Source organism: Pan troglodytes, chromosome 16 (assembly GCF_028858775.2).
Source record: "Pan troglodytes isolate AG18354 chromosome 16, NHGRI_mPanTro3-v2.0_pri, whole genome shotgun sequence".
Classification (NCBI taxonomy): Eukaryota; Metazoa; Chordata; class Mammalia; order Primates; family Hominidae; genus Pan; species Pan troglodytes.
Genome location: NC_072414.2, coordinates 26,790,312 through 26,915,412, shown reverse-complemented (window position 1 = coordinate 26,915,412; position 125,101 = coordinate 26,790,312). Strand labels below are relative to the sequence as shown.

At 37.6% G+C, this 125,101-nt stretch overlaps 2 protein-coding genes across 3 annotated transcripts; one reads left to right on the top strand and one right to left on the bottom strand.

Moving 5' to 3' along the window:
- Positions 1–6,941: 6,941 nt before the first annotated feature.
- On the top strand, positions 6,942–122,032 carry AQR (aquarius intron-binding spliceosomal factor). Of its 2 annotated transcripts, XM_510286.8 has the most exons (35): positions 6,942–7,293; positions 12,521–12,577; positions 15,991–16,031; positions 23,828–23,863; positions 28,355–28,475; positions 31,097–31,237; positions 33,431–33,499; positions 34,512–34,612; positions 36,702–36,778; positions 40,892–40,956; positions 43,427–43,543; positions 45,487–45,600; positions 48,718–48,821; positions 55,417–55,519; positions 57,471–57,591; positions 60,686–60,827; positions 65,546–65,724; positions 69,149–69,316; positions 71,358–71,527; positions 74,998–75,239; positions 78,143–78,289; positions 78,878–78,947; positions 82,062–82,172; positions 85,510–85,619; positions 89,204–89,339; positions 91,132–91,341; positions 93,220–93,357; positions 99,843–99,914; positions 100,985–101,172; positions 101,849–102,020; positions 104,927–105,097; positions 108,214–108,299; positions 112,781–112,955; positions 115,682–115,795; positions 118,719–122,032. In XM_510286.8, the coding sequence occupies exons 1-35, from the start codon at positions 7,219–7,221 to the stop codon at positions 119,031–119,033; spliced, it is 4,458 nt and encodes a 1,485-aa protein (XP_510286.3). In that variant the 5' UTR covers positions 6,942–7,218; the 3' UTR covers positions 119,034–122,032. The 2 variants fall into 2 exon arrangements, with proteins under 2 accessions (XP_510286.3, XP_054523310.1); XM_054667335.2 differs by lacking the exons at positions 108,214–108,299; positions 112,781–112,955; positions 115,682–115,795; positions 118,719–122,032 and adding an exon at positions 107,500–107,731 and having other exon boundaries at positions 7,006–7,293.
- Positions 32,073–32,454, bottom strand: LOC104002255 (large ribosomal subunit protein eL42-like). The gene has a single exon (XM_009428751.5). The coding sequence runs from the start codon at positions 32,429–32,431 to the stop codon at positions 32,114–32,116; it is 318 nt and encodes a 105-aa protein (XP_009427026.1). The 5' UTR covers positions 32,432–32,454; the 3' UTR covers positions 32,073–32,113.
- Positions 122,033–125,101: the final 3,069 nt, after the last annotated feature.

The window sequence follows — 125,101 nt, the reverse complement described above, 5'->3', positions numbered from 1 at the left end:
CAAACATTAGGTTCTCAAATATATGTTGAATGTATGAAGGAAGAAATTAATGAATGGAGCAATTATTACCAATCTTTTATGTTTTCCTTAAATCCACAATTTCACTTAGATCCTTTCAGAGGATGAATTTGCCTTCTACTGTGTTGTGATCAAAGCTTGTCCAACATGCCCTCTCTAAACTTGTCTTCACTCAGAACTTTATCTTTTCTCTGTTTCTCTTCATCTGTCTCAGAATAATGTTCCTTCATGTTTCTGAAGCTAGCTTTTTTTCTTGCCCACTTCTGGGAACTTAATAGTCCCTTTTTCTGGTATCTAGTTTTTCTCTCTCCAATTGTTCTTTCCCCTCCACCTAAAAACAATTTCATGTGTTCCCTATTCAGTAATGGTGCTTTTGGCTGCAAGTGACAGAATACCTGACTCAAACTGCTTTAGCAATAAGGATCTTAATGGGCTTACGTGACTTGAAAGTCTAGTGAATAAATAAGCTTCAGAGTTGTTGAATCACATTGTTGAACTGATTGTGCGTGCTTCTGTCTGCTCTACCTTTCACAATGGCATGGCTATTTTCCTGTGGTTTTAGGATGCTTTGTAATCAATACCTCATGCTCCCTTCACAGGGGGTAGGGCATGGCAGATAGTGAGTGACAGAGCTAGAAACTCACACAAGACCAAGGGACAACTTTCCCAAAAGCCTATAGCAAAACTCTCTTCTCATCTGCCAGAATTGCTTCACAAAACACATTTTTCTTTGTTTGTTGTTTTGTTTTTTTGTTTTTATGATGGAGTCTGTGTTTCGCAGGCTGGAGTGCAGTGGTGCGATCTCGGCTCACTGCAACCTCTGCCTCCCGGGTTCAAGCTATTCTCCTGCCTCAGCCTCCCTGAGTAGCTGGGATTACAGGTGCATGCCAGCACACCCAGCTAATTTTTGTATTTTTAGTAGAGATGGGGTTTCATCACATTGGCCAGGCTGGTCTTGAACTCCTGACCTCAAGTGATCCACCGGCCTCAGCCTTCTAAAGTGCTGGGATTACAGGTGTGAGCCACCGTACAGGTGTGAGCCACCGTGCCCGGCCCACATTTCTGAACCAATCACTGACAAGGATAACCTGGAACTGGGGCTGGAATTCAACTTCCTTTTAAGCACATGGTTTCCAGGGAGTGATATGTATTACTGGTCAAATTTGAAGTTGTGTTTAGAAAGAGAAATGAATGGATAAGCAATCTGTGTTGTTCTCTGTACCTAGCTTAAAAAGGTGTGTTTGTGGGGACAAACAACTTTAGTTTTGTTATTCTGGATACTGTCACAATTGACTTTTTTTCTTTTATGGTAAGAACTATTGCAAATTTATCTTCCATCTACTTCCTTCATGGCCTTTTCACTCACTAACTTCTTAGCCCTTTATTATTGAATACATGTTTTCTTCACCATCCTTTGGGAGTTGCTCTCTCAGTGACTATTGTAGTGGTCATTGTTGGTTGTAACCACATCTCCTTCTCCCTTCACTGTATATCAGCCAAGTAGTCAGGGTTAGACTGACCTAGTTGCAGCTCAGCCATGGGTCGTGATCAGTCTAAGGCTGTCAGAATACTCACATCTCCCTTGCCATGATGACTGTTCAGAAATAGGTAACCCAGGTCTAAGCCAGGGTAATTGGCTTGGGGGTGAGCACTGACCTAAGTTAATTCTATCAGAGCAAAACTATGTACTTGCTGTAGTGATTCAGGAAGGATTAGTGGGTGTACAGAAGAAGCTCCCTCCATTTTGGTACCATGAGGGACACTCATCTGGTGAAGTCAAAACACAGAGGGAATGGGGTAGGGGGGCAAAGAAAAGAATCACAGAGTAATGGAGCTGGAAACCTGATTCAACTGCCTGAAGCCTAACTTATCACCCCTATAGATTTTATTACCCCTATAGATTTTACTTACTGTTAACCAATTTAGAAGTAGATTTTCTTACAACATATCCCAATTAATAATGGTCACCAATGGTCTCCTAATTGCCAAGCTCATGGTCTTTTTGAAATTCTTGTCCTTTCAGATTTCTTTGAAGCATTTGACACTAGTGACAATCTTGTCATTTGAAACCCTATCTTGACTCCCTGGTTCCTTTGCTTTCTGTCTACAAAACACATTGTAGAAAGCTTGTAAAGAGGAAACCATAAAATATACATAATTTTAGAATGTCCAAAACCATCAGTCAGAAACTTAGTTAAGAGAAGTTGGTAAGAAAAGTAGATAGAGATGAGAGCAAGAGGGAGGGGAGATATTATGATACTACGTTTTGTCATAAATCTGCTAGGTATTATGAATTAGAACCATTTACATGTTAGATCAGTAGAAAGCTACATGTGATCTGTAGCTTATTGGTTTAATTTTTTTTTTTTTTTTGGAGATGGAGTCTCGTTCTGTCACCCAGGCTAGGGTGCAGTGGTGCGATCTTGGCTCACTGCAATCTCTGCCTCCCAGGTTCAAGTGATTCCCGTGCCTCAGCCTCCCTAATAGCTGGGATTACAGGTGTGTGCTACCACGCCCAGCTAATTTTTGTATTTTTAGTAGAGACGGGGTTTCACCATGTTGGTCAGGCTGGTCTCGAACTTCTGACCTCAGGTGCGCCATCCACCTTGATCTCCCAAAGTGCTGGGATTACAGGCGTGAGCCACCACACCCGGCCCCTAATATTCTCTTGGCCACAAAATCATGAGATACATTATGAATTTAATAAACATGTAAATTGGAAAATAAACTTTATCATCACCTGGCTGTCTCCCTGCTACCTCAGACTCTCTATATAAAGGAATCATTTTTCCTTTTAAAACCTACTCTACCCTCTATCTTCTCTATTGTGCTTTATGGTTCCACTATTCTTGCAACTACTAAAGATTATTTCTCTTTTTCTGTCTTTCCAGTGTCTTCCACATTTATTCCTTCCTTTTCATTTTGACTGTCAGAACCCACATTTAGTCCTTTTTATTTTAGCTTTAGATTTGCGGTAGTCTCCTAGCTGATATTCCCATCCCCATAGTACCTGCACCAACCCATTTGACATACTACTCAGAAGTCATCTTCCAAAAATAGATTTACAATCAGTGGTTTCCCATTGTCTTCCACAATCGTTATTGTGGAAGAGAGCTTCCTCTCCCTAGCTTTCAAGGCTTTCAACACATCAAGCCTTATTGTTGACTCCTGACATAGCCCTGCATGACCTGCTTCGGTGGCTTTATCTGTGCTGTAACTATAGCATAGTATAGAAATACAGTCCCTGTGGTTTTTGCTAGTCAAAATGTTATATGTCAAGATTCATCATAAAAGCCATCAGAATCTTATTTTTCCTGTTTTATAGTGTGTTTGTAAATAAAATGTCAATAGATATTATACATGCAAAATCTGTTACATTTAAAATTGTGATGATGCAAATTTTAATCACTAGCACTCTAAACAAACTTTACACAATAACATAGGGGGAAAAAGGACTTCATATTTAATCTCCATTCCTACAGGCTTTTGCTTTCACGTTCACACTGTCTATTTTTGTTTTTATTTTTGTCGTTGTTGTTGTTGTTTTGAGATGGAGTTTCACTCTTGTTGCCCAGGCTGGAGTGCAATGGTGCAATCTCTGCTCACTGCAACCTCCACCTTCTGGGTTCAAGTGATCCTCCTGCCTCAGCCTCCCGAGTAGCTGGGATTACAGGTGCACACCACCATGCCCAGCAAGTTTTTGTATTTTTAGTAGAGATGGGGTTTCACCACGTTGGCCAGGCTGGTCTTGAACTCCTGACCTCAAGATGATCCACCTGCCTCGGCCTCCCAAAGTGCTGGGATTACAGGCGTGAGCCACTGCGCCTGGCCCACACTGTTTATTTTTTTACTGTTTTTTTAACTTTTTATTTTTTTGAGATGGAGTCTTGCTCTGTTGCCCAGGCTGGAGTGCAGTGGCCCGATCTCAGCTCACTGCAACCTCCGCCTCCCCAGTTCGAGTGATTCTCCTGCCTCAGACTTCCGAGCAGCTGGGACTACAGGCGCCCGCCACCACACCGGCTAATTTTTTGTATTTTTAGTAGAGACAGGATTGTTAGCCAGGATGGTCTCAGTCTCCTGACCTTGTGATCTGCCCGCCTCGGCCTCCCAAAGTGCTGGGATTACAGGCGTGAGCCACTGCACCCGGCCTACACTGTTTATTTTTGAACATGTCATATATATTACAAAATTCTAAAGTTACAAAAAGGTATAAAATATGAAATAACTTTTCTCCCTTTCCTGTTGTCCCCTCCCCACAGTTCCTTCTTCTTGGAAACAATAGTGTTATCAGTTTCTTGCATGTGTTCATCCAGGGAGAGTTTAACTAGAGACACATGTTTAATTTATGTATGGATTTGGGAATGGTAGGGGTGTGCATTGAAACTCAGTAATAAGAAACCAAGTTATTCAATTTAAAAAAGGGCAAAAAATATGAATAGAGGCTTCCCCAAAGAAGATATATGAGTAGCAAATAAGCACATGAAGAGATGCTCAATTAGTCATTAGGGAAATGTAAATGAAAGTCACAATGAAATATATCACACACCTATTAAAATGACTAAAATTAGGGGCTGGGCGGCCCCGGTGGCTCACGCCTGTAATCCCAGCACTTTGGGAGGCCGAGGCGGGCGGATCACTTGAGGTCAGGAGTTCGAGACCAGCCTGGCCAACATGGTGAAACCCCGTCTCTACTAAAAATACAAAAATTAGCTGGGTGTGGTGGCGTGTGCCTGTAATCCCAGCTACTCGGGTGGCTGAGACAGGAGAATTGCTTGAACTCGGGAGGTGGAGGTTGCAGTGTGCTGGGATCGGGCCACTGCACTCCAACCTGGGCGACAGAGTGAGACTCCATCTCAAAATGAATATATAAATAAATAAATAAAGACTAAAATTAAAAGATTGTCCATATTCACATAGAGGGGAACAATGCACACTGGGGCCTTCCAGAGGGTTGGGTGGGTGGAGGGAGAGGATCAGAAAAAATAACTAATGTATACTGGGCTTAATACCTGAGTGATGAAATAATTTGTACAATGAACCCCTATGACACACCTTTACCTATGTAACAAACCTGCCCATCCTGCACATGTACCCTTGAACTTAAAAATTTTAAAAAAATTGTCCATATTAAGTGTTGACGAGGTGGAGAACAAACTAGAATTATATGCTCCTGATGTGAATGTAAAATAGTACTACTTTAGAAAAATGGCAGTTTCTAAAAACTTAAACATATACTTGCCGGGTGCAGTGGCTTATGCCTGTAATCCCAGCACTTTGGGAGGTCAAAGTGGGCAGATCACGAGCTTAGGAGTTCAAGACCAGCCTGACCAACATGGTGAAACCCCGTCTCTACTAAAAATACAAAAACTAGCCAGGTGTGGTGGCGCGTTGCCTGTAATCCCAGCTACTCAGGAGCCTGAGGCAGGAGAATCTCTTGATCCCAGGAGGCAGAGGTTGCAGTGATCCGAGATCACGCCATTGCACTCCAGCCTGGGCGACAGAGCAAGACTCCGTCTCAAACAAACAACAAACAAACAAACACACCTATCGTATAACCCAAATATTTCACTCTTAAGTATTTAAGAGCAAAGGAAGTATATGTCCACATGAAGACTTATACACAAATGCTCATAGTGGCTTTATTTGTAATAACTGAGAACTTGGAACAACTCAAATGTCTATCAGCAGATGAATAGTTTATCAAACTGTGGTATATCAGTAAAATGGAACGAATGTTAAGCAATAAAAAAGGAATGAACTACTGATACATGCAACAACATGAATCCATCTCAAAATCATTTCGTTGAGTGAAAGAAGGCATGCACTGTATTATTTCATTTATATAAAATTCCATGAAAAGCAAACTATAGTGACAGAAAGCAGATCAGTGGTTGCCTGAAAAGTGGGTGGGAACAGTGAAAGGCACAGATAGCAAAAGTTCACGAGGAAACTTTTAGAGGCTTTGATATGCTCATTATGATTTTGGCAATAGTTTCACAAATGTATGTTCATGTCAAAACGCATCAAATTTTACAACCTAAATATGTGTGGGTTATTGTATGTCAATTATTTTTATTATTATTTTATTTTTATTTTTTGAGGCTAGTCTCGCTTTGTCACCAAGCTGGAGTGCAATGGCGCAATCTCGGCTCACTGCAACCTCCGCCTCCCAGCTTCAAGTGATTCTCCTGAATCCGAGTAGCTGGAACTACAGGCGCGCGCCACCACGCCCGGCTAAATTTTGTTTTTTAGTAGAGATGGGTTTTCACCATGTTAGCTAGGCTGGTCTCAAACTCCTGACCTCAGGCAATCGGCCAGCTTCAGCCTCCCAAAACGCTGGGATTACAGGCGTGAGCTACCGCGCCTGGCTGGGTTATTGTATGTCAATTTTTACCTCCATAAAACTGTTAAGGCCTGTAATCCCTGCACTTTGGGACCCCGAGGCAGGCGGATTACCTAAAGTTGGTGAGTTCGAGACCAGCCTGACCAATACGGAGAAACCCTGTCTCTACTAAAAATACAAAAATTAGCTGTGCATGGTGGCGCATGCCTGTAATCCCAACAACACGGGAGGCTGAGGCAGGAGAATCGCTTGAACCCGGGAGGCAGAGGTTGCTGTGAGCCGAGATTGCACCATTGCATTGCAGCCTGGGCAACAAGAGCGAAACTCCGTCTCAAAAAAAAACAAAACTAAACTAAAACACTGTTAAGGGCAGTTAAAACCCAGCCCATATTCCCAGGCTGTTTTGTTTTGTTTTGTTTTGTTTTGTTTTTTCTTTAGGGATGAAAAAAAAACTAAATCCCCATTCACCGCACACGGCACTCTTCACTAACCACGAGAAACCCCACCCAACACCATCCACCGGGTCCCTCCCTTGCCCTCCTAATCCCGCCAGCGAGGTGTCTTCTCTCTGCCGCCCGCTAGAGAGCGTGTACAGAGGAGGTCAAAGCTCTTGGCTCGCTAGCTCAGCCCCAGCGCCTGCATGAACTTCCGGCTACACGCCATTCCGCTTCCCGAGGAACGCTTGGGCTGTTGTACGGGTTCCCTACAGGACTCTGAAGACTGAGGATATCCGGCCCGAAGCGTTTGTGCGGCGCGGAGTTAAGCGCCCCGGCAGTAACTTAAGGGAAGTGGACCAGGGTTGCCGCTGCCCAGAGCGGTCCTTTAGTTTCCACTGGAGTGGAGGGAAGAGTGCTGCCATGGCAGCCCCTGCGCAGCCCAAGAAGATCGTGGCCCCTACGGTGTCCCAGATCAATGCGGAGTTCGTGACCCAGGTGAGCTCGGGCGAGTCTGGTGTGTGTGAGTGGGTATGGACGTCGTGGCCCCGAGGCCTGGTGGTGGGGTTTTTTTTCAGAATTTAGGAGCCCGGAGGAGGCATTCGTTTGTTAATTGATTCACACACGTCTTTTTACTGAGTATCAGCTCCGTGCCGGCCACTATGCTAGGTGCTGGGCATACCGTGGTGAAAGAAGCTGCCCTGCCCTGGGGAGTTCATGGCCCAAGGAAGACAGACGCATGAAAAGAAAACTACTGTATGAGTTTTGCTGTGTTGGAGTTTGTCTCAGGAGCAATGGATTCAGAGAGGAGGGAACACCCCAGTCTATCTGAGACTGGCAAGTAGGCTTCGCAGCAGAGTGATGCTGGACTGCCTCTTCAAGTAGGAGTAGGCTTTTTCCTGGTCCTTAGAGTGTCCTGAGTTTTTGAGCAGTGATGAGAAACTGACAAGACACCTCCAAATAGACCCATCTAAAAACAGAGTAATTCTGTAGTTTGAGAGCGTTCATTTAGAATCTGTTTACTATCTTGCATTGTGAGCCACAGTTGGCTTTGGATAGGGAACCACAGTCCTGTGTTATTGTTTATTTGTGAATTGCATAAGAGTGTAAGTAGTTCAATGTAGAAGTTATCATGCCCACCTGCTTCTTTATTCTTTATTCCTTGTCTCAACAGATTTGCCAGGGCAGAAGCCTAGGGAGTGATTTTGAATCCTCCCTTTCCCTTAGTCCCTACATTTCTACATTCTAAATATCTTTTGAATCTATCTGGTGTTCTACATCTCTGTCACCCTAAGCTTGGTTGCCATTGTTTTCTGCCTGGACCAAGGTATCGTAATCTGTTATATTGTCCTTCCTCCTGCTCTGCTCTAGCCCATTCTTCATGTTGCTTTCCGAGTGATTTCATACAAGTGCAAATCTCATCATATCACTTGCCTTCTTAAAATCTCTTCCTTCCGGCCGGGCGCAGGGGCTCACGCCTGTAATCCCAGCACTTTGGGAGGCCGAGGCGGGCGGATCACGAGGTCAGGAGATCGAGACCATCCTGGCTAACACGGTGAAACCCCGTCTCTACTAAAAATTAAAAAAAAAAAAAAAAATTAGCCGGGCATGGTGGCGGGTGCCTGTGGTCCCAGCTACTCGGGAGGCTGAGGCAGGAGAATGGCATGAACCCGGGAGGCGGAGCTTGCAGTGAGCCGAGATCGCGCCACTGCACTCCAGCCTGGGCAACAGTGCGAGACTCCGTCTCAAAAAAAAAAAAAAATCTCTTCCTTCCTTTCCTTCCTTTTCTTCTTTCAAGATAGGGTCTCACTATGTTGGCTGGGCTCCACTGAGCCTTCCACCTCAGCCTCCCTTGTAGCTAGGACTACAGGGACTACACTAAGGCTGGCTGTCCTTAAAATCTTCAGCCGGGCGTGATGGCTCATGCCTGTAATCCCAGCACTTTGGGAGGCCGTGGCAGGTCGATCACCTGAGGTCGGGAGTTCGAGACCAGCCTGACCAACATGGAGAAACCCTGTCTCTACTAAAAATACAAAAGTAGGCAGGCTTGGTGGTGCATGCCTGTAATCCCAGCTACTCGGGAGGCTGAGGCAGGAGAATTGCTTGAACCCGGGAGGCGGAGGTTGCAATGAGCCAAGATCGCACCATTGCACTCCAGCCTGGGCAACAAGAGCAAAACTCCGTCTAGAAACCAAGCAAAAAAAAAAAAAAAAATCTTTAAAGAATTCTAATTACCCTTAGGTTAACGGCTGAAATCCTTCATAGTGTTGTGTGATTTGACCTGTGCTTATATCTTCAGTTTCCTCTTTTTCCTCTTCCTTTCTAACTCTGTGCCTTAGCTGTACAGAACTTGGTTTATTTGAATGTGCCATGCTATCTTTCATCTCCTGGCCTTTCAACATTGTTTCCTCTGCTAGGAATCCTCATTTTTTTTCTCCCCACCTTCCTTTATTCATTCTCAGCCTTCTACACTACTTTAGAGAGGCTTTTCCTGACAAATTAAACGAGATTAGAGGTCTCTTTCCCCATATACCTGCATTTTTGCAGTAGAAGTCATTTATTAGTTTACTTCTGTCATGGAACTCAAATTTTAGAGGGAAGAACCAGACAGATGAACGGTATAGTTTCATACACTGATAAATGCTATGAGGAAAATGAAACAGGGCTGTGACAGACTGGTTTGAGGTGTATGAAAGACAGTCAGGAAAGTTCTCTCTGAGGTGACACTTGAGCTAACACCTGAATGCAAAGAAGGAGCCAGTTTTGAGAAGAGCAAGGAAATAGCAAGTACACACACCTTAAGGTGTGAATGTAAAGAAGGCCAGGGTGGGCCGGGTGCGGTGGCTTGTGGCTCGCAGTGGGATTACACCTGTAATCCCAGCACTTTGGGAGGCTGAGGTGGACGGATCACCTGAGGTCGGGAGTTCGAGACCAGCCTGGCCAATATGGAGAAACCCTGTCTCTACTAAAAATACAAAATTAGCCGGACGTGGTGGTGCATGCCTGTAATCCCAGCTACTCAGGAGGCTGAGGCAGGAGAATCACTTGAACCCAGGAGGCAGAGGTTGCAGTGAGCTGAGATCACGCCATTGTACTTAAGCCTGGGCAACAAGAGCGAACTCCATCTCAAAAAAAAAAAAAAAAAAAAAGGCCAGGGTGGCCTTGAAGGCAAAGATTACCTTTCTTTGCACTCTAGAAGAGCCTAAACAGTATCTGGCAAATATGAGACATTAATGTTTGTTCCCATGGCCCAAGATTGCTGAGAACCTTCCTTTCTTGCACTACATCTTAATGATCTGGCATATTTGTTCATTAATTCACTTATGTATCCATTTGACAAATAGTCATCACACAGTGTGTGCCTAGTACAATACCAGGTGCTGGGAGTACATGGGGAATAAAACAGACATGTTCTCACAATCTAACACACAGTCTGTGGAAGGAGACTTTAAGAGACTTAAAGAACTCACTGTAGTTTAATGTGAGAAATGCCAGATTGGGGTATGAGGGAAGTGCTTTGAGAAAAGAGCATGAAATGATTACTTTGTTGAAGGAAAGAATTTCCAAGAAGAATTTTCTCATTGAGAAAGTATCATTTGAGTTGGACTTTGAAATGTAGAGAGGAAAGTGGGGGAATTGGTTTTCTAGGTAGAGGGGACATCTTGGGCTTAGGTGTTTTCTTCTTTTTTCTTTTTAATTTAATTTCTGAGCATCTGGCATACCTAGCCAGAAAAGGTACTTTTAAAATTATTTATTGAATGAATGAGATCAAGAGGTTAAAATTTAGTTTTAAGGAGATTAGAGATCTGAACTTTGTGACCTCACTTTTTTATACCATTATATTTTTATTTCCTTTTTTGTCTTTCAGTAAGGTTTACTTTAAACAGTTTATACTGTCATGGCTGTACTAAGTAGAGAATGGAAAGTTTTTATTTTACATGAGACTAGAGAGTTGAGGGAGGGCAATGTGTATATACTGTGAGATCGTGATATTTGAGACATTACACGTTAGACCCCAAGGGAAAGGAGAAACTCAGAGAAGAGACATGATAGATGCTTAATAAATGTTTGCTAATCTTTAATCAAGTACAGATGTACAGTAAGCAGTTTAGATCGGAGATAGGATATACATTTTTATTTGTAATTTCCTGAGTCCATCATAACAGGTTAGACTCAATTCTCTTAATGGTATGATGTAAGAAGAAGATGACTGAATTTATGATGCCCATAGGGAGCAGAATGAGGAAATGAGGACACCACAGAATAACTGGGGGTGAGGTGAAGATTTTCTATTGAGTTGGAGAGTGATTGGTAATTTGGGAAGGTGTTATTTATTTATTTATTTTAGAGACGGAGTCTTGCTCTGTCGCCCAGGCTGGAGTGCAGTGGCTTGGTGTCGGCTCACTGCAATCTCCACCTCCCAGGTTCAAGCAATTCTCCTGCCTCAGCCTCCCGAGTAGCTGGAATTATAGGTGCACACCACCAAGCCTGGCTAATTTTTGTGTTTTTAGTAGAGATGGGGTTTCACGATGTTGGCCAGGCTGGTCTTGAACTCCTGACCTCAGGTGATCCGCCTGCCTCGGCCTCCCAAAGTTCTGAGATTACAGGCATGAGCCACCATGCCTGGCCGGAAGGTGTCATTTAAGTAGGAAGTTACTGTAATATTTTTAGAGGCTATTCCTCAGGGCCAGTGTCCTAACTGCCTGGGAGGCTCTTTTAGTGTGTTGTATGTGTTCATCACTGAGCTATAAAAGCAAAGAAAACAAGTCCCATCTCTTAAGTATTCCAATTAAATGAGAAGGAAAGATGGATAAGCAATCAAATATTTATAATATAGAAAGGTAAGATTATAAAGAGTTATATACAAAATGAAGAGAAGGAGAAAGCAATTGTCACCATCAGGTAGTGTTGAGGACAGCCTCACAGAAGTAACATTTCAGATTTTGCTTCATTTGTCCATCCATTCATCCATCAGACTTTATTAGTGCCTCTGATATGCCAGACACTGCAGAGTAGTCACCTTTTTATAAATATATTGAGTCTTTGTGCTTGCCAGTTTTCTATTTTTAAAGAGATTATAATTGGGTTTTAAAACAAAACCCTATGAATAAGACTATGCTGTTTCTTTAAATATGTAGAGAGAGTTATATATTTGTTTAAATTTCACAATTTACAGGTCAAGCCTAATCTGCTGAAATATGCCAGCTCTTATATTCTCTGTAATAAGCAGCCGATAGACTACAATTTTTTTTTTTTTAGGTTTTGTTATGGGTGTGAACTAATCATTTAAAGGCTCATTATTTTAGAAAGTATTCATGAAGATTTTGAGTATCATTTGTAATACTTGCTCAACTATTAACTAACTGTAATCTTGGGCAGATCACTTATTTTTTCTAGACCAGGGTTTCCTTATTGCTATGCTGAAGATGTTTGACTCTGTGGTTATTAACTGAGCTGTATTGTTTCTCTAGGGTGGTTGGAGAGGATTTTTTCTGTTTGTTTATATCACAATGGCATGTTGTAGTGCAAAGCACTACTGGCATTTAGTGGTTTCGGGTCAAGGATGCCAACTGGCCTGCATGCCTGTGTAGTCCCTTCAGATATACCCTGTCCCCCAGTGCCAAGTAGGGCCTTGTTAAGAAACCGCTTATCACTAAATGATCTGTCTTGCAGCTCTACAATGGCAAGAATCTGGGATTTACTGTTTATACTGTTTACTTTGCAGTTAGCATGTAAATACTGGGCTCCCCACATCAAGAAGAAATCACCTTTTGATATAAAGGTAAGTATTTTTGGTTTCAACATAATTCTTGAGAAGTTACATTCCTTTTAAAGGGTTATTTCAACAAAAGCTTTCCATAATTTTTTTAAAATTAAAAACAACGATCTACAAAAAATACAATTTTTTGCTTATCAAACTTAGCAATGATTTATGTTAGGAAATTTGGAAGACATAGAAACTACACATAAGAAAATAATCACTACACAGAGATAACCTCTCTTACCATTTTGTTGTATTTTCTTTAAGCCTTAACAAAAATGTGTGTGTGGCTGGGCACGGTGTCTCACGCCTGTAATCCCAGCACTTTGGGAGGCCAAGGCCAGTGGATCACAAGGTCAGGAGATCGAGACCATCCTGACCAACACGGTGAAACCCCATCTCTACTAAAAATACAAAAAATTAGCCGGGCATGGTGGCGGGCGCCTGTAGTCCCAGCTACTCGGGAGGCTGAGGCAGGAGAATGGCGTGAACCTGGGAGGCGGAGCGTGCAGTGAGTCGAGATCGCACCACTGCACTCCAGCCTGGATGACAGAGCGAGACTCCATCTCAAAAAAAAAAAAAAAAAAAAAAAAAAGTGTACGTGTATAATTTACTTAACTGTTTTTCTGTTTATAGATTCTTAGGTTATTTTTAATTTATCATTATTATAAATGATCATGTAATAAATATCTTTGTAAATATACAGAAATTTTTGTACAAGTTTTTGATAGTTCATTTAGGATTAAATCTGTTGTGTTATCTTGTTTTTAGAGTGGTGAATGAGGTAAAGGTCTATAATAAAGATGGAAGGAGCAGCAGTTGTATAGTGTAATAACTTAAGTCCAGTAATATTCAATAAGGGAATTGAACTTATTCAATTGAATAAGTCCAACTGAAGCAATTTAGAACAAATAATATGACAAATTCCCAAATATAGGGTTAATTCTCATTGGATTAGGTTCTTAAAGAGAGGTCTAAGGCCAGGTGTGGTGGCTCATGCCTATAATCCTAGTGCTTTGGGAGATCAAAGAGGGAAGATCACCTGAAGCCAGGAGTTTGAGACTAGACTGGACAGTAGTGAGATCTCGCCTTTACAAAAAAATTTTAAAAATTGGCTTGTGCAGTGGCTCACACATGTAGTCTCAATTGCTCTGGAAGCTGAAGTGGGAGGATGACTGACTGAGCCCAGGAGTTTGAGGCTGCAGTGAGCTGTAATCAGGCCACTGCACTCCAGCCTGGGCAACAGAATGAGACCCTGTCCCTTAAAGAGAGTGAGGTCTTTAAATGAAATAGATGTTGACACTGCATACCATTCAACAAGTAATGAAGACTCTTAAGCTTTGCCATTATAAATTTAATGGTGATGCTTTAGGCACTGTTGGTAAAACTGAACTTTTTACCCAAAATTTCTTACTTTATTTGAACTTAAATTCTTACGAATATATATTTGTTTTTGCCAGTAATCTTTTTTTTTTTTTTTTTTTTTGGAGGTGGAGTCTCGCTCTTGTCACCCAGTTTGGAGTGTAATGGCACGATTCTGGCTCACTGCAGCCTCCACCTCCTGGGTTCAAGCGATTCTTCTGCCTCAGCCTCCTGAGTAGCTGGGATTACAGACGCACGCCACCACGCCCTGCTAATTTTTGTATTTTTAGTAGAGACAGGGTTTTGCCATGTTGGCCAGGCTGGTCTCAAACTCCTAACGTCAGGTGATCTGCCCACCTTGGCCTCCCAAAGTGGTGGGATTACAGGCTTGAGCCACCACACCCGGCCAACCAGTAATCTTTATTTTATTATTTAATTTGAAATTTGATGAAAACAATAACAGAGCATTTCATCTAGATTGAACAAGACTCGTTTTCCTCATCGCCTCCCTCCCTTTACCACTCACAAATACTTATTTCACAAATATACTTGGAGCAGTTAAAAGATATTATAGGCCAGGTACCATGGCTCATGACTGTAATCCCAGCACTTTGGGAGGCTGAGGCGGTAGGTCACTTGACTTCAGGAGTTCAAGACCAACCTGGGCAACATGGTGAAACCCCATCTCTACCAAAAATACAAAAAATTAGCTGGGTATGGTGGTGTATGCCTGTGGTCCCAGCTATTTGGGAGGCTGCGGCTGGAGGATAGTTGAGACTGGAAGGCAGACGTTGCAATGAGCTGTGATTGCACTGCTACACTCCACCCTAGGTGACAGAGTGAGACCCCATCTCAAAAACAACAAAAAAAAGACATTATAGTTACCATACAATAATATTATACCATGTTAAAGCACTTCATAATTTTACAGTAGTATTTTTTTTTACTATTATTAATGCTAGCACTACTACTGCTGCTATTGATAACTGTTAGTGAAGGCTCACTGTATGCCAGTATTTGTACTAATTGTTTATATGCCCTGTCTTATTTTATTTTCAGTAACCCTGTGTGGTAGTTTGTGTTATTAGATCTGTTTTGTGGGTAAGGAAACTGAGGCTTGGAGAGGTCAGGCACTTGCCTAAGAGTTCCAGCCATCAGTAGTGAAGGCAGATGTTTTGAACCAGTCTTCCAATTCGAGAGTCTGAGTTCTTTTTTTCTTTTTTTTTTTTTTGAGATGTACAATTCCAGAGTCAGAATTCTTTTTTTTTTTTTTTGAGATGGAGTCTCGCTCTATCACCAGGCTGGATGGAGTGCAGTGGCGCGATCTTGACTCACTGCAACCTCCGCCTCCCGGGTTCAAGTGATTCTCCTGCCTCAGCCTCCGAAGTAGTTGGGACTGCAGGTGTGCGCCACCACGCCCAGCTAATATTTGTATTTTTAGTAGAGACGGGGTTTCACCATGTTGGCCAGGATGGTCTTGATCTCTTGACCTCATGATCCACCCTCTTCGGCCTCCCAAAGTGCTCGGATTACAGTCATGAGCCACCGTGCCTGGCCAGAGTCTGAATTCTTAAGTAGTACACCATTCTGCCCACCCTCACTCAAATGAATGGAAATTCTGAAGCTCTATCATATTCATTTGGATAAAGAGATATAACAATTAGAATTTGTGTCTGTTATGTCTTCACACTTTTAAATTATTTTCTCTCTGGGTTTTGCAGGCACACAGTTATGACTCTCAAATGGAGTCTCATAACATTTATACACTTTAAGTTTAAAAAAAATCCTGATCTTGTGAATTTTTATTTTCCCTAAAAATCTTTATAAGCACATCATTTTAATGAATCTAGGGCTCTGTTTTATTATTTGTTTTTTCTACTTTGCTTTCTGTTAATTTCACATTTCGAGGAATATAATGGGATTATTTTAAATATCTCATTATTTCAATAGCAGTAATATTTGATGGCTTTCCTAAACCAACTTATTTTATATAATCTCACTCATTAAAAACTGTCAATTTAGGGTTGAAAAAAGTTGTTGAGATATTAAACATTTTTATATTTTTATAACAGGTTATTGAAGATATATATGAAAAAGAGATTGTCAAATCAAGGTAGGAATGAATTTAAATTTTATACAATGTGATTGGGGTGGACCAAGTTGGATCTTGGCTGAACTTCTAAATGTGATCATAACTTGAACCTTTTTTTCTGTTTCAAACTGGTCGTCAGGGCAATGGTGACTAGAAAAACTTTAGGGGCTGAAGAGTCATAAATTATTTTTTGCCTTCTAACTTTTGGCTCAGATTAGAGGTATCAAATCCCATAGGGTTTATTTGGATTTAGATGGAATTTGAGAAAAAGTAAACATGAAGATTTTATTACTAGTATTATTTCTGATTCACCTTTTAAAAATATTCTTAAAAAGTTATGAAAGTAAGACATTATTAAATTTACAATAATATAGTATACATATGTAATGTATAAAATGTATAATAATAAACACAGAAGTGATAAAAATTATTTTTGAGCAATATGCTGTAAGGGGTGAGTTTCAATAAATCATCATTTCTGCCCCCAATCCCTGGTTCATGTATATGGTTCATATACATCTGTTCTATTCCCCACCCCTTCACATGTTTTTTCAAACACAAAAGGGTTTGTACTCTACATGCTATTTTTCATCATGCTTCTTTTAAAAAATTTAACAGCGTGTCTTAGGCATCTTTTTGTATATACACCTGCAGACATGTATGTCCAGTGAGTATTTTAAAAGGATATTTGACTAAATGGGTCAAAGGCCATCTTCAGGATTTTGTTCTTTATTTGGAAAACAGTAGGAAGTAAGAAGAGTTGTAAGCACAGTGGTATTTGAAAAAGAGAATTTGGGTTTGTTTGTTTTTTTTCTTTTTTTGAGACAGGGTTTCACCATGTTGGCCAGGCTAGTCTCAAACTGCTGGCCCGAAGTGATCCATCCACCTGCCTTGGCCTTCCAAAGTGCTGGGATTACAGGCATTAGCCACTGCACCCAGCAAGAATTTGGATTTGGAGGGAGCAAGAGGCAGGGAATTAATTAGGTGAGCATTGTAGTAGTCAACTTCAAGATGTCATAGATTTGGCTTGTGTGGAAAGTTGGGAGCGGAATTGTCCATTTGAGAAAGATAGAGGTGGAGAGACTTGATGTTTGGATGTGGCAGATGTAGGAAAAGGAGGAATCAAAGATGATCCTAAAATTTTTTGCTTAAGTTGCTGAGTGATTAGTGATGCCATTACTGACTTTTGCCACGTTGTTGGGGGTAGGATTGGGTGTAGATCTTTATTTCACTTTTGGATATATTGAATTCTAGCTACTTAAGAGCTATGAAGATGGAGATATGGAATAAGCAGTTGGATATCCAGGTGTATAGCTCAAAAGAGATTGGGTTGGCTGGGCATGGTGGCTCATGCCTGTAATCCCAGCACCTTGGGAGGCCGAGGTGGGTGGATTGTTCAAGCCCAGTAAGTAGTTCAGGACCAGCCTGAGCAACACGGCAAAACCCTGTGTCCAGAAAAAACACAAAAAATTAGCTGGACATGGTGGCGTATGGCTGTAGTCCCAGTTACTCAAGAGGATGAAGTGGGAGGATCACCTGAGCCCAGGAGGTTAAGGGTTCAGTGAGCCACAATTGTGCCACTGCACTCTAGCCTGGGCAACAGAGTGAGACCCTGTCTCAAAACAAACAACAAAAAGAGACTGAGTTGAGCCTACTTTGTATTAGCCACCTTTTCGATGCTAACAGTACAACAGAAAAGAGGGGAGATACGATCCCTGCTCTCCTGGAGCTTACATTCTAGTAGGTCAGACAGACGGACAGACAGATATCTATATATCTATATCTATATATCTATATGTAATGTAATGTCAGGAGACAGTAAATGCTGTGAATTAAAGTGTGGTTAGAGGATAGTGACAAGGGCTGGTATTTCAGAATAATTAGGTAAATTCTCTCTGAAAGTAGGACATTTGAGCAGATTTGTAACATACGGTCTGAAGGTGAGTATGAATGAAATTTCTTGAGAAAACTAAAGATGAGTGGGTGGATTAATTCTGGTATCACTTTTTCTTCTATATTAAGATTATACTAGTTTGAAAATTATTTTGAATCTTCAGAATAGATTTTCACTCCAGTGGAAAGTGATTGTTTATTTTTTCATTTAAACCCTTGCTATTAATATTTCTTCTTCAGAGGTGATTTTTTATAACAACCAAAAGCTGCTAATGATTTTTAAGCCATATACATTTGGCTACTTTTTATATGTAGCTCTCTTCTGTGTAGCCGAGATTGCGCCATTGCACAATGTGTGACAGGGTTGCTCTCTTTCACCCAGGTTTGAGTGCAGTGGTGTGATCTCAGCTCATTGCAACCTCTGCCTCCTGGGCTCAAGTGATCCCCCAACCTTAGCCTCCCGAGTAGCTGGCACCACAGGCACAAACCACCATGCCCAGCTAATTCTTTTTGTATTTTTGGTAGAAACAGGGTTTTTCCATGTTGCCCAGGCTGCTCTCACTCCTGAGCTCAAGCAGTCTGCCCACTTTGACCTCCCAAAGTGCTGGGATTATAGGAATTAGCCACCACACCCAGCCCCTACCATTATTCTTTTTTTTTTTTTGAGATGGAGTCTTGCTCTGTCGCCAGGCTGGAGTGCAGTGGCATGATCTCGGCTCACGGCAAGCTCCGCCTCCCGGGTCCACGCCATTCCCCTGCCTCAGCCTCCCTAGTAGCTGGGATTGCAGGCGCCCGCCACCACGCCCGGCTAATTTTTTGTATTTTTAGTAGAGACAGGGTTTCACCATGTCAGCCAGGATGGTCTCGATCTCCCGACCTTGTGATCGCCCGCCTCAGCCTCCCAAAGTGCTGGGATTACAGGCGTGAGCCACTGCGCCCGGCCACCCCTATGTTGTTATTAGTTCTGAAAGAAGTAGCTGTCTTTGGCATGGCTAAGATTTATCTTGGCACTTTTAACAGTCGTTTTCTTATCTTGGACACGTTTTTTTTTTTTTTTTAATTTTTTTTATGTTTATGTTTTTTGTTTTATTATTATTATTATTATTTTTTTAATTTTTTTTAATGTTTTTTTGAGACAGAGTTTCGATCTTGTTGCCCAGGCTGGAGTGCAATGGTGCAGTCTCGGCTCACCGCAACCTCCACCTCCCAGGTTCAAGTGATTCTCCTGCCTCAGCCTCCCGAGTAGCAGGGATTACAGGCATGCTCCACCACGCCTGGCTAATTTTATATTTTTAGTAGAGACGGGGTTTTTCCACGTTTGTCAGGCTGTCACTCCCGAACTCAGGTGATCCGCTTGCCTCGGCCTCCCAAAGTGCTGGGATTACAGGTGTGAGCCACCACGCCTGGCCTACATTTTTTATTTCCAAGTACACTTCTGTAACACATAAACTATAGTATGTATTTAAAAATTTAACATGGTGAAACCCCGTCTCTACTAAAAATACAAAAATCAGCTGGGTGTGGTGGCACGCATCTGTAATCCCAGCTACTCGAGAGACTGAGGCAGGAGAATCGCTTGAACCCGGGAGGTGGAGGTTGCAGTGAGCTGAAATTGTGCCACTCCACTCCAGCCTGGGCGACAGAGCCAGACTCCGTCTGAAAAAAGAAAAAAAAAATTTAAATGACCAGTTTTTTAGGCTAGGTCCTGAGGAAATTATTTTGCTGAGCTATGTGCTCACGGCATTTTCAGTATTGGGGGAATGGCTTGATGTAACAGCCATGTTACTGTATGGTACATTACACAATTGATTCATATTTGCTGTTCTTGCCATTATCAGATTTGGCAGGCTTATCTTAATGAATTCTTCATCCAAGTTTGATTTTAAAAATATTGGAAAAATAATAGTTAAGTGCTTACTATGTGCCAGATTCTGCTGTAAGCACCTTGCATTCTGCTGTAAGCATCTAGCTCATTTATTCCCACAACAACCCTGTAACACTATTATTATCCTCATTTTATGGATGAGGAAACTGAAGTAGATAGGTTAAATAACTTGCCCAAGATGTTTCCCAGTATTTAGAGGCACACCAGGTATTGAATCCTGGTTCCCTGGTTCTTTTTTTTTTTTTTTTTTTTTTTTTTCTGAGTTCTTAGTGAATATTCTGCTCTGTTCTTTTATTTTTTTGAGATGGAGTTTCGCCCTTATTGCCCCAGGCTGGAGTGCAGTGGCGCAATCTCAGCTCACTGCCACCTCCGCCTCCTGGGTTCAAGCGATTCTCCTGCCTCAGCCTCCTGAGTAGCTGGGACTACAAGCATGTGCCACCATGCCTTGCTAATTTTTTGTAGTTTTAGTAGAGACAGTGTTTCACCATGTTGGCCAGGCTAGCCTCGAACTCCTGACCTCAGGTGATCCGCCCACCTCGGCCTCCCAAAGTGCTGGGATTACAGGTGTGAGCCACCACACCCGGCCTTGAATACTCTGTTCTTAAATAAGAGTCCTTTGCCTTCTAGAAACCTCCTAACTAGTACACTCTGGTATGATGTTTAATCCTGTTATGAACCAACTAAGTGGTTTTTATGCTTTCAAAAAGGGTGATTTACAGAGTAATTTACTTTTCCCAAAGTGTTTGTTTTTATTTGAAATGTATGGACTCTTTTATTATGAAATGTAACACAGAAAACAGCATGAAACAAATGTATAGCCTTATGAATTATAGTAATAATTCATAACCACCACCTAGGCTGAAAAACTCCATGAACATTGTCAGTGTTCCAGAAGCTCTCTGCTTGTTTCTTTTCTTTATCATTATAATATGTAAGTATGCAAACAAGAACACTATAATTTTGGTTCTTTTTCAACTTTAAATAAATAAATAGAATCACACACTATGTACTCTTTTGTGGCTGGCTTCATTTATTTTTTTTTTTCGAGATGGAGTTTCGCTGTTGTCGCCAGGCTGGAGTGCAGTGGCATGATCTCGGCTCACTGCAACCTCCACCTCCTGGCTTTGAATGATTCTCCTGCCTCAGCCTCCCTAGAAGTTGGGATTACAGGTGCCCGCCACCACTCCTAGCTAATTTTTTGTATTTTTAGTAGAGATGGGGTTTCGCCATGTTGGCCAGGCTGGTCTCAAACTCCTGACCTCAGGTAATCTGCATGCCTCGGCCTCCCAAAGTGCTGGGATTACAGACGTGAGCCACTGTGCCTGGCGTAGCTGGCTTCTTTTGTTCACTGTTATTACTTGTTGTTTTAATCATCTGCTTAACAGATCTGGAAGTAGGTAGCTCAGAAGTTAATAATGTCAAGGCCCTTGTCAATCTTGTCAAAAGGTTTTATTGATTTTTTCCGTATGGTTGTGGTGGGGCTGCCACAGCTCCAGACCTCGTATTTCACACAGTCGTCCGAAAAGAGGAGGTTGTTGGGATAGGGGGGAATGTAATAGAAAAGAACTCTCATTTGTGTGGCCCCTTCTCTTTTTCTTATCATATTTAATGATACGGTAATAGATCCCAGTTTATCGTACATAAATTATTCAACTTTGGAAGGATTTAATGAAATGCACGTTAAGTCCTTGGCACAGTGTCAGGCATAATGCATGCTCTCAGTAAATATTGGTAACTTAAAAAAATAACCATCCAAAAATCCTTCAAATTATTTATATTTGTGATTATTGTTTGTAACTTTTCATACTTATTTTTTATTTATTTATTTATTATTTTGAGACGGAGTCTCACTCTGTCACCTGGGCTGGAGTGCAGTGGCGCAATCTCAGCCCACTGCAACCTCCGCCTCCTGGGTTCAAGCAATTCTCCTGTCTCAGCCTCCTGAGTACCTGGAACTACAGGCACACACCGCCACACCTGGCTAATTTTTTGTGTTTTAGTAGAGACGGGATTCCACCGTGTTGTCCATGCTGGTCTCGAACCCCTGAGCTCAGGCAATCCACCCTCCTTGGCCTCTCAAAGTGTTAGGATTACAGGCGTGAGCCACCATGCCCGGCCTTCCATACTTAAATTTAAAATTCTTCTGACATGGTGTCTAGTTCATAGTCCTGTTTTTTTTAATCTTATAAGTACACTTTCAGTTAAGCTGTTCACTTTATCTGTCTCAGAGAGTTCACTGGCAAAAGTATAAAACTCCAAATTTAATAAATACCACTGAGATTGCTAGAAGAGGAATTGAATGTTTTTCAGACTGCTTTTGCTTTATTTTGACATACCAAGAGTTATTTTTCAAGGCCAGGCATGGTGGCTCATGCCTGTAATCCCAGCACTTTGGGAGGCTGAGGTGGGAGGATTACTTGAGCCCAGGAGTTTGAAACCAGTCTAGGCAACATAGTGAGACTTCATCTCTACTAAAAATCAAAAAAATTAGCTGGACGTGGTAGCACATGCCTGTAGTCCCAGCTACTTGAGAGGCTGAAGTGGGAGGATCGCTTGAGCCTGGGATACTGAGACTACAGTGAGCTATGTTTGTGCCACTGTACTCTAGCCTGGGCAATAGAGCAAGCTCTGTCTCAGAAAAAAAAAAAGACTTATTTTTCACTTGTCTAGTTATCATAAAGGAAAGTTGGCTGCTCTACCATTTTTATACATGAGGAAACTGAATTGCAGAATGTTTAAAAGACGTCAGGTGTGGTAGCTCACGCCTGTAATCCTAGCATTTTTGGAGGCTGAGGTGGGTGGATCACCTGAGCTCAGGAGTTCGAGACCAACCTGGACAACATGGGGAAACCCCTATCTCTACTAAAAATACAAAACATTTGCCAGGTGTGGTGGCACGTGACTGTAATCCCAGCTACTCGAGAGTCTGAGGCACAAGAATTGCTTGAGCCTGGGAGGCGGAGGTTGCAGTGTACCGAGATCGTGCCACTGCACTCTAGTGTGGGCGATGGAGCAAGACTCTGTCTCAATAAAAAAGAAAAAAATAAACAAAATGTTTAAAAGACATCGTCAAAGTAACACTGAGTCATTACTAGAACACTGGTATTCTATCTTATGAGCCAGGATTTTCTGTCTTTTATCATGAGGTCCTATTTGTGACTGAAGAAATTTAATGTAGAGTTTTGTGTATAGTAGGCAGTGAGTGAATTCTGTTGTCTAACATACAGTTAATTCAAGTGAAATGTCTGCAGTTGGAGATTTAGAGTGTGTCACTCAAGATGGCCTATCCACTTAGCATCTTGGCTGGCTGTAGAAGCCAGTACTTTGGCAGTATTCTGTCTTTTGCATAGTAAAAACCTTCATTTCATTCTCACTAAAGTTTTGTGACATTGCATGCTCAGTGAAACTATGTAAGAGATCAGAAATCAGTGGAATAGGATTTTTGACAGGATAGTGGTTTCCTGGGGCATTATAAATTCATAATACATGTATTTTTAATTTTCAAAGCTGGAAACAATTATCTAGTGACAGTGTTCTGATCTATTTCCAATATTATAAAACAATAAAGCTAAATTAGTGGCCATTTGTGTCTGCTTCGGGACAACGTAAGTATGTTTTGGACAAACATGACTATATCATTGTTATTCATATAAAACAAAGTAATTCTATTTTAAAAAGACAGTATATTAAAGACAAATATCTGATATTTCCTCCACAATATTTTAGTATTTTAAGCTCACTGTCAACACTAAGAAGCAAGTGAAACATCTGATTTTCACATTTGCAATATAGATATGTGTCCTGCGTGCTTTTAGGAAGGCACGACTCTAGCAAAGTGTTTCCATTTGAGTATTAAATGAAAACATGTTGGTCAGTGCTTAAGAAGTTGAACTGACATTGGAAGTTGTGATCTGATCATTATGAATTTTGATAGATGGGTTAATATGGAAACAAAACATCCCTAAATGCATTTGTGTTAATAACTCTGAAACGTTTGTATTCTCTATTTTAAACATTTTATTTATTTTTATGTTTTCAGGTTTGCTATTAGAAAGATAATGCTCTTGGAATTTAGGTAAGTTATAAGGCATTCCGTTGATGAAAGAGATAATGTGATTTCAGTTTTAGCTAAATTTTCTGTGTTATTTCTGTGAGTGATTAAGAAAATCTAAATTTGTGAAGATTTATATTTCTGTGATTGGCTTATTTTGGAATATGTATATGATAGCCTTTGTTTTAAAGATGATGGCCCATTGCCAGAATAGCTTGTATTTTGATTTGTTTCTTACTTGTTAAGCTAGCATGTGGTGAATAATTTCTCAACTCAAACTTGGTTTCTGTAGTGATCAGTGGAAATAAATTAGAGTGTGTTCTATAGCCACTTTTTCTCCCTGTCAAGCTAAAATGTTATCATCAAGGTAGCATTGTTCCAGTCTAGCTACTAGTAACATAAATATTTCAGACAAAAGATAATGTATGATTTTTAGATTGCAAAGGTAGATTAGATTATGTTGCAACCGGATCTAGCCAGTATGCTGAAAATAAGAGCCAGGATTGTTGTTGATGATAGTTACATTTACCATTTCTCAAACAGAACACCAGTTTTGTGCTCACCACAGTGTTAAGCATTTTACATACAGAGTACTCACAACAATCCTGTGAAGTAAGTACTATCCTCTGTATTTACTGGAAACAGAAGCTGAGATCAGAGAGGTTAAATTCTTTGCTCTAAGTAATTGGCAGAGCTGGGATACCAATGTCTGATGCCAAAGCTCATGGTTTTCCACTTCTCTACACTTCCTTGACATCTGGTTTACATCAGAGGTCAGGGCCTCTGTGTTAATAATTGTTACTCCTACATACACATTTGATCCTTACAAAAAAAATGACATGAAGTAGATGGTCTTATCGTTTTTCTAGAGGGAAATTGAAATTTATTATTATGAATTAACTAGTAAGTTGAGTGCCTCCTGTATCCTAAGGACTGTATTATTATTAAATGATCTTATTTAATCCTGACAACAACACCAGTAAGATCTTCCTTATTTTGTAGGGGAGAAAACTGAGGCTAGAAACTGGACCCATCTGGCCCTGAGATAAATATGCTCTTTCCATCATATCGTGCCTCCTTTCAAGAAGACAGATTAAAATCAAGAGGCTACCAATATGCAATTAGAATTAACCAGAATTCTAGAGTCCAGAAACCAAGAGAATTGCAGGAACTGAAGGAGAAAGCAACAAAACAGATTGAAAGCATCAATGACAGTGAATTTTTTTTTTTTTTTTTTTTTTTTTTTTGAGACAGTCTCGCTCTGTTGCCAGGCTGGAGTGCAGTGGCACGATCTCAGCTCACTGCAACCTCCACTTCCCGGGTAGAAGCGATTCTCCTGCCTCAGCCTCCTGAGTAGCTGGGATTACAGGTGTGCGCCATCACGCCTGGCTAATTTTTGTATTTTTAGTAGAGACGGGGTTTCACCATGTTGGCCAGGATGGTCTCGATTTCTTGAACTTGTGATTGCCTGCCTCGGCTTCCTAAAGTGCTGGGATTACAGGCATGAGCCACCGCACCCAGCTGACAGTGAAAAATTTTTAATAGCTGACAAAGTCAGTTGTTACCTTTCAGGAACTCTTATTTAATTTTATGTGACAATATCATTTTCCCTGGGCCAACTTCCAAACATAACCAGTCTAAAGTTTGTTGTAGAGAATAATTGATGGTTTCTTGCTAAACTGGAAAGTAAGATGGCATGGAGAAGGTAGCTGGATATAGGGAAGTGAACTGAGAAAAGGGTTTCCATGGATGAAAATCATTAGAGGAAGGCATTATTTTATATCAATACTGTATAGAATTTGCTGCAATTGCTGAAATAGGATCAGGAAGTTATTGAACAAATCCTTAAGTTTGAAGAAAAGAGATGTAGTTTGGAGTCAGGACCATACCTGTGTAATCAGGCAAATCATTGACTCTCATTACCTCAGTTTTCTCATCTAAGAGATTTTAAGATAGGTTTGGAATTTGCTGTGTAGTCAGATAACACCCAAGATAAGACTTTACTCTTAAAAACTGTGGCAAGCCAGTGACATCTGTGGGACATCTGGCAGAAACAGTTATAAAGATACTCTGGAAGCATATGTATTCCAACTATACTGCAGAAAACTCTATAAATAAAACCTTGGTAAAGGTGAGTTTATACTCCCAAATTACAGAGCACATTAGGGTAATATTCTCTACTATAAGCAAGAGTGAACAGCAGAGAACAAATATTTCCCCCCTGCCCCCACCACCAAGAACTTCAGATAATTAAATAATTGATACACACTGTCAAGTCATTATGTTTAAAATTATTATTGGCATAAGAGAAGAAATATGTGAGAAAGAAACAAGATACTAAAAATGGATAGACTTGGGGGAGGGAGATGGAGATAAAAAATCATTGAAATTTAAAAACTCAATTAGCAAAATAAATAACATGTTAGACGCAGGTAAAGAAGGAATTAATGAACTAGAAAATAGATCTGAGGGAATGAACTAGAAAATAGATCTGAGGGAATTAACTAGAAAATAGCAAAGAGGGCTGGGAGTGGTGGCTTACACCTGTAATCCCAGCACTTTGGGAGGCCAAGGCGGGTGGATCACAAGGTCAAGAGATCGAGACCATACCGGCCAACATGGTGAAACCCTGTCTCTACTAAAAATACAAAAATTAGCTGGGTGTGGTGGCACATGCCTGTAATCTCAGCTACTCAGGAGGCTGAGGCAGGAGAATTGCTTGAACCCAGGAGGCAGAGGTTGCAGTGAGCCGGGATTATGCCATTGCACTCCAGCCTGGCAACAGAGTGAGACTCCATCTCAAAAAAAAAAAAAAAAAAAAGGAAAATAGCAAAGAGAAGTAAAAATGAAAAATACGAAAGGAAAATAAGGTATGTGGAGGCTAGAATGAGAAGGCTTAGTAGGAGTTTCAGAAGATTTTTTTTTTTTTTTTAGTTTTGGAGATGGGGTCTCACTCTGTTGCCCACATTGAGTACAGTGGCACAGTCATGGCTCACTGCAACCTCAACCCCCTAGGCTCAAGTGATCCTCCTACCTCAGCCTCCTGAGTAGTTGGGACCACAGGTGTGCACCATTACACCTGGCTAGTGGTTTTTTTTTTTTTTCAATAGAGATAAGGTCTCACTATGTTGCCCAGGCTGGTCTCAAACTCCTGGGCTCAAGCAGTCCACCCACTTTGGCCTCCCAAAGTACTGGGATTACAGGTGTCAGCCACCACACCTGGCCTCATTTTGTTTTAGAACTGATGTTTGTCAGGTATTTTTGGGTTTTCCTTTTTTTTTTTTTTTTTTTTGAGACAGTCTCGCTCTGTTGCCAGGCTGGAGTGCAGTGGCGCGATCTCGGCTCACTGCAATCTCCGCCTCCCGGGTTCAAGTGATTCTCCTGCCTCAGCCTCCTGAGTAGCTGGGACTATAGGCACACGCCACCATGCCCAGCTAATTTTTGTATTTTTAGTAGAGATGGGGTTTCACCATGTTGGCCAGGATGGTCTCGATCTCTTGACCTCATGATCTGCCTGCCTCGGCCTCCCAAAGTGCTGGGATTGCAGGCGTGAGCCACTGTGCCTGGCCAACTTTTACTTTAAGAAGAGCCTTAAAGTTAAAGGCCCAGTGTAGTGGCTCATGCCTGTAATCCCAGCACTTTGGGAGGCTGAGGTGGGTGGATCGATCACCTGAGGTTGGGAGTTCAAGACCAGCCTGACCAACATGGAGAAACCCCGTCTCTACTAAAAATACAAAAAATTAGCCGGGCGTGGTGGCGCATTCTTGTAATCCCAGCTACTCAGGAGGCAGAGGCAGGAGAATTGCTTGAATCCGGGAGGTGGAGGTTGCTGTGAGCCAAGATCACGCCATTGCACTCCAGTCTGGGCCACAAGAGCAAAACTCCGTCTCAAAAAAACAAAAAAAAGCCTTAAATAAGGGAATATCCGGTGGTTTGGTGGTGATAATTATGTATGTTGGCAACGTTTGATACCTTTTTATTTGAATTTATAGGACTGTCATTCTCCAAAGCTGTATTTTCTATATATAAATTTGTAGCTGATAGCAGTGACCTAGACTGCAGGTAAATTTGTGGAGGATTCCAAGTTTTGTTTTTTTTTTTTTGAGATGGAGTCTAGCTCTGTTGGCCAGGCTGGAGTGTAGTGGCGCAATCTCAGCTCACTGCATCTTCTTCCCAGGTTCAAGTGATTCTCCTGCCTCAGCCCCCTGAGTAGCTGGGATTACAGGCGTGTGCCACCATACCCAGCTAATTTTTGTATTTTTAGTAGAGATGGGGTTTCACCATATCACAACTCCTGACCTCAAGTCAGGAGTTGACCTCCACCCGTCTCGGCCTCCCAAAGTGCTGGGATTACAGGCATGAGCTACCACACCCAGCCAAGGATTCCAAGTTATAAATAGAGATTTCCAAAATATTTTCAGAAAGTTGTAAATAATTATGCTTTTCTGGGTGAGTTATGTATTACAGTGAGTGGTGGTAACTAATGAAGTATTCTATGCTTTTTACTCTTTACAGCCAGTATCTTGAAAATTATCTCTGGATGAATTATTCTCCTGAGGTATCCAGCAAGGCCTATTTAATGTCAATCTGCTGTATGGTGAATGAGAAGTTTAGAGAAAACGTGCCTGCATGGGAGGTAACTGATTTAAATTACTTCATAGCTTTCATACTGACCCACATAAGCCATTACAAAGTGGCAGAACTTTTACTGATAGTGGTGCTTTTAGGGCAGAACTTTACCCAGTAATAAAGCAAATATTGAGAAAAAGAATGGCTATGTGAAAGATATGTTTTCTTTTGGTTTCAATACTTTCTTCAAACAATTTAATAATTTACTATGAATTGAAAATTTATGAATGTGAGTTATTTTTCTGCTTTGTGTTTGAAACAAAGAATGGTATATGTTATAACAACTTACATCAGGAGCTGGCAAAATGGAAATTATATTAATAAGTACAAATAGGCTGAGTGCTGTCACTCATGCCTATAATCCTGCACTTGGAAATCTGAGGTGGGAGGATTGCTCGAAGCCAGGAGTTCAAGACCAGCCTGGGCAACAAAGCAAAAACTTGTTTCTTTAAAAAAAGAAAAAATTAGCCAGGCATGGTGGCATGAGTCTGTAGTCCCAGCTACTTGGGAGATTGAGGCAAGAGGACCACTTGAGCCCAGGAGTTCGAGGCTGCAATGAACTATGATTGCACCAGAACACTCCAGCCTGGGTAACAGAGCGAGGCCTGTCTCTAAGAAGAAGGAAAAAAAGCACAAGTATATAATGTTCAAATGAGATATTTTTCAGTGTCTTTTTTCACAAGAGGGAGTTTATATTTGTAGTTTTACATGAATAAAAAAAGTTACCAAAGTCAAGACAGATGCTTACATTATAATTTCAATGTTCTTTTGGTTTTTTTTTTTGAGACTGAATTTAGCTCTTGTTATCCAGGCTGGAGTGCAAATGGCGTGATCTCAGCTCACTGCAACATCTGCCTCCCAGGTTCCAGCAATTCTCCTGCCTCTGCCTCCCAAGAAGCTGGGATTACAGGTGCCTGCCACCATGCCCAGCTAATTGTTGTATTTTTAGTAGAGATGGGGTTTCACCATATTGGCCAGGCTGGTCTCAAACTCCTGACCTTAGGTGATCCACCCGCCTCGGCCTCCCAAAGTGCTGGGATTACAGGCATGAGTCACTGTGCCTGGCCTGTTCTTTTTGTCCATGATTTGGGATCTATTTTTCCTTTCAGAAATTTCTAATGCACTGATGTTTCCTTTTTGTGCTGGTGCAACAGAAGCTTGATCAGTAGGGATCCAAAATCTTTGTTTTCTTTGCCCACCATATAATGGTCACTTCATCAAGAGTTTCTTCTCTTCCAGTCAGACTTTTTTAAATGAAAAAAAGGAATGGATGCCTGTCATCTGTTTTGAGTAAATGGTCACCAAAATGAAAAGATGATAGAGTCTTTAAGATAAAACCATGGACACTTATCTCAAATATTCATTAAATGACTACCATCTCAGGGCACATTAGAGCTCAGAATAAACTATGGGTTTTATGTCACTATCAAGAGAGCCTAGGGGTTTCTTCAAGTTGCTTCAAGCTATTATAGAAATACAGAAAGGAAGAAGGAAAATTTTTTGAGCCAGGGAATAACCTGGTCAGTTTGCCTGTTATAAAGATCACTTTGGTGATTAGGCCTTGAAATAGAGAAATGATAATACAGATTTAGAGGATATACAGAGATGTAGAAGGTAGAATTGATTGAATTTGATAATCAGTTGAAGTAGCATTAGGAAAGGGTGTTATTTTCAATAACCTTCCAGGCTTGGGCAAATGAATATAATATATGATGGTGCCATTTACCAAGATAGGTAATAGAGAGTGAGGAATAATTTGGAGGATACAAAACTGTTGAATTGAATTTGGACATATTCAGTTTAAATTGCCTTTGGAATATCTAGATTAAGTCATCTAGTAGAGGAATCTAAGGTTTGAGAGCTCAGAAGAGAAATCTGGACTGCAGATGTATATTTGGAATCATTGGTATTTAGTGGTTGAAGTAATAGAGGGAGAAGAATGAGGCTAGAACCCTACGAATATTGTGGTTTAGATAACAGGCAAAAGAAGAAGAGCCTTCGATATGGTGAAAAGGAGTTGAGGGTTAATAAGGGTCCATAGGACTTGACAGCCATACAGCTTCAGGAGAGCTTGTCTTAGAGAAGTGAATGAAAACAACTAGTATAGACCACACGCTTGGAGCATTTGTCTGTGGCAGTAACTAGAAACAGAGGTAGGTCAAAGAGGCTTGAATATATTTACATTATTTACAAGTTAAGAGTAAAGAGCTAATATAAAGCAGGAGGGGCTGTTCTTGAGATTAATTACAGTGTGAAAACTACAGTTTTTGCTAAAGATGTAGTTTCTTTTGTTTAAATCAGAGAAATTAAAACACTTCAGATCCTTAATAAGAAAACAAAGCCTAAGCCAAATACAGGCATAATCCACAGAGGAAAAACTAAAGAAATTAAAGCCATTATTTTATTAGCTAAAGGTTTCTGCAGCTCTCTCATAGTCCTGTCAGAAACCTGTATTTGACTTGCCATTAATTATAAGTAAGCACGTGATACTTCTTTTATACATATACAAATAACCCTTTTGTAATTATTTGTTTTTTTTAATAGACTGCTAAAAAGCCTACTAGGGCTTCTTTAAAGCTTAAGTGAGCAAGCCAATACAAAATGAATTTTTATTCTGTTTCTTTTCAGATTTTTAAGAAGAAGCCAGACCACTTCCCATTCTTTTTTAAACACATCTTGAAGGCGGCATTAGCTGAAACTGATGGTGAATTTTCACTTCATGAACAGACAGTCTTACTACTTTTTCTTGATCATTGCTTCAATAGTTTGGTACTTTTACTTTATATTTTGGGGTAATTTTCAAGTTTTCTTGTTCTTTTAGGTTGAGTTTAGATGAAATTACCTCTGTAGCCAACTCCATTCATCCATAATAGCAGGCAATAAGGATAATGCTAAAAGCTTGATTTCAGCCACTTATCAGTAAAACCATTTTATAAGTCTTTAAGATATGTTTTTATAAGATATGTTCACTTTTTAATAGATTTGAAATTGATACTTAATTTTTTCTATCTAGACTCTTAAGAAAAATGATTATAAGAACTGAAACTCCAAAGGGAGAGCACAAAAATGAGAAGCAGCAAGGAGACTGGTTATATGGAATTGGAGTAATGAGATCTGTGCCACAAACTGCATATACATACAGGAATGTAGTTTCATTGCTTTTCATCATGCCTTATGCATAGGCTGGTTAGTCAGCAGGAGAGTTGTATTTTGAGTTGACTGATAAAGGCCAAGTGTAGATGATCTTTGAAAATGTCTTGTGTGTGATACATTTTCATCCTTCATAAGATTATCTTCTAAAAAATTAAATATTTTCAGTAATATTTTATTTGAGCTTTCCTGTGTGGTTAGCTGATAAATACACATATTTATTTAGTGCCTCTGAATTGATATAATTCACTTACACCCATGCAGGAGGAATGCATGGAGTTCTTTCTTATTCTGAAGACTGAGTGTTAATAGATGGATGATTATTACCTGTTTCCATGTACTATCTCACATGGATCTTTTAAAGGCATAAAAAAAGATTTATGATGCCTGCACTGGATACCACTGTTATCTCTTTAACATTTATTTTTATTTATTTATTTATTTATTTTGAACATAAACTCAAGATTTTATTGTCTTCATAATAAAAGATGACACTTAGAACTGAATCACTTGGCCCTTTCTCTTCTTATCTCCTCCCAGTTCAAAATGCTTGCATCTTTTAATAGCCAGCATTCTCTTAGATCTGCAGTTGGGCTCAATACACTCAAGCCTTAGCACAATCTTTGTAGTTTTAGCCTTTTTCCAGAAAATTGACTTAGTTTGCCCACCATAGCCACTCTGCTTCCTGTCATAACGCCGCTTTCCCTGGGCATACAGAGAATCCTTGCCCTTCTTGTACTGTGTCACTTTATGGGGTTGGTGCTTGCCACACTTCTTACAGAAAGTCCGGCGGGTTTTAGCGACGTTAACCATGCTTGCTTGAGCGTTATCAGCACAGAAAGCCTCTTTAACATTTACTAAACTAAACAGAACAAATAGAAATATAAATAGATGTGATTTTTTTATCAGAAACTAAACAGAAACAAGATTTTATTAGTATTAGTAATTTGGTGATAGTTTTAGCCAACTTACCAAACTAGTTTATTATTGAAATGCTTTATCTTTTAAAATATGCAGTCAATTCTTATTTGAGGTAGTTATGTTCATTTTATAAAGTAGCTATGAACATTGAATGAGCTAATGCTGAACCATTACTCCTTGGGGAAATACAGGGTTAGGTTCCTGCAAGCCTTGGTCATGACATTTTACAAACTATCAATACATAGCCTTATTTTATGTGTGTTTCTATTTAAAGACAGCTTATTTATTGTATATTGTTGATTCATTAACCATGAACTCACTGCCAACAGCACTGTAATTATGCCTGAACGAAGCTTATCTAACATACGTATTTACTCTGTAAGACATATCACAGCCTTCTTGCACCCATGAACATCAGACAGCACTTCAGCCTTGGGCTTGTTGCCATTTTAAACAGCGAAATCATCAAAAAGCACAAGCGTGCCAAAAAAAATAGTACTCAATAGACCACAAAAAGGATACTTGTTTCTTATAGTATGAGAGCTGAGAATGAAGCAGAGCATCAGCTCAGTCTCACCTGAGAATGTGCACATCAGACAACTCAGATTTTTGTTTGGGCCATCTGGATGACTGTGAAAGCACATGGAGTGTTGATTTTGGGGTTACAAATACATTTTTATTAGTATATGAATTTGCAAGTACAAAATCTGTAGATAATAAGGATGGAGTCTTTTTTAAAGCATTGAACTTCTTAATATCAAAATATTAACTTGAAAATATTTGTGGCATGTTTTCCCTCCAGGACTTAAAAAGGCAGTATACTTCTTATGTAAAGACTTAGGTAGAAATGCTGGTATGTTTATAAACTTATTTTCTTCATGCCCTAAACAGGAAGTAGACTTGATACGAAGTCAAGTACAGCAGCTTATCTCCCTCCCAATGTGGATGGGCTTACAGCTGGTAAGTCTCTAATTTCAGAGTCTTATGAATGTATGTGTTATAAGTAGAACGTGTGGTTTTAGTCTATAGCCTTAATCTGGATATACAAGTGGTAGCTAAATACCCCTTTTCTTAGAAAAGCCACTTTGCTTAACTTTTCATAGATATAGTTTTTATTTTAAAGTTTTTATGTGCATTCGATGTTTAACTTAATTTTAGTAATATAAAATGAATAAGGTAGTATCTATTGAGCTTATAGAGAAAGGGGGTTAATTTAGCAAAGTATAGATGAGACTAAATGTGGACTTGAATTTTTTTTTCCTTGATTAGAGTATATATATAGCTGTAGGAGAAGATCTGGATCATACCTAATATTAATGACTTCCATTTTTCCATAAAGTCTTTATTGGGTAATATGTGCAGGTACCAAAGCCAAATTAATACATCTTAGGTAGTTTAGTTAAAACTATCAGATTTCAGTGTAATGCTTTATTCAGAATTTCACTTCCTGCACATGGGTGTTTCTGCATATACTTAGATATGCAGACTCATTTATAAGCACCAGTTGATGGGGATGAAAACATAAGGCACGTATAAATAATTAATACTAAGTTAAAAAGTGGCAAGTGCTATAAGAGAGAATATGCTGATGTGGACATTTCCTTATTTACTCGTGATCGCTGTTTTTTGTGCATTGTTTCAGACTCATATTTTTCAAACCTTAGTGATTATGCTAAGTGTTGATGCATATATTTTTCAGACTTAGCTCTTTAAGTTTTGAAATAAAAAATTAATTGATTATTGAGCTTACAATCTTGATTTGTATTTTTATTAACAAGAGCTAGAGTTGAATAATTTTTTAAAATATCGTTATTCATTTCTTAATTTTCAGGGTTTGTCATGTTATTTTCAGGTTTTATCAAATTGCTCTATTTTGTACTCATATATTAGAAAACTAGCAAATAGTTGATCTAATCCTTATCCTTGTAAACTTTGAGGCTACTGGTAATTTAATAACACATCTCTTCTTCAGGCACGATTGGAATTAGAATTAAAAAAGACACCTAAGCTAAGAAAATTCTGGAACTTGATTAAAAAGAATGATGAAAAGATGGATCCAGAAGCAAGAGAACAGTATGTTGGCAGAGCTTCATTTCATGTTGGCTTATTATGCTGGATTGTGGACCTTAGATGATGTTGACTGGTTTATTGTTTCCCTTTATATAGTGCTGAGCGCAAATAAATTATTATAATAAGTGCTTTTACCTAGACTGTCATTAAGAATATTTTCCACAAAGATCTAAAGCAGAAGCCAGAGCATCATGCTTTTCTTCTTTTCCTTCTTTCTGTGCTGCTAAGTATATATAGTTGACCCACTGTTTTTCTCCCTGCCTATTGTCCGTCTCCCTCATGGATGGTTCTCAATTTTCTCCACTATCTTCATCAGGCTATTAATATAACTTCTCTTTCTTTTTCTTACTCCTTCACTCTTTTTTTATTTTTTTGAGACGGAGTTTCGCTCTTGTTGCCCAGGCTGGAGTGCAATAGTGTGACTGTGGCTCACCGCAACCTCTGCCTCCCAGATTCAAGCGATTTCTCTTGCCCCAGCCTCTGAGTAGAGGGGATTACAGGCATGCGCCACCACGCCTGGCTAATTTTGTATTTTTAATAGAGACAGGGTTTCTCCATGTTGGTCAGGCTGGTCTCAAACTCCCGACCTTAGGTGATCCGCCTGCCTCGGCCTCCTAAAGTGCTGGGGATTACAGGCGTGAGCCGCTGCACCCAGCCTAACTCTAAACTTCTTACAAGGTTTTCAGAAGCTTGCAGCTGTTTCTTGTGACTCTTGCAAATCACTGGACTACTCTAGTCATTGCTTCTTTAGCATTTCTTTCCTAAGTCCCTTTCCTCTTCACTCCACTTAATTGAATATTAACCATATAACCACTCTTCCAGACCAACTACTTTAGATCATAGTGCTTTCATCTGAACTCCTAGAACACATGCTCTGTGATTTTTTTTGAAACACCAGCTGTTTATGTAATGATTGGGATATGTATAGTAGTTGAGGATGTAGGTTCTACAATCAGACTTAGCTAGATTCCACACTCAATTGCTGTATGACTTTGGGCAAGTTACTTCACCTCTAAGCCTCATTGTGAAATCTGGACAGTAGTACCCATTTCTGAGGACTGTTATCAATATTAAATAAGATGTGAAGTGTTTAGCATAGCTCAGATCCTGGCAAAATGCGTGCTTAATTAATGTCAGGCAGTTTTATTAATCGCATACTGGCATGTATTACTAATTGTGTTTATAATATATGACTTGTTATTGCAAGTAGATTTTAGCCATTCCCCTTCTTTGTATTTCCAGCAGGACTGTTACAAGCATTTACAGCTGTATGATACTTGATACATGTCTGTTCATTAATGGATATATCTTAAAGTAGTAATGAATAGAAAATTATTTTTTAAACATTTGATCTTTAGCTATTGTAATACTCTATTATACTTAAACGTTAAAATATAATATTGTTCATCTCATTTTAACTACATTAAATGTGAGATTTTTAATGGTAAGGGCAGACTATAAATGGAATTTTGAAACTTCTTTCTCGGTCTGACTTGTAAATCACAAATGAAAATGTTTGGCTGGGAGCTGTGGCTCAGGCTGGGCGCCATGGCTCATGCCTGTAATCCCAGCACTTTGGGAGGCCGAGGCGGGTGGATCACAAGGTCAGGAGTTCAAGAACACCCTGGCCAAGATGGTGGAACCGCATCTCTACTGAAAATACAAAAATTAGCCAGGCATGGTGGCAGGCGCCTGTCATCCCAGCTACTCGAGAGGCTGAGGCAAGAGAGTTGCTTCAACCCGGGAGGCAGAGGTTGCAGTGAGCTGAAATCGCGCCACTGCACTCCAGCCTGGGCAACAGAGCGAGATTCCACCTCAAAAAAAAAAAAAAAGCAGAAAAAAGAAAACGTTCACGGTGAGAGAAGGAGGTGCTTGCTTAGGTGGCTTATTAGGTCAGTAATGTGACTCTCCTTTTCTTCATATAGCACTGTATTTACATAGAAAGAAGAAGCTGTATATTGAAGTTATAGTCCCAGCTTCACAAAGAAATGAACAGTTGAACAGTATTGGAAAGCCGTGGTCAACATTTAAAGTTTACTTTTGAAATGACTATTCTTCAAAAATAATTGGTCAATGTTCTTTCTGATTTTAGGGCATATCAAGAGAGGAGATTTCTTTCACAACTCATCCAGAAGTTTATCTCTGTGCTGAAATCAGTCCCACTTTCTGGTAACTATCTTCTTTTTTACTCAGTGCATTTGTGAAATTATCATATAGCTGCCCCTATGGTATTTACTCATCTCTAATCTAAAAACTGTTCTTGGAATGATTTTAAATTGTATTGGCAAAGTGTATGTCCTCTCCTTTTTAATTACATTACCAGTGTGAGTATTGGGACTGCCTTTAAGGGTTATTTTATTTTATTTATTTATTTTTTGAGACAGAGTGTTGCTCTGTCACCCAGGCTAGAGTGCAGTGGCATGATCTCGGCTCACTGCAACCTCCCCCACCAGGGTTCCAGTGATTCTCCTGCCTCAGCCTCCCGAGTAGCTGGGATTACAGGGATGCACCACCATGCCCAGTTAGTTTTGTATTTTTGGTAGAGACGGGGTTTCTCCATGTTGGCCAGGCTGGTCTCAAACTCCTGACCTCAAGTGATCCATCTACCTCAGCCTCTCAAAGTGCTGGGATTACAGGCGTGAGCCACTGCACCTGGCCTAAGGGTTATTTTAAAGGCACCAGTGTGGTTATTGAAATATTCCTTTATGTAGCAAATATTTTTATCACCTAATTACTAGATCCAGGTCCTGTCTAAGGTGCTGGGATACAGTTGTGAAGAGGAAAATTACAGACCATATTTGCATGTTATTTAAAATATGGTGCTGAATAGTGTTTTTAAGTCCTATTGATACTGTTGGAGGAAAAAAGGAGAAATATTACTGAGATATGAGCTAAAAGACTAAATAGAAGGATTTTCCTCCATCATAGCTCCATTTACTGATTTAAAAAGTAAGTATATATATATACTATATTAAAATTATAAAATATAATTAAAATATAATTGTTTAATTATTATTATTATTATTTTGAGACAGAGTCTCACTCTGTCAGCCAGGCTGGAGTGCAGTGGCACAATCTTGGCTCACTGCAACCTCCGTCTCCTGGGATCAAGCAATTCTCCTGCCTCAGCCTCCTGAGTAGCTGGAGTTACAGGCGTGTGCCACCACGCCCCGCTAATTTTTGTATTTTTAGTAGAGACGAGGTTTTACCATGTTGGCCAGGCTGGTCTCGAACTCCTGACCTCAGGTAGTCTGCCTGCCTCGGCCTCCCAAAGCGCTGGGATCACAGACGTGAGCCACCACGCTCGGCCAATTGTTTAATATTTTTAAGTGGAATATAATCTAAGAACAGCTCTATAGGTATACCATATTTATATAGGTATACCATATTTATATTTTTGCATCAGAAAGTACAGCTTTTAAAAAAACACAATGGAATGAGTTATAAATGCTGACCCTCCAAGTAATATTTTACAATTGAAAATCTTAGCTACGATTCAGTGAGGAATTGATACCAATGCAGTAAATCAGTTGTATCTGACTTAGGGCACAGTACTACTACTAGCATTAGTATAAAGAAAATGTTTTGGCCGGGCGCAGTGGCTCATGCCTGTAATCCCAGCACTTTGGGAGGCTGAGGTGGGTGGATCACGAGGTCAGGAGATCGAGACCACAGTGAAACCCCGTTTCTACTAAAAAGACAAAAAATTAGCCAGGCGCAGTGGCAGGCACCTGTAGTCCCAGCTACTCAGGAGGCTGAGGCAGGAGAATGGTGTGAACCCAGGAGGTGGAGCTTGCAGTGAGCCGAGATCGCGCCACCGCACTCCAGCCTGGGTGACAGAACAAAACTCAGTCTCAAAAAAGAAAAGAAAGAAAACGTTTTATGCTTATAATCTTAAGTCTCTTAATGTTAGTATATCTAAATCTTTCCACTAAGTGCCTTCAAACCTGGAAAGAGGACTAAGATTGGGTTTTCTTGGCACAAAGAATAACATTGAGCGCTTTGAGCTACTAACGTCTATAGAACTAATGTCTGTAATAAAAATTGATATCTCTAACTATGGAATGTTTATCTAGGGTCATCTAGGTTTCAAAAGCAAGAACATAGGGCCTGCAGTAATTTAACAGCCTATAAACCACTTGCTGTTGCCGTTATTGTTTATATACTGTCAGAAAACAACTTTTTTTTTTTTTTTTTTTTAAAGATGGAGTCTCATTCTGTCTCCCAGGCTGGAGTGCAGTGGCACAATCTCAGCTCACTGCAACTTCTGCCTCCTGGGTCCAAGTGATTCTCCTGCCTCAGCCTCCCAAGTAGCTGGTACTACAGGTGCACACCACCATGCCCGGCTAATTTTTGTATTCTTAGTAGAGATGGGGTTTCACCATGTTGGCCAGGCTGGTCTTGAACTCCTGACCTCAAGTGATCCACCCTCCTCGGCCTCCCAAAGTGCTGGGATTTCAGGTGTGAGCCACTGCGCCTGGCCAGAAAACATCATTTCTTAATCTTGAGTTTTTATCAAAATTTGTCAGCTTGCTGGCAAAGGAACTAACAGGATGATGACAGTAATTTGCCAGTTCAGAATGGGTATGAAGATAGATGGATTGTGTAGTTAGGAAACAGAAGGCTAATTTTTTAAAGATTTTAAGAAGGATTGTAGTTTCCTTTTTAAAATAGGGTCATTAAAAACGGAATGCCCAGATGAGTTGTTGGAAATCTGTGTAGGATAGTCTGAGATGTTAAGATTGCTGTTAGAAGGGAAAAAAAGTTACAGTATAGCTGAGACAAATGATAAGGATATATTTGTGTCTGAAATTGGGATAGCAAGGTTTCTACCTTAGGCAACATGCCCAGTAGGACCAGCTATCATAAAAAAACATGCAACTTTAGTCACCAGAGCACCATGCATTGTTTTCTAATTTTAAATAGGCCATTTCCAGTAATTTCTCAAGACGTAAATAAAGATACAGAATTCAGAATTTGCTCACTCTTTTAGTTTGGGAAAAAATGTTTTCCTTTGACAGTTACAAGAACAAAAGATAGCAACAAAAGGTTGGTTCGAATGGATTTAATTTAAAAATTGCTCCTTTAAATTGTTATTTTAAATGACTGTATATATATGTCTCAGAAAACCTGGGTTCCAGTTCTCACCAACCATTCTAGCTTTACACCTTTATCATGTCATTTTCTCTGATCATGTTTTTCTACCTAGAAAATGAAGATCTAGAATAGATGCTCTCAAAGGTCTTTTCCAGCTAATAATTTCTATACTTCTGTTATTTCAGGGTTTGAATTATGGGCATATGCTAGCTGAAAAAGTTCCAGTTAACATTTCTGTATATATTAATCACAAAAGTATTCACATTTCTTGCTTTACATTAAGCTTTCCGTTTTCCTGTACACTACAAATAAATAAATGGATTTTTATGTAAGCATTTGTAGGATGCCTTCTATAGGTCTGGCACTGGGTGTTAGTCACTGCTGCAAGTTTTTAAACTAAGTAGCAACAGGAAACCTAAAATTATCTTTGTTTTAATTGAAACCAACTTGACAGGATGGTTTTAGTTGGCAAAATGGTAGACCATTTTCTGGCATTAGAAAAAAAGCTTTTACTCTGAAAATATTTCATGCCCCAAGGTTGTAATTATTTAAAAACAAAAATAAATGTTTGTAAAAATAGTATACTATGCTCATAAATAGTATATAATAAGCTAGTGATGTAAAAGGTATTTTTATTGTTCTTTGTGTCATTGGCATTCTAATGTTAAAGTAATACATGTACAGTGGAAAAAAATAATAAAAATTACCTCTCGAATTTTCAGTGCACTTTAAAGGTGTGTGTGTGTACATATACGTATGTGTGTGTTTATACATACGAGAAAACTCTCAGAAGTTTAGAATGTAAAGACAATAAGGAAAGTGAAGCAAAACCTGATATAAAACTGCCTTCTAGTTTTTATATCTCTAAGTTTTTTCAAAATCTAATTTAATACAGATTTTTAAAGGTTAATACTTTAAAAATATCTTTGCAAACCTGATTTTTAAAATGTGCTTCTGACCCAAGCTAGATCTTTTATTTTCTCATATTTGTAGAGCTAAGTATCAGGGTAAGGCCTTCCTTAAAAAAAAATGTATGTGAGATCCTCATTCTAAATCATAGCCCAATTCTGATGAATAAAAGACAATTGACTTTATTTAAGTTATTAAATAACTGCCAGTTTTCAGAAACAGCATGCAAAATGGCCTAGTAAGAAAATTCTATCATGCGTTCTCTCTTATGTCTAGAACCTGTCACTATGGACAAAGTTCATTACTGTGAAAGATTCATTGAACTTATGATCGATCTAGAGGTAAGAAATCTACAGTGACTTTTTTGTTATATAATCATTAGGGGGTCTAAGATTAAGCATATGACCATATATGAAGTATTTTTTTCTTTCCTTTTCTTTTCAATACGTATGTATATATTTATTATATATTTCAATTTCTCACATTAATGAGAGAAAGGAAAGGTATATATTTCCTTTCTCTCATTAATTAAAATATATTAAAGGTAAATATGTATATATTTATTATATACATATGTATTATATAATAATACAATACATATTGGGTGCCCATGGATTGTATAATAATATAGTATTGTATACAATATTTATTAATATAGATTATACATTAATAAAAAATTAATATAATACAATACAATAAAATACAATAAAAATACATTAAGAAAAGAAAAATTCTTTTTCTTTTCCCTTTTCTTTTCTTTTCTTTCCTTTTCTTCTTTTCTTTTCTTTTCTTTGAGATGGGGTCTTTCTCTGTCACCAAGGCTAGAATGCAGTGGCGCTGTCTCGGCTCACTGCAGCCTCCGCCTCCCAGGCCTCAAGTGATCCTCCTGATCCACCTCAGACCCCTGAGCAGCTGAGACTACAGTTGGGCACCACCACGCCCAGCTAATTTTTGTGTTTTTTGTAGAGACGGGGTTTCACCATATTTCCCAGGCTGGTCTTGAACTCCTGGGCTCAAGCAATCCTTCCACCTTGGCCTCCCAAGTAGGAGGATTGCTTGGGATTATAGGCGTGAGCCACCATGCCTGGTCTATATGAAGTATTTATTCATCACCTCAAACTGGTTTTACTTTGTACATGTTTCAAGGTGTCACTTAGAGAAGGAAGTCACAAGTAATTGGCCCTTCAGGTTTTCAAATGACTGATTCATCTATCATGGGCTGTTGTTTGTAGAAAAAACATTACATAGTATAGTTATTAAACATGAGTCCAGCAGTGACAATTTATTTTGTGTCATACTTTAATACCCCTCATACAGAGTTTTCTGTAGTGGATGAAGTCATGGGTTTATAATTGTCTCTTTAAATAATCTCACTTTTCTAAATGTGCCCAATGTTTGTGAAGAAAAATATAGCCGTTGTGTTCAATTTTTTAAAATGAAGATTCTTAAAAAAAAAAAAAGATTTCATACTCTTTTTTTTTTTTTTTTTTTTTTTTGAGACGGAGTCTCGCTCTGTCGCCCAGGCTGGAGTGCAGTGGCGCGATCTCGGCTCACTGCAAGCTCCGCCTCCCGGGTTCACGCCATTCTCCTGCCTCAACCTCCCGAGTAGCTGGGACTACAGGCGCCCGCTACCACGCCCGGCTAATTTTTTGTATTTTTAGTAGAGACGGGGTTTCACCGTGTTAGCCAGGATGGTCTCGATCTCCTGACCTCGTGATCCGCCCGCCTCGGCCTCCCAAAGTGCTGGGATTACAGGCGTGAGCCACCGCGCCCGGCCCAAGATTTCATACTCTTAGGTGCAGGATTTGCTGACAAGTTCAGACACAGAATTGATGTAGTTCAGATTGAATTGATTTCCTTTCCTTTCTCTCATTAATGAGAGAAATTGAAAGAAAATCTGTTCCTTGTCTGGAGAAGTAAGGTGGTTTTTTGATATGAGTATTAGCATATTGGACTAGCAGTCATTCATGAGATCTTTCAAATTCTAGCTCTGCCAGTAACTAACTTCTAACTTCTGAGGATCTCAATAACTTCATCTATAAAATGAGGATATTTGATTAGATTAGTAATTTTCAAGCTATAGTGTAGGGGAACATGAGGAGAGGAAACAAAGACAGGAATCTCCACATAGGGATTTGTACTTCCTTTTTTCTCAGAGCAACTCCACTTTTAAACTTACACATGGTATATATTGGGATTTTATGTAGGATTTTGTTGGAAAACTACTGGCCAAGATGATCTGTGAGATTCCTTAGTGCTAGATTTTCTTTCTTTCTTTCTTTCTTTTTCTGAGACAGTCTTGCTCTGTCATCCAGGCTTGAGTGCAGTGGCACCATCTTGGTTCAAGACAACCTCTGCCTCCTGGGTTCAAGCAATTCTCCCTGCCTCAGCCTCCCGAGTAGCTGGGATTACAGGCGCCCATCACCACACCTAGCTAGTTTTTGTATTCTTAGTAGAGATAGGGTTTTGCCCTGTTGCCCAGGCTAATCTTGAACTCCTGACCTCAGGTGATCCCCCCCGCCATGCCAAAGCACTGGGATTATAGGCATGAGCCACCGCGCCCGGCCTTTATTTTCAATTTTATCTTAAAAGTTCTTTTATCATCATTATTGTTTTTAAAACCAAAAACATTGCCACTGGGTTTATTTACAGCATGAACGGGACCTCTTGCATTGTATACAGTGTGTCTATTGGAAGGTTGGAGGGTACCTTGTATGTGATTAATACTTGAGAGTTAAATATCACTAGATTTCACTTCTAGCTGTGGAGAATAGATGCAAACTTACTGTTAATGATGTTTGTTTTTCCCAGGCCCTGCTACCCACAAGGCGCTGGTTTAATACCATCCTGGATGATTCCCACCTTCTGGTTCACTGTTACCTTTCCAATCTTGTTCGTAGAGAAGAGGATGGCCATCTTTTTTCCCAGGTGAATATTGATGTATCTGAATGTATTTATTGTTTTACTTTCTAAATTGATCTTTTCTTTGCCACACAACTGGGAGTATCAGGGCATAACACAAACTCCTAGTTATTTTAAAGTCATGTCTTAATATATAAAATGAATGTATTCTTATATAGGTTGCCTCTAGTAATTATATAACTTTTTGTTAATTATGTGTGATTTTTATTATTGGACTAAATTATGATTTGGGGAATACAGTCACACATGTTCACAAGTTTTGATTTTATGTGAAATATAGTAGCTGATGAGCATTAATTTTAAATGAACTGTGCCCCAATAGTATGACTCTTTCTATAAGATGATGGTGACAGATAGTTGATCATGTAGAAGTATACATGCTGCCTTGAATAAGGAAGCTGCAAATGCACTTAACTTTGTTGTCTTGGGTAGGAAGACACAGTATTTTACATTTCCTGTTAGTCATGCAGAAGAAAGCATTTCTTTTGGTTTCGTTTTGTTTTGTTTATGGAGACACAGTTCGCTCTGTCACCCGGGCTGGAGTGCAGTGACAGTGGCATGATCTCGGCTCACTGCAACCTCCGCCTCCTGGGTTCAAGTGATTCTCCTGCCTCAGTCTCCCCAGTAGCCGGAATTACAGGCATGCACCACCACTCCCGGGTAATGTTTTGTATTTTCAGTAGAGACAGGGTCTCACCATGTTGGCCTAGGTGGTCTCACACTCCTGAACTAAGGCAATTTGGCCACCTCGGCCTCCCAAAATGCTAGGATTACAGGCGTGAACCACTGCACCCAGCAGAAGAAATCATTTTTAACAAACTTCTAATGCTGTCTTTCAATGAGATCATAGTTAGAGATACAATTTTGGTATGTGTTTACATATCCCCTTTGTTCTTTTATATCTGGGAGCATTCCTCTTATTCTCTTTTTAAATTTCTGTCTAGTGATTTGCCACATATATTAAAATATATTAAAATCTTAATATCTGATCTGCCATAGATTAGATCTAAAAATAATAAAGATTTGGGGTGAGTGCAGCCAGTAGGCTCTGTTGATGCTGCTGCTACAGGGGAGATATCAGAGCCTCGTTAGCAAGAGAAACTAAGCCAAAGGACTTTGATGGCCATGGAGAAAAAAGAATAACTTAGCTTTCCCTATCTTAGTGTTTTTCCCTAAAAGAAGCAGCACAGCCGGGCGCGGTGGCTCACTCCTGTAATCCCAGCACTTTGGGAGGCCGAGGCCGGCGGATCATGAGGTCAGGAGATTGAGACCATCCTGGCTAACACGATGAAACCCCGTCTCTACTAAAAGTGCAAAAAATTAGCCAGGCATGGTGGTGGGCGCCTGTAGTCCCAGCTACTCCGGAGGCTGAGGCAGGAGAATGGTGTGAACCTGGGAGGCGGAGCTTGCAGTGAGCCGAGATCGCACCACTGCACTCCAGCCTGGGTGGTAGAGTGAGACTCCGTCTCAGACAAAAAAAAAAAAAAAAAAAAAAAAAAAAAGAAGTGGTGTATAAAAAAGTATCTCCAATTATGAATTGCAAAACCTATAGTGAGAGACCTCAGGAGTTCCCTCTGGTGCTATAGCTTTGTAAGTTTTCAGTGATGTAGATAGATAAGATAGATTTTGTTTGTTTCATTAAAATGCTGGGCTTCTTTAGATTATCTCCTTAACGTCTCTTAGGTATTGGGATTGCAGTATAAGTTTTTCTTTGCAGAAGTAGACCATGTATATGAAATAGATTTAACAATTTATTCACATACTTTATTTTCATGTAACTAAAACGTTTTTAGTTGGATATGTTCTAAAATCTTTTTTGTAACGTTTACATTCCTGAGTTTTTTCAGCACCTCTGAGAAACTGTATGAACCTGTTTATTATTTTAAACAGTATTGTGCTTTCTTGCCCTTATGTTCATATGATTTATACATGTAAATGTGTTTCTTCAGCTTTTGGACATGCTTAAATTCTATACTGGTTTTGAAATTAATGACCAAACTGGAAATGCTCTGACAGAGAATGAGATGACCACAATTCACTATGATAGAATTACTTCTCTACAGGTAATTAAAATACATTATAGACTGTGTATGCTCCATAAGGTTTTATCATACTGCAATTTAGGTTTTGTATAGGTACAGATTGAAAACCATGTTAATTTAATAGTGTTTTTATATTCAACATTTTTAACGTTTCTTTTTCCAATGAATTCTTGAAAAATAAGACTTTCTTTTATAACCTGTCTAAATTCTGTGAATCAATATACTGATATTTGCTACTCAGAAATGTTAGTTACTGGGCCAGTTTGGTGGATTTAAATATTAGCTCTGCTGTCAGTTTTATTTTATTAAAGAGTATTTCAACATATGGCAGGGGGTGCGTAACCATTTTGCACATTTTTAAGATGAACACATATGATGGGGCTGAAATTTACCAATGTAGTTCAGATACGCCCAAAAAAGTATCTTCACTTGTTTTCTTTTGCTGATCTTATCTTGTTCTTGAGCTCCAGTTTCTCTGATGGCAGAAGGAAGTTTTATTTGTCAGTTTAAGGTAATCCAGCTATTTCTGTTTAAAGTAATCCAGCTATTTCTGTTTTAAAGAGTCTTTTGTTGGGGATAAAGATTCAGTTCAAACTCTTTTGTAATCAAGTTAGCTATCTCTTAAGAGATCTCTCTTCTCCAAAGCTGGAGGCATCATGCTACTTGACTTCAAACTATACTACAAGGCTACAGTAACCAAAACAGCTTGGTACTGGTACCAAAACAGACATATAGACCAATGGAGCAGAACAGAGACGTCAGAAATAACACCCCACATCTGCAACCATCTGATCTTTGACAAACCTGACAAAAACAAGCAATGGGGAGAGGATCTCCTATTCAGTAAATGGTGCTGGGAAAACAGGCTAGCCACATGCAGAAAAGTGAAACTGGACCCCTTCCTTACAGCTTATACAAAAATTAACTCAAGGTGGATTAAAGACTTAAAAGTAAAACCCAAAACATAAAAACCCTAGAAGAAAACCTAGGCGATACCATTCAGGACATAGGCATGGGCAAAGGCTTTATGACAAAAAAGCCAAAAGCAATTGCAACAAAAGCAGAAATTGACAAATGGGATCTAATTAAACTAAAGAGCTTCTGCACAGCAGAAGAAACTATCATCAGAGTAAACAGGCAACCTACAGAATGGGAGAAAATTTTTTCAATCTACCCATCTAACAAAGGTCTAATATCCAGAATTTATAAGGAACTTAAACATATTTACAAGAAAAAAACAACCCCATCAAAAAGTGGGCAATGGATATGAACAGACACTTCTCAAAAAAGACATTTATGTGGCCAACGAACATATGAAGAAAAACTCAACATCACTCATCATCAGAGAAATGCAAATCAAAACCACAGTGAGATACCATACCATCTCACACCAGTCAGAATTGCAATTATTAAAAACTCTGGAAACAATAGATGCTGGCAAGGCTGCAGAGAAATAGGAACGCTTTTACATTGTTGATGGGAGTGTAAATTAGTTCAACCATTGTGGAAGACAGTATGGCAATCCCTCAAGGATCTAGAATGAGAAATACCATTTGACCCAGCAATCCCATTACTGGGTATATACCCTAAAGAATATAAATCATTCTGCTATAAAGGCACATGCACATGTATGTTTATTGCAGCACTATTTATAATATTAAAGACATGGAACCAACCCATCAACGATAGACTGCATAAAGAAAATGTGGCACATATACACCATGGAATACTATGCAGCCATCTAAAGGAATGAGATCATGTCCTTTGCAGGGACACGGATGAAGCTGGAAGTTATCATCCTCAGCAAACTAACACAGGAACAAAAAACCAAACACCGCACGTTCTCACTCATAAGCAGGAGTTGAACATTGAGAACACATGGACACAGAGAAGGGAACAACACACACCAGTACCTGTCGGGGATGGGAGTTGAGGGGAGGGAATTTAGAGGACAGGTCAATAGGTGCAGCAAACCACCATGGCACATGTATACCTATGTAACAAACCTGCACATTTCCACATGTATCCCGTTTTTTTTTTAGAAGAAAAAAAAAAATAATGGTGTAAAAAGTGAAAAAAAAAATCTCTGTTTTTCTTCTTTCCTACTAGGTATGTGGAGACACCAAAACAGCCTTATTGTTTTGGAAGAAGGATTAACGCAGATGTCTTTTCCTGCTTTTTTCAGAGCATTAGTGTTTTTGTCCTGTCTCTGCCCTTGAAATAACCACAGCTGATGTGGCATGTGGTCTATTGTATTGACACAGGCAAGGCATCATTATTGCTTCCGAGGAACTTGGCTATTTGCCCTATTGAGGAGGCCCTAACTTTGCTTGATGCTGCTAGCATTCTCCTGAGGACTGACTTGTTTATTTCCTTGTTTACACAGTTCATTCTCATGCTTGGGTTGCAGAGTCATTTTGCCATTGTGTGCAGTAATCTCATAATCCCATGGCAAGCTCACTCATGGCAACCTTGGCAACCTTCTGTGTCATCCACCATGGAACACATGAAAACTTCCGGATCTTTTCTGTGCCATGTGGGCATCAAGGAAGACAGGGATATTATTTCAATCACTCTGTTGTTAAATCCCAAGGAAGACTAGGGATATTATCTCAGTCACTCTGTGCAATACTACTATTTCTGTTTTCTTACAGCTTACCCTATGTTGGTTGAGAGTGCTACCCTGTGAGGTCTTTTCCCAGAGTTCCAAACAAAAGCAAGGCACAAGCATAAGGTTTTTGGTCTCTCCTTCCAAGTTCTCTGCAGCCAGAGTTTCCCTTGGGACTTTCTTTTAGTCTTGTTCGACCAGTTCTTGATAATCAAGTGTGTATTTGTTTTTTGCTCCTCTTCTGTCAATAAAGCTAGCCTTTGTGGCTATTTTGTATATATTGAAAATCCTTTTAGATGTCAAAAGCTGAACGCCAACTTTATGTTTTTTACATTTCTGTTATGACAGTTGTAGTTTTTTCTCTTTTTATTATATGCTTCTGTCTGATTAAGGTAGAGGTCACATAAAAGAAGCATGTAAGAGACAGAAATGCGTTAATATTTTTATAAAATATTTTCATTCTTAAATAGTAGATGTTTATATTAATATGTAGACATTAATTATTAATATTTTTTGCCATTATTTTCTAGAGAGCTGCTTTTGCACATTTTCCTGAACTCTATGATTTTGCCCTCTCAAATGTGGCAGAAGTAGATACTCGGGAGTCCTTGGTCAAGTTTTTTGGACCTCTTAGGTAAGACAACATGAAAAAACTATATATTCTTTTTTTGTATCATGCTCCCTCAATTTTACTTTTCTTTATTGCTTTTAATCATTTTGCAGTACTTTAGGTAATATTACTTGTTATTTCACTCTTCGTTGACGTCTACAACTAGTGCTTCTCTCCAGCAGTTTGGTGTCTTTGTCACTTACCCATGTTTGGTAAAGTTTCTGTTTTTTATGACGTATACAATTTTCTTCGATCTTAAATTTTTCTCAGAGTAGAATATAAAGCTGGTCAATCTCATCAGTCATAAACAACATATGACAAAAACCAATAAAGATTCATTACGTGTGATATTAGAGGTGTGACTTAGGGAAATTTTTGCATGTTTAAAATTTATAAAATTAGTAATATCCTCTGGCAGTTAGCTATCTGCTAATATATCCTTTTGAAAATAGTAATAATAATGGCATACATTTATGTACTATGTGATAGACGTTCTGTTAAGTGTGTAAACAACTCTGAAAACATTCATGCTAGAAGTAGGTACCATTTTACATATAAGGTATCTGAGGCATGGAATAGTTAAGTAATTTGCCTAGGTTACACAGCAAGTAAGTGGCAGAGATACAATTTAAACCCGGATAGTGTGATTTCCAAGCCCTAACTTTTAACTACTATACTGTATCATCTCCCAGCTCTTGGGAGAAATTATGTTTAGTTCCTTGACTATTTAAAATGTAATAAACTGAGGTTGGTTTGGTTGTTCATTCTCATATGAGGATTTAATATAATTAATAACACATAGATTCATTTCATTATTTTAAATAACTACATAGAGTTCCATTAAACAGGACCAGCATACTATTTATTTATTTTTTTATTTATTTTTATTTTATTTTATTTTTTTGAGACGGAGTCTCGCTCTTTCGCCCAGGCCAGACTGCAGTGGCTCACTGCAAGTTCCGCCTCCCGGGTTCACGCCATTCTCCTGCCTCAGCCTCCTGAGTAGCTGGGACTACAGGCGCCCGCCACCGTGCCCGTCTAATTTTTTGTATTTTTAGTAGAGAAGGGGTTTCACCGTGTTAGCCAAGATGGTCTTGATCTCTGACCTCGTGATCTGCCCGCCTCAGCCTCTCAAAGTGCTGGGATTACAGGCATGAGCCACCGCGCCCGGCCTTATTTTTTTAAAAGTTAATCTCCTATTGGTGAGTCTTTTTTTTTTGTTTTTTTTGAGACGGAGTCTTGCTCTATTGCCCAGGCTGGAGTGCAGTGGTGCGATCTCGGCTCACTGCAACCTCCGCCTCCTGGGTTCAAGTGATTCTCCTGCGTCAGCCTCCCGAATAGCTGGGACTACAGGCACACGCCACCATGCCCAGCTAATTTTTAGTAGCAGAGATGGGGTTTCACCATGTTGGCCAGGCTGGTCTCAAACTCCTGACCTCAGGTGATCCTGCCTCAGCCTCCCAGAGAGCTGGGATTAGAGGCATGAGCCACCGCTCCTGGCCTCCTTTTGGTGAATCTTTAATTTTTAAGTTTTGGCTTTTACAAACAGTTCTGCAATGAGCATCCTTTTTGTACTGATTCCTAGAAGCAGAATGGCTGATTCAAACGGGGCATGTGTTTAAAACTTGTTACATATTGCTAAATTTCCTTCAGAAAAGACTATCAATTTACACTTAAACTAATAGTGTATGAGGATTTATTTTTCTCCCTACTAATGCTGGGTAAATTGGATTTTAATTTTTGCTATTTTTATCTCATTTTACTTTGCATTTCCCTGATCTTATTTGGGAAATTAAGCATTTTTCTGTTTTTTTCTTGGCCATTTACATTTCTTCTGTAACCTTCTTATTTTCCTTTGCTATTTTGCATTTCATTGCTTGTCATCTTACTGATTTTAAAGAACTTTTAATATTTTTGGTCCTAATCCTTTGTCTAGTTTGTGTTGCATTTATTTTCTCTCAGTTTAACTTTGTTTGTAACATCTTTTGTCATTACAGATATTTTAAATTTTTTAATGACAACTGTCATTCTTTTTAATAACTATATTAGATGCTTTATGTAGAAGTTCTTCTCACCCTAAGGTTATAAAATGTTTTCCTATATTTTAAAAATACTTTTATTGCCTTTTTTTTTTTTTTACATTTAGCTTAGCTGCATAATTCATCTGGGGTATTTATTTTTGTCCATAGACATCCTTTACACTCTTAAAAATTATTGAGGATCCCAAAGAACATTTATGTGTATTATATTCATTATATTCACTATAGTAGAAATAAAAACTGGAAAGATTTTAAACATTTATTAATTCATTTAAAAATATCAATTGAGGCCAGGTGTGGTAGCTCACGCCTATAATCCCAGCACTTTGGGAGGCTGAGGTGGGCAGATCACCTGAGGTCAGGAGTTCGAGACCAGCCTGGCAAACATGGTGAAACCCCATCTTACTAAAAATACAAAAATTAGCCACGTGTGGTGGTGCACGCCTGTAATCCCAGCTACTTGGGAGGCTGGGGCAAGAGAATGGCTTGAACTTGGGAGGCGGAGGTTGCAGTGAGCCAAGATCGTGCCACTGCACTCCAGCCTGGGCAACAGAGTGAGATTCTGTCTCAAAAAAAAAAAAAAAAGTATATTGATTGAAATCTATTATATGTTAGCCATATGTATTGCTAATGAAAAACATATTCTCCAAAATGAAAAAAATGCACCATTTAAAGAGTGTCATTGTTTTACATTTTTGTGACTGATTTAATTGAAGACAGATTTGCAGATCTCCTTCTGGATTCAGTTTGTTGTGAGATATTGTTTTGGTTGAAGTAAATTAAGAAAATTTGGCCTTACACAGAGGGAAGTGTATTTTGATAAGCTTTATCAAATAATTGGGAATGTTCTTCTTTAATACTCTATGAAAACTTGACAAGTGGTAGTTTCTTTAAAAATTAGTTTCAGAGTAGAATCTGAAACCATGTAAGGAAGTCTGTACAATTAAAATGAATTAATCTGAAAAATTAGAAGCTAGGTCTTGCTTACGGATAAGAGGACCCAAGGTATGAATCCTTCCCAAATTAATCTATAGATATATTTTAATTCCAATCATAATTCTGGCAGGATATTTTATAGAAATTGACAAACTTATTTTAAAAATAACATGGAAAGGCAAAGGAACTATAATAACCCAAACCATTTTGTAACAGAACAAAGTTGGAAGATTTCTACTAATTTCAAAACTTGCAGTAAAGCTATAGTAATCAAGACATTATGGTATTGATACATGGATAGATGTATAGATCAATGGAATAGATTAGAGTCCAGAAATAGACCATACCTATATGGTTAGTTGAGTTTTGACTAATGTGTCAAGGCAACTCAGTAGAGAAAGGATTTCATCAATGGTGCTGAAACAATTAGATATCTATATGCAAAGTATGAACATTGACCCATACCTTGCATCATATACATAAATTAACTCAAAATGGATTATAGACCTAAATGTCAAAATTAAAACTTCTAGGAAGTATGGGAGAAAATTTTTGTGATCAAGGGTTTGTGCAAAGATTTCTATAGACACCAAAGCACAATCCATAATGGAAAAAAAAATGATGAATTGGACTTGATCAAAACTAAGAGACTTCTGGTCTTTGAAAGACATTGATAAGAGAATTAAAAAACACGCTACAGCCTAGGAGAAAATATTGGCTAAATGGGTATTTGATGAAGGAATAGAATCCAGAAATCTCAGAACTCAATACAGCAGTCCCCTACTTTCCGCAGGGGATGTGTTCCAGAACCCCAGTGGATGCCTGAAACTGTAGATTGTGCTGAACCCTATATATACTGTGTTTTTACATGTAATATAAAAACCTATGATAAAGCTATGAAGTAGGCACAGTAAGAGATTAACAACAATAATAATAAGAGAACAGTTATAACAATATACTATAATAAAAGTTATGCGAATGTGGTCTCTCTCTCAAGATATCTTATTCTACTACACTTAACTATTTCCAGACTCTGGTCAACCATGAGTAACTGATATTAGGGAAGGTGAAACCATAGATAAGGGGGGACTCCTATAATAATAAAACAATTTACAGGTGACAAAAGATTTGAACAGACACTTGACCAAAGTAGGTAGATAGATGTCAATAAGCCCATGGAAAGATGCTTAACATGTTTAGTCATTGGGGAAATGCAAATTTAAACCATAAGAAGATACTACATACCTATTAGAATTTTTTTTTTTTAATGGATAAGGCCAGGCACAATGGTTCACGTCTGTGATTCCAGCACTTTGGGAGGCTGAGGCGGAAGGATGACTTGTCTACTAAAAATCAAAACAATTAGCCAGGCATGGTGGCACATGCTTGTAATCCCAGCTACTCAGGAGGCTGAGATAGGAGGATTGCTTGAGCCCAGGAGATCGAGGCCGCAGTGAGCTATATCTTGCCACTGTACTTCAGCCTGGATGACAGAGCAAGACCCTGTCTCAACAAAACCAAAAAAACAAAAAACAAAAAACAACCCCAAAACGGATAATATTGACTCTTGGCAAGGATGTGGAGCAATTGGAATTCTCATAATTGCTGGTGGGAATTCAAAGTGGGATAGCCACTTTGGAAAAATTTGAGTTTCTTATAAAGGTAAACATGAACTTAACATTATGATCCAGTATTTTCCACTTACAGATATATTCAAGAAAAGTGAAAACTTATGTTCACACAAAAATATGTACAAAAATGAATATAGTTGCTTTATTCAAAATCGTCAAAAACTGGACTACACAAATATCCCACAACTGTTGAATGAATAAACATACTGTGATACAGCCGTATCATGAAATACTGCTCAGCAACGTAAAGGAACCAACTACAGATAAATATGCAGTGTGGGTGAATCTCAAATGCTCAAATGCATTATGCTAAGTAAAAGCAGCCATTCAAAAGGCTACCTACCTAAGACCAGGCATGGTGGCTCACACTTGTAATCCCAGCACTTTGGGAGGCCAAGGCAGGCGGATCACTTGAGCTTAGGAGTTTGAGAACAGCCTGGGCAACATGGTGAAACCTCGTCTCTACCAAAAATACAAAAATTTAGCCGAGTGTGGTGGTGGGCACCTGTGGTTCCACCTATTCGGGAGGCTGAGGTGGGAGGATTGCTTAAGCCTGGGAGGTGGAGGTAACAGTGAGCTGAGATCATGCCACTGCACTCCAGTCTGGGCGACAGAGTGAGACTCGTCTCAAAAAACAAACAAGAAAAAAGACTACCTAATGTGTGATTCCATTTATTTGACCTCCTGGAAAAGATAAAATTACAAATAGAAAACTGATTATAGTTGCTGGGCTGGGATGGAGAGGAGGATTTGCTATAAATTAGCATAAGGGATTTTGGGGAGGTGATGAAACCAGTTAAATAGTGGAAAGCTGTGAAGCTCATGGTGGCGAATACGTTTTCCAAAATTCTAATTTTTCACGTTCACATGGAAGTTCAAATTTTATCATTGACAGCAAATACTGATAGTTGTTTTCCTTGAAATTATAGTCTTATTTCATTCAAAATTTGAAATTTGAAAAAAATTGGCCATTTGTCCAAGGCTGGTATAAACAGTTTGTCTTTTTTTTTTTTTTTGAGATGGAGTCTCGCTCTTTTGCCCAGGCTGGAGTGCAGTGGTGCAATCTCGGCTCACTGCAACCTCTGCCTCCTGGGTTTAAGCGATTCTCCTGCCTCAGCCTCCTGAGTAGCTGGGACTATAGGCGCTCACCACCACGCCTGGCTAATTTTTGTATTTTTAGTAGAGACGGGGTTTCACCATATTGTCCAGGCTGATCTCAAACTCCTGACCTTGTGATCCGCCCACCTCGGCCTCAAAGTACTGGGATTACAGGTGTGAGACATTGCACCCGGTCCAACAGTTTGTTGTTTTTTAAAGTAAAAGTTGTGTGCAAAATATGTACTTCCCATTTTGTCACAGAATTTAAAATAAAACAGGTACTCGAGTCCAAATTTAATAGTATTATTTTTTTTTTACTGCTTCATCAAGGACATTCTTAAATAAAACTGTGAAATAATGTCTTAGTATTGTTATTATTATTATTATTATTTTTGAGACAGAGTCTCGCTTTGTCGCCCAGGCTGGAGTACAGTGGCACGATCTCGGCTCACTGCAAGCTCCGCCTCCCGGGTTCACGCCATTCTCCTGCCTCAGCCTCCCGAGTAGCTGGGACTACAGGCGCCCGCCACCACACCCGGCTAATTTTTTGTATTTTTAGTAGAGACGGAATTTCACCATGTTAGCCAGCATAGTCTCGATCTCCTGACCCCGGGATCTGCCTGCCTCGGCCTCCCAAAGTGCTGAGATTACAGGCCTGAGCCACCGTGCCCTGCCAGTATTAATATTTAAAAGTGTTCTTGGGGACTGCCCAGAAGGATCTTGGGTACAATGAGAGGTTTGCAGAAAATATTTTGAGAACCCTACACTAAAGCCTTAATTTTCATTGCTGGTTTTTGATATTTGCTGCCCATGTCATAGTATTATATTTGCTTTTTTAAGCTATTTGTAAAAATACATGTTTCAAAAGTGAAGTGAAGTAAGTTACTATGAATAAAATAGTTCTCTATTCTGCAGTTCAAACACACTCCACCAGGTGGCATCATACCTCTGCTTGTTGCCAACTCTTCCTAAAAATGAAGACACAACTTTTGATAAAGAATTTCTTCTAGAATTGCTGGTAAATATTAATGTTCTCTGAATTTTGCATGTGGTTTTCCCTGCCTTTTAAAGTCATTCTTAAAGATGTAGGTTCATATAGATTTTTTTGTGGGCCAAAGATTAGGCAGATAATTCTCATTTTGTTTTTGGAATTGTATTATCATTTGATTTTTTGTTTTCTCATCTTTCGAATTTCTTTACTCAAGTATTTTATCTCTTCGAACTACTTTCTGGATGAATCATTCTATTAGCAACTATTTATATGCAAATCACTTTCATTGTCTCTTTCAGTTCCTAAAAATTCCTGTGCTATTTTCTGACAATGTAAAACCTCTCATGAGTAAGGTTTTTGGAATTAATAATAACTCTTTGCAATAGAAAGAAATGAGGATTTTTTTCAGGAATTCTTCTTTTTTTGTTTTTGTTTTTTTTTTTGTTTTGTTTTGTTTTTTTGATACCGAGTCTCTCTCTGTCGCCCAGGCTGGAGTGCAGTGGCGTGATCTCAGCTCACTGCAACCTCTGCCTCCCAGGTTCAAGTGATTCTCGTGCCTCATCCTCCCAAGTAGCTAGTATTACAGATGTGTGCCACCACTCCCAGCTAATTTTTGTATTTTGAGTAGAAGATAGAGTTTCGCCACGTTGGCCAGGCTGGTCTTGAACTCCTGGCCTCAAGTGATTGACCCACCTCAGCCTACCAAAGTGTTGGGTTACAGGCATGAATCACTGTGCCCAACCTGTTTTCAGGAATTCTTCTAATGGAAAATAAGTTTGAGGATAACGTTGATCCTGTGCCTATTAAGGTCTTGTGGCTAGAATTTTATTCCTAAAATTTAAATAGTTCCAACAAAAGAAAATAATTTTTAAAATGTATAGTGCTACGACATTATGTTTTGTTTCCTCCCTTCCCTAAAGGATTTCCCCAGGCTTTGGATTCTTCTACTATTCAATTTATGATCAAAAAGTTAAAACATACATATTGTTTAGATATCATGATTTTTTTCTATAATTATACTATCTTCACTGAAGAGAATGTGATACATTTTAAGAATATGTCATTTTAGCATTATTAGATAAACACTTCTTTTTCTTTTTTTTTTTTTTTTTTTTTTTTTTTTGAGATGGAGTCTCACTCTGTCCCCCAGGCTGCAGTGCAATGGTGCAATCTCGGTTCACTGCAACTTCCGCCTCCCGGGTTCAAGCAATTCTCTTGCCTCAGCCTCCTGAGTAGCTGGGATTACAGGTGTGCACCACCACGCCCAGCTAATTTTTGTATTTTTAGTAGAGATGGGGTTTCACCATGTTGGTCAGGTTAGTCTTGAACTCCTCACCTCAGGTGATCCACCCGCTTCAGCCTCCCAAAGTGCTGGGATTAAAGGCATGAGCCACTGCACCCGGTGTAACACTTGTTTTCATATTTGAGATAGATTATTAATATTAAGGGTACACAGAGGTCATCATGGAAAGGAACATAGAGTGAGAAGACTAGGGTGATAGATTAATAAACTTTCCCAGATGGTATAGCTAGTTAGTGTAAGAATGAAAACTATAGTCCAAAACCTAGAGCTCCTATTTTTTCCTACATTGATTAATGCTAAGTGTCATGGTTTTTAAACCCTTGGCATGTGCCAGGGACTTTGACACTATTTCATATTTCATTGGAAACTTGAGATGTGTGGCACTTCATCTGTTTTAGTGAAAAGGAAACTAAGGTTAGGAAGGTTAAAGTAACGTGCCCAGCTTTTACAGTACTCATAAGTAGATGAGCTGGGATTTGAACTCAGGTCTGATTCCAAAGACCATTACCATTGGTTCGTTTCTCATCTTTGATCTATGGAGAAAATAGGAAAAGAAAAAAAAAATCTCTTGTTGAACTGACAATAACTGATAGGCATGAAACTTCTTCCATAAATTATTTTGATTGAAAAAAGATGCTTCTAACCTCCTGCATGAACTTGTTTCCTTTCTTTTAGGTATCTCGTCATGAACGTCGAATTTCTCAGATTCAGCAGTTGAACCAGATGCCTTTGTATCCAACTGAGAAAATTATATGGGATGAAAATATTGTCCCAACTGAGTACTATTCTGGAGAAGGTATGGTAAAGAAATATGGATTCAGCTGTACAATGAAACAATTTCAGATTTATCATATATAATTGGCAATTATAGGCAGTGTACTTCAGTCTACTCTGTACATTAGGATAATTTCCTGGTGCCCAGAAGTTAACTTTAGAAGCTAGAAAAGATTTAGTATTTTGAATGCTTTAGCACTAAGGGTTTTTATTAAATTTAACTATACACATATCACCCTGTAAAAAATATGACCATAAAGCCCTAAGACTGTTTTGGTTTTTTTTGTTTGTTAGTGTGAGACAGGGTCTTGCTCTGTCACCCAGGCTGGAGTGCAGTGGTGCAGTCTCAGCTCACTGCAGCCTCGGTCTCTGGGCTCAAGTGATCCTCCCACTTCAGTCTCCAGTACCTGGGACCACAGGCGTGCACCACCACACCCACCTTTTTTTTTTTTTTTTTTTAGTAGAGACAAGGTCTCACCATGTTGCTCAGGCTGGTCTCGAACTCCTGAGCTCAAGCGATCTGCCCACCTCAGCCTCCCAAAGTGCTGGGATTATAGGTGTGAACCACTGCAGCTGACCATAAGACTGTTTTCAAGGAGACCTTATAATGCATGAAGTATAGCTTTCATTTTGTCACTATGATAGGCTGTGTTTGATAGAGCTTTTGTTTTTCAAAGGCTTTTTTTAGGGGCTCTTTTGAATTCTATGTAAAGCAGGTAATGATCACCAAAAAAAAGACATTATCATTTATTGATAGTAAACCCTTAGTGTTGATCCAAAATGGTATTGCCTAGTTTGTTCACTTATTTCCCCAGATTTGGATCTAAACACTTTTCACGCATCCTCTGAGGATGAGAGTTTGCCACAACTGAGTATATGCAAAAGTATATCTGATATATAATTCAGATATACTTTGAAGGTATATTTCAAAAGAAATTTCAGGACTTTTTTGAACAATGGCATCATTAGTAGAAGAAATGTGACTGTTTTAAAGACATCACAAGTATAAGTATTGGTATATTTACTTAAAATGGTTAATCTAAGACATATCCTAGAGCCATAACTCTGATAGACCCAGTGCACTAATATTGTGCTAGATTTCAGAACATAGGCAGTCTTCATATCTTTTTATGTTCTTACAGTGGTTAATATGTTGCTTTCTCATGTCTAGGGATGCACACCTGGATGATAAAACTATAAAGAAATTCAAGATAGTGATTGCTATAAAAGTCAGAAAATAGTTACTTTCGGGTAAAGGGAAGAAGCTGTAACCAGGAAAGGGCACATGGGAGTATTCTGGGATAGCTGACAAGGTGGTTACAAGGTTTCATTAGAAAAATGTCTTTTACTTTACTGGTACCTTCTATATATCCCTTTTTTTCTTTCTTTCTTTCTTTTTTTTTTTTTTTTGTTCTGCTGAAGAACTTGAGTTGTTTGATCGTAGAGTTCCCGTAGTCTATAGATTTTTCTGATTGAATACTCATGGTATATTGCAGCATGTTCCTCTGTTCTTTATTTTTCTTGCAAATTAGTACCACCTTGGGCAGAGGCTTGATCAGGCTAAGGTTATCCTTGGCAAGATTCTTGGTGGTGGTGTGTTCTTTCATCAGGAGGCACATACTATCTACTTGTCTCTTTTTTTGTGCTATTAGTAGCTATTGATATTTAACACCTAGATTTGTTAATTCAGTGAGTATTGCAAAGTGGTGACATTTTAGTTGTCATTTTTTTAAATAAAAATGTGCTATTGAAAGAAATTGAGTTAGATTACAAGTCAGAGTTTACTAATATAAATAATGTTAAATTTTTGTACATCAATGTTTGTTGTATTTAAGTTTATTTTTTTTTTTTTTGGTAGTATGGACAACAACGATGAGACTATGACTTATCAGTAAAATGTGTTCTGGGATTTTTTAAAACCTTTTTGATATTGCAGCTCAGTGGTCACTTATTGTCTAAGAGAAATAGTGTTAAGTGAGAATAATGAAAAGGGGGAGTCTGGAATAACATACAAACAATGTCTGGTCCTTAAAGTTTAGCCAGAAGGCAAGTTCAGAGCACAATAATAATCATTGGAGATTGATTTATGCAATGTAACATAGTAATTCAGTATTCATGCTAAATTTTGTCATGGGCTAAATTTATGGTAACATTATTCACTTCAGTATTTTGCCAAATATAAATTAGGTGATAAGGGAAGAAGTTTTAAACTACTTGAGACTGTTAGTACAAGTATCTTTAAATACTTTGAAGGAGTACTGTTTACATACAGATCACTCATATGCAGATTACATGTATTAATAAAACTCATCCTTCACCCCAATTCTCTCTTTTTTTTTTTTTTTATTTGTGACGGAGTTTTGCTCTTGTTGCCCAGGCTGGAGTGCAAGGACATGATCTTGGCTCCCTGCAACCTCTGCCTCCCGGGTTCAAGTGATTCTCCTGCCTCAGCCTCCTGAGTAGCTGGGATTACAGGCGTCCGCCATGACACCCAGCTAATATTTTGTATTTTTAGTAGAGATGGGGTTTCACTATGTTGGCTAGGCTGTCTCAAACTCCTGACCTCAGGTGATCCACCGGCCTCGGCTTCCCAAAGTGCTGGGATTACAGGCGTGAGCCACCGTGCCCGGCCTCACCCCTAATTCTTAGTAGCCAACATTTATTAATCTGGTTTTAACATCTGTGTGAAAACAAAAATAAGTTGTTATCAGATATGCTGCATTTCAGGCATTCATTAGATTCTTATAGTTTTGAGGTGCCAGTTTTTTAATACAGAGAGCAAATATCTGATTAAAAGAATAATTCAGGCTGGGCGTGGTGGCTCACGCCTGTAATCTCAGCACTTTGGGAGGCCAAGGTGGGCGGATCACAAGGTCAGGAGTTCGAGACCAGCCTGGCCAACATAGTGAAACCCTGTCTCTACTAAAAACACAAAAAATTAGCCAGGCATGGTGGCAGGTGCCTGTAATCCCAGCTACTCAGGAGGCTGAGGCAGGAGAATGGCTTGAATCTGGGAGGCGGAGGTTGCAGTGAGACGAGATTGTGCAGGTGACAGAGCGAGACTCCGTCTAAAAAAAAAAAAAAAATTCAAATATGGATCTTTTTTTCCTTTTCAGGTTGTCTTGCTCTTCCCAAATTGAATTTGCAGTTTTTGACTCTTCATGACTACCTGCTAAGGAACTTTAACCTCTTCCGCTTAGAATCAACTTATGAAATTCGTCAGGACATTGAAGATAGTGTCAGCAGAATGAAGCCATGGTTAGTAAATTGGTTCCACCTGTAATGAAGAGATGCAAACAGTGACTGATAAACTTCTGTCAGAAACCTTATAAGTATATTTAGAAATAATATACTGGCACAAAAGTGCCCTCTAAAATAGGAGATATTTACTCTTTGAGACATTTTTAAATGTGAATTAACATACATCAAAAGTGCTAAAATATAAACCACATATCTGGGTACTTGGGAATGGGAGTGGGAGACTGGGGATAAGGGAGAAGAAGTCATCATGCTCAAGAAGGGAAGGGGGAAATGTAGAGGGAGTAGGTCAGACCTTACTTAAAGGCCGATTGGAAGGCTAGGGGTTGGCCAAGCAGGCCCGTACTAGGTCAGGACAGTTTAAGTCCTGGAGGAAGCTTATGATAAAGGGGTGTTCCATTAATCCAGCTACTCTTGTCACTGTTGCCACAGTATTCTCAGGCAGCCTCTCTAGGGGAATGGACAGAGGATTAGGGCTGTTGCTGCACATTGCCTGGGGTGGTACATTAGAAAATCTCTGTCTCTCTACCCATAGATTCTGTGGAAGAAAGTAAATCACCAGGATTTACTTTTAGGGCCAGTTGAGTTGGTCTTGTTATTTGAGGAATTCTTCTGCATAAACTCCACTCCCCACCTGCTAGCTCATGTCTGAAATTCCGTTAGCTAAGAAAAGTCTTTCATTCTGGTAATTGTAGCAGCTCTGCATTACAAGAATTTGTAAGGTTAATTTGGTTTTATAGATATGGCTGACTTTAGGCAAATGCTCTTTATTCACTATTTCATTCACAATTTCATCAAGTATGAAATTGATGGATGTAAGTTATACATCACAAGTGATTATAAATGAGTAAAATACTATGAGATGGATTTTTATTACATTATATAATAGGACACCATGTATACATACACGATTATACTGCATTTTATGTGAAAAGCTGAACAGCTTTGGAATGTGAACTGATTCAGGTATCTTCCAGGCTTCTGCTTACTAATTATGGAGAGCTACCACAGACACTGTGATTATGATCTATTTTTTCACTTCCATGTTTTATTTCATAGAGAGTTCTATTTTTTAATTGTTATGTGAAAAGTTATTCTGGGTGAGACTATAAAATACAACACAAAGCATTTTTGACTTAATAATCAGTTGAGTCAGTAGGCAGGCAAACACTGTGAAATTTGTATACCCACTGGCTGATCATTCCTGCCCACAGCTTTGCTGAAATTGTTGCCCATTGTTTGCACCCTAGGGGAGTGCTTGATCAGAAAACTTCTTTACAATTTATGGTTACCTTGAGTTTATATGCTCAGATTCTGGGCCTAATTTTGGCCATTTTGCAGACTAGGGATTTATTAACTGGCAGTTCAACAAATAGAATTCATTTATATTTTACTTAAATGCCAAGTGCAACAAAAATACTTTGAGTTCTTTTGGTCTATTAATAAAAAAAAATTTTTTTAATTATACCATTTTCTGGCTGGGGAAGAAAATGTCACTTTTTGGAGTTAATTCATTCACACTGGTAATAACAGATTTTTCTAAATTTACATTTTTAATGCCCATCATTGAAAATTATTAAAAATGTTGAAACCTAAAAGGGGGCCAGGCTTCTTTCTGTTTCATGTATCTTGAAGATGAAAACCAGCAGAGGCATTTTTACTCATTACATGGTTCCAATGATTATGTTTTCAGGGTGCTGAAGCCCACTAACCAGCAGTAAGAGAGGATGTGCTTAAGGGCCAGAAATCTATACTTTTTAATGCTTCAAGTAGATTTTATAAGAAGAGAAAGGGGTAAGGGGAGTAGACTAGCGGTTGCTTGGGTTTGGTAACAGGGATTGACTGCAACTGGACAAGAGGGATCTTTTTAAAGATGACGGAAATGTTCCACAACTGGATTTTGTGGTGATGGATGCACAACTCTGTAAATTTACTGAGAACTATGGACTTGTATATTTATAGTGGATAAATGTTATGGTATGTAAACTATACTGCATTAAAGCTGTAAAAAATGGAGGAGGTGATAGGAAGTTGTTTCACAAGGGTTTAGCCACTAAGTAATTCCTTTTAGACATTGTCCCAATACTAACCAAGCCATTGATTGCAGAACTTTGTTTTTAATTAGTTTCTCTTTTTAATGTTATGAAGTGCTACAATTTTTTGTTGTGACATAAAGTCTTTACATAGGAGGCAGTTTATCTTTGTAGGTATGTCGTATTCTGCAGTACTTCGTAACTTTGGAGTGTTGCTTCAGTTTTTATGTTACATATTTCCCAAATACAACTTTTTAATATAAAAACTAAAGACTAGTTAGACTGACATAAGAAGAAAGAATGGGCATTGGGATGTTAGTGGTTCTGTTTATTACAACTAGCTTGTTTTTTTTTTTTCCTTCCAATCCATAGCAACATCTTTTAAATGATTTAAATATGCTCTAAAGGAGGTTTTTGCATAGATATTATTTGTTTGCTTGTTTTTAATTTTTTTTAAATTATAGCTTGTCCTAAAATGTATTTGAAACAGCTTATAGAAATACTTAAAATATAGAAAATAAAATATTAACAATTGAAATGGTCTTTAAGAAGAGGATAAAAGGATAACAATATAAAATAAAACTAAGTAAAGAGGTCCTTCAGAAATGAAAGAGAAATAAAGACAGAAAAACAGAAGAGAACAAAAACTGAGAGAGTTTATGACCACTAGACTGCCTTATAATAAATGCTAAGGGAAGTTCTCCAAGCTGAAATAAAAAGCTGCCAATTTGTAACATGAAGAGACCCTGAATAGCTAAAGCAATCTTGATCAAGAAGAACAAAGCTGGAGACATCATACTTCCTGATTTCAAATTATATTACAAAGCTACAGTGGTCAAAACAGTATGTTACTGGCATAAAAACACATAGACCAACAAAAGAGAACAGAAAGCCCAGAAGTAAACCCACACTTGTACAATCATTTAATCTTCGATGCATGTGCCAAGAGTATACAATGGGGAAATGAAAATGGTCTTGGGAAAGCTGGATATCTACTTGTAAAAAAATGAAATTGGATCCCTATATTACATGATACACAAAAGTTAACTGAAGATAGATTGAAGATTTTAACGTAAGACCTGAACCCATGAAACTCCGAGAAGAAAACATAGGGGAAAAGCTCCATAACATTTGTCTTGGCAATGATTTTTGGGTGATACCAAAAGCACGGAGAACAAAAGCAAAAATAAGTAAGTGGGGACCACATCAAACTGAAAAGTTTCTATACAGCAAAGGAAACAGTCAACAAAATGAAAAGGCAGCCTTACAGAATGGAAGAAAATATTTGCAAACCATGTATCTGATTAGAAGTTAATATCCAAAATATGTAAGGAACTCATAATACTCAATAGCAGAAGACCAAATAACCCAATAAAAAATGGGTGAAGGACTTCAGTACTATTTTTTGTAGGAAGACATACAAATGACAGATAGATGAAAAGGTGTTCAACATCACAAATCATCAAGGGAATGCATACCAAAACCACAATGAGATATTCAAACCTCACACCTGTTAGAATGGCTGTTATCAAAAGTCAAAAGATAACAAGTGTTTGCAAGGATGTGGAGAAAAGGGAACTCTTATACACTATTGGTGGGAATGTCAATTAGTGCAGCCATTATGGAAAGCGGTATGGAGGTTCATCAAAAAATTAAAAAACAGAGCTGTCATATGGTCCAGCAAACCCACTTCTGAATGTTTATCCAAAGGAAATAAAATCACTATCCCAAAGAGATGTCTGCACTCTTGTGTTCATTGCAGCATTATTCACAATAACCAAGATGTGGAAACAACTTAAGGGCTGAATGGATAAAGAAAATGTGAAAATGTGGTGTGTGTGTACGTATATAAAAACACACAATGGGATATGATTCACCTTTTAAAAAGAAGGAAATCCTTTTTTTGACAACATGGATAAACCTGGAGTACATTATGCTAAATGTATTAAGCCAGATACAGATAGACAAAAACTGATTATCTCACTTTACATATGGAATCTAAAAAAGGCAAATTCATAGAAGCAGTAGAAGGGCAGTTATCAGGTTGTAGGTGGGGGGAATGGGGTCATATTGGTCAAAGGGTCTAAACTTTCAGTTACAAGATACATAAGTTTGGAGATCTAATGTAAAGTATAGTGACTATAATTAATGTTTTATGTACTTGAAACTTGCCAGGATAGATCTTAAGTATTCTTACCACACACACAAAAAATGCTAACTGTGTTGGTAATGATATCACAGTGTATACATAGTTTAAAACATCACATTGTATTCCTTAACTATATACAATTTTTATTTGTCAAGTATACCTCAATAAAGCTGAAATAAAACTAAGTGTGCTGGATTATTTATTTCTTTGATAAAATGGCTCAGCCCCAGAATGCTCTTATGTACATAGGGTTAGCTTTTTTCTTAGGTTGGAGAGGAGATATTCCTCTACTTCTCTTTCTTTTCTGGACCATGTTTGCCTGTTTCATGCTATCATATCCCTGTTTCATGCTATCTTATATACTTTGCATACTTTGAGAGTTAAAGGTTTTTTTTTTTAAGTTAAGAAATAAGGGTTACTAATATTAGGACTTAAATACTAGCTGAACAGTATTCCTACTTACTAGTTTTAACTTGTCTAAAAGTTGGGGATAAATTATTTTTTGTTTGAGTAATCATCCATTTCTTTGGTTTCAGGCAATCTGAATATGGTGGTGTAGTGTTTGGTGGTTGGGCGCGAATGGCCCAGCCCATTGTGGCTTTCACTGTCGTTGAAGTGGCCAAACCCAACATAGGTGAAAACTGGCCAACCCGAGTTCGTGCAGATGTTACCATAAATCTCAATGTCAGAGATCACATCAAAGATGAATGGGAAGGTAAGTTTGTATTTCAAAAAGTGACATTACCTTTTGCCTTGTTATGAACTTTCACTTAGAGCATTAACAAAGTACTTTTACTAAATGTTATCCTTTAAAGCTTTTATTCAGCGTTATCCTTGAAATTTGATTTAAAGAATAGCAACTTTTTTTCTAATTATTAGTTTTAAAAATACCAGGGATCATACAAGAATATTTAGGTATCTTAATACTTTAATAAAAAGTATAAAATTGCATACATATCAAAGTTTTGAAAACTGAAGTTTGCAAAGCCTAGAGGAGAGCATTTTAAGTCTTAAATTTAGCAAAATAATATTTATGGATTTCTGGGATCAATATAAAAGAATAAAAATATTCTTTTTCTTTGTTCACCAAAGAGCAGGGAGAAAGCCCACATATAACATGCAAACATGCAGAGCAGTAAGGAAAATTGGTATTTTTCAAAAGATAAAAGTAGCCAAGGTGAAAAAAATAGAAATACATACACTTTGTGGAAAATAAAAATTAGGCAAGCTTAAAAAGAATATGTGGGGGTGGGCAGGGCTATAGTGAAACAATTCAGAAATAAATAATAGTTTATTTGCACCTAAGGCAGAAAGGATAAAGAGTCAGTGAAATCAAATGTAGTCAAGGATATATAATAATTGCAAAGAAATTAAAGGAGTTATTCCTCCTATTTTTGCTAGGCAAGATTTTAAGGATTAGAGTTCCATGTCAAAATTAATTTGTTTTGGAGGCAGATATGTTCAAAATTACTAAGTCCAATAGAGTTAAAACATCAATAAGACATCTGCCAGAAGTGACATATGAACTGATTTCTAATAGGCAGTTTTATATTTTTCTCCCAGCTGTCCTGTGAGAGGTCTTACTTGATGCCCTGTTTTGAGAAACAGTAGGTTTTACCTCCTTCTACCTTCTTGGCATGCCAGAAGGAAAGGGATAGTCCCTTAATGGATCTGTTTTCAGAAATTATTACTACCAGTGTAGCTGTTTATAATCATGGGAACTATATCAAAGAATTCTGAAGGAATCCAGCAACAAAGCTAGCCAAATGTTTAACAAATGCCTACTGTAGCGGGTATAGTTTATGACAGATTGTTTTATAACCCTTGTATCCTTCAAAAGAGTTCCATCCTGGTATTTTACTCATCTAGACTAATGTGCACCTTTATTATTGCTGAGCCTCGAGAAAGCCATTAAGTTGCTGGAGAAGGTCTCATATTTATTATTCCTTGAAGCTTAAGGAGATATTAAACACTGTGGGTAATAAACTGAGATAACTTACTGGGTACCCCCAGAAGTAGTAAATAGTTGGAATTTTGTTTATTTTAAAGGACTCTATAGGAATTTATAGATGAGAGGTCTGCATTTTGGTGTTAAGGAAAACAAAAGGATGTTTAAAAACAGGCCACTTCTCCCATTACTGACTGCTTTCAGAAGGACATGAGACAGTCTTTTTTTCTTTTAAACATCAGCCTCTGGTAGAATGAGAACTGGACGGGGTACATTTTGATGGGCAAGATAGGGCACAATAGGGTATTGTGGGATGAGTGATAATCTGGGGTATGATGGAGAGAAAAGTGTTTTCTGGGAGGCCTGGGCCAAAAACCAGCCCCTATATTGATCACAGATAGGGTAGCCAAATAGAAAATGGAGTAAAAAGGAGAGATTCTGTAAACAATAATACATTTTTTTTTTTTTTTTAGATGGAGTCTCACTCTGTCGCCCAGTCTGGAGTGCAGTGGCACAATCTCGGCTCACTGCAACCTCCACCTCCTGGGTTCAAACAATTCTCTGCCTCAGCCTCCCGAGTAGCTGGGATTACAGGCACCTGCCACCACGCCCAGCTAATTTTTTGTATTTTTAGTAGAGACGGGGTTTCACCATCTTGGCCAGGCTGGTCTTGTGATCTACCCACCTCAGCCTCCCAAAGTGCTGGGATTACAGGCGTGAGCCACCGCGCCCAGCTGAATATTGTTTTATAAAAGTAAATTTTAAAGATTATTAAACTAAATACCATAAAACATTCCTTTTGTCCCTTTGAAAAGGTGTGAACCTCAAGCCCTTATCTTCTTCAATATTCTCATTTAAAGTTAAGGAAACAGAATTCATGAAATGGAAATGCCAGATTTGCTCCAGAAAGCACAGCTAGGATAGGGTGGATACAAATGGTTGCAAGGAGAGAGACATATAGGATTTTAAAAAATGTAGATCTAAGATGTCCCAGAGTAAAGTGGTTTGTTTTAGGAAGGAACAAGAGGTCATCCCTCAGTGATGCCAAAAAGTAACTCCTATCTTGGGAGAGGATAAATGACTTCTCAGGACCACTTCTTTGGCTGTAAGACTTAGAAGTTTTAATGAGCTGTGCAGATCAGACGTCACACAGGTAGTACAACTCAGAGAGTAGGATGATTCCCATTCATTCTCATTACTTCTCTTGCTGCTTTGCATAGAATTTATTGGGAAATAATTAAGTCAGTATTATGAATAGAGTTATTATTTCTACCTTTACCCATACTCTAACCAGTCCCCCAATTAAAACAAACCAAAATATTTTCAGTACTATTAGCCATATGCCCACATTGTTGATTTGATTTCATTGTGTTTGTTGTTAACAAGGTTGTGAGCAAGCAGACTGTTTACATTTACATTTATGTCATGTAATGGCTAACAAAAACATCAGAAATGGAATGAAGATTAAGTGGTGTAGCATTACATGCTGTGAGGTCTAATTTTATAATTCTTGTCTTCCAGTTTCTCTACTTTTAATAGAGCTGGGAAGCCATTTGAGTTCATTATGGGTCTAGTGACCAAGAAGCTGTGGACTCTGGCACAAGTCTCCTATTTCTTGACATTCACTTATAAAAATGTTCACGATTTGCCAACTGAAACTGTATATATTCAGCCATCTTTCTCAAGATCATATCTGTAAACAATACTTTTTTGCCTTGATGAATTATTCTTGAGTTGACCTGTTTTAGTGAAATACAATTAGGCTGTCTTTGGAATGACACTGATAGATAGTTTAAACTGATATTAAAAACCTGCTAAATATGCTATAGATGGATTATATGCCAGCCATATTTTTGGTTACTTATTAAGATTGTTAAAAATAAGAATGATGACGAACATCCAATTTTGGAGCTGTAGCATGACTTGGAGGGCTTATTCAGTAATATATTCATGGCATGAATGTTTCTAATTTTAATATAAAGAGGTTTTCATTTCAATTAATGCTATGAAATATTGAGTATTAAAGATTATAGAAAAGCCCATAATTGTGTTACAATGCGATAATAATCATTGGTCACTCACGGTATCTCTCTACCAAAGATAAGAGGTAGAGAGGCAAATAAGAATTTGCCTACAAAAGACTGAAAACAATGAAATTCTAATAAATGAAAATGTCTTTATATCTTACCAGGTCTTCGTAAGCATGATGTATGCTTTTTAATTACCGTACGTCCCACAAAACCTTATGGCACTAAGTTTGACCGTAGGAGACCTTTTATTGAGCAGGTTGGCCTGGTTTATGTCAGAGGCTGTGAAATTCAGGGCATGCTGGATGATAAAGGACGTGTCATTGAAGATGGTATGGTGACCTATATTTTTGAAAGAATGTGTGTATAGAATGATAAATTTCTTTGCCTTTTTTCCTTTTTGCTTCTTAGGTAATATTTTTTAGTTGTTTTACCTACTAAATTGACACAAAGGATTTTGTATCAAATATGTGTAGGGTACCTACTGTGCAGTTTTAGATATAGGTAACATGGTTTCTCACTGTGTCACACAGGCTGGAGTTCAGTGGCACAATCTCGGCTCACTGCAACCTCTGCCTCCTGGGTTCATGCGATTCTCCAGCCTCAGCCCTGCTAGTAGCTGGGACCATAGGCACGTGCGACCATGCCCGGTTAATTTTTATAGAGCTGGGGTTTCCCCATGTTGCCCAGGCTGGTCTCAAACTCCTGAGATCAAGCAGTCCACTTGCCTCGGCCTCCCAAAGTGCTGGGATTACAGACATGAGCCACCACCACACCCAGACAGTTTCAAAACTTCTATGTTAGATATTGGAAAGGACAGGATCTTTTTCTTTTTTTCCCCCCAAGACGGAGTTTTGCTCTGTCAACCAGGCTGGAGTCCAGTGGCGCGATCTCGGCCCACTGCAACCTCTGCCTCCCAAGTTCAAGCAATTCTACCTCAGCCACCCCAGTAGCTGGGATTACAGGTGCCTGCCACCGCGCCTGGCTAATTTTTGTATTTTTAGTAGAGACAGAGTTTCACCATGTTGGCCAGGCTGGTCTCGAACTCTGGGACAGGATCTTTTGAAATCATCTTTATTCAAAGCTTTTTAAAATATGTAATACTTTAGAATATTTTTTTTTTAAGAAACACTCTAAATATCTCTTACAGTTGTCCAAGCTGTTTTGTGTTCAATGATATATTTTTTCTTCTTAAATTTGACTATTTTAATTCATTGTAGTGGTGGTTCTTAATTGGGAACAATACTGTCCTGCGTTTGAAAATGCATAGTGATATTTAGGTTTTCAAATGACTGGGATAGAGGTGAGGAATGGCAGGCTCTTGGCATTAGGTAACTGTGAGCCAAGGATGCTAAACATCTGAACAGAAATAAAAGAAGGAATTATCCTGCATAAGATGCCAACTTTACCGCATTTAAAAACACTGCTTTACAAAATTAGTCAGTTATTTGATTTCTTACGTGTATCACTTATTATCCCTTTGAAATTCTTTCTTCTGTTGTCCTGACTTCCTTTATAATACTTATTATTAAATTACAACTGCATACATGTCTAGTGCTTATTTTACAATTTGGTTGTTGAACTTCTTTTGAAACTTCAGTCAGTTTCTGCCATCTGTGGTTTAGAGATTATATCATTGCTAAACTGCTGATGATTAAGTTATTTATCTCTAGAATGAGAGGAAATAGGAGAAGGGAATGGAAAATGGATGGAATAAGCATAAGGCCACATAATGGAACCAAAGTTCGAGGTCTAAGACCCCCCCTTCCCCCCAGCCCCCCAAAAAAAGAGGAGATATGTCAGAGAGGAAAGAAAAGGCTCTGGGCTTTCAACCATTAGTATCCTACATTTCTGTGTATGTGAAATTTCTTTTCATGCTGGTTATACTAGGTATGGAATGTGGAAGGATGAGAAAAGTGATGAACCTCTGTCAAATTAAGGAATTAATGAATAGAAAACTATGCCTTAAATTCTAAAATACATAGATTTAATTAGAAAATATTTATTGAATACTTAATATACGTAAGGCAGTAGTGGGAGCTATGAGTGACAAAAGTAAAGATAAGTTCTTTGACTTCTAAGTACTCCTATTTTAGTTGAGTGTGTGTACAAATTATTGCAAGTCATGGTGTTGCATCGTAAACATTACATGACTGCTATGGAAGGAAATAGTAAGAATTTAGAGAAAGAAGAAAATATTTTCAGCATCTTAGAATTTGAAGTGGGTGAGTGGAGGGCATTCTACTTTGGGAAGAATGGTTGGAGTTAAGCCTGAACCATTTACTCGCCATTTCTAGAAAAGAAATACTGTTAACTTACTTTGATATTTGAAAAATACATGTTTTATTTAACAAACTTTTTCAAATTGTCCAGGACCTGAACCCAGACCCAATCTTAGAGGAGAATCAAGGACATTTAGAGTGTTTTTGGATCCAAACCAGTATCAACAAGATATGACCAATACTATACAAAATGGAGCAGAGGATGTATATGAAACTTTTAATATAATAATGAGGAGAAAACCAAAGGAAAATAACTTTAAGGTAATTTGGGGGTATGTAACTAAAAGTACTATGTCATAATTTAAGTAACTTTTATGACATAAACACAGAGATATTTGGTTAGAGGAAGATTTGTTAAGAAAAAAATAATGACTGCTTTTATTTTTACTATAAGCAATCCTCTTAAACTTTTAACAAATTGATGAAATATAAAAATTTAAAGAAATTGATTTCTTAAATCTATTTTGTCTTTTGAGGAGTTTAAAAACTTAAAATATAGATGAATCCAAGTGTTATTCTAAAGGTCCACCTCCTTTTTTGCTTTGTGTATATTAGGTATTCAGTTAATGCCCTATTATGAAGTGAAGAGAACTTGCGTACTTGTTTACTGGGGCTTCTTTTTTGAATCAAAAGTAGGTATACTTCCAGGTCACTTTAAGAATACAGATATGGAACCTCAAGGCTCTGAATTACTATATGATATAATATATTTTTACTCATTAGTAGGAAAGGGAGGTTTGGTGGCTCAAAGTTCTACTTTTAGAATAACTTTATGGGGAGAAGAGTTTTAGTAAAGGATAGTTTTAAAAACCATTATTTGAAACTATATTATAAAACTTAAACATTGAACAGTTGTAGCATTTGATATATGTAGCTTTTGCAGAAAGAGTGCCTTTCTTTTCTCTTTCTCCCGAAGTGCAGTACTTCTTAGACATTGCTATCACTTTATTACTTTTATGTAACCCTGTTGTTGTGATTTTTTAAGAAAATCTTTTGAACAGCAGAACTTGTTCTTCATCTCTCCCTGTTGTTGAACACAAATGGAGATATCCTTGATTTCTCTTTGTCTCATACTCTACCTCTAATCTATCAGTAAGTCTGATTAGCTCATCACCTCTGCTGATGCCATGTCCAGGACACCTTTATCTCTCACATCCCTGCCTCCTTTCTTGTCTATTCCTCCCCTTACACATGTCCACATAATGGCTGAATAATCCTTTTAAAATGTGAAGTATACCTTGATTTGATACCCCCACTTAACATTCTTTAATGGTTTCCCATCACATTAGAAAGTTCCTACCATAATCCAAAAGGCCCTCTCATTATCTGTCTTCTGGTGTCCTCTCCAACATCATTTTCTAACACTTTTTCCTTATTCACTCCATGTCAGTCACACTGCCCTCTTTGCTGTTTTTTAAAATAATCCAAGACTTTTCACATGGTGTTCCTTTTACTTAGGTAATTATCCCCAGGTATTTACATAGTTCTTTTCCTCACCTGACATGGGCAACTGTTTTTCAATGTCACCTCCTAAGAGAAGCCTTCCCTGGCAACCTTACCTAAAGTAGCATCTTCCCTTCTCATCATTCTCTACCCTATTACCTTTATTTTTCCTCAGAGCCTTTATCATAACTGATTATTATACATTTGTTATGTATCTGAATTCTTCATTAGAAAGCAATGAAGCAAGCAAGTCTATCAGGGCAGGGTCTTTGTTTTGTCTGCCAGCTTATCCTTAGCACCTAGAACTGTGCCTGTTATATAGTATGTTCTTAATAAACATTTATTGAGTGATCGAAGGATGGAGAAATCTAAGAGTTTCCAAGTTTTATAGTACCTTTGACTGTCACAGTTGGTCAGTTTTCAGTAAGTAAATCTCAGTTACTTCACTGAAAACTAAAACATTGTTTTCTTATATTCATTTGTTTGACTAGTGCCTACTGTAAGTCAGATATTGTGCTAAGATGAAGCTTATGAAGATGAATCAGACACAACTTATACCTTTAGAGAAGCTAGAAATATAGACAGATGCCTACCATGAACAGTTAGAAGGTACCAAAAGCCATAAAAAGCCTGTGGATAAAAGTGTCCTGAAAGTTCAAAGGAGGCATTTAGTTTCTGATCCAAGAAAGAGGGGGAATGATTAACTTGCCTATGTTTAGGAAAAAAAGAATGCTCTTTTGGTTTCTTTGGTGTTTCATTATGTACCTGTGTAGCATCTCTCATTTATTGCCTTTTCTCTTTTCCAGTTTGTACAACCTGTCCTAATCTGGATACTTTATTTTTTGCCTAGACAGTTATAGTAGCCTCCTCTTTGTCTACCCTTGAGTCTCCTCATAGCCAGTCACCTGTTTTTCATGTTTCCTCCTACTGTGTGACACTGATCATTTTACTCTCCTTCTCAGAACATTTCTTTGACTTTCTATTCATGATGTAATAAATCAAAGCTCCTTCGCAAATCTTTTACTTGAGTTCAGTAAAAATGCCACTTTCCTCCAAGAAACCTTTCCTAATGTTAAGTGTCCCCTGCATCCATCTCTCTTATTTACTGTGAAATTTGTTCCCACTGTATTTTGTAACATTCTTTACTATTTACCACATTCTGCTGCTTTGTATTACAGTTAAGGACATATTTTATCTTGCTACTAAAACTGTAATTTCCTTAGAGGGCAGAGCCCTGATCTTATTCGTCATTGTTATGTGAATATACTCATTTGGGTATTCATTCATTCACCCATTCCATATTTAAACTGTTCTAGATTCCTACTCTTGTGGGAATTATATTTTAGTAGGGATTAAACAAATGATAGTAGGGATAGTAGGGATAAAACAAATAACCAAGTACCTGAACAAGAGAATTTCAGGTACTGGTAAGTGTAAGAACATAAAGCAAGGCAACATGATTAAGGGTGTGATTAACATATACTATCTTATCGTTTTCAAAAGTTGTATAACAGTTATGATTTAAAAATGGTCGGTTTGGTTATTTTATTCTTTGAAATTAATAGCCTAGCCTCCAAATTTCTATATGTGAGATAGATCACTTTGTTGAAATGATTTTTGGAAAGTCTAAGAATTTCCCTTGGCTTTTTGTAATTATTTTTGACAGCATATATGCTAACTACTATAATGACCTTTTGTTGTAGTCCTGATTCTTTCCTTCTGAAATTTTATTTGATATTTCCTTTATTTTTATCATTTTGTTTGCTTTTTTATTTCTTCTCACAGTCTTAATTTTAATATTTCTAAGTTGTGACGTTTCATCACAATTGAAGCATACATTAATGTGCTTCTGGTTGTGCGTGACTTTAGCATTAAAGAACTATGGAATATAAAGAGGGAAAAATTCCAGGAGTTACTGAGAGGAAGTATTTTCTTTAAGGGTTTGTTCTATATTGTTTTTTTACTGCTGTGTCCACCTGAGTCTGGTTTTCATCCTACTCAATAGGAGTCAAATGGTAAATTTATTTATGTCATTCTGTCTAAGCGAACTCTTAACGGATAAACTGTTCTTGCTAAGTTTGGTCTTTTGTTTAACTCAGTGTGTGGTATCAGCTGAAAATATAGCTGTTGATTCAGTCTAGCCAAGCACCTGTCAGCCAGCGGAAAATAGCTTCTTGCTCTGAAACACTCGGGAATTCTGGATTAGTGCAGCCAGCTCTGCATTCCAGTAAGTGCAAATGTTTGAGATGTCGTACTGACACAATCTTTTTCTGTCCTTTTACTGACAGGCTGTGCTGGAGACTATTCGGAACCTGATGAATACTGATTGTGTGGTACCTGACTGGCTGCACGATATCATTTTAGGTTATGGGGACCCAAGTAGTGCACATTATTCGAAAATGCCCAATCAGATTGCCACCCTTGATTTCAATGATACATTTCTCTCCATTGAGCATTTAAAAGCCAGCTTCCCTGGTCATAATGTTAAAGTAACTGTAGAAGACCCTGCTCTACAAATACCCCCTTTCAGGTAAAGTCAGAACTGGGTACGCTCCTCTCCAGCATTCTGTAGTCAATGTACGTTATGCCATCAGGATTGTTAGCTAAAGTGAGTTTTGAGTACTATATTTGGATTTTGTTTTAGCAGTCCCTACCTTCACCATACAATCACTGGGATAACTTTATTATATTTGAATCTATTTCTTACTGCAGAAGTTGTTTTAAGACCACAATAAAAGTAGTCTAATACCTAATAAGGGATCAATAAATACTTATTGTCTGAAGAGAACTATATAAATATATTTATAGCATTTGACTAAAATATGTCTTTGCAGTTATGCATAGTCTGGTATGTTTCTCAACTAATGCAGCTGTGTGATGTTGAACTTTGTTTTTAGGAAAAAAATCTGTTTAACTTTGCGTGCTTTCACAAATTTGAAATGTACATAATATAGCTGGGTACAATGGCTCATGCATATAATCCCAGTGACTTCAGAGGCTAAGGCGGGAGGACTGCTTGAGGCCACGAATTCAAAACCAGCCTGGGCAACATAGTGAGACCCCATCTCTAAAAAAATTCAAAAAAGTAGCTGGGCATGGTGGCGCACACCTGTAATTTCAGGAACTCAGGAGGCTGAGGCAGGAGGATTGCGTGAACCCAGGCGTTTAAGGCTGCAGTAAGCTATGGTTGTGCCACTGTACTCCAGCCTGGGTGACAGAGGAAGACCTCATCTCTAAATAAATAAAATAAATACAATAGTCATATTTAATCTTAAATTAGGTCTGGTCTTAAAATTTAAGTGAGAACAGAACAAAGTACCTGAAATAATTGGTTGTTATTCCCTGAATTCCTTCATATGGATTAGTGGTAAGGCACTGAGTATACCTATGGGTGGTAGCCCACAGATTACTTTCTTAGCTAGAAATTAGAAAACACACAGCTTTCAACTGTATATATATATAAAATAATAGGCCAGGTGTGGTGGCTCATGCCTGTAATCCCAACACTTTGGGAGGTGAAGTTGGGAGGATTGCTTGAAGTCAGGAATTCCAGACCACCCTGGGCAACTGAGACCTCAACTCTATTAAAAAAAAAAAAAAAATTAGCAAGATTGGTGTGTGCCTACAGTCCCAGCTATTCAGGAAGCTGAGGTGGGAGGATCACATGAACCCAGGAGTGTGAGGCTGCAGTGAGCTATGATCACACCACTGCACTCTAGCCTGGGTGAGACAGAGCGAGACTCTATCCTAAAATAATAATTAATTATACATTTTAAATATACGTATCCTTTATACACCCAAACCTAGTCTTCCTCCATACTTTCCTAATCCTATTTATGGCAAAGACATTTTTCTACTCCTCCATCTTGAAATCTCAGCATTATTTTTGAATCTTTTTACTCCCATAAAACTCCTGCTATATCTCAGAGATTCTGCCTTGAGGATAGTTTTTTGTTTTTTTTTTTGTTTGTTTTTGCTCTGTCGCCCAGGCTGGAGTGCAGTGGCGCGCTGTCTCTGCTCACTGCAAGCTCCGACTCACGGGTTCACGTCAGTCTCCTGCCTCAGCCTCCGAAGTAGCTGGGACTGCAGGCGCCCGCCACCACGCCTGGCAAATTTTTTTTTTTTTGTATTTTTAGTAGAGACAGGGTTTCACCGTGTTAGCCAGGCTGGTCTCGATCTGCTGACCTCGTGATCCACCCACCTTGGCCTCCCAAAGTGCTGGGATTACAGGCGTGAGCCACCGCGCCCGGCCAAGGATAGTTTTTTCGCTCTGTCGCCCGGGCTGGAGTGCAGTGGCGCCATCTTGGCTCACTGCAAGCTCTGCCTCCCGGGTTCACGCCATTCTCCTGCCTTAGCCTCCTGAGTAGCTGGGACTGCAGGCGCCCGCCACCACGCCCGGCTAATTTTTTGTATTTTTAGTAGAGACGGGGTTTCACCGTGTTAGCCAGGATGGTCTCGATCTCCTGACCTCGTGATTCACCCGCCTCGGCCTCCCAAAGTGCTGGATCACAGGCGTGAGCCAACGCGCCTGGCCGAGCATAGTTTTTTCATGTGCCATTTGTACTGCTCCCTCTTTAGGCCCTCAGCAGTCTTTATGATAGCAAAATCTTTCCTCCCTATCTCACCTCACTAGAATCCATTACATGGTTTACTGCTAGAGCTATTCACTGCCTAGCTAAAAAGCTGATTGCTCCTATTTCTTACCAAAATAAGTGCTGACCACTTAGCCTCATTGGCTCTTAGCATTCTTTGGTGTTATCTATTTTTTTAGAATGTGAAAGACAACTGGAAAAAGTACACATAGAGAATGAATTTTTTAGGTCAATTTTAGGGAGTTCATTGACTTCCCTGAGGTATCTGTGGGGAGTTACCTCCTAACCCCAGGTTATGACCCTCTGCCTTAAAAGCTTCATATTCTAGACATGTCATTACAAGGTTCCTGTCATAACAAGGCTTCTGTCTCTTCAGCCTTATTTTTCTCTACCCTATGCCCAGGCGAAATACGCTGCTTGTACTTGGCCTCTGCTGTTGCTTCTTTCTTCCAGGAATGTCTTCTCTTCCCGTCTTTGAATGTCTAAATTCTTTGAGACTCATCTTAGATGCCATCTGTCCCATGAAATTTTTTTCTGATTAAATGAAGGACAGACAATGAATAAAACACTTTACAATGCACATGAGATAATATTTAATGTTTCTTTAAATTCTCCCTTAATTCTTCGTTAACTGGGTGACTTTTTTAAATTTGAAAACTCCCAACACACGTTAGGGCTTGTAACTCGACCATTTTCAGAGTTTACATACAGATAGTGAGTTCCTTTAAGCCAGAAATGTTTCTTACTCCTCTGATTATCGTGCATACAATGTCATGCACCAGATAGGTACTCAGTAAATCCTTGTTAATTGTAAAAATGAACAGAAGTTTTGGTCTTGTAGGATAACTTTTCCAGTAAGAAGTGGAAAGGGGAAGAAAAGGAAAGATGCGGATGTGGAAGATGAAGACACCGAGGAAGCAAAAACCTTAATTGTTGAGCCCCATGTTATTCCTAATAGGGGTCCTTATCCTTATAATCAACCCAAACGGTAATTTTACTACCTATTATAATTGTAATAATGAATAATAGTTTGCCATTTCAACTGGATTAGGAATGTTTTTAAATTTTCTGTTTCTTTTAAAACTCCACAAAACTCCTGTTTCTGAACCCTCTTTCTATTCTGTCAGTCAGCTGAATAACTGACATTTTAGGCCATTCTGTAGTCATAATATTTCAAAAAGAAACATTTTCAGGTACTATGAGAAATAAATGTTAGAGGTCTACCTTAATTTGAGCAAAGGGTTCTTACTTCATGAGCCTGTGTTACATATAGCAGTAGCCCTAATGCATGTGTGCCATAACTAGTAAATTGGCATTATATTTAGTATTAGAATGGAAACTAGAACTTTGGCACTCCAAATGAGGCCTGGGATGGGCTAAGTACCAAAAAATAACTATAATTCCATTTTAATTGTCTGTGTTGAGGGGTAGAGGTGAAGGGAGTCATTCAGAAGAGATTGAGAGAACTGGGGTAAATACAGAGCAGATATTTAGACCACTGGTCATTGTTGTCTAAATTTGTATTATACAAAGCATCATTTATCTGTACCAACTTTTTATTTACTCTTATTTGCAGTAATACGATTCAGTTCACTCATACACAGATAGAAGCCATCCGTGCTGGAATGCAGCCTGGGCTGACTATGGTAAGAGAATTGTTACACCTGTTTGTTTGTTTGTTTGTTTTCTGAGATGGAGTTTCGCTCTTGTTGCCCATGCCGGAGTGCAGTGGCGCGATCTCAGCTCACTGCAGCCTCTGCCTCCCAGGTTCAAGTGATTCTTCTGCCTCAGCCTCCCAAGTAGCTGAGATTACAGGTACCTGCCACCATGCCTGGCTAATTTTTTGTATTTTTAGTAGAGACAGGGTTTTGCCATATTGGCCAGTCTGGTCTCGAACTCTTGACCTCAGGTGATCCACCTGCCTCAGCCTCCCAATGTGTTGGGATTACAGGCGTGAGCCACCGCACTCAGCCACACCTTTTTTTTTTTTTTTTTTTAACATAGATTAAGACTAGAAGTAAGTAACAGATTTTAGAATGCATTCTATTTCAAGTACAGCAACCCCGCTGAATTTAAGTGTTTACAAGTAAGTGTAGGTTCTTATGCATTTAGAGATCTTGCTGCTTGCTTCAGTGTTCGTAAAGTTTTATTAGAACATGACTGCCCATTTTTTAAAAGTTTTATTTTTAATTGACATGATTGTACTTATTTATGGGGTATGATGTGATGTTTTGATGACTGTATACATTGTGTAATGATCAAATCAGGGTAATTAGCAAATATATCATCCACTTGTTTTCTGCATTGCTTATGGCCACTTTTGTGCTGCAATGGCAGAGATTAGTACTTGCAACAGAGATTGCTTAGCCTGCAAAGCCGAAAATGCTTCCTCTCTGGCTCTTTACAGAAAGAGTCTGCTGACAACTGATTTAGAAGTGTGTTTAATTTTTAAGTATTTGGAGGTTTCCCTGTAATCTTCCAGTTATTGATTTCTGGTCAAAGTCTATTTTGGTCAGAGAATGTATTGTATGATTTTAATTTTTTGGTTTTTGCTTTTTAAATTTGTTAAAATTTGTTTTATGGCCCAGCATATGATCTCTCTTGGTGACTATTTCATGTGTACTTGAAAAGAATGTGTATTCTGTTGTTCTGGAGTAGGTTGTCCTATAAATGTCGATTAGATCCATTTTGTTGATGTTATTATTTAATTTTTCTCTATTATTGCTGATTTTCTGTCTGTTGTTTTGTTGATTACTGAAAGCAGACTATTGAAGTCTCTCACTATAATTATGAATTTGTCTATTTCTCCTTTAGTTCTGTGAATTTTTGCTTAATGTATTTTGAAGCTTCATGGATAAGTGCTTCACACCTTTAGGGTTGTTATGTTGTCTTGGTGAATTGGCCCCATTTATTATTATGTAATGTCTGTCTTCATTGATGGACGTTTTCTATGCTCTGAAGTCTACTTTGTCTGATATTAATATCATTACTGCAGCTTTCTTTTAAGTGGTGTTTGCACGATATTTCTTTTTCTGTCATTTTACTTCTACTTGTCGTTATATTTGAGGTGAGTTTCTTATAAACAGCATATACTTTAGGTATGTTGCTTTATCCATTCTGAGACTCTGTCTTTCAACTTATGTGTTTAGACTATTCACATTTAATGCAAATTAAAGGACACATTTGGATTTAGGCCTATCATTTTTTATTTATTTTCTATTTGTTCCCTTTATTTTGTATTCTTCTGTTTCCCTTTTCATGCCTTCCATTGTGTTATTTGAATAGTTTTGAGTATTATGTTTTTGTTTTTTACATATATATATACATATATATATATACATATATATGTGTATATATATATATATATATTTTTTTTGAGACAGTCTTACTTTGTAGCCCAGGCTGAAGTGTAGTGGCACCATCTTAGCTCACTGCAACCCCTGCTTTCCAAGTGATTCTTGTGCCTCAGCCACCTGAGTAGCTGGGATTACAGGTGTGCACCACCACAGCCAGCTGATATTTTTGTATTTTTAGTAGAGAATTGGGTTTCACTATGTTGGCCAGGCTGGTCTTGAACTCCTGGCCTCAAGTGATCTGCCTGCCTCAGCCTCCCAAAGTGCTGAGATTGCAGGTGTGAGTCACTGTGCCTGGCCTATCATATTCTTTCATTATATTTTTGGGTGTAGTGTTTTCTTAGTGGCTGCTTTAGGGATTTGCAATATATTTAACTTTTCATAGCCTACTTACAATCAGTATTATGTCACTTCAGGTTGATTGGCAAATACTTACTCCCATAAAGTTTCCTTTACCTTCCTTCCCCTTTTGTATTGTAGTTGTTTTATGTGCTACATCTAAATACTTTAAGATACCATCAGATAGTAGTAGAATTTTTGCTTTCAACTGTATACATATTTTAAAGAACTCTAGAGGAAAAAAATAGCCTCTTATTATATTTGCCATTTATTCTACATTCCAGATTTTCCAAGTTTCCTCTGGTAGCATTTTCTGTCTGAGGAACTTTTTAAAAAAACAAAAACAAAAACCACTTTTTATAACATGTCTACTAGATATGAGTTAGTTTTGTTTTTCTTCATGCAAGAATGTCTCTAATTCATCTTCTTAAAAGATATTTTACCTGGACATAGAATTGTGGGTTGATAGTTCTTCCTTTTAGCACTTTAAATGTTATTACACTTCCTTCTGACTTCCATGTTTTCTGATGACAAATCCAAAGTCATTTTAAACATCTTTTTGTAATATGTAATGCATCATTTTTCTGTGTTTGCTATCAGGATTTTTTTTTCTTTGCTTTTTGTTTTTAACCATTTAATTGTGGTATATCTGGGCTTGGATTTCTTTGGGGTTATTCTGTTGGGGTTCACTGAGCTGCTTGAATCTGTAGATGTATGTCTTTTGCCATATTTAGGAAATTTTCAGCCATGATTTTTCTAAAATTTTGTCTATGCCATACTCTTTTTCCTTTCTGTCTTAGAATTTGTTGACGTGAGTGTTAGACTTGTTAATGTTCTATAGATTCATGAGTCTCTATTTTTTTAATCTTTTTTTCTGTTATTCAGGTTGTGTAGCTTACTGATCTCTCTCAAAGTTCACCAACTCTTCTTCTATCCTGTTCATTCTGTTATTGGGCCCATCTACTGAATTTGTTAATTTTATCTTTCAGGTCTGTACTTCACGTTTTCTAACAATGTGTGATAACTCTGATGACTTAGTAGTTTTCTATGTGTTCATCTTCTTTTTAGGTTGTGGGCCCACCTGGTACGGGCAAAACAGATGTGGCAGTTCAGATCATATCCAACATCTACCACAACTTCCCAGAACAGAGGACTCTAATTGTTACTCATTCCAATCAGGTAAATGACTGTGTGTGTGTGTGTGTGTGCGCGCGCGTGCGTGTGTGCACGCGCATGCACATGGGTATGCAGGTTAGGGGTTGAGGGGGAGGTAAGTGTGGGACACAATAAGTTCCTCTTCAAGAAATCTAGTTTCATTATTCTTTGTTCTCCATTTTTCTGAGCCTGGCCTACCTGTTCCCTAATATATTCTGGCATGCCTAAGTCTCAGCTGGTTTGTGGCTCACATTCCTTCCCTTATTTGGGAATGCATTAGCTCCTGGTTTCCCGTGAGGACCCCCTTCTCTCCCTTGCTTCCCCATCACGTGGTGACCATATTTAGAAAAGCTTAAGTTTTAGCCAATCGGGGTAGTTTATATTGTGCGGTCTTACTCCAGCCAATGGGGAAAGGACACAGATACAGGGGCTGCGTTAGGGATAAAAACCCTTCTCTCCTTTGTTCGGTGTGCCCTTGGCAAACGTGACTGACACAGGTAGCACCCACCTGCAGAAGTAAATTGCCTTGCTGAGAAAACTTTTTGTCTGAGTGCTGATTCTTCCTTGCAGCATTGAGCACTTGTTCCTAACATAAGGAAGGAGCAGAGGATTCATGAAATGAATGTATTAATAGATGATTTCTCCTTGTATGAAAATCTGATCATAGGTACCACAAAATACCAGGAAAGGCTAATTAGTATAGATGGTCCCTGACTTTAGTATAGATGGTCCCTGACTTTTGGTTTGACTTTTATTCTGACCTGTAATATTTTGACTTTATAATGGTGTGAAAGCAATATGAATTCAGCAGAAATTGTACTTCAAGTACCCATACAGCCATTCTGTTTATCACTCTTATTTCGCTATTCAATAAATTATATGAGATAGTCAACATTTCAGTATAAAATAGGCACATTGTGTTAGATGATTTTTCCCAGGTATAAGCTAATATATGTGTTCTGAGCATGTTTTACATAGGCTAGGCTAAGCTATGGTGTTCAGTAGGTTAAGTGTGTTAAATGTGTTTTCAACTTAGGATATTTTCAACTTATGATAGATTTATTGGAATGTAACCCCATTGTAAGTTGAGGAGTATCTGCTATTGAGCTACTCTTGGATTATCACTGCTTATAATGAGATGACATTGAGAGATATATAAAAGCAATCTTTTATTTCTACTGGACAGGGTCAATGTGAAAAAGCTAAGACTATTTGGATATATGGTTAGATATTTGGATTAAATTAAATTGCTATTTTTTCCTGCTACACTAAACTAGAACTTTTACTTCGAGATTATAAGCATTAACCCTTACTGGGAGCATTTTTCTTCATTTAGTACAGTGAATATTCCTGAAAGACTAAGGTCTAAAGTGCATTGATACTGGATTAAATTTCAAATCCATGTGAAATGTACACCTGTATTACATGAAGGGACTGTATTCTACTTTAGTCATTCTGAAGCTGTCAGAAATGAGGGAAGAACAAGTGACATTTATTAGATCTGGTATAAAATGAGACAGGCAACTCTGAGAACATCCTGAAGCACATTATGAAATTTGCATGGTAGTCAAGACCTCTGAAAGTTTTTTCTCGGAGTTTATGTTAACAGTGGTGACTTCAGTTGACCAGTCTTTGAGTTGGTATATACAGAAGCACTGTGTTTTTGGAATGCCAAATGTCAGTTATTCTGGTGATCATTAACTTTTAATTTGTAAAGTTTTAAAAATAATACTCTTCAGTTCATTTGCCTGACATATTTTTATATATTTTGAAGTTTATAAGTAGTAAACTTATGCAATATACTGAATATATGTTATACATAATTATATAATAACATATTGGACATAACACATCTAATATACTGAATTTGTGGGAGTTGAAGGGGGATCAATTTGGACTTTGTCTTGATAAAAGAAACAAATTATGAAAAGAAGTTTTTTTCTTCTGTTTATAAAATTTGCTCTGTAATATACCTATTGTAAATTCTTAGAATGAACAGAATAATTCATGTGTTGTTTTAACATATTTTTTACTGTTTTGTCATAACTTGATATGGCTTTCTACAGTTATCCTCTACTTTATGATTGATTTGTATAGCACAATCATTGAAAAGATTAATTTGCAAAAATAGACACATAATTCACTGCTTGCTAAACACCTGCCTTGGTTTTTTGAAATTCAAATCATTTCCCTTGATGCCCATCAAATTGATTGTTTTCCTTCAGTTAACTGTTTTGTTTGCCAGATCTTCATTTGCATGTATAATTCAAGTAGTTCTCCAAAATCACTGTAATTCACAATGAAATCATGTAGTTTTTTCTGGGATTATAGTGTGCAAGTTTGTGGGGGTTTTGTTTTTTGTTTTTACTTTTACTCAATCTATGTGGTTCTTGAGTTTGAATAGTGAAGGTTTGGATAGTGAGTAACACCATATAATCTGCTCTGTTGGGTACTGAGTTTTGGATGATGAGTATCAAGAGTTTGGATAGTTGGGGATTTTTCTGAAAATTTATGTTAAATCTCTTCAGTTTCAGAGCTCAGATTGCTAGAATTTTGATGGTAAAGGATATCTGTATCTACATTATATAACCTAGGTGTTTATAAGACTGGATGCTGACTTCACAGGCAGGGTTGGACTAGTGAAAGTGAGATGTTTGAATGGCGGCTTATTTTTAAATAGTACCTTAATTAGTGAGTCTTTCCATACTATGAAACTTTTGCCTTTCTGTAAAACCTTGTAACTGCAGAAGTTCAGATAATGAATACTAGGATTCGAGGGAACCCTAATTATGAACATTTCATAGATAGAAAATAGTGACTTTTAAATGACTTTCATCAGAATAGTTTGCAATAAATGAGTGCTCTGCTCTTTATTATATTGAGAACATTAGACTTTCAGACTAAGATTTGAAAGATGCAATTTATGTTTCCACCTTCTGGTCCTCTTAATGTATTCTACCTACACACTCACTGCCTTCTTATTGTCTTTCTCCAACTGCAAAAACTTTTTCAGTTCTCTGCATCCCAAGGAAATGCTGTTGAATGAAATGAAACTCAGTGTGGTTGTTTATTTTAGGAGTTGTTACAACTCGGAAGAAATAGCATCTGAGCCAATGCCTTTCTCGTTTCATAAATTAAAAGCAGATGTTTAATAGGTGGGTGGTTTTATGGTTTCTAGTTATCCATACAGCCAAATAGACATAGATGGCAATATCAGAAATCAATATAAATACTATTTGATTAAATTATAAATGGCCTAATATAAGGCTGATTTCCTTCTGTGTTTCAACTTTGATTCTTTCTAAATGTTAGTTTTTGCTACGTTTAAAGGTGCCGTCACCCTTCTTGCTTTATTGTCTAGGCCCTAAACCAGTTGTTTGAGAAAATCATGGCATTAGACATTGATGAGCGCCACCTACTGCGTCTTGGTCATGGAGAAGAAGAGCTGGAGACAGAGAAAGATTTCAGCAGGTGAGCAAATGGGAGTGAGTAACGGTGTAAAAAAGGATTTTTTATTTTCTTTTCATTTCTTTTATTAAAGAAGAAGAAAGCAATGAATACTGAAACTTAATTCTGAAAGGTTCTAACTTAACTTACTAAGACTATATGTTGACCTAGAAATATGGTCATGATGTCCCTCAGTTCCAATTGTGTATGGTTATGCCATTTTGTCTTCAAATATACAATTATGTTAATGAAGAGAATGATCTTGTTAATCTTTTTAACAGATTGCCTTTTGCTTTCTATTTATTGAGGTAATTTTTCATGCTGCCAGTTCAAAACTGTACAACTTTAAATGATTCCTTTTTCACATCTTATTCAGGCATTTAATTTGCATATATTTTAGGTGCCAATTAGGAGGTTGATTTATTTATTGAAATAGAAATTACGGCAGGCTGACGCAGGAGAATCGCTGTAACCCGGGAGGCAGAGGTTGCAGTGAGCCAAGATTGCGCCGTTGCATTCCAACCTGGTGACAGAACAAGACTCTGTCTCAAAAAAAAAAAAAAAAAAAAGAATGCAAATTAGTGATTAATGATAATATAAGCTTTGGGGTTATAAATGTAACTTCAGATACTTTTTGCCAGTTTGGCTGGACTTTGTTTGATATCACATACTGTAAATTGACTAAAACTTTACAAGTCGGATTTCTTCTGCCATTAGTATTTTATTTTTTTTCCTTCAAAGTTGCTTTATAATGTCTCATTTTATTTATATTTAAATCCATTTTTAAAGCCCAATTTTAGATAATAAGCACAATTAACAGCTGGACATATTTAATATAGCCTTTGGCTATTAAACATGATCTTTGATGAATTGATCATAGACATTAAAAGAGTTTTAAATTATTATGTACATCTATTTTGAGTTCTTGTATTATAGAGCTTACCAAATACTTAGCTTCTAAAAAGTCACTATGTTGCAGAGGGGCAAAGAACAACATGCCATAAGTTATTTAGGGCTCTATATTCTTAATTTCAGATTAGCCAGTAATACTTTTGAATTCATCCCATAGGTATTTCCTCATTTTAAAGCCAACTTACAAAGGTAGGTTAGACTCTAAAATCTAATAATTCAGAATTCATTGAACATGAAGGTGCTAATAGAATATTTGACTATAATTACAATTATATTGAAGTCGAATTTATGGTTTTTAAAGAATATTAGAATAGGGGTAGAATTTTTACAATGATTTCAGGTACCACCAAATTTGTTAGAAAAAATGTGCTTTTTAATTCTGACACATAACCTAGATATTGTTAAGTTTGCATATTTGATTGGACATATTCTTTTTCTCTTACAATTAAAAAGAAAAATTATGACTATTGTTTCACAATAAAAGTAGTATCACTTTCTCTGAAGAAAAAAATTGTAAAATCTGGTGAAGTTGTAGAGAAGGAGTGGTTATCCATAATTACACTATCCTAAAACAACTTTTTGCTAGTCTTTTTCTGTAATGCTGTTATTTGTAATTTTTATGTTGCTTTTTTTGTTTTTTTGAGACAGAGTTTCACTTTGTTGCCCAGGTTGGAGTGCAGTGGCACCGTCTCAGCTCACTGCAACCTCCGCTTCCTGGGTTCAAGCAATTCTCCTGCCTCAGTCTCCTGAGTAGCTGGGATTACAGGTACCCACCACCAAGCCTGGCTGATTTTTTTGTATTTTAGTAGAGACGGGGTTTCACCATGTTGCCCAGGCTGGTCTCGAACTCCTGAGCTCAGGCAATCCATCCATCTTGGCCTCCCAAAGTGCTAGGATTACAGGCATGTACCACCGCGCCCAGCCTTATGTTGCTTTTTAAAAATAATTCTTTATCTTTTAAGTGTAATAATGTACTAATTGAGCAGATAGTAGAGTTTAATTGTACTGTATATTGCATTTATTTATTTATTTATTTATTTATTTATTGGGACAGAGTCTCACTCTGTCACCCAGGCTGGAGTGTAGTGGTATGATCTCGGTTAACTGTAACCTCTGCCTCCTGGGTTCAAGGGATTCTCATGCCTCAGCCTCCTGAGTAGCTGGGATTACAGGCGCCCACCACCACACCTGGCTAATTTTTGTATTTTTAGTACAGACGGGGTTTTGTCATGTTGGCCAGGCTAGTCTTGAACTCCTGACCTCAAGTGATCTGCCTGCCTCGGCCTCCCAAAGTGCTGGGATTACAGGCGTGAGCCACCGTGCCCGGCCTATTGCTTTTTAAGTTTAACATTACTTCACAAGAATTTTGGCATTTTATTAACAGAGTCTGTAAGCATTCCTGATTTTTTTCTCATTAACGAAGTGTTCATTGTAGATAAAAGTTTATAGATAAGCAAGCAGAAAAAAGTTATCTGCCATATGTTTATATCCTTCCAAGTTGAAAAATTCTTCAAGCATAGATCATGTTTTAGATCTCTTTTTTATTCTTAATCATCCCTTGCTACCTCAAATGTGAATCTCTGAACTACAGACAGCTAGGAACATGACTTCTTCTTTTGTTGAGTCTTTAAACATGGGAACAACAGTGATTGATTAAATTATTTTAGTCTTATTTTAAGCATTAAAGGGTTATGGGAGACCCTTTGTTGTTGTGGTGTTGTGAAAAGAATGTGCATAGAATTTGGGATCTAATTCTGGTTCCACTACTTTCTTCCCTAACTGTGTGTTTTCGGACAAGGTACTCTCCAAACTTCAGTTTTCTTACTGATTCAGCAAACATTAAGAACCTGCTAGGTTTGGGTGCCAAGTTAGGTATTGGGATATGTAGATGACAGAGATAATCAAGAACATTTAAAAATTACTTTTCAAAGCCTTTAGATCTAATCTACTTTTATATAGTGTAAAACAGTGCTGTTTGAAGCAGCCAGTTTATGAACTTACATGTTCTTGGTCTGTGATGAAATGAACTAGCACCAGAATGCACTGTCCTGCTTTCTTCTTTGTGAAAGTGTCTTGCTGTGAAAAGAAAGATTGAGAGCTGAACTAAATGGTGTATTTAGTGATGTAGTTGATTTTCCCTCCTCCTAGACCAGTAACACCCTTGCAGATCAATGCTGTTCCATAGAGTATACTCTAAGTAGCTTTTTCTTTTTCTTTTTCTTTTTTTTTTTTTTGAGACAGAGTCTTGCTTTGTCGCCCAGGCTGGAGTGCAGTGGCGCCATCTCCGCTCACTGCAGGCTCCGCCTCCCAGGTTCACGCCATTCTCTTGCCTCAGCCTCCCGAGTAGCTAGGACTACAGGTGTCCGCCACCACGCCCGGCTAACTTTTTTGTATTTTTAGTAGAGACAGGGTTTCACCATGTTAGCCATGATGGTCTCGATCTCCTAACCTCATGATCTGTCTGCCTCAGCCTCCCGAAGTGTTGGGATTACAGGTGTGAACCACTGTGACCGGCCTACTCTAAGTAGCTTTTGTGTAAAGTAACCCAAGAACTACCACCAATAGTTAAATAGAAGCCATATCTTCTAGTTTTTTTTCCTCTTCTTTGCTATTATGATTTTCTTGAATTTTGCTGATTGTTTCCTTCAAAGTCTCTTTATTACAGTTTTGTCATTTTGCCTAATTGAAATGTCTAGGTATGGAAGAGTTAATTATGTTCTGGCTCGAAGAATAGAACTTTTAGAAGAAGTCAAACGATTGCAAAAGAGTCTAGGGGTTCCAGGAGATGCCTCATATACCTGTGAAACTGCAGGCTATTTCTTCTTATACCAGGTAAGATATTAAGGGTTTTTGAATCATACTTCATCATAATATGAACCCCAGTTGGAAGCTGGAATGAGTTCTTGTGATCCTTCATGAAAGCTTATTTTTTTGAGTAGATTAGAATGTATGGTATTGCAAGTGCTATATTTATGAATGTTAAGTGTATTTTGTATTATCTTCAGTTTTCTTTTCTAAATAACTTTGCTTGATGACTCATTCTGTGAAAGACCAATGTTGCTACTTTTTACATTTTTTTCTTTCTATTGACAAAGTTCTAGTCACTCTTTTTTCTTTTTTTACTGTAGAAATACAACTAAATAAATATTCTAGCTAGCCAGTGGCAACAAAGTACAGTTAACTTTTATTGTATACATTAATCAACTAATGAAGGAAAACATTCTTCCTTCAAATTTCCAGAAATAAATTATGTCTTACAACTAATTGCACAGTGGGTCTTGAAGTTAAAGGCTTCTGACTTCAATATAAAGATGTACTTTTACTTTTGTTAGGGTAAATTTTGGAAGTGTGAAAACCAATGAGAAATAGCCAAATAAAGTGAATAAAACTAAACTTTAATAGTCAGTTGGATTACTAATAATTTTAAATGGACTAGGACATAATTGGCTAATGAAGATTTTTGTATGACTTCATTTGTTCTCTTTGTTCTAATGCCAATTGTATATTTTAGATATAACTTATAATATTGTAAGCTCATTGTAAGTGGATATCACAAACCAATTAAGTCCATTCAAAATGAGCAGCTTTCATGGTTTCTTGTGAAGCAGGGAAAATACATAATATAGTCTACATTAGATTCAAGACTGTTTAGGACTTGCATAAAGGAGTAAAGATCAGCTTAAATGCTTTTTTGACACAAAATTACTTGGCTTTCAGTGAAAATAATGTTTAAAAGTGGGAAAAATAACCTATAAATTAAGAAGGTTTATGTAATAAATTTGGGGAAAATGAACTTGAGGCTTCACAGTGTAAATTGGCAATTTTCAACATTTAAGAATCTTATCAGGAAAGTTGTTTACGAGTTAAATTCCCTAGCCCTTGTTCCTATAGCTTCTCATTCAATAGAGGTGGAATCCAGGAATCCACATTTTTATTTAGCTCCTCAGATATTTTGCATAAGGACTACACTTTTGAGAAATACTGAGATAGTAACAGAAAAAGACCTGGGAGAGTTACAGAAATTGAGGTTACATAGTAACTGGCTGGTAGACGCATAGCTAACATTATACAAAGTAATTGAACTATAATCACAAAAGTCATAAGATAAGCTTTCAAATACACACTCAGCTTAACCAGACGTTCTTTATAAATGTTCTAAAAAACTGACAGAGGGTTGACAAGTGCCAAATTGATTAAAAAGCTGCTAAAGCTGAACTTACCATATATGGAGAGAAACAGAGATGAAAAAAATGAGAAATTTCTTTGTCCAGAGAGCTTTCTTTCCTTTACATTTCTTTTAAGCGTTAATAATAAACTCTCTTGAGTTACGTGGAGAATCTGAACTGTCGGAGTTAGAGTTCTATGAGATGATGTTAAGGCTCTTTCCAGTTTGTAGAAATTTGTTATTAAAGAGCCTTTTCTTCTCCAAAGACAAGGTTACTTTTATAACAGAAGAGCAATCTGTCAGTTACAGGAATGAAGAATAGTTATATTGGATCAAAGATTGAATTTCTTTTTTTTTTCTTTTTCACCTAGCAGATCTTGTTTTTATAAGATTTATTCATTTTATGCTTTAAAACATCATAATTAGCTGGCAGTTAACTTCAAGTCCTTTTTTCTACAGGTAATGTCTCGCTGGGAAGAGTACATCAGCAAAGTGAAAAATAAAGGTAGTACATTGCCAGATGTTACGGAAGTCTCCACTTTCTTCCCTTTCCATGAATACTTTGCAAATGCTCCTCAACCCATTTTTAAAGGAAGATCTTATGAAGAAGACATGGAAATTGCTGAAGGATGTTTCAGGCATATTAAGAAAATCTTTACACAGCTTGAGGTAAGGATTCTCAAGTTCTTTGAACTTCCCTTTAGTGGTTTTTAATTTAGTTTAGTTTTTTTTTGAAGTAAATGTGAAATATTCAAATTCTTTTTTTTTTTTTTTTTTTTTTGAGACGGAGTCTTGCCCTGTTGCCCAGGCTGGAGTGCAGTGGCACGATCTTGGCTCACTGCAACCTCCACCTCCCAGGTTCAGGCGATTCTCCTGCCTCAGCTTCCAAGCAGCTGGGATTACAGGTGCACACCACCATGCCCAGCTAATTTTTGTATTTTTAGTAGAGACAGGGTTTCACCATGTTGGCCAGGCTGGTCTCGAACTCCTGACCTCAAGTTATCTGCTTGCCTCTGCCTCCCAAAGTGCTGAGATTACAGGTGTGAGCCACCACACCCGGCCCAAAATATTCAAATCTTAGAAATTAGATTAATTTTAAGTAAGATATAAATTGGATCTTTATTCTGGCTTTCCTGATGTAAAGGTCTTAGTATTTTTGAGAAAGGAATGCTTCCGTCAAGAAATTCAATAATGGTTCTTTGAACTGGAATTTGAGACTGCCATGTGGCCATTCTAAGTCCTATATGCCTCTTGATCAGTAAAATAGTGGGGTTGCTGTAGTAGCCAGGATGATTGATTCTGATTATTAAAGTGAAATGAGTCATAGCTACACAATGGGAACAGAGAATATGTCTGGAACCCAGTGCCCCCTGGATATGTCTCCTAGTTTTTGCCACATCATTGCAGAATCATCATTGCAAAAATAGATAGCAAACATCATTGAAAAATTACAGCGGTCCTATAAAGGGATCATATTCAGGCTCAGACTCCTCAGTAAGAAAATTTAGGATTACACTTTCAGGTAGAAAGGTCAGGGACATTGTTTCTTGTCTTTGTATCTTTTAGGTGTGATTACATACCTACTTCCTAGAACAGTATCAGATATATAGTATATGTTCAGCAAATATTGAAATGTATATGGTTGAGTGGATGGATGGTAGGTACAGAATAATAAATGTATTATGTTTATGGTTACATAAACACAAAGTAAAAGGATAAAAACATACTTAATTCATAATAATAGCTGCCTTGGGAGGGAGTAGGCAGAAGGTTATACAGGGTACCTCACCTATATATGTAATATTTTAATTATTTAAAAAACAAATGTTTTTTGTTTTTCCATACCCTTTTCTGCTCTGTTGGGGATCCTCTGCCATGGTTGATGTTCTGGCTTATCCTTGCAGGTTTAATTTCCCAGCTTCCTATGTCAGCTGACTTCTTGCTTAGTATAGCCGATGAGAGAGTGCCAAGGTATTTCTTCATCAGTTCCCTCTGCCTTGGGTTTCATCTCTTTCATGATTCCAGTTTCTGCTGGAAAAACTTGTGGTTCCAGCTTTTTTGTGTGACTACAGTCCCTGGGCTCTGATAATACCACTTCCTACCTTTATTCTTTCTAGTCTAGGGATGATAGTGACTGCTGCTGTCTCTAATTTCTATGTTACATTACCTTTATAGTTCCTCTATCACTTGTATAACCAGTTTCTTGCTAAAATTTCCTTTGATATGAATACCTGAAATCATTTCTATTTTCCTGGAGGGACGTTGAGTAATACAGGTACAATGATCATTGAATTTTATTCAGTATTCTTGTTTACATAGTACATATTTTACCTTACATACAAAAAAGTTTGAATTATAACTTTTATATCAGCTATTATTTAAACTCAATTAGTATCCAAATCATAATGAACAGAATTATAATTAATTAGGCTTAGTTTATAATATATTTATGTTAATTTCTCAGGAATTAAGTCTGACTGGATTGTATGGTTATGTGCAAAACTCCGTTCTCCTAAAATTATCTTTCATTGCTCCTCATTTCCATAGGAATTCAGAGCCTCTGAATTGCTTCGAAGTGGACTGGACAGATCTAAATACCTTTTAGTGAAAGAAGCCAAAATTATTGCTATGACCTGTACTCATGCTGCCTTAAAACGACATGACTTGGTCAAGCTAGGTTTCAAGGTAAAGGCTTATGGTAGTTTTTTTTTTTTTTTTTTTTTTTTTAAGATTATCAGAGATTGACTCACTTCTTATGAAGTTTGTATTTATAATTACCTTAAAATGTTTCTTTTATAAGTGGATGATAATATCCCTTGTTTACATGATTAGTGAACTCTGAATCTAATTTTTCTAAATCTAGTTGTTAGTAATATGTCCATTAGGTAATGTTATAACCATATGGTTGTCTGACCAAATTCTCATACTTGTTAAAGTTTTATTTTTACTGAGTATCACTTATTTAAAAATCTCCAAATAAAGCTTATGAAAAAAGCCTAAAATTCACCTAATTAAAAAAATAGTAATAATAAAAATATCTCCAAACAGAAGTAAAAGCTATAAAAAGAACATTTCAAAATGGTTTTCAGCCAGGTGTGGTGGCTCATGCCTGTAATCCCAGCACTTTAGGAGGCCAAGGTGGGCAGATCACTTGAGGTCAGGAGTTTGAGACCAGCCTGGCCAGCATGGTGAAACCCCGTCTCTATTAAAAATACAAAAATTAGCTGAGCATGGTGGTATGCGCCTGTAATCCCAGCTCCTTGGGAGGCTGAGGCAGGAGAATCGCTTGAACTCAGGAGGCAGAGGTTGCAGTGAGCCGAGATTGTGCCCCTGCCCTCCAGCCTGGGCAACAGAGTGAGATTCCATCTCAAAACAAAATCAAACAAAAAAAAACAAAGTGGTTTTCATCTATTAGACATCTGTATGCTTAGATTATTCACATATTAAACATACAACCATTCCAGTTATTTGTGTACTTAGCAAATGAAAAGCCTTTCATATGAGGATATGGAATACTCTTATTTAGACTGCAAAATGAGATATTAAAATGGCTTCATCATATGATAAAAACAGGAGTACAAAATAACCTGTTAATCTGTGACTCATTTGAAGTGGAAAGTAATGATTGAGCAGTAAATTTAAATTTGCAAATTTTTTGTGACTTTGCTAGTGATACTGATCTGAACTTAGATTTTAATACAGTCATTTAACTTTCCTGCAACTGGTTTGTCTGTTGTTTAAAACAGAGTTCTGTATACGGGTTTGAATTAAAAATTAGTAATTCACTTGTTGATTAAAGTAACTGACAATTTTAAAATGTTGTGAGCTCACTGAAAGATAGGCGCTAAATAAATTCGAGGTGATGAAATTGTTATCTTGGATGCAAGGTTCCTCAGTTGCAAGGTAGGACAAATACGACAATTTATTAAAAGGTAGTGTGAACGTACCCTAGTGGTGTGAACTTACCCTTTTGCAAATTATTAGTGAGAATTTTTCACCTAAATATTTTGTTCTTGGGGCTGACATATAAAATATACTTTGATATTAAATCATAGCTTAATAACAAGGGAAAATAATGCAACCATAATTAACATTTTTTGCTTTCTGGAGCTTTTGCCTGTGTTCTAAAGAATACTACTTATCAAATTTTCAATAGTCATTTTCTACATTTAAATCATGCTACACGTCAACGGGTAGTTAGCATGAGTGCTAATAGGTTTTCTATATTTTTGATTTTGAAGTTTTATTTTTATCACACTTAAGAGTTTTAAAAACCTTGTAGGTCCACTTAACAAAAAAAGGCAGTCCCCCACTCCGCTCATCCGTCCCATTTATCCAATCCTTCAGCTCTTTTAGATTTTGTCCTTTTCATCTGTATCAGTCAAGAATGGTAAATTTCCATTTTCGGCATTGTCTTTTGATTCTGTGCTCACCCAAAGGACAAATAGACACACATTCATGCATGTGTGCGTGCACCTTTCCTTCCTTAATGCTCCCAATATAGTTATGTCATAACTTTGGTTTGCTCACTTTGGGGTGTTTACATCATTATTAACACATGAACACTTTCACATCCAAGCAGGGGGAATATACCATGATTAGTTTTCCTTTCATGCACAATTTTTTTTTCTTTCTGGAATTAATGATTTTCGCCGTTTTTGTTTGTTTAGTTTTCTGTTTTTACCACCAATTCAACCCAAAACTGTGTTTAGTTTTTAAATATTTTCTTAATACATTTAGACACATCCCATACATGTTTTTGGAGATCTCTCTCCTAGATACTCCTGACCTATTTCAGTTCACGTTGCATCCATTCTAAGGGCCTTTGCCTTTCTCATATGTCAGATTCTGTGTTTTGGGCATTCCGTGTCTTTCTCTTCTGTATTTTACTAGAATACATCCTCCTGTATCTTTCATGTGAAAGGATGCATGGGAGGTAATATTTTTAAGACTTTCCATGTCCAAAAACTGTTTTTAATCTACTCTCACATTTAGTTATTATGGCTAGGTATAGATTTCTAGATTGGAAATAATTTTTCTTCAGAATTTTGAAGAATTGTTCCGTTTTCTCTGTCTTCCAGTGTAGCTGTTCAGAAGCCCAAAGCCGTGATTTTAAATGTATTTTGTTTTACATTTTTGTTCTGTCAGGAAGCCCTACAATCTTTTCTTTGTCCCTAGAGTTCTGAAATTTCAGTGATATGTCTTAGGGATACGAAGGGATAAAGAGGACTCTTACTTTCCTGGGTCCCTGGGTTGTGGGAGATGGATGGAGAAAGAGAGCCAGACTTCTCCACATTCAGTTTTGTACACAGACTTTTGACATAATTCCCACTTTCTGTATGGTGCTCATTTCTGATCCCACCCTCTTAACTCTGCCTGCTTTCTCCAAGTTCCAAGATCCTCTCCAGACACTAAACCTGTCGTCTATTGGGGGTGAGAGAGGAGGGACATTTCGTTTGGTTCCTTGAAGTGGGGAAGTCTAATTGCCTCTTTAAACCATTCCTATTGTTACCAAGCAAAAGGGGCTCGCTGCTCGGTGCACTAGAAGCCAATACTCTAACACCAGGTTTTTGAGGGAAAAAAAAGCTTCTATTACAAGTTGACTCATGAGAAGAACATAGTCAAGCTCAAATCTATGTCCCCATGCTGGCTTTAAGGCAGTAATTTTATTAGAAAAGATATAGGGGGTGGATTCTGGGATTAGTAAGTGATTGGTGGAAGGAAAGGGGTCTGGAAAATCTTCAAGCATGCGCAGTTCTCTCTTCATGCTACCTCTTGGATGGCATGTGTAGATTCTAGAGGAGTTAACATGAAACATGGTAGAAATTTGGGTTGTGATGTAAGCAAGCTCATTCTGCGCTCACTCTAGTTGGCTATATTGGTTCCAGCCAGTTTCAGCCAGTTTTATTATCTTAGAAGCAAAGGAAGTTTCAGCTTTGCAGCAAGTTGTTTCTTTTCTTATCTATCATCCTGTAAACTCAAGAATTTCTGTTAGTTGCTGGTTTCTTTAACTCTTTGGGATACAATTTCACTATATAATGTCAAGTGTTATTTTAGGGGGTTTCCAGAGATAGTGGTGATCATTATGTGTTCAGTTCATCACCTTTTAACAGAAGTCTATCACTTGTTTCAATTTGTATTTTGTTGAAGCCTATTTTTTTTTTTTTTTTTGAGACAGAGCCTTGCTCTGTTGCCCAGGCTAGAGTGCAGTGGCGCGATCTCAGCTCACTTCAACCTCCACCTCCTGGGTTCAAGTGATTCTCCTGCCTCAGCCTCCCAAGTAGCTGGGATTACAGGCACCCGCCACCAGGCCCAGCTAATTTTTGTATTTTTAATAGAGACAGTGTTTTACCATGTTGGCCAGGTTGGTCTTAAACTCCTGACCTCAAGTGATCCAGCCTCGGCCTCCCAAAGTGCTGGGATTACAGGCATGAGCAACTGCACCCAGCCCCAATTTTTTACAAACACGAAGTTAAATATTAATTCTAATTTGCTTGTCTGTTTTCAAGGATTATTAATTCAATGTTGATCATCTTAAACCCATTTTGAGTTGTAGAAATTGTAAAAGGAAATATGAATTCAATGTTGATCATCTTAAACCCATTTTGAGTTGTAGAAATTGTAGAAGGAAATGTATCAGAATGATAACAAAAATGAACAATGATAATAATCATCATTTGTTGAGCATCAGCTATGTACCAAGTTCTGTGTTTACAATGTACAAAATTCTATGTTTACAATGATTTATTTCTCTTCTTCACTATCTCCTTTTTTTTTTTTTTTTGGAGACAGTCTCATTCTTTTTCCCAGGCTGGAGTGCAATGGCGTGATCTCGGCTCACTGCAACCTCTGCCTCTTGGGTTCAAACACTTCTAGTGCCTCAGCCTCCCGAGTAGCCGGGATTACAGGCACGTGCCACCACACCCAACCAACTTACTGTATTTTTAGTAAAGACGGGGTTTCACCATGTTGACCAGGCTGGTCTCGAACTCCTGAGCTCAAGGGATCCACCTGCCTTGGCCTCCCAGAGTTCTGGGATTACAGCTGTGAGCCACTGCATCCAGCCAAGATACCTCCATTTTATAGTTGAGAAAGGGTGACTCAAGAGAGATATTACCTTAGAGTCACAGGTAATCAGTTACAGAGCTAGTATTAAAACATGGTTTTCTAAGAATTTAAAGTCTGTTGTGCCCTTACTCCTACACCACCCTGACCCTATCCTAGCAGCTATAATCCATTAAAGAACCGTGGAACTGGTAGCGGTGGCTGTAGAATTTAGGAATCCTTCGAAAGTTCACAAAGACTAGCTCCTAGCCTGGTCCCTGGCCTGCAGCATCAAGTGCCAACCCAACATGTAATATGTTGGTAGAGATTAGTAAGGGTTGAATGAATGATCTGACTAATAAATACATGGAGCAAGTAGCTAAAGTAGTGATAATTTTGCTTTGGAATTAAAATCTGCATTTTAAAAAGCAAAATCTGTAAATATGTTTTTATAAGTAAAATTGCATTATATTTTCAGAATTGATTTTCAGAAAGCAGTCTTTTTAAGCTATCTCCTTTTGAGTTGCCCCCACTCTGTTTTGCATAATATACCTGTTATCTTGAGAGTCTACACAGGGACTTCTTAGAAAATGCGAGAGTTTGAATTCCTCCTTCTGTTCAGCTCCCACAAAAATGACCTAATCATTATAATAGGGAAATGCCTACACCTTCAAGTAGTTTCAATAACAGTCCGGGATTGAACCATAACTTTAAAAGAGGAGAGTTAATCAAACATTCAGAGTAAATATGCTCTCCCCATCTCCCACCTCCCTGGAAAATAAAATAATGGGAGAAATCTTTAAAAACAGAAAGCAACAGAACTCTAATGTGTACTTAGATTCAAGAAGAAGGTATTGTACCAAAACAAGATGTCATACTAAGTAGCAATCAGAATTAGAAGTGAATAGGAAAGATAAAACATATTGATAATAGATCTAAATGAGAATTGGACAGATAGAACAATAGTAATTATCAAAGAAGGAATGAAATTTTCTCATGTTTTAAAAAGACTTGATTTTTCATTCTTTTACAAATGTGTAATACCTAACATTACTGGGAACTGGGCTACGGAAAAGATACATTAAACAAGTAAATATACAGATATAATTACAAATTGTGTAGGTCTGGAAGACAAAAGAACAGTACTTCAGTACTTTGAGATCAGTTTTAGATTGGGAAGTCACAGAAGGCCTAGATAAAGTGGCTTTTAAGCTGATATTTTAAGGATGAGAAAGAACCAACTAGACTAAAAGTGAAGAGAATAGCATGTGCAAAGGGCCTGAGGCAGGGAAGGTTTTGCCATTTCCAACAAACTGAAATGAGTCATTGCGGTTGAAGCTTAGTGAATAAGGAGAAAGATAAAGTACAAGAGGAAGTCAGGGACTAGATTGAATATAGGTTCTTGGTAAATACATCCTTGCTGGCAATATTAGGGGATTTTTTTCACTTAAACAGTGGTGTGAAGGATTTGAAATAAGGAGTTGTATAAGTGCCTTAGAGGAGTCAAGACAGGAAGAGGAGGAACTAGTAAGGAGTTTGCTATCCGTAGTCATAGTGGTGGCTTGGATTTTTAGAGTGGTAGTGCTGGTAGAAATAAAGAAAAATGAATAGACTCAAGAGTTTTGAAGGTAAAATTGACATGCTCTGGTGATGGATTGAATGCCCAGGGGTGAGACTGAAGTGAATTGTTGTGATGGGTAGGATTCATATAGGAAAAAAAAAATATCCCAAAATGCTACCAGAGTAAGAGTACCAAAGGGAAAGACTTCATATATAATTATAAATTGATGCTTTCTGATGTAGAAATAAAGAACTAAATTGAAAAGAACCAAACTGGCATTGCAATTCAAGAAATGATATACAAGATCTCTTCCATGTAAAGTTGTATATTTAGGCGGCTTTCCTGAAGTCAAATACTTGAATTGGAAATGCAGAGGCATAATGATAAGTAAGACCATGAAGTTTCTGTTTGAATAATGTGTATCTTGTTATTTTTATCTGTCTGAATAATTTGTATGTTGTTTTTATCTGAAATTATTTGGGGTTTTTTTGATGATTATGTTTATGATGGTAGTTGTTTGACTTTTAAGCTGTCTTTATGACAAGCTTTCCTCTTTCTTTCTTAGTATGACAACATTTTGATGGAAGAGGCTGCTCAGATTCTGGAGATAGAAACTTTTATCCCTCTTCTTCTACAGGTAAGAAATATAAGATCTGAGGCAAAGAAAATAGAGTTCTAAGAATGCTGAGGACAGCATCAGAAAGTTGTACAGTTTGGGTGTGCTGATTGCCATAGTTATGTATTTTCCTTAACTTCATTATGTTTGGTATTCTATTTTAAGCCTGTAAACTTTCTTGAATCTATTCACTGGCTATTTAGTAGTTGTTTTGCTTCCAGAAGTACTATTTAAAAATTCATAGTCTATTTCTGTAGTTTTGAAAAGATTTAGTAATTTTAATCAAGAAAATTACATTGTTGTGCAGTTTGGTGGGAAGATGAGCTGTTTCTTCATTTCTTTTGTTATAATTGTTTGTAGAATTATTTTTTCATATTCACTGAGTGCATTGCTTTTCTTTATGCCTAAGTTTTTGAGCTAAATTGTGCTATTTAAGAATGTTTTTTACTGTAAAATATTCTTTACTATTGAAGCATTAAAAACAAAATGTGGAATTCCCAACTTAAGGATAGAGACCACTCTAATATGCAGATAAATTGAGTTCCAAAAGTTGTTTTTATAAGTGAAGCTACTTGGAACTTGGAATGTATTCTATCAGGATATGTTTCAAGGAACTAGGAGACATATAGAGTAGGAAATTGAAGTAGTAGTGTAGATAATTAAAGAAGGTAGTTTTTACTGCTTTGGTGGGTTCAGAATTGGTCCTCAGCTAATTGTGAAACATGTTTATTTCGCATCTTTCCATTTCTCTTCTTGGGCTTCTGTTTCTTTCTGTGTGCTCGTTACCTAATGCCTGACCTAATCCTTCCAGCCCTCTTTGGATTACCCTGCCTATTAAAGTAGGGTAATTCCATGCTTGCCTTCTAAATACCTCCATTCTCCCTCACCCACTGTCACCCAGGAGCAATAACGTCCATAATTGGTTCACAAATTGTTCTGTAAATTTGCTAGACTCCTGTTTGTGGAGCTGGTAAAGATTGGTAATTTGTAAGATAAGGAAGCTGTTTGATGAAGACTGAGTCTCTCGGGTAATAAATTGGAGACAAGAGGATAATAGAGTATTTTGCCATTTCCTTACTTTTCATTTCTAGAATCCTCAGGATGGATTTAGCCGACTAAAACGATGGATTATGATTGGCGATCATCACCAGTTACCTCCAGTTATTAAGAACATGGCCTTTCAAAAGTACTCAAACATGGAGCAGTCTCTCTTCACTCGCTTTGTTCGCGTTGGAGTTCCGACTGTTGACCTTGATGCTCAAGGGAGAGCCAGAGCAAGGTAAAAGAGACAGGAAAAAAATCATTCCCATTTAAGGACATTTGTTCCATGATCCAAGTATTTGTGAATAGCTTTTGTGTAGACTATTAGCATTCTTGGCTATCCAGGAACTTGGCTATCCATAAATCCAAAAGCACTTTTGTCGACTTCTGCAAGAGATGTGAATGGACCAAATAATTTATTTCCTTCATTTCATTCATTAAGATTAATTTAAGTAACTTATAATCTAAAGGCTTCTTTTCATTGTCCCTTCTCCTTTCTTCATGTCCCCAAAAGATATACAGTTAATATAATTTTAAAATCTAAAAATAAAGTGAACAAGAGGAGAACACACCAATTCTTACTTCATAAAGGATGCAGGCCCCATCTCATAGTTACCCCCAAATGTCCTCAATTTTTAGTCTTCCTTGATTTTTTAATTTAAGGGATAAAGATAGCATTGACCTCAGAGAGCGTAATTGAACTCTCATTTTTGTAGTACCTTCAGTCTTCTGACCCTTGGTTACTTGAAGTAGGGAAGCTAAGGTTGAAAGAGCATTATTGCTTAAAAGATGAGCCAAAATGGCTAACATGAAAATTTAAAAGAAGCACAGAAACAGAAACCTCCTTATGTATATTAAAAGAGATTTTACACTGCTAATATTTTCTGTTTGTGGGGGAATTTGTCTTTGGAAAGCTTGTGCAACCTCTACAACTGGCGATACAAGAATCTAGGAAACTTACCCCATGTGCAGCTCTTGCCAGAGTTTAGTACAGCAAATGCTGGCTTACTGTATGACTTCCAGCTCATTAATGTTGAAGATTTTCAAGGAGTGGGAGAATCTGAACCTAATCCTTACTTCTATCAGGTAAGAAAAAATAGGAAGCTTATAAGTTTATTTTGCATTTGCTGGCTGACATATGCCTAAATCAGTGATACTTAACCATTTGGCCGTTGAGAAAAGGAAAGTTGGAACCCTACCTTACACATAGCATATGAAAAATCGATTTCAGATTGATTAAAAATACATGCACTAAAGAAACTAAACAAACTAGAAACTACTAGAAGAAAATATTAATGAATATATAGTGTTGGAGTGAGAAAGGTCTTCCTAAGCTTGTTACAAAAGCAGAAATCATAAAGAAAAATATTGATTGGAGAAAAGATTTATTTTCAGTATTTAAAATTTATTTCAATATTTAACAAACAAGTTGAATTCCAAATATATTTATAGAACTCATAAATTGTTTTAAAAAATCAAGACTAACAGGAAAATATGAATATGCAATTCATATTTTATAACAAGTATAAATCACTGAATCACATTTTCACTTCTTTAACAATGCTCAGTGTTGGGATAGGTTTGTGGAAACTTTATTCTCATACAATGCTAGTAGGAAAATAATTTGGTGGACAAATTGTCAGCATGTATGAAAAGCAATGTTCTCACTTCTAGGAATTTATCCTAAAAAAATAATTGGGCAAGTTTGGAAAGACTTGTATGCTTCATGTTCATCACTGCAAATTATTTTGGAAATGAGAAACAACCCAAATATCTGTCAGTAGGGATTAATTGCATTATTACATATTCCATATAAAAGAAATACTAGATAGCCACTAAGAATGATAACATTGTATTTACTAACAGGAAGAATGTTTATGCTATATTAAGTGGAAAAAAGTTGCAAAGTATATCTATAGTATCTCATTTTAAAAAGGAGCTGCAATACATACATATAAAAATACATGCAGATAATCTATACAAAATGACCTGGCAGCATATACATCAAAATATAGTCTTTGGTTGGTAGCATTTGGGGTTATTTTAATTTTTTTCTTTTTTTCTCTCTCTGTTTACAGCAAAATATCCAATATAGGTTGTTATATAAATTAGAGATCTTGAGTTATTCATGAAAAAGCATCATTTATCATCAGCTTAAATGTGTATGCATAGATGTAACTCATGCAGATCTTATTGTCCTTCCAAATATTTGGTTATATTAAATCAAGTTACTCTATTTGTGTACTTAATGCCTGAGAACAGATGTGACCTTTAAATGATAACTTTAAAAATATTAGAACCTAGTTCAAATCAGTGATGTTTCCTAATAGCCACCTTAGAAATTAATTATTCTATCAGTAATCAACTGATGTTTTCATTACATATTGGTTTTTTGGAATTTCTTCTTTGAGTCAGTTTCATTGCCTGAGTCATACTGTAGTATTGATTGAAACATTTTTATCCAGATTGGTTACCTGTTTTTGTTATTCATTAAGCCTAACTCTAGATGAGTTTTTAGCGATTCAAGAAATAAATATATTTTCAGATGATGATTTGCCACTATTAAATATATTTCTGAAGAGTTGAAAACACTGTCCCCCAAAATAAGAATACTATGCATTTAAGTGATAACATTTGAAGAATTAGTGTGGAGAGGGAAAGACTAGGTGGATAAATGAATAAAAGTCACTAATTTGAAGGGGACTTGACTCATTTGGAGCGAGTTCTAAAATGTTTGGTCACAATACAGTTCATGTTGTTTTATTGTTAATGCTTCATGTCTAACCTTTGGGCAAAGTACCAAATTGGGCAGTGTTGAAGAACTAGAAAACTTAAATGAACTTGTAACTCAAGCTGTGTGTCACAAAGAACCAGAATATAAATGATATTTTTAGAAGTCTTCCAGTAATCTTTCTGTTGGCTTTGCATGAAATCCAGCTTCCTTTTTTTTTTTTTTAAATATTGTGTTTATATTCTTATTTTACTTTCTTCTTTCATCTAGTACTTTGGATTTAGTCTCTACTGAACTGGACCAAAGAGCTTTGTGTGTGGTTCCTCACCTTTAAGTTGAATAAGCCTTAGTTTTAAGCTCCTTTCTAGTCTGTAATTTAACAGTAAACCAGACTGACCAATTTGCGGTCACATCCTCATCCCACCTAAAGTGATCTAGTAGAAGTGACAACCATTACGCAGAGAACAGAAACAAAGCATACAAAAAACATTAAGAAATATGAGGAAGGAGGAAAAGCATTGTGCAAAAATTGAGTCAATTATAATACTGCTAGGTGTATTTGCTATTAAACTGGGTATTGTATTGGCTTCTTAGTTACTTTGTTCCTTTATAGTTTTGTGTCTCTGTGTAACTACAGTTGTGGCACATTGTATAGAATTTTTTTTTTTTTTTTTTTTGGAGATGAGGTCTCACTTTGTCACCAGGCTGGAGTGCAGAGGCACGATTGAAGCTCGCCACAACCTCTGCCTCCCAAGCTTAAGCGATCCCCCCACCTCAGTCTCCAGAGTAGCTGAGACTATAGGCATGCACCACCATGCCCAGCTAATTTTTGTATTTTTAGTAGAGACAGGGTTTCACCATGTTGTCCAGGCTGGTCTCAAACTCCTGGACTCAAGTTATCTGTCTGCCTTGGCCTCCCCAAGTGCTGGGATTACAGATGTGCGCTACCATGCCTGGCCAGAATAGTATTAATCTATATTGTGATTGTTATGGTCTTAGGAATATTAAGCCTTTAAGTTGGTAAGTTTTATTTTAGGATTGTTCCATGTATTGCAAATTAAAAGTTTGTATTTATCACTGTTAATGTAGCATAAAATTATCCCTCAGTTTTATGAAAGGTACTCACTTATCCAAGTTACTAAGTCTTCACTTCTTGCAGTGTGCAAAGTGAACAAGTTTTGCTTATCTAGATGAGATATTTTCTCTATAAAATTGAAACAAAAGCAAATGAATGCACAATCTGATTATGTTTGCATTACAGAATCTTGGAGAGGCAGAATATGTAGTAGCACTTTTTATGTACATGTGTTTACTTGGTTACCCTGCTGACAAAATCAGTATTCTAACAACATATAATGGCCAAAAGCATCTTATTCGCGACATCATCAATAGACGATGTGGAAACAATCCATTGATTGGAAGACCAAACAAGGTACTTTTATAATTATAATATGTTCTCTTATTCATCATTTTGGCAAGATGGAAAGGTTTATATTGTTCTACTTTGCCTCTTTGCTATCTCTTTTTAAGATATTTGAGAAAATGAAATAATGGGAACTATAAATAACTCTCTGACAGTCTTGCTGGTTTGATGTGACTTTCTATCTCAGCTACCACATAAAAGATATTTATTGATGGTAACAGAAATGTTTCTGAAACTTTTTGTTCATAAAATGATATATAACAAAATTACATTATAATATGTGTACTGTTACAAGGAGTATGTTTGTTTTGCTTTGCAGGGGTATAATTTAGACTGCTTTTTATTGTGTATAGGGGGAGGTTGTCTTGGGAATAAGGGAAGATTGTAAAATATATTCAGACCTTGGGATTTTACAAATATATTTTTTTATATAATGAAAAATGCATAATATCAAATAAAATGATGATTCTTTCATTAATGAAGGGTAGAATACATTAGAAAAAACATAAAGATAATACTAATGATAAAATTAGGACTTTGGCTATGGACATGGCTATGTAAAAGCTCACCTTTTTTGGAAATTATGCAAATGTAACAGGAAAATGAGAAAAAGAGGGGACAAACTATTTTTATAGACTATCTGGGCAGTAGCAGAAGAAAAGAGGGCCTTTTGTTATGAAAACCATCCAGCCTTCAGAAAACAGCCTTGCTCACCCCATCTTCATGTCTCCCACATAGCTAATCTAAGAAACTTACTTATTCAGTGATGAATAGTATAAAGGGAACTAGCACAAGCTCAATTTATAGGAAAAAATGAAGAACAGCAAAACATAGATAGGATACATGCTCCAGAAACCATGTTGGCCTGGAAAAGATGAAATTTTCAAATATACATTTTGCTGTAAATTGGGAAATACTTAATGAAGTAACCATATCTTTGAGGAAAAGCTACAAAGCAGAGAAATGTAAGAACTCAGAAAGAGATGAAATGTAAGCTGGAAGAAAATAAAATCAGAGGAATGAAAACAAAATCAAAAGGAATACAGGGAAGAATAGACACTGCGCAGAATACTTCATAAAGAATAGAGTGAAACTGAGAAACTAATAATTTTGCAAGTTTAGAAATAGAAGGACCTCAATATTTGAGTCCTTTTACAGAAAATCTTACTCAAATAATAAGGAAAGTTACTTTCTCTCATAACAAGATGGAAATAGGGTGGTTCCAAGGTTGGGTTACAGGGTAGCTCAATGATGTTATTCTGCCCTGCTAATGTCAGTGTGTGAGCCCAGTTCTCCACATGGTCAGAGTGGCAACAGAATTCCCAGGTATAATATCCACACATAACAACAAAGGACATATATCCAGAATATATGAACTCCTATAAAAGTTATTACTAAATAAGGCAGACCAATACAAAATGGGCAAATGACTTGAACAGACACTTCACATAGGAAGACCTACAGGTAGCCAATACATCATGAAAAAGTGCTTACCATCATTAGTTGTCAAGGAAATAGAAATTAAAGCTACAATGATATACCACTACCTACCCAAAAGAATGGGTAAAATGATGAAGATTGACATTATGACAAGTGTTGGCAAGGATGTACAACTGAAACTCTAGAACTGGAACATTGCTGGGGAATGTGTAAAGTGGGATAACAATTTTGGAAAAGTTTGACAGTTTCTTATAAAGTATGCACTTACTGTACAGCTCAGCAATTTCACTCCTACATATTTATTCAAGAGCAATGAAAACGTCCACAAAAATATTTGTACATGAATATTTATTGCAGCTTTATGCAAGATAGCTTCAAACTAGAAACAGGCCAACTTTTCATGAAAAGGTGAGTGAACAAAACTGGTATATTTGTTCAGTGAAAGAATACTCAAAAAGGTATGAATTTCTCATGTACACATACATGAATATATCTCAGAAACATGCTGATTGAAAGGAACAGGACACAAAAGAATATATCCTTTTGATGCTATTTTTATGTAATTCTAGAACTGGCAAAAAATAATCTGTAGTGACAGAAAGTAAATCAGTGGTTGCCTGGGGCTGGGGGATGCAGATTTGACCAAAATGGGGCCTGAGATGATGGACATTTTTATTGTGGTGGTGGTCACATGGGAAAATGTATTGTCAAAATTCATCAAATTGTACACTTGAACACATTTTATTGTGTATAAACTATACCTCCATGTAGTTGACTTAAAAAGTGTTTTGTAAACTTCCTAAAGATAGAGAGACTATAAATTACAGTATCTGCGGGGTAAGCAATAAACTTTTTGTCAAATTGATGAAAAGATAAATGTCTGAGTTGCCAGTATTAGTGACTGAAACCTTTCTGAACTTCCCTATTTGTACATACACTTTTTTTCTTTCTTTCTTTCTTTTTTTAAACAGGGCCTTACTCTGTTACCCAGGCCGGAGTGTAGTGTCATGATCTCAACTCACTGCAACCTCCACCTCCTGGGCTCAAGCAATCCTCCCAACATAGCCTTCTGAGTAGCTGGAACTACAGGCACGCGCCACCATGCCCAGCTAATTTTTGTATAATTTGTAGAGATGGGATTTCACCACATTGCCCAGGCTGGTCTTTAACTCCTGGGCTCAAGCGATCTGCCCACGTTGGCCTCCCATGTACATATATTTTCAAACTGAACAGAAAGTGCAATGAAGATTATTTGTTTTTTTCTTTGATGGAGGAATGCTGTAGACATTTACTAGTGATACGTTAAGTAATAAATAAGCATACTAAGTTATATTGCTGAGCATCAAACTGGGATACCAGTTAATAAGCTAGACATAGTCCCTGCTTTCATGAAGTTTTGCAATCTAATGGGGGAAGACTGTTAATTCCTAAAATAGTTATTTAGTTATCAGCAAAGGTAAAGACAAGTGCTGTAAGTGTGAATAACATAAGGATGTAGTTTGATCTGATTAGTATGGTTTCTTTAATAATGTTCATTAACTTGTTCTTGGAATTCCAAGCCTATGATTATGTTTCTTTTGGGATTGATTAAGGATAAGATGTTTGTTTCTAGCACATTATTTAAATGATCTCTAGTGTCTTTTGGCTTTTGCAAATGCACCATATTTTCCATTTTTTATTTCTAGGTGACAACTGTTGATAGATTTCAGGGTCAACAGAATGACTATATTCTTCTTTCTCTGGTACGAACCAGGGCAGTGGGCCATCTGAGGTACGTAGGAAAAAACTTTCATAATATTTATTGAACTTTACTATCTACTTCAATTTTGAAATTCTGTGGCTAAGTGTTCTAAATATTTTTTAAGTTTAAACTATAATTACTAGGCAACTTTTGCTGCTTTTTGTTGAAATGTAACATCAAATTCCTTGTAGTAACTATTGTCATTGCTGCTGGATTTTTTTACCTTAAATGTTTTAGTAATTTTAAGTTTTACCCTTTAGTAACCCTCAGAGATAGCGTTTTATCATAAAATCTTAATCTCTCCTGTATCTGTTAGAAACTTAATATCAGAAATTAAAGGAGATTAACTAAAAAGTCTTCAGAATAAATTTTCATTGTATAATATGTTTTCTCATTTTTTCTCATACACAATCTTTCAGCCTCAGTGTTAGAGGATAAAGGAGCCATTTGTTCTCCCTGGATTAAGAATTGTCAAAACAAACAATCTACTTTTATCATTTATTATGATGTGTTTATGTGCTAGAGATTTACGGAAATAATATCTTCTTATTATAAAGCATCCATTTAGTTTTATATAAACCTTCATCTCATATGACATACTAACAAAACTAAGGAGAGTTTATTTTATTACTTTACTGATTAGACATAAAAAGAAAATTCTCCAAGCTCTCATAATGTTGTCATTAAGATCTGTTTGGAGCTTAACCCAGTGATCAGGTTTCATGAGATTAATAACTTTTATGTAAGGGTAAGTAAAGATGTAATGTTTTAAAAAATTGTTTTGCATACTAAAAGTTTGTTTTTGCATATTAAGTGTCAAGCCAATATTTACAGACTTAACTTTTTACAAAAGCAATTCCTTCTTCTCATTGAGATTTATAACTGCCATCTGAATGGACTGTCACTATGGTTTATATAATTAACATCTCAAAAACTTACAGTATGAATATATGAATACTCCTTCCGCCCCCCTCCTCTGCCTACCTTTTTTCTTAACTCTGTGGTACTTGGTCTTCAAATTCCAGTGACTTTATTTCTGTGCTGCCCTTTGCCTAATTTTTCTGTAAACTTAGAAAACAAGAAAGATTTTGATGATACAATGCTTATAAATGAAGGGTTAAAAGAAAACCTGATTTCAGTATTGTCTTGAACCTCAAAATTTTTTAGCAAAAATACCTTTATCCCAATAACTTAAATTTATTTGTATTTGCCAAAATTTTCCTTTGAAACTCCAACTTCTTCATGGGGGATAGTGTTGGTGGTGGTTGTGCATAGAAGGGATATGTCAGTTCATTATTTATGATTCCAGTTACCCAGGTAGCTTAGCCTAGGTATCTTAGCTAGAATTTTATCAAACTTTTAATAAGAATTTCTGATTTTTAGAAAGCTAATCTTTCATATCCTTCCTTTTATATATAGGCAAGGAACTATTTCTGTTTCAGGATCCCAAGGAAACCTACTTCCTGCCATATTTCATTTTTTTGATAACATTATTGAGTTGTAATTTGCGTATACAATTTATCTATTTAAAGTGTACAATTCAATGATTTTTTTGTATATTAACAGCTATGCAGTTATCTCCACAATCAATTTTAGAACATTTTCATCACTGTAGCAGGAAACCCTGTACTTAGCAATCACTTCCCTCCCCACTCCCCCAAACCCTTGGCAACCACTAATTTACTTTTTATCTCTGTAGATTTGCCTATTTTGGACACTTAATATAAATGGAATCATATAATATGTGGTCTTTTGTTACTGGCTTCTCTCACTTAACATATGTTCAAGGTTCATTGTTGTCGAATGTATCAGTACTTCATTCCTTTTCATTGCTGAATAGTATTCCATTGTGTGGCTATGTCACATTTTATTTATCCATTCATCAATTGGACATTGGGTTGTTTCCACTTTGTGGCTATTAGAATGAATAATGCTGCTATGAATATGCATATACAATTTTTATGTGAACACTTGTTTTTCTTTCACTTGGATGTAGACCTAAGAGTAGAATTTCTGGGTCATATGGTAACTCTGTATTTAGCATTTTAGGGAACTGTTAGACTGTTTTCCAAGTGCCTGCCTTATTTCTTTTGCTCACACCTTTTTTTCAGCCAGGGTGGACTAATTGGGTGATTGGGTTGGAGCCAGCTTCAGTTCCAGAGGCCTGTTTTAGGACAATGTGGAGCTGTTTAGTAGCCAGAATAGTGGGACAGTTCTGGTCCCTTTTCCAGCATTCATTGTTCTTGTACCGAACTGATTTGGACAGCCTAGCTACCAATAGAAATGCACGTAACCTGTTCTGAGCCAAGTAATGAGGCTGCAGCTTTCCTCTGTTGTTTCCTCATAGGGGTTCTATCAGAGTGTTGGCGTTGTTGTTTAACAGTGCTTTTCCTCTCCAGCCATCTTCTGGGGACTAAGAAAGAATGTTGTAGCCCATATTGCCCTGCTTTCAAGACATAACTCCAAGGAACTCTGCCTACTCATGTTACCATCCTTTGTTTTTTTGCCTGGTAGTTTGTTATGTTCATAGTATTTGGTCATTCATTTAACAAACATTTTCAGATCCATCCATTGTTTGTCAGTGTGCTAGATTCTTAATATTTAGTAATAGATCTAACATTCATGATCTCTGCTCTTGTGGAGTTTAGGGGCTAGTGGCAGATTCATTAATATATCCTTGGAAGATACCTACATTTGAATCTGCAGAAAATTTGTAGTTCAAATCTCCTCATGTACAACGGAGATCATACTGACAAAAGCCACTTTACTGCACTATAGCACTGAAGGCTGGGGAGAAGTTTTCTCCGAGACCATACAGTGGTCATTGCAATAATGCCGTATCTGTGCTGCTCTGTCTAGAGATAGGGCCTTCTGGATGTAAGAGATCACCATGAAAACAATAGTTTATCACCTGCTTCCACCACTAACCCTTTTTCCTCCTAACAACATTAAATTCCACTATAATTTTATTTATAATATTTGTGTGAGGACTTATGCTAGGTATTTCTAGCAGTGTACCTTCAGTTACCAGTGTTGGAGCCACCCAACTGTAGCATGACCCCTTGGGGTTTTAAGGAAATGTGGTGAAAATAATAATTTGGCTGACAGTAACTTAGAAAATAATATTTCCTTCATGAATCCAGTGTGTCACAAATGTAGAGATTCCTCAAAGTTTCTGTAAAGGAGTATGTCTTTTCCTTCTACCTAAATGAGCATGTCTTAATTTTGTTTGTTGCTGGGGGAAGGGTACCTATCCCTGCTCTGTCCCTTCACACACATACACGTAGCACAAGAATATAAGTGATAGCGTATGCTGGTGTCACACTGTACCTCCTTAAGGAAACTAGATTATTTTAAGACCATAGACTAGACCATAAAAAAACCCATAAAAAATGAGGCCGAATTAGAGATACTCCCCCAAATACCTTGCATTACACAAAGAAAAGCTATTAGATAAATATTCCAATTCCTTGTTCTCTCTGTCTCTCTGAATGTTACAGAGAACAATCTCTGTAACATTAGATCTCTGTAACACTCTTCACACTTTCTTTCAGAGATTGGAGGTGATTCTCCCAGGCTTTGTTATTCTTCATGAAAGTCTTCTCTTTTGCAGAGTACTCAAAAATTTAAATAGCCATCTAAAAACATCTCAGGTAAAAAATCTGTCCTCTGCATTTGAAACCAAAATTATTTTTTCTCACTAAAACACATTTTATTTAATAGTGAGGTGAAATTACATTAGCCCTCTTTACATTTATTTGATTCAAACCTTTTTTTAAAAAACTTAGATTCTTTTAAAAAAAATAGATTAAAGAAAAATGACATCATTCATCAGATAGCCAGCTACATGTGTAGTTTGATCATTCAGTTTAACCGTTTTATCACTGTTGATATGAACATTGAGTACCTTTTAGGCCAGGCATTGAATCTAAATACTAGAATAAATACATGGATAAAACATGTTATAGGCTGACTGTCCCTTATCTGAAGTTTCAGATTTTGAACTTTCACATTAGGGATGCTCAACTTGTGTTGTTTTATAACATCATACTGTATTTCCATATGTACTTATTATTGTAAATAAGTATAAAACAGTGTGGTAAGAGTTATCTAGGAAGTAAAATTTTACCTTAATGGAGCCTGGGATTTTGGTAGGTGAAGTGGAAGAAGAGCTAGTTCGAATTGACTCAATGACAGTGATACAGTAAGTTAGTAACTGACAATTGAACTCTACTGTAATACTAATATATTACTTAGACCTTTTTAATAAGTGCATTGGTTATTTTGTGATCTTCCCCTTCAAAAAACCAACAAGAGGTTAGTAATAAAGCCTTAACTTTTACTTGGTTTATTAGTCACGTAACATTGATTAACTTCTATTAAGTTTTTAAGAAGCTTAACTTTTTATTGCCAGGGCTTAACAGGACTATCTAATGAAATCTGTGAAAAAAAAAGCTGCTTAAATGTTAATAATCTTGAAGTGTGCTAATTATTTTGTTTATTTCCCAAAGGGATGTCCGTCGCTTGGTAGTGGCCATGTCTAGAGCCAGACTTGGACTTTATATCTTCGCCAGAGTATCCCTCTTCCAAAACTGTTTTGAACTGACTCCAGCTTTCAGTCAGCTCACAGCTCGCCCCCTTCATTTGCATATAATTCCAACAGAACCTTTCCCAACTACTAGAAAGGTAGGACTTCTTTCTTCATTTTATAAAACAGCATTCCTCAGAGTGGAAATTGGGATTTTCTTATAGGTGACCACATTAGCTTGGAACATTATTATAGATAATTTAGTCCCTGTTTTAGAGTGTGCTGCACTGAGGAACTGAGGTAGATTTTCTATATAAAAATGATATCGGTAGGGCGCAGTGGCTTATGCCTGTAATCCCAGCACTTTGGGAGGCCGAGGTAGGAGGATTGCTTGAGCCCAGGAGTTTGAGACCAGCCTGGGCAACATAGTGAGACCTTGTCTCTATAAAAAATAAATAAATAAAAATTAAAAATAATAATGTCAGCCAACATTTAGTGGCTACCATGTATTAGGCAGGCAGTTCTTTACATACATTATCTCATTTTCATCTCAGTAAAAACAGCCTATTAGGTTATTAGATTATTTTATTAACCCCGTTTTACAAATGGAGAAACTTAGGGTCAGAGAAGCTAAGTAGTTTGGCCATGCATCTAGCAGATAGAGGATCCAAGATCTGAAAAGCCAGGAGGTCTTTTCGAATAACATCCTAGAGTTCATATTATTTATCATTATACTGTACTGTTTGTCTTCAGCTTTGTAAGGAGAACTTAACTACTTACTTGGAAATAGAGCAATAAATAGTTGAGTTCTTAAGAAGCTTACATTCTGGGGAAATGAGGGAGGAGAGAGCGCATATATTTAAAGAAAAGATAGAGAAATACTACTCCCTCTTATCTCCCCTTCTTTCTCCCCTTTTCCTAGCACCTTCCCTCCATAGGTAACCAGTTTCTTTAGTTTCACGTTTATCCTTATATTCCTTTTGTATAAAGGAGAAGAGATATATTACTTTTATATTATTTTCCTTCAGGTTATTATACTATAGACTTTTGGGCTTTGCTTTTTTATTTAATGAATTGTCCTAGGGGGGTCCATTGGATTTTAAATAACATTATTTTAGATGTTCACAGTATACGTCTTCCCTCCACCCCTACTAAAAAAAAACTTAAATCTTGTGTGTTTAATAATAATAAGTACTTTTTAAAAAGTGCCTTTTTATTTACTTATTTTTGAAGAAATGCTGCTGTGGAGAAATGGGAAAATGGTGGAGAGAGATCATGGGGTGGTAGGGTCACATAAAGCCTCAAGTGTCAGGCTCAAGTCTAGACACAATCCTATTATATCTGAGTTTCTCGATCTTTTGTGGGCTAGTAAACAGGCACATTCCTGACAAGAGGTCTGGGACAGAGCCTAGGTGTCATCATGTGTAACAAGCTCCCCAGGTGCTTTCTATGTAAGGGCTACATGTCACACCTGAAGAAATCTGGAGTGCAGGTCAGACAGTATCACTGAACAGAAGGCTTGGAAACCCATGCTTTAGATAACGCTCATGAGTTCAAGGCCCTGGGGAGGTTAGGGCTGAGAACATCTCCCCATCTTCTCCTCAAGAGATAGTGAGGGGCGGAGAGTGCTGTGTCTCAAGGAAAGGCAGCTCTTGGCAAGACTCCAGAAAATAAGCTAACAAGCAAAAACTCTTCCATGTTCCTAGTCATAATAGCATGGCCGTATTTGTACATACGAGTTCTGACCATTGCAGAAAATGACCATTAATCAAAAGAATACCTGCTTAGATGGAATGCTGCCATCCTGCTTACTTCTGAGAAATGTTGTTTAATTTACTAAATTATTTCTAACTTCATGCTCTTTAAATAACTTTTCACTTTAAGATTGAATCCTCCTTTTTTGGGGTATGTTTTTTACCTTAATGATTTTCTAAATTGTTCCTATCATAAGAAAGGATAAGACTTTATAAGCATTTTATTAATAACTATAAATAGGGAAGTTGTTAATCTCTATTTTAGGGTGGTTTAAAAAGAAGTGCAAATTCTGTATTTTCTTGATTTGCTTTACTACCTTACCTACACTTATAGAGCAGTGTTTCTTAGATTGTTGTCAGAAGCTACAGAAGAATCAGCTCATTCCACCCAGACCTTCTGAATCTGAATCTATAGGGGCTGGAGCCTAGGTACCTGCAATTTAACAGTCTACCCCAGATGATTCTGATAGACACCAAAATCTTAAAAAGAGCATTTGAATATTCACCCTCTTGACTCATAGTATATGTGTTAAATAAAAGTAAATGTTAGCCTCTTACTTTTTAGAAAAATATAAGTAGGACAAAGAGTGTTAATATTTTCTTTCTGAATTATCTTAAGAACTGTCTTTGGAGCATACACAGTCTTAGAAACTGCTGTTTCAGACTGTGTTGACTTTTCTCTCTAGTCAAATAATTACTTATCTCGTACTAGTTCTTTTATATTAGATAGTAAACTAAAACCCATACTTAACTTACCAGCCCAAAATTATATTAAAAGCTGGCAACTCTTAGCTCTTCTAGTCTCTAACCTTTCTAAATTTCAATGGAATCACTATTCTTCATGAAGTCTTTTTTTTTTTTTAATAATCTTTTTTTAATGGGAGTCACGTGGCCAGCAGGCAGAGCGTGCTGACCTGGGCCCCCTTTTTATTAATTCTATTTAAGTCTTTTTTTTAACATTCATGAAGTCTTCATTGGACTCTTCACACTTGCATTTTATGTCCTCTTACTGTTAGGTCTTCCAGACCCTAATTGTACTTATTCATAAGATTAAGAAATGGGTTTATGTTGAAGTGTTACCTTCTAGGTTGTTTTACTAGATACTTAACGTTCTTTTTTCCTTCTTCTAGAATGGAGAGAGACCATCTCATGAAGTACAAATAATAAAAAATATGCCCCAGATGGCAAACTTTGTATACAACATGTACATGCATTTGATACAGACTACACATCATTATCATCAGGTGAGTTTCTCAAAATCGACTTTTATTTTTCTTGCTGTAGAAATAATTTTCTTTTTTTCAGAATAAATCTTTAAAGTACCTAATTCCTTGTGGGAAATCAGCTAAACTAAAGCAGGCTATTATTATTTATGTAACATTCGTATTTTTAAAACTTCTTTATATAGTTAGAATTCCACATACAATAAAGTCCACAAACTTAAAGTGTAAAATTTTATATGTTCTGGCATAGGTATTTACCTGTGAAGCCATCAGCACAGTCAAGATAAAGAGCATATCCATTATCCCAAGAGTTTTCCCTTGTGCCCATTTGTAATCCCTCCTTGCCCTTCACCAGTCCCCTTTTTACCTTCCCAGGCAGCCAAGGATCTGCTTTCTGTCATGATAGGTTTGCTTCTGTTTTCTAGATTTTTATATAAATGGAAGCATACAGTATGTATTCTTATTTTTTCTGGCTACTATTGCTTATACAAGTCTTTGTACTTTATCTTGGGTAGATACCTAAGAGTGGAATGGCTGAATTTATGTTAAGGATGTGTTTAACTTTTTAAGAAGCTACCAACCTGTTTTTCAAAGTAGTTGAACCACTTTACACTCTCAGCAGCAGTGTGAGAGTTCTAGTTGCTACACATCCTCACCCTCACTTGATATGGTACGTCTTTTTAAAATTTTGGCAGTTCTAATAGATATACAGTAGTCTCAGTATGGTTTTGGTTTTCATTTCCCTAAGGACTGATGATGAGCATCTTTTGATGTGGTCATTTGCCATCTGTATATCTTTGGGGATGTGTCTGCTTAGGTTTCCTGCTCATTTTTTTATTAGGCTGTATATTTTATTAAGTTTTGAGAGGTTTTTATTTATTCTGGCTACAAGTCCTTTATCTGATATGTATTTTACAAATATTTTCTCCCATTCTGGCTTGTTTATTTATTTTGTGTCTTTCAAAGAGCAAAAGTTTTAAATTTTGATGAAGTTCAATGTATCAAAGTGTTCTTTTATGATTCACGCTTTTTATGTCCTAAAAATACATAGCCTAACTCAGAGGTATAAAGGTTTTTTCTAGAAGTTGCAGAGTTTTAGGTTGGATACTTAGGTATGATGCATTTTGAGTTAATTTTTATATGATACAGGTAGGACTGAGTTTTATTCATTTGTCTGTGGATATGCAGTTGTTTCAGCACCACTTCCCTAATAGGCGATTTTTTTCTTTGTTGACTTGCTTGTCATCTTAGTCAAAATATCAATTGACTATATATGTGAGAGTCTGGGCTTTCTATTCTGTTCCATTATTCTGTATATCCGTCCCTTTGCCATGACTGTACTACCTTGATTATAGTAGCTTTACAGTCAGTCTGGAAATTAGATAACATAAGTCTTTTAGCTTTGTTCTTCATTTTAGAAATTGTATTAGCTATCCCAGTTCCTTTGCTTTTCTATATACATTTTAGAATTAGCAGGTCAGTTTCTACCCCCAAAAGCATGCTGCAGTTTTTAAAAGGATATTTTGAAGAGGAGGATTGTTTAGGATCTATTTGGGGAGATTAACATCTTCACATATTAAGTCTTCCTATCCATGAATAAGATCTCTCGTTTATTTAGATCTTCTTTAAATTCTCATCAGGATTTTATAGTTTTCAACATACAAACCTTACACATATTTTGTTAACATTTTGCTAAGTATTTTTCTTTTTCGTTTTCTTTTTTTTTTTTTTTTTTGCTGCTGTCGTGCACAGTACTTTTTAAAAATCTTAAAGGCCAGGCGCGATGTCTTATGCCTGTAATCCTAGCACTTTGGGAGGCTGAGGTAGGTGGATCACCTGCTGTCAGGAGTTCAAGACCAGCCTGGCCAACATGGTGAAACCCCGTCTCTACTAAAAATACAAAAATTAGCCAGGCATGGTGGTACATGTCTGTAATCCCAGCTACTTGGGAGGCTGAGGCAGGAGAATCGCTTGAACCCGGGAGACAGAGGTTGCAGTGAGCCGAGATGGCACCACTGCACTCCAGCTTGGGCGACAGAGTGGGACTCTGTCTCAGTCAATCAATCAATCGATCAGTCAATTCATTCATTCAATTTCCAGCATTGTAAGCAGAGTCCCTGATGAGAAAGTCACTAGACTGCCATGGGGCAAAGGGCAAGCTAAGCATATAGAGTTGCTCCAGTTTTCTGGTTGAACGGAACAGAAACCTTGTTCCTTGCTGCTCCCTTCTCCCATGGCTTTGCCTTAAGGCCAGGCTCCTCTCTACCTCTCACAGGGCTCTTTTTCTTTTCTTTTTCTTTTTTTTGAGATGGAATCTCTCTCTGTCACCCAGGCTGGAGTGCAGTGACACAATCTCAACTCACTGCAACCTCCAACTCACAGGGTCAAGTGATTCTCCTGCCTCAGCATCCTGAGTAGATGGGATTATAGGCTCCTGCCACCACGCTCAGCTAATTTTTGTGTTTTTTAGTAGAGATGGGGTTTCACCATGTTGGCCAGGCTAGTCTCGAACTCCTGGCCTCAAGTGATCCACCTGCCTTGGCCTCCCAAAGTGCCGGGAATGCCACCATGAGCCACCGCACCCAGCTCACAGGGCTCTTTGATTAAAGTTGACCCTTTCTTGAGTTAGTTTTATAATCAGTCCTGATCAGTCACTGTTTTTTGCAGAAGTGTTGACAGCAAAGTCTGTTGCTTAAAAATCTAATAGCTTTTCATGGTTGTTTTCCTCTCTGAAGATTTTATATGTATTTTGATTATCAGTATATGACATCTGTGTAGGCATATTCCTTGGTGTTAGCAGAACCTAGACCATTGTCATCAGAGGTGTTACATCTGGAGTATAAAATGGTCAGCACTGTTTTGGAGAGCTCTAGAATGGTAATGTGAGAGCTTAGCTGTTTTTCATATTGGTATTGTCTTTGTTTTTTTTTTTTTTTTTGATTAGACTTTATTACAACTACCACCTGCTATGGTAGAAGAAGGTGAGGAAGTTCAAAATCAAGAAACAGAATTGGAAACAGAAGAAGAGGCCATGACTGTTCAAGCTGACATCATACCCAGTCCAACAGACACCAGCTGCCGTCAAGAAACTCCAGCCTTTCAAACTGACACCACCCCCAGTGAGACAGGAGCCACTTCCACCCCAGAAGCCATCCCTGCTTTGTCTGAGACCGCCCCTACTGTGGCAGGAGCTGTATCTGCACCGGCAGAAGCTAACACACCTCAGGATGCCACATCTGCCCCAGAAGAGACCAAGTAGCCAAACTGTAGTCCTTCTAAAGGAGGATATGGCAGTCAAAAAATCTGAGTAAAGCTATTTTTTGTATTTTATATTTGCTTCTGCCATTTTACTGTCACTAATTAATGTTTAGTTCTTATATTTGTTAACTGATTTCGGTGTCTTGAATATATTTTTTTAAATTATGTGTATGAACAATTCTAGTTTCCTTTGTTCAGTCAGAAGAGCAAATAACCATTCCTTTCATGTTTTGATCACTGAGTGTGTCTGTAATCATACCTACATTAAAATCATTTTCTATAGAATATATAATATATACTTCACATTTTTAGTGAACTTCTCTAAAGAAGAGGACAGAATATACTGGACTTAACCACGAATACCCTTGAGTGTCCAAATTGGGAAGGAACTTGTTTCTTCTGTTATACTATCAAATGCTTAAATTCTGTTTCCTTTTTTCTTACCTTTCTTTGCTGTCTTTATGTAAAGATATTATTAGCAGTAAGATACAGGTTTCTTCAATCTATCAAAGTGGTTACATGCATTTCCTTCTCTCAAATCTTAGAATGCCTTAGAATCACCTAAGATGTCTGTTTATTCTTGAGGCACACCTCAGACTGAATGAGTCAGAATCTCAGGATTAGAGCCCAGGAATCTATATTTTAGGAGGTTCTCCACACCACTAATGTTTGGGTTGCTGGCAGGGTGGCATCAGCCAAGGCTGGTTAGGCTGAGCCAGGATTCGTCATCAGCTAAATAGGAAGACTCTGCCAAATCAATCTGGGCAAGAAGCAGGATCCTGAGTCTGGGCAATGAGAGTCAGAGAACTTAACTCCTGTGTGCAGGGTAGAATTTTCCCATGGCAGAAATTCTGAGTTTTCTGCCTTATTTTTCTTGGGATAACCAGCCACAAGGAGACCTTCAGGTAAAATGTGATTCAAATATGGGAAGGCAGAGGTACCTGGGACCTTGCTACTCAAGTATGATTTGTGAACCACCAGCATCAACATCATATTGAAGTTTGTTATTTATAGAAATGCAGAAGTTTGGGCTCTGCTCCAAACCTATTAAATCTAAATCTACATTGCAACAAAGTCCCCAGGTGATTCACAGGCACTTTGTAGTTTGAGAAGCACTGTACTAAGATTGCTGTGTTGTCTTCACATGAATGAGGCTATAATGTAGAATTACCAGTGAATGTGACTAATGTTTTCTGACAAGGGACCTCTGCTTATAAGGTCCCTGGGCATGGTGCCCAGAACTGAAAAAAAAAAAAAAGGAAATGTTTATATGTATGTGTAGAGGGGAAAATTGCCCACTAGTTCTCTATTTCCCATTTTGACCATCTGCTAGAGTATCTAAAGGGGAGCATTTACCCCAGAGTGTCTCCTCTAGTGCATCCACCTATGGGCCTGGCCATGTCCAAGGAATCTTTGAAGAAACAAGCAAGAACTGCACACTACCATTGAAATCCTTCTGGTCCTGACATTTTGAAGGAATGATTGCTTCATAGGGAAATTAAACCCAGAAAGTCAAGTCAGTTATATTTTTTGAGTAACTAGTGTTTGCTCAGCTCTACCAGGCTGTGTTGAATATGGTCCAGACTCTCATTTTATGATGTATCCTACTGCATCAGGACATTTGTGTCAATGTCAGGTGACGAGGGGAAATGAAAGTGATGAGACGATGAGAGGAGTGAAATACCAAGGACGCGATACTAGGAAACCCAGGTCTATTTGTTATCAGAGTAAGGATCAAGCCAGATAGCCTGTTACGTAATTTCTCCGATAAAATATTTTGAAAGCAGGTGCTGTGGGCATCTGTATGGGGAATCGCACTCATAGAATTATTTTCATTTGTAAATATTTGGTATCAGGCCAAGCAAGGGAAAGAAGCTTTACTGTATTACCATCTTTCCTGGAAAAGATTGATTTTTCTCTCTCCCTTAGGGGATATGAGGTATGATACCTGCAACCAAAATAAGCTGGCTGTTAAGTGCTCTCTCCTTAACTATTGTCCAAGCAATGTACATCACTCTTGCCTAGATGAGTGACCATACTTTTTTCTTTGCTGCTTGGTTTTTCTATCACTAAAAAGCAAATTTAGGTGGAAGATGGATGGGCAAGTCCTTTGTCCTTGTCAAAAGAATTTAGAAAGGGTAAAGGTGGTGGGATTTGAATTCTTTTAAACTGTTTATTCATTGGAAAGGCAAGTGAGTGGCAGTTGACTGTAGAGTCTTGGGAATTTTTGAAGGAATTTAAGAGCTGTACTTATTTTAAATAATGAGGAAACAATCAGAGAGACTTAACCAGGGTGGCAACTATGGAAGAGCGGGGTAGAATCCAAGTCTACAGTTCTATGGCACTGCTTTGTTTATTTTTTCAATCAAGCACACATGAGGGATTGCTTAATAAATTCAAGAGTTTTCTATATAGTTTGGGATTACTACAGACACAGGTACTCTAGCCATGTGACTATTTCAGATTAGTGTTCCCATTGCTCTCCATCCTATTTTTCATATCTAAATGTGTCATGATTTTAGAATCTCTTTGTAAAGAAAACCAAAAAGAGCCATGCCCAAAAGAATGAGCATGAAATGAAGCAATTCAAGTATTTAGAATTTCTTCTTCTTCTTCTTTTTTTTTTTTTTCCAAAATTCTGAGTTAAGAAAGTTCATTGCCAACAGTTGAGGATAAATAGCTCTATTGATTTAGGCAAATGAATGAGAAGATTTAAACATCATCAAGAATCCCGAAGTTGGTGTAATAAAAGTTGAGATGTTTTGCTAGATGCTGAGAGAAAAGGCATAAATAGGCCATTTGTGCTCCTGTAAACAAATGAAATTTTGTAATGATCAAGAGACAGCATGATATTGTAAAACACACTTTGGACTCATCGAGACCTGGCTCAGAGTTGTACCTAATTTGCTTATCAGCATTTGGTTAGACCTTAGACAAATTTTATAACCTCTCTAAGCCCATTTTCTTTATCTGTAAATAAAGGAAAAAGATCTGTTTGGATTTGGGACAGGAGAGTTGTCTGTTTTATAGGGTAATGTTTATGAAAATAATCTATCACCTAGGTACTTAGTAAATACCAGTTTCTGTCTCTGTTTTTCTTCAAAGCTTTGTTGACAATGTAGGATATTGCCAACTAATCCTTTGACTTGAGTGCTTAGCCATGCCCCAATCCAGGGAGCATGAAGGATGATCAAGAAGGGGACACCTAGTGGCAGTTGACCTTTGAGGAGCTATCTAGGATCAGGTTACTGATTTGGGACCTCTGAATCAGTACATCATAACATCGAGAGTGATCTCTGCCAAAATTAAAATTCTGGCAGAACAGTATAAGCAGAAGGAAGACATTAGGTCTTTCTGAAATATGGAGCTGATAACTTCTATCAGTTCGGAATTCTGTACTGTCCCACCCCCAAATCATCTATATTGTTGCATGTACTTAGCTTTGTGCCTTGAATTGCTATTTCCTTTTTATCTTGCACTCAGATGGTATTTTTAGAGATGTTTCTTCAATCAAAACAAGATAAAGTTAAAAAAAAAAAAAACAGTGACCCTTTTGCATAAGCCAGAAGAGCAGTGCCTTGCTTCCTGTGAAAAATGCTTGGCAGTTAGCCTGTGTAATTATTTAGCAATCATGTTAATAGATGTTTAAGAATAATGGAACTGGAGCTGTACTGAGCCAAGGATGGAAATGAAGACATGTGAGACTATTTTTTCTTCATCCACCGATACTCTTCAGTTACAAGGATTTAATTTAAAAAGGTTTTAATTAAATGGAATCCAGAAGCTTTGGACGCTCCAGTTTTTCTTCTTAGAGACAAACCCTAGCTCAGTTTCCTGGAGCTTGACTCAGAATGCAGCATGGTACTCCGGACTGACAGTGTGCCAGCTTTATTCACTTATCTCTCTACCTTTTGGCTTGCATTTATTTCAGGGCTGGCTGACATTTTGAGCTTATGTACAAAGATGGCCGATACGATTATTTTTCATCATATATTACAGAAAATACTACTCTTGAAAAATACTCTGAGAAATATGTTCTATGGTCAGATAAGTTTGGGAAACAGTGAATTATTGGTCCTCCTTTGCAGAATCACAATGCACTGTTAGCTAATTAAAGACTCTCAGATGTCCCACTGGAAAGAATCATGTTTAGCTTTGTTTAACCTAGCATTTCCCAAACTTATTAGAACATAAAACTTTTTTTTTGTTTTTGTTTTTTTTAATAAGATAGGTAGCTATTTCCTTAGAACACAGTTTGGGAAACTTTTTGTTTGTTTGTTTTAATAAGATGCCTTAGGTAGCTATTTCCTTAGAACACGAGCTGGGTGCAGTGGCTCACGCCTGTAATCCCAGCACTTTGGGAGGCACAGGCAGGCGGATCACCTGAGGTCAGGAGATCGAGACCATCCTGCCCAACATGGTGAAACCCCGTCTCTACTAAAAATACAAAAATTAGCCAGGCATGGTGGCAGGCACCTGTAGTCCTAGCTACTGTGGAGGCTGAGGCAGGAGAATCACTTGAACCCGGGATGGGGAGGTTGCAATGAGCTGAGATGGCGCCACTGTACTCCAGCCTGGGCGACAAGCAAAAACTCCGTCAAAAAAAAAAAAAAAGAAAAGAAAAGAAAACATACCTTAGGTAGCTATTTCCTTAGAACACAGTTTGGGAACCAATATCTTTACATTGGCTAGAACTGTGAATCGCCCTTTAAAGATAAAGCCCCAAAATACATTTTTTTTCCCTACAGGTAACCAGAGGGTGAAGTAACATAGCCGAAGAGGAAACCAGAAGTGAAGTGATTTGTACAAAATGTCGTAGTGTAATTTATTGAGTGTCATGTGGTATTAATCGCAACATCCTGAAAATGCAAATGAATAAAAGTTTGGTCAATGTACCATGACATTCCTTCATGTGAGCCTCCTAAGAAAGGGTCACTGAGCATTCTCTGTTTACATTTTAATTTTAGACTCCAGAATTTCACACTAAGTTTTTCTTCTCATTTCTTATGCAGTAAAAGAAGAGTTCATATTTCCAATGTGTCTTGCTTTCTGTTCTTTAGTTTTTGTTTCCTTAAAAGGTTTAAATTCCAAAAAGAGAAAAGGATTACTTAGCATAACCAATAGAGGTGGTCTGGAAATAATAAAAGAAAATGAAGGCAAATATAAAACATGAAGACAGTTTCCTCGCATAAGAATATTTAACACACAAGGACCCCAGCAGTTACCTTGCATTAAGCATACTGAATTTTCTTGATCTCCAGAATAACTGTCCCCACAATCCTCTTCCCCTCTACCTTTGATTTAACATTGTGCACTCTCTCTATTATACTTATCTTTGTGTTGCAACCTAAGTTCAAGAACCTCAAAGGTAGCTGCTTCTCTTTGAAAGATGCCTGGTTTAATATAAAAAGCTCTTTTAAGAGCTGAATTTATTGACATTTTTCGAAAAACAGTTCTGGATGGGAAGTGATCCTTTTCTACTTTAGTTCACTGGTTCATTTGGGCCATTTTTGATTGGTTGGTTGGTTGGTTGGTTAGTTTTTTCCATCTGGTTTCTAGTTCAGTTGTCCACAAAGTGAACTAAAAGTGCTTACTGTGTTACTGTATTTTCATTACCTTTTTGCTTCCAGTGCTAGTTTCTTCTCATCTCAGACTGCCACGAGAATAGCGTGCAATAGGAGTAGACCTTGTTAATTTGCATGCCATTTAGTTGGTTGACTACTTTTCACAGAAGTGAATTGAATTCAATATAATAAAACTTTTGAAGATGTTTATGAAACTAATATTTGTATATTAACAGACTATTGAATGCCAACTCTGTGCCAGGCAGCAATGCCAAAAGCAACTCTAGTACTTTATAGATGAGAACACCAAGGCATTGGGTGATTTGCCTGGGACACCACAATTAATTGAACAGGGACTAGAACCATCATGTAACTTTTAGGCAAATTTCTTACCATTTACCAAATTTCTTGCCCTTTAAACTTCTTTGCTTGAGACACATTAAAGAACAGAACAACACCAACTGTGCTTGAGTAAGACAAGCCTACTAAATAATTTCTCTTATGG

Excerpts from the sequence above, each read along its gene's own strand:
- AQR (XM_510286.8), top strand. The coding sequence starts at position 7,219 with ATGGCAGCCCCTGCGCAGCCCAAGAAGATCGTGGCCCCTACGGTGTCC. Across the intron at positions 43,544-45,486 it reads ATGGCCATCTTTTTTCCCAG|CTTTTGGACATGCTTAAATT; the intron begins GTGAATATTGAT and ends GTGTTTCTTCAG. Across the intron at positions 93,358-99,842 it reads TGGTCAAGCTAGGTTTCAAG|TATGACAACATTTTGATGGA; the intron begins GTAAAGGCTTAT and ends TTTCTTTCTTAG.
- LOC104002255 (XM_009428751.5), bottom strand. The coding sequence starts at position 32,431 with ATGGTTAACGTCGCTAAAACCCGCCGGACTTTCTGTAAGAAGTGTGGC.